General features: G+C 40.0%; 4 protein-coding genes across 8 annotated transcripts; 2 read left to right on the forward strand and 2 right to left on the reverse strand.

Annotated features, from left to right (window-relative positions):
* Positions 1 to 207: 207 nt before the first annotated feature.
* On the reverse strand, positions 208 to 14,952 carry casq2 (calsequestrin 2). The gene is made up of 11 exons (XM_066706981.1): positions 14,471 to 14,952; positions 9,424 to 9,508; positions 8,373 to 8,473; positions 7,155 to 7,266; positions 6,011 to 6,084; positions 4,725 to 4,855; positions 4,424 to 4,469; positions 3,730 to 3,784; positions 3,002 to 3,102; positions 2,396 to 2,470; positions 208 to 1,584 (listed from the first exon to the last, which is right to left on the reverse strand). The coding sequence occupies exons 1-11, from the start codon at positions 14,708 to 14,710 to the stop codon at positions 1,351 to 1,353; spliced, it is 1,254 nt and encodes a 417-aa protein (XP_066563078.1). The 5' UTR covers positions 14,711 to 14,952; the 3' UTR covers positions 208 to 1,350.
* A 4,504-nt stretch (positions 14,953 to 19,456) lies between these two features.
* poglut1 (protein O-glucosyltransferase 1) lies at positions 19,457 to 32,086 on the forward strand. Of its 2 annotated transcripts, none has more exons than XM_066706982.1 (11): positions 19,457 to 19,580; positions 22,212 to 22,302; positions 22,736 to 22,879; positions 23,392 to 23,527; positions 23,718 to 23,839; positions 24,412 to 24,471; positions 26,749 to 26,848; positions 27,062 to 27,120; positions 27,612 to 27,779; positions 28,493 to 28,549; positions 28,682 to 32,086. In XM_066706982.1, the coding sequence occupies exons 1-11, from the start codon at positions 19,505 to 19,507 to the stop codon at positions 28,836 to 28,838; spliced, it is 1,170 nt and encodes a 389-aa protein (XP_066563079.1). In that variant the 5' UTR covers positions 19,457 to 19,504; the 3' UTR covers positions 28,839 to 32,086. The 2 variants fall into 2 exon arrangements, with proteins under 2 accessions (XP_066563079.1, XP_066563080.1); XM_066706983.1 differs by lacking the exon at positions 19,457 to 19,580 and adding an exon at positions 19,697 to 19,876.
* Positions 32,087 to 34,123: 2,037 nt separating this feature from the next.
* On the forward strand, positions 34,124 to 51,051 carry timmdc1 (translocase of inner mitochondrial membrane domain containing 1). 4 transcript variants are annotated; one of them, XM_066706987.1, is made up of 9 exons: positions 34,128 to 34,225; positions 36,510 to 36,654; positions 37,189 to 37,451; positions 38,030 to 38,195; positions 39,850 to 39,938; positions 41,590 to 41,657; positions 41,752 to 41,830; positions 46,909 to 47,019; positions 50,844 to 51,051. In XM_066706987.1, the coding sequence occupies exons 3-9, from the start codon at positions 37,213 to 37,215 to the stop codon at positions 51,007 to 51,009; spliced, it is 918 nt and encodes a 305-aa protein (XP_066563084.1). In that variant the 5' UTR covers positions 34,128 to 34,225; positions 36,510 to 36,654; positions 37,189 to 37,212; the 3' UTR covers positions 51,010 to 51,051. The 4 variants fall into 4 exon arrangements, with proteins under 4 accessions (XP_066563085.1, XP_066563084.1, XP_066563081.1 ...); XM_066706984.1 differs by having other exon boundaries at positions 36,510 to 36,616; XM_066706985.1 differs by lacking the exon at positions 34,128 to 34,225 and adding an exon at positions 34,267 to 34,410 and having other exon boundaries at positions 36,510 to 36,616.
* Positions 51,052 to 59,022: 7,971 nt separating this feature from the next.
* Positions 59,023 to 64,424, reverse strand: LOC136751400 (potassium voltage-gated channel subfamily E member 2). Its single transcript, XM_066706989.1, has 2 exons — positions 64,217 to 64,424; positions 59,023 to 59,870 (listed from the first exon to the last, which is right to left on the reverse strand). Exon 2 carries the CDS (start codon positions 59,860 to 59,862, stop codon positions 59,503 to 59,505), a length of 360 nt encoding a protein of 119 aa, XP_066563086.1. The 5' UTR covers positions 59,863 to 59,870; positions 64,217 to 64,424; the 3' UTR covers positions 59,023 to 59,502.
* Positions 64,425 to 144,179: the final 79,755 nt, after the last annotated feature.

A 144,179-nucleotide genomic window follows, 5' to 3' on the forward strand; every position in this document is an offset into this window, starting at 1 on the left:
GACGCCATGTTATCAAATTGCAACACATAATCTGTGGGCTAAGTGTGCAGTAATGATCCAAGGAGATACACTTAATTTTGGTGGGGGAGCTAAATTCAAAAGTCTTTGTTCCAACAACCATTTTGTCTTCATTTGTTTAATTAAAAATAATCGTTTCAGGCAGTGTTCTTTTTTGTTTTTTTTAAGATAGACAGGAGTGTGCGATAATTAAATTATGAAGGAAGAAGTGGATCTTTATTAGTAACTCTGGACACACTGATAATGTACATGTCTCTCTGCCAGTGCATTCAAAGCTTCCTTACAAAAATAAATCCATACAAAGTAGCCACAATCAGAAACTGAGAAGGTTACCATTGTTTATAGTTTTACAAAATATACATTCCATTCTTTTAAGGGGAGAGGGACTTTTTTCAAGACCCATATATACTTTCATGTAAGGTATCTGTTTGGACTTAAAACCACATATTTTAAACAGCCCCCAAACAGTAAATATGCAAAAAAATATTTTAAACCAATAAACACATGATGTCTGTTCCTATATGTACAAGCACAATATCCTGCCAGTATGCTTTGCAGGACAGACTCCAGACATTAATTTAATTAAAGCAGTTCCACATGCCTAAATTAGAGACAGTTGTGATTTGCTGTCAGCTGTTTTAGGGGATATCTGTTCTTGTTTTGATTCTGTCATTTTCAGTAAAGATAAAGAGAAGTACTAAAATGTACACAATTCTCAAAAATATTGTCCAAAGGTTGATTAATCATTTTCTCGTTTTTTTTTTTCTGATATTACTCCAATTGACAGGAGCACCTTGTTTTAACCCGATTCTTACAATGAGACGGATCTTTCGACAATCCAAAAGACACATCACGCTTTAGCCCTTAACCCAGTTCAGACAATCAGACTCTCACACATGACCAATTTGAGATTTGATTATAAACCTTTTCAATTTGGCCTTTTTCCAATGTATTGAAGGCTTTTGTTCTGAAAGCCTGGCTCTTTGCTGTGGTGGATTTGAATCAGCTGAGGCGGTGATCGAATCTGGCTGTTATCTGCGTGAGTGTTAAATTTCCCTTTGGGTTCACCACCATATTGAACTAATCCTGAATTTGATCCCATCACTTGCCAGATGGCTTATCACTGGCTGCCTCATTCAGACAGGTCTTCATGTTTGTCGAAAGAACAGTACTCAGAGTCTCCCGCCAGACATTTGGAAGTTGCCAGTTTTTTCTGAAGTTAAGTGTTGGTAGAGAACCACTCTATGGACACATCATGAAGTGTGAACCAGGCTTTAGGTATCAGAATCCAGCTGCGAGTCAAAAGTCACTGGATTCTGGCCAATTGGAGGGTTAATCATCATCGTCATCCTCCTCCTCTTCGTCTTCATCCTCATCCTCCTCCTCCTCCTCTTCGTCTTCATCCTCATCCTCTTCGTCCTCATCCTCTTCGTCCTCATCGTCCTCCTCCTCGTCGTCATCCTCCGTGTTCACTTTCCCTGACAGCACGTCCTCAATCCAGTCCTCCAGCTCCTGTGCGCTGGGCAGATCCTCATCATCTGCCAGGTCCATCCACACGCTGTCAGCCTGCCAGAGAACACACAGAGGGCAGGTTACACAACACAAAGGCTGTGCAGTATAGACAATCTCATATATTATAGAGTACCTTCAAGGAACACGGATCATTGTGCCTATGGGCCTGTTACAGTGACATCACTGCCTTAGTTCCCTAGGCTCGGAAGAGTGTTTACAGTTTATATGTGAGTAAGAGATTTTCTATAGTCATTTTGCAATTAAAATCTGGGTAGACCACGAAGCCAACTGATGAGAAATCAAATGTATGTGGTAAAACTGCGGACAGAACTCCATTTGGGTGGCTGGCTCCTGTATTTAGTGACAATACTCTTATGGAATGAACTCTAACCCCTAAACAACACCCTGCCCTGAAAACAAGACTCTGGTAGGGGTCTAGTGGCTGGTTTTACATAGCATACCTGTTGAAGAAATGCTGCCACATACCTTTCATGTTGTATTGATTTAAAAGGGCAAACAGGATCATGAACCAGGAAAACATGTATAAAACATCCAGATCTAGTCAATAACTTCCACTTATATAATTGATGTGCTTATTAGTATCTATCAATATAATGTTTTGGCCATTTCAAAGTCAAGAAAACAAACATGACTTCTAACAAACCTAGGAGAGACAGGAGGATCTTACTTACCTGCATAATGTCATTATAAGGCCAATGATAATTCAAAATTAACCAGTTTTGGAAATCACTTAAGACATACTAGGTTAGGTTTCATCAATATTGTGTTAATGTTGTGATTGAGTTCTTTACACATCTTCATTACACAACACCTTTCCCAAGCTGGTATGGATTCTGTGACTTACATCAGTAACATTCACCACTCCAATCTGAGGCTTGAAGAGGTCGATTTTGAAGGTTTTCTCCCAGTATGTAATCAGCTGCAATAAAGGGAAAAATATGTTTATTCCATGCACACCTTTGTTAAAACATCATTGCTGTATTATACTATTATTATTTTGTTTTTGATTCTTAAATGGCAAAAAGCATCAAGAATCAAAGATAACTGAAAACACCCACATTTGTTTAGAAATAACATTGGGAGTCCAGTGTTATTTTATGAAGGGACAATGCATGGGACAGGTACATCTGTTTTGTCTGGGTAAACCAGAACTTGCTTTCTCACTCTTTCTTCTCTCTGCTCTTGGAATGCCCTTGCTATTTTTACTGATTCATATTCAGCCCATCTGGCAATTGTCTCGCTGATGAGTTGTGTGCGTGTTTATTCGATTCCTATGATCTAAGGATTTGCACAGTCTGTGTGTGTGTGTGTGCTGCTCCTTTAGTTAAGCTGTTGTCTGCTGTCCTGGTGAATATCACTGCAACATTTCAGTGTGGTTCCTAGATCAGATGGGGCTATGTTTGTAATGTGCTTAGAAGCCTTCAGTATGAAAAAAAAGAAGGCTGCTCACCAGTGGAAAGTCATCTGGGTCAATCCACACAATGCTCAGTTCTGGGTTGTTGGTGTTCTCCCTGGCCACTTCTTTCAGGATCTCAAGGAACTCAAAGCCATCTAAATGATTTCACAATATAAGAACATAACAAACATAAGAAATGTGACAAATGCCCAATAAAAACTACTTCCTTGTGACCCTTTGTCAATGTGTCACTGTTGGCTGTGAAGAAGAGAGTTGGGTGGAGTCCTCCACAAGGAAACAATGCTAGTCCTAATTCCTGAGGCACAGACATGGAATTCAGTAAATGCCACACCAAGTCCTTAATGTGAGCTGAACCTCTGATATTTTCATCTGTATATCTGTGGCCCACAAGTTCTCATTATAAAACATTTTCTTAGTGTTTAAAAATGTGTACATTCAACTGTTATCTTCTGACAAGTTTACGGTTGAAATATTATTTTAAGTCCACTGATGCACTGCAGCCACTTTCTGAAAACATTAACCAAGTGCCTTGTCAAAACATACAAGATAAAACTCAAAGAAGTAGACCAGTCGCAAACAAAGTCCTTTCAATCCTTTTTAAATTAATTCACAAAAGAATAATGTTATAATGTTTTGCCAAATGCAAAAATACATTTAAAAACAGGTCTTTCACAATGTTCACCCATTTGTTTCAAATCCTGTCAAACGGAGAAGAAAAGAAAAATGCTTGGGTGTGATAACTTTGCTCTATTGATACTTACCAGGATCCTCTGCCTCTGCAAAAGCCACAATATGAATTCCATCCATGTCGTCTTCCTGTCAATAAAACAGTCAGAGGGCTCTTTATCAATGGGCAAAGTTGTACTGCTAAGAAACTTGGTTGCAAATCATATATTTGCTTTTCCTGCACTTTGTTCCATAATATTTTAGCCCTGTCTCTTTAGCACCTTGAAACCTTTTTAGATTTATGAGGCTAAGCTAGGCTGGGTCCTGTAAATACTTGGATGAAAAGTCACTATTGAAAATCAGGCAGACACTTAAAGCATGGGGCACTGTTGAACTATTCCGAACCTGTGGTAGGGAGGCATTATGCTGCTAGTGGAGCTGTCTTTCGGCTGAGTGGTTAAACAGGTGTCTTACTTTCCTACGTGTCCCCACAAAAGATCCCATGAAACTATTTGAAAGAGCAAGGGGAAATTTGACTGCTGCCCTGGCGAAACTCCAATCAGAGTTTACCTAACTAAGTCTTTAAGCCCCCCTCGAGATTAACTGAATAAAGAAATTGCTCTCTTCTCCATCCTATCTGTCATGTATTAAACTGCTGGTATAAAATGGTTGCCATACTATTGTCAGATGGTCCTGTATTTCATAGCTGAATACTTAGGGAATCTGTATGCATGAAAAAAAACTGTAGCAATGTTCCATTAGAAATGCTCTGGGATTTCTGTTACTTACCCATGTCTCAAACATGTCTTCTGCACGTAGCTTTCTCAGGGTAGGTCTAAAAAAGATTACCACATTAAAGTACAACCACTTTTAATAATATACATCACTTTTCAGTGGTAATAATACCACTTAGGAGTGGTAATAATATCATAGCTGATAAAAGCCTTTTGCATTGTCACTAATCACATCCCAGATTTTATTTTGGGGGAGTTTTGGTGTGCTGTTACAAACTTCCTTAGAACAATGCCATCTTTCTATAATGGGGTTATAGGTTTAACTGGCTATACTGGGCTTGCCCAAGGTTTTATACCTTTTGTGTTCATTTACAAACTCCACAATCTCCTCTTCTGTGTATGGCTTTCCAGGAATGGTCACGGGTTCCTCCATGAAAGGTTCATAGAAGTCCACCTCGTTCATTTTCAAAGTAAGTTGTTTTGCCACCTGAAAAACATCAAATGGCACTCTATTTCAATGCACAGGCAGGAGATCATAAGTTATGGCAGTTGTGGCACACAGGCCTGAAAAAGATCAATTTCTCAGCATCAGACAAGGATGAAAATCATCCAAGTGCTAAAGTTAGATAATTTTTTCCTTGTCTGATGCTGAGAAATTTGTCCATGCTTTTTTTCATCTAGATTGAACTATTGCAATGCACTATTTCCCAGTATTACAAAACCTGCTTTGTTACGACTAGAGCTTGTGCAGAATGCAGATGCTAGGAGTTTAATAAAAAACAAAGAAACAGGTTCACATTACTCCTGTGTTGGCTTCTCTACACTGGCTTCCAGTCCACTTTCAGATAAATTTTAAGATTATTTTACTAAAATATAAAGAAAGTATTGGAAAGGGCCCTGATTATTTAATTGAGGGACCAGTTCCATATCAGCCTATGTGCCTATTGAGCTCATGTGACAGGGGCCTATTTTGTGTCCCCAGAATGAGGCACAAAAGACTAAGAGAGGCAGGTTTTAGTTATAATGCTCCAAGACTGTGGAATTCATTGCCATGTTTTATTAAAGATGCACCTTCGCTGACTGTGTTTAAATCAACACTTAATTTTTACAAAATGTATGTCTGTATGTATGTATTTATAGTTTTGTTTACATTTTGTTATGTATTTTATTCTCTATCTTACTTGTACTTTAATTATTAAACAAATTGTATTTTCTTGTGCAGTGTTTGAGTTTATTATTATTATTATTATTATTATTATTATTATTATTAATAATAATAATAATAATAATAATAATAATAATAATAATAATAATATGAGGAATATCGTGGAATATCCATATTTCTTTCATGCAAATGTCTATGTATTCTGAAATGGAGATTACTTAAATTCATATTCCTTCTGATCAGGTGATGGGGTGAAGGACAAAGTTCTGTTCTTTTTATCAACCAGGTGATAGACAATCACTCAGTGGGTCCATAACAAATTAATTCTGAGACATTTTCAGTAGGATAGTAGTAGTAGTATTAGTAATAGTAGAACATGTTTAGAAGATTTCAGTTCATCTTCAGCAATTGTTTTGACAGTTGAGACTAACTTATGTGTGGAGCACAGAAACAAAAAACATAAAGAGCATTACTTACGACTTTATCAAAAGTGGCAAAGAACTTAATAAATGGCTGAAAATTTTCTGCTGCCTCTTGAAACGCCTTGAAGTCTATGTAGAGAGAGAGAGAGAGAGAGAGAGGAGATGATTCAGTTTCACATCACACTCTGCATCCTGATAATGTGAGTCTGATTCATGGCTGAGACAAAATAACATTATATTGTGTGATTGCTTGTTTGGTTCACAATTAATTTTCATTGAGATACTATACTTCAAAATTTCTGGTTTACTTTGGCCTTAGGGAAAAAGAAAACGGGTTCAGAGTTGCTTCAGCAAAACACAATGTTTTCACCATACACTCCCTATAATTTAGAACAGAGAGCAAGAATAATTGGTCCTGATTTGTTTGACTAAAGAAAGCTGCTATTTGAAACTCCACAGGCACAGGGTGGGGGAGGGGACTGTACCCTGCAAGAGATCATATCTATTATTGGTTTGTGTTATGATGATTTGCTATGATGGTTTCCTCGTTTGTCCATGTGGAGACAGATGCCATTGGCAGTTATGCCTTTACATGGAGACAGAGACAGGCAGACATAGCTGTTGGTCAGCAATGGCACTATCTATACATTAAAAAAATTACAAATGTAGTGCATTCTCTACACTGTAAATCTCAATTTCACTTCACTGCACCCCAGATATGTCCAGTCATGTAAGTATATAAAAGGCCTCAAAGTCTATACTAGTCTGTTAGGGTGATCTCAACCTCCTATATTTGGTAGAGCATTCAAATTCCTCAGTGTAAGGGGGATTGTTCTTTTGCTGAAGCCGGTTTCTTGCTTGTTTTGGGCTGTGCAGATCAGGTGCTCTGAGATGTGTTTGACATGGTGGTTTGAATCTGATCAGGGTTTGTATATGATCATTGCTCTGACTGTCAGCAGCAAGAATTAATCATTTTCTGTGAGCCAGAATACAGTGTTGGACAGCTATACTACTGTAATAATAAAGTTGGGTCTATTATTCAACCTGTGCTAAGCCTAGAGTAAACTTAGAGTAGCTCATATCTAATTGTATTTAGTTTACAATAGTTTCTCGTTGTGCTAAAATAAAAAAGGCATTAAAAAGATATAAAAAGCAAACAAAAAACACGAGACAATACAGAAAGGGCTTTCAACACTCACGCTCAGAGTCTTCTCCTTTGAAAAACCCAATGAGCTTGATGGCCTCATCAATACTGTCGAAGGCCCTGAGTTCCATGGAGTTGCTAATGAGCTCCACAGGGTCTTCCAACAGCTGGAAATGGAGCAAAACCAAACCAAACTCTCAGCTGGACTGATATGACAGCAATGCATGCCAACAGGTGCAAACAAAATGAATGCCGCTTTAGCTCAAGAACACACAACATGTATTTACTTCTCAGATATCAGAGATCAGGCATTTTACATTATATTATACATTATAACACATTATATAATCGATCTTTATCTTCATTTTACAGTATTCATTTAGTCTTGATTTAATGTCATGGGACCCCAACAACAGCAGCTGATTAAACAGACCAACATACTAAAGTGAGGTGGAAAATATTAGTGATTTCCCTATATGCCAGCTTTTTAAAGATATATTTGATTAATGACTGAATAGTAATATTCAAAAATAATAATTACAACTCTACAGGAATGAAATATCAGGTATGATTTGAAAGCCCTGCTCTCAACTGCAATCTGAAAATTGTCATCATTCCTCAGCTGTACTGTTTACAGTGCTTAGGAAAGATTAATTTTCCCATTGCTTATTTGTCTGCATTCATTAAATAAGTGCACAGCTTTTCATGCAGTTTAATCTGTCTATATATAACCACATAATATTTTAGCATCTTAAAATATATGAAGTACCTATTTTTATTTGCATTAAATGCCATGCCTATCCATGCTAGTGGGTTTGCATTTTTATGTGCAAGCTAATGTTAGACGATTCATGATGGAGATAAACGCATTATTGTTTTATATACTTATTAAAAAATGCACCTTGCTTTTTAAGGTAAAATTATTTTTCAAAAGACTACATGAGCTTTATTATCAAACTCTAATTCCCACATTCAGCACTTATGTACAGCCCTCTGAAACAGATCAACTTTTGTAACTTAGCAGTAGTTTGTGTGTATGAACATCCACAGGGCTTTGTGCTGAGTTTAAACTGCAGCTATGGAGACTGAACCCTACTCCCTCCTATGCATTGGAGGGGCGTGACCATGAAATATCAGACCATTGACTAGGTTTGACAGTTCCCTAGGTGTCACAGTAATATATGTCTCCCTGCCAAGTCTTATCATTCTACTCAATGCATCTATTAGAGCATGATGGATAGAACAGTTTCCTTGTTTCCCCTCCAATACTCACATCCAAAAGGAACTCAACAAGAGTGTCTGCAGAGAGCTCCCCATCGAACTCGATCACCCGTTCGTCTTTGAACACGTAAATACTGCCTTCTTCTTCCAGGCCTACAAGAAAATGAGAGGTTTTAGATACTGAGAACAAGAGACTGGGGAGACATTGTGACAGGCTCAGGTATTTCTGTCTGCAGGCTGTGTTTCTATGGTATTTGATTTTACTTTGTTCAGATCAGTGTAAATAATGTCTGGCGGAACATGTGTTGAATACAAATGGCTGCTGCTGGCTTTAATTCAATTTCCATTGTGAGAATTAATAATTTATTTAATTCATTGTTCATTTCAGAGGATATGCTTCCAGAGAGCTGAAGAGATAATTATAAGTTTGCTAAGCAATTTAAATATATTTTCACAGATTTTATCAGCCAAAGTCTCTTGCTGGTCATCTTCACAAAACAGATGGAATAAGGTACCACCAAATTAAGTCTTTCATACTAATCTACCATCTTAGAAAATGACCCAAAAAACACTTTAAAGCAGTGTTGAACTGAGTTTTAGTTGTGAATCAGTCTTGTGTAAGATTTGTTTGGAGAAACAAAAGCTATGACTAATCCTGCACCATTTTTTAAATAACTCAATAAAACGTGGTTCTGTAATACATTTGCATGTAACTCCTACTAATTTACATTTTTCTTAAGGCTGGATTGTCAAATAATGAAAAGAAGATATTTACTACAATACTGAAAATAAACAATAATTCCCAAGACTTAGAAAGGGATGATTATCTTTATAGATGCTGTGTCAACAGAGAATCCTTAGATGAAAAAGGAACACAATTTAAATTTTAGGAATTGGCTTTATCATTTCATGCAAAACAAATCTCATTTAAGTTACGGGGTGCTCCATTGTTTGGAAATATACAGTATATATAATTATTGAAAAAATCTAATGCAAACTGAAGTAATTCATGGAAACCATGTTTACTTTCTAAAGTTATTAAAATGGACACAAACAAATTCAATAAAATAGCCAAATAAGAGTAAAATTTGTCCTTGGCTTACCAAGTTTCTTAGCCACTTTGGCATCTTTCTTGGAATCTACCATTCCAAACCCTATGTCTTTATCTTCCAGTACCTGGGCAGCCAGCTGAAGTCAAAGACGGAAGCAGAAAATTAATACAAGGAACAGTTTACTATGAAAACAGAGATGAAATAGGGATGAGAGACTCAAATCACATTTCATAAACCCGGTCACTTTATGCAAAAATGATACAGCAACTGCAAACAACACAAAGAAGGACAGAAAGACATATGCTTGTAATAACAAGGCAACTGGACAATGAATACTTAAACGAGTCCAAGAAAATGACCACACAGAAGATGGGAAGATGAAATCAAAAACTTTGCTGGCAAGACAAGTGGAAACATCTTGGGAAGGCCTTCACCCATCAGTGGATTATGATCAAGATGATGATGAGGTTGATAGATGTAGCACAGGTGGGCTGGCTCTATTTCAGACTTGCAGTGTATAACATCACTTTCCTGTCCAATCAGCACTTGTGTGTGTGAATTTTCAGTTTCCTTTGGTTGCTATGGTAAGGTCAGATAAGTGGAAAGAGGCAGTTACGCAATTAGGGTTAAGAATATATGTGCAGTTAAGGGGGGTATTAATGTATCTAAAAAACAATAAAACATAAGAGACACCTCCAGGCTTCTTGAGACCTTTAAACCTAGTTTTCTACACCCACACAACCCCTGAAGAATATGCATTTCTCTTAGTGGTTGCATGTATTTTGGTTGGCAACCCCAACACACGCTGTCTTCATTAGCATGCCTCCATGTAGAAGTGCGAAAATGAAAACGCCCCGCAGCTCTGACAGATTGCTGAACACTGTTGTTGTAAGGAGGTATTTTCATGTTTTCCTTTTCTTTAAGGGTCTGTGCTTAGAAACCTTTAATGATCAGAGAAGGGATTTGACATGGATGGAAATTCTCTCTGAAGATAAAACAAGATGCCTCATGAATGTAGGTAGAGTACACATGGTTTTGTTGGCTATAGAAGGTAGATGATGACACTCCAAAAAAATAAAATAATACTAAATAAACTCTTGAATTATGAGCAAGGAATAATTAATAGTGCTTTCAAGCATCAAAAGGTCTTGATGAAATTGCCTGTTTCCCTATCAATTGCACAAGATCGTTGGAAGAGTTTCAATTCCTATTTAGCAGAACATTGCTGACAGGTAAATGTAACTTTGAAAATCTTACTCAGACCTCTCAATGTGAATGCTTCTGAAATACAATAAAGTTGTTTCCTTTTAGAAAATCACTACTGTCATAAGCTGTATGCTACATAACTTTACCTATGATAGGCAGTGTGCAATTAACAAAGGTAATTAAAGTAATTAAAGCTAAAAATCAGTACCAGATACCAGTCTGGACCAGCAAACAGAATCCACATTTTTAAAAGCAGAATCGGGAGAGGATGGTTTGACAGCCTTTATAAATTTGGCTCAAATGTGATTCTTCCTGTAAGACTATAAGCACACAGCAAAAGAAAATAAATACACAATTGGTTTACATCCTTGGGAAAACAAAACCAGAGGAAGACATTATAATTGCACTTGACATGTTTTGACTGTTCTTATTCTCTCTCTTTTGTTTAGTTTTTATATGGTCACATATGCAGATATGGATTCCACACTGCTGTTTTTGTTGATGAGTTTATTTGTTTGATTTTGTTTAGCCAATTAAATAGGGTGCAGTTGGAGTATCACAAGAGAAAAACTAATCAGCTCTAACTAGAGAGAGGTGATAAAAAAGTGCAATTAAAATGCCTGATCCCCATGGGTTATAAAGATCCACGCATTAGGACCGGGATTGCTTTCAGCAAGAGTTTAAAATGGATCAACTTGCCATCAAGTAACAAAAGATAACAGTAGCACAACATGGCTGCCAAATAAAATCTGTATACAAAATACAAGAAAAATAACATCAGGAAGAAAGGGGTAGAATGTACCCTTTTCGATTTATCTATTTTATTTTTAGAAGTAACCATGCCAGCCCTCTTGTGATGTCAATGGGGGAAATCAGTATGGCCTTTAGACTCTGACACATGGCCATAGCTCAAGTAATGACTCTAAGAATAAAGCTATCATCTTTCCTTCATGTACTTGTAAAAAAAAAGGGTTGCAGTTTTGTACCCATTTGTATCTGGGTCTCTAAATGTTAGGACACATTCAGCATTACAAAGGGGATAGACTGTGATAAAAATAGCTTTCACAAGAGCCAGAGTTAGACTTAGGTGGGGCACTGAGCAGAGGGTAAAGTGTGGGCCCCAAATGCATGTGTTTGGTTGCTTTGGGTGGAGAAATAAGCCTTTGACAAACAACATACACTTCTCAAGATGCCTTTCTTATTCAAAGACTCAAATCAATGTATTTTAACCTTTGTGATGACAAAGTCCTCTTGAGAAGCTCAACTTGCAGCCACTCAACAGAAATCTTTATCAGGGCATTGGGACATTATTGTTAGACACTATAGCAAATTGGCTTTGTTATTGTTGTGTACCTCTTAAAAGGCAGAAAGAAGTCATTTTATATTAATAACTGATATCAAATTATATAACCTCATCAATTTGGTGTATCATTGAATTGTGACATATTGTGATATTTGGTGTAAAATTAATTTCTAGTTCTGACTTGAGTTACTTCTGGTTATACAGCTCTGATTAACTCTTTGAACTTTGAAACATAAAATTATGAGATCAGACTGGTAAAGATCGGGGCGTTTGTCCTATTAGGGATTTATAAGGAATCAGGAGTCGACTACCACTACAGGTAGCCAGTTGAGAAACTTTAAAAAAGTATTTTCAGGTGAAATGGTTCGATCTGTGGGGATTCCCAAAAGAAAGGACATCTGGATGAATCAGGTATATAGGACAAGGTTTGCAGATTTAAACTGTTGACTATGGCTGGCCACATTTTCTGAGATTGCAAGGCGGCAAAGGTGGCTGCTAAACCACAAATCACAGCTAGTCAACACCACCATGCTTTTGACACTCAGAGAGCTGTGTGTGTGGGTGTCCGTGTGTCTATGTGATACAGGGCAGGGATGGCCTCCTTTTTGTCAAAAATGGCAAATTTTAGCATTCACTGATAAAAATGTCATATTCATAAAACAAGGTCTTCAGGTCTTCCAGAACTGAACTTTGCCCAAAGGCAGTCATCCCTTTCAGAAAACCAGGCATTGGACCATTAGATAGTGATTCATTTCCTGGGTACTGCTGTAACAGGGATAGTTGAGACTGCACCCTGGGGACATGGGGCTCAGCATGTAAACTGAAACAAGCAGTGGGGTCTGATAGGGACACAAAAACAAATTGGAAGAGGCTCAGAATAAAAACTCTCCCAGGGGGACAGGCTGTGTGAGTGAGACAGGCCAAATATCCAGCAAGGCTGTGACAATGGTTCGTGAAGAAACAGGGCCACTTTCCTACCTAATAACCTGGGTAGAAATGGGAGTTTGGGAACTGCAAATCGTGAGGTTTTTACATGTAGTGGAAGTGTGTATGTTGCAAGAAATACTTTAAAAATGAGGAGAAATTAGGTTGGGCTATAAAATGTATGTTTGAGGTTTATAAAAACAAACAAACAAACAGCAAAACACTGAACTTCAGCATTACCAAGAAAATCAGCAGAGGCCTTAGGCACCAAATAGGGCTTGCTTTATTTATTTCATGTGTTGCAGGTTGTTAACCCCCAAAAGACAGTAGGTGTGCAGTTCCTATACAGTAGGTTGTTAACCTCAGGATAGCCCTGTAGACAAGTTCAGTTTTTCCAGACAGTATCTAGCAGTGAAAATAAATAAACTCATGCTCACAGAAACCCTGGACATTTCTCAGCAGAGTGTTACCATTCCCTCCAAGATTAGAGTAACGTGTTCTCTCGGCACACAGCAAACATCACTTAAACAGGGGCAACGCACAGAGGGAATCCAGCAAGCAGGTGAAACTCACGCAGAAATTTCTCAAAAGTTGTGAAGCCGGGTCAGGGAGGTTTAAAAATATATGAATGAAGCTTATTTCATAAAAACATCAAGGTTAAAACTGATGAAGCCTTCATATGACATGTTTTGGGGTCTGAATGCTTCTAAAGCAAGATATCTAAAACTCACAGAAGGCAGACAGGTGAAGTCTTCGATGCATTGATATGGATAGAATGTTGCACTAGATTGTTAATGGTTACTTGAATCTCGCACCTACAGGAGGAAACTTATATGAAGCAAACAAGTTAGTGATGTATAGATTTGACACATTATCATTATCATATTATATTATATTCTGTAATATAAAGAAATATACATTTTGTAAGTTAGAAATGAGAGAGCTATATAGAGAGAGATGTCAAATGTACAGGCACTAATTGAGTAATGAAGGTTACAGTTATGACCATTTACTTGGCAATGAATGCCTAATCTTTTCTAAAAATGCCAGGCTCTTTAAAGTTGAAAATAGTGTTTCTGTACTACAGGAGTGTAAACACAATCTTTCCATTTTGCAAAAAAATTAATAAAAAGGATACATTAAAATAGCATAAAATAATAAATATTCCTAATACAGAAACATACCTTACCACATTTATTTACTTAATCTCTGACTAAAGCTTATTTTACTCCTGTCATCAGCTTCTGATTTTCTGTTTATTTACAAAACGTCGAAATGTTTTTCTGACTTCATCCTTTAAAGAGCATCCCTTCATATTCATATTTTAAACCTGTTGTCATTTATGTTTTTCAATATGTACCTTCAAAGCATTTCAACTCATGCTTTGGTGTTAAAGGCATAAATAAAGTGTCATCTCACCAGAAAAGTATTATACCTGCAGTGACTGTACAATAATACATAAAAAGTCTCACTTTAGACAAATTCATTAACATAAATAGCCTGGCATTTGGCAGTGCAGTGCTGCTGCAGTGCTGACCTTGAAAGCAACCCGGTACTTTTCGCCTAGTTAAAAGTCTGCTACATTTGAAGAAACACACACACACACGAACTCACACAATATTATCCCATATATGAATATCCCAGTCTTTGTCTGTCCCCTCTTACCTCCAACACCAGCTCAGTCATCTGAAACTGCTTCTGCCGCACCTTGCTGGACAACTTGGGCTCATGATAGAGGAGGCACAGCATGTCATACTTTTTCAGTGCCTTTTGGTAGTTTTTGGCATTGATGTGTATAACCCGGTCTTTTCCATCGAAGCTGGGGAACTCGAGTCCTTCTTCTGCGCTGCAAAAGGAGGCGAGGTAAAGGCAAAGCGGCGCAAGCAAAAACCAGGTGACCTGCATGTTCTCAAGGCCAAGTGAGAAAGACAGAATAAGGGTGGCTTAAAAAACTAACAAAAGGCCACAAAGTGGTGTTGGTTGGAAGCTGTGTGGGGTCCCACTGGTTTGGAAACCCACTTTTCAATTCTCTGACTTCTCTCTAGCTTTGGCTCTTATTCAGTTTCTCCACATGCCAGCCCAAGCCTGCCTGCCTGCCTGCCTCCCCGCCTGCCCCTCTCACTCTTCTGGCCAAGACAAAGAGAACGACAGTAAAATGACTGGGGCGATCAGAAGCCCTTGGAAGCTTCAACCCGAGATACCTTACATAGCTGTGCCCTCTCCCCTGCCATTTCAAAACCATTTTTAGGAGGCAGTTGTTTCGAGCTAAAAATAAATGTGGCAATGAAAAGAGGACAGATATGACACCATCAGGGATTTGCCCAGCTTCTTAATCAGACAAACTGATGAGCCCTTTCTAAGAGAGTTGGAAAAAAGGAAAAACATGTTAATTGATTATTTTTTAAAGGCACATCAGTGATATAACAAAGCTGCTATTGGAATAGAACAGAAAAGCATTTGTAGTTATGCCTGGTTACTATCTGCTTTGTGTTATTCATAGAACAAAAACAGTCCTCAATTCTGACTGTTTTTTGCTTTTTTTTTGTTTTGTTTGATATGTATTTTAAAATGAGAAAGCTACCCAGAGATGTTTGCGCAGATATGTTTCAGAATTGTCTATACATGAAAACCTTTGAAACAGTTGTGAAATATAAATAATCGCCTTCAAGCAGGTTGTTGTTGTCATGCTCATTTGTGTTCTGCATCACTTTGGGATGCTTCAAAAATAAGAGTTGTCCTAAAACTTGTTGTTCTAAACAGAGTGTCAAATTTAATTTCCAATTACACTTTTTAGGAATCCCAATCGAACCACTTTAACAAATCTAAAGAAGGCCAAACTCTTACCCAAACTGTACATTATCCTCTTACCATATATATGTGTGTGTGTGTGTTTGTGTTTTCATGAATAAACAGACATCCAACATCTTGAAGTACATGTTCAATTATTAAATGCATTTCAATCAACAAAAACACACTCAAAACAGATCAAAGCTGGAGTTCCATGAATAACACTAGGAAAAACTGCACCATGGTAGCCGCAGAGAGCTGCAAAAATAATTCACAAATACATGCTGTGTATATTTTTACAGTTTGTGCTTGAACTAAGACAAATATTTTGTATCCTGTCTCACCACTACACTTCCTAAACAAGTCTCAGGAAGCAGAAGTCAAACACAGTGTCCTCTGACAGCCAGAAAGTGTACACCACAGTCAGTGCCAGATTGAAGACAGGCCCCCACCTTATTGGTTTGTTGGCCAACAGCACTACAAGGTGTGGAGAAGCGAGGATTCCCCTGCTCGTTTTGGCCTACTATGTCCCCGAGACATGTTTTATACAAGCGCAGAGGCTGCCAACTACACTCGTCTAGTGCCATGGTCTGCAGATTATACTGGGCAAAAGGCCTGTGAGTCACTTCCAAATGAAGAAAACAAACAGCACCGTAACCAATAGCTCTTCTACAGAAACTAATAGTTTTATCCAAGAGCTAACATTACCTAATCTACTGTTATACAAATATTACAGTACCTACAGCAGTCCATTGTGGTTTCAGTTCTAAAACTTGTGGGCAGGATAGTTTTAGTCTAGCACAGTCTATACTAAGAGGGATATAATTTACTGATGTTATTAGGGAGCAAGTGAACATTTTGTCCTCAAAGTTGATGTGTTAGAAGCAGGAAAAATGGGCAAGCGTGAGGATCTGAGCGACTTTGACAAGGGCCAAATTGTGATGGCTAGACGACTGGGTCAGAGCATCTCCAAAACTGCAGCTCTTGTGGGGTGTTCCCAGTCTGCAGTGGTCAGTACCTATCAAAAGTGGTCCAAGGAAGGAAAAGCGGTGAACCAGCGACAGGGTCATGTGCGGCCAAGGCTCACTGATGCAAGTGGGGAGCGAAGGCTGGCCCGTGTGGTCCGATCCAATAGACGAGCTACTGTAGTTCAAATTGCTGAAAAAGTTAATGCTGGTTCTGATAGAAAGGTGTCAGAACACACAGTGCATCGTAGTTTGTTGCGTATGGGGCTGCGTATCCGCAGACCAGTCAGGGTGCCCATGCTGACCCCTGTCCACTGCCAAAAGCACCTACAATGGGCACGTGAGCATCAGAACTGGACCACGGAGCAATGGAAGAAGGTGGCCTGGTCTGATGAATCACGAGTTCAAGGTGTTGACGTGGCCTCCAAATTCCCCAGATCTGAATCCAATCGAGCATCTGTGGGATGTGCTGAACAAACAAGTCTGATCCATGGAGGCCCCACCTCACAACTTACAGGACTTAAAGGATCTGCTGCTAAGGTCTTGGTGGCAGATACCACAGCACACCTTCAGAGGTCTAGTGGAGTCCATGCCACGACGGGTCAGGGCTGGTTTGGCGGTAAAAGGGGGACCTACAAAATATTAGGCAGGTGCTCATAATGTTATGGCTGATCGGTGTATGTCATGCTCGGTTGCTGAGACCTATAGTTGTAGTTACAAGTTCATTATTCAATTAATTATTAACAACAATTCATGACAGACAAAGGGACTAAAGGGAGAACTATTTTACTATATTTGTTGGATGATAGTACCTTAATCTGTCAAAGTATTTCTGCAAAAACTACAGTGTAAATAGCATTTATTCATGTTTTTATTCATGGTTATCATAGGTCTCTCCCAGTGTGATGCTAAAACTCACAGGTTCTTTCCTCTGCTGGATAAATAAGGACAAGGAGAAACAAGAATGCATATAGGTATCCTCATTTTTCATTCAAGTGTTTTACCTGAACATTTTCTAATGAATAGGAGAGTAAGCACCTGTGTGTATTACATTTCTCAGTAGGGGAGTGCAAATTGCAAGTCTGTGTTTAAGTCACAAATTTTGGGATGATAGTTTAATGCAACAGTCAGTGACATCTTCAAAAATAATGTACCATGTCTTTCCACAGGTATTCTGTTATGGGGTCTGTAGAGCTTTAGAATAATTATGTTATAATGCCTTCCATTTAAATCAAAACTAAACAAACCAATGCTTTAAAGCTCTGACAAAGCAACCAAGTTGGCTACTGTGAAGAAAGCATGGTAATCTTGATCTTCTACACAACACTTGTCGAATGTGTGAACTACACTTAACAGATAACAGCGAGTTAAAGCCTTCTTCAACTCAAGTAATGAGCTTTGGGTGGAAAATAAAGCTTATCTTCTGTAGGTGTCTTGGGATTTACACACACATTACATGACTTAGTGTCTAACGTGTTGAATACAAGAAGATCAGTGTAATAAATACACATATATACTCAAACATATATAAATATAAATTAAACAAAAGCCATGTGCTTAAAATCCTGGGAACCTCAAGCAACTATAAATATTGAGACCATTTTAATACCTGTGTCCAATAAATAAACCTCAAAGAATTTTTAAAAGTGAAATTGAAAGTGAAATTACACACCACAAAACTATAGTACACAGTAGTAAGGACTACTCAGAACACATTCAACTATATTTGCTGTAAACTGCAGACAATAGTAGACAAAGCAATATTAAACTGCATTACACATAATTTTTAACATTATTCTAATTTTGCAACTATTGTTTCAAATTAAGCAGTTGTTGCTTAAATATTACTGGTAAATATATCTTAGGTATTTCAATTTTTACATCCGGCACTACAAGCTTTGTATAACAATTTATCTAAATGAGTATAATGAATGCACATGCCTCACAAAGGCCTTAATTGACACAAAGAGTAAGTATCCCCATTCAAATTGTCACCTTTAATGCAAAGCTATCAGGTGGGTTAAAAATAAAACAATAAACCTCTACAGTACAGCTATAGTGCTGTGGCAACTCAGTGTAAATTTCAGGTCTCCAGTTTTCAGATTTATGCTGCACATAATATAAGTCTCCCCTACCATAACTGACAAGCATTCACTTAAGGATTGTATTGAAATGGAGGGAAAAGGAAAGGTTTTCATTCCTTTCTACCAATGCAAATGTGCTCTAGTTCAAATTCAGAGCCAGGGAGGTTTCAGGGGATGCAAATAGATTTTTCATCAGATCAGGGCAGTACCTTAATGGGAGGCCAGCGCGGTTCCAAATTCCTGATATTGTGAATAGTCATCAATTTGAGACCATAACCCTGGCTGAGACCTTCTGAACCCCAGCAACCTCCCAGTTCACCCACTCCAGACAGCTGCAATGAGACTGTGTGTCTGAGTTTATGCACATACAGAAATGTGATTTTACAATACTGGTTTATAAAGGTTGTGGTTGTGATCATTTGAGTTATTAGATTAAGAAACAAACAGACACATACATACATAAATACACTATAGAAAATATGTTGATTTCAAAGTGCACTTATATAGTATTTTCAGAAATGTAAACACTTCTGTATATCTGACAAACGTGATTTCTTGATTTGAGACTTATTTAATATTAAAATAAAGCAATGTTATATGTTGTATCGGATTGATTCTTAATGTTTTATGTATTCATATGGAATGTTTATGGGTGCACTTTTTTAATATTTAAGACGAAACATGCTCAATATGCGGTAGTCCTATAAATACAAACATTATTTTATGTTTTCCTCTCCCTGGGAAAAGTTGAAGCGCGCCCGTTTTGATGGCAATACGGTAATGCCTCTGTGGCGAGAAAAGTTTTCAGACCTTACTAGGCGCTGACCGAGCGTTCACGTAGACAATTATATGGCCAAACAAACATGGAAACAGTAAAGCTGTTGTTGGCTATTTTTATGTTGCAGTTTTACGTATTTGGTTTCAGCGAAGCGGAGACAGGTAACCGGAGCTCGGGGGTTTCTGTGACACAATGTAGTAAAAATAGAGCCGTGTATTCCGTCTTCACTTCGAGTCTGTATTGAGTTGCGCACTGAAGCCGCACAGAAAGTGCGACTCGAGCTGGATTCCATTCATTGTCTGCACAACGTCAGTGCGAGCGAATTGCGTTTTCAACGTCGTATTTTAAAACGGCATCGTTAAAAGTCGACGCTCGGTTGCGGTAGCGACATTTATTTCCAGTACATTTGCTAGGTGTTGTTTGTCATTGAGGAAGTCTCGTTTGATGCACAGTGAAGGTAACCAAAGAAAGGCATTAGGACACGGTTACACATTGGATAGAAAGACATTAGCCGCCGTACTGAATATCGCTAATGCTAAAAAAAAAATGTACCTCGATATGTTGCATCGCTTTGCAAGAGCTGTACTAAATAAACGCTCTTTGAAAAGTCTGCAAGGTTATTAGGGATATATTACTATTACTACTACTACTAATGATCAATACATTCATTATCTGACTATATAATTAAGCAAGTAATTGATCAATGCACCAAGTCCATTGTTTTGAATGGAAGAACTGCTGCTGTATTCTACTTGTGTTATTGTGTAGCACACATACCATTCTCAGACCAATTCCTCGTCTGTGTGATGAGTATTGAATAGAGATGATGGATGCTTGCATATATAGAAGGTTATAGTGTTGATGATATTATGTATTGTTTAGCAGACGCCCTTACCCAGGGCAACTTACAGTTTTTACAAATACATAAATAGTTGAATAAGAGAGTGCTAAGATGTCCAGTCTGAACAGCTATGTTTAGAAGGTGGTCAGGGACTGTGTGGTCCTGAACTCAATGGCTAGATCATTCTATCACTTAGTCTTGAATTGGATGCAAGCTTAGATTGGGATTCAGTGAAGGGAATGAGTAGTGGAGTTTCATGTGCAAATCGAGGCAGAGAGAACTCCAGACTAGCAACCACGTTCTGGATGAACCGGTGCAGGCAGGTAGCAGATGCAGGTAGGCCAGTCAGGAGGGATTTGCAGTAATCCAGGTGGGAGTGAACCCGAGTCTGGACAAGAAGCCGAGTTGAGTAGTTGATGAGCAAGGGTCAGATTCTGTGTATGTTGCTCAGGAAGAATCAGCAGGTGTGAGTAAGAGTGGAGATATGCTGGGAGTAGAGGACAGATAGGGGTCAAGGGTGATTCCAAGATTCTTTGATGAAGGAGACCGTGAGAGTGTGGTAGATTCCAGGGGGATTGAAATGGAGAGATCAGAAGAGGAGGAGGGAAAGATTTGAATCAAACTTTGATTTGGAAAAGTAAATTTTGACATGATACAAGTACATCCAGCAAGATACAAGAGGCCATCAGAAGAGTGATAAGATCTGGGTATTATCTGCATAGAAGGGGTAGGAGTACTTATGGGATGTGAGGAGGGGCCCCAGAGAGTGGTTATAGAGAAAAACACGAGGGGGTGCAGGACATATCCTTGGGATACACCTGTTAAGAGAGGTTGAGGGGTGGACAAAGGACCACACCATGTCACCTTTTAGGTACCTCTGGTGAGGTAGGAGGAGAATCGGGTAAGAGCAGTGCCGGAAATGTCAAGTTCGGCAAGGGAGGAGAGGAGAGGAGAATGGAGTGATCGACAGTGTCAAAGGCTGCAGAGAAATCGAGGAGGATTAGTACAGAAGAGAGGGAGGCAGAATCAGTGACAGATAGGAGAGCAGTTTCAGTGGAGTGAGCAGTGAAAACCACATTGCAGAAGGCTGAAATGGTAAACTTATGGTAAACTACCTACTCAAAAGTTTGAGAGGAAAAGGAGAAGGGAGATGAGATGGTAATTCTATAGGGAGGTGGGTTGGGTGGGTGGGTCAATGGTTGGTTTTTTGAGAATTTGTCGCTGCAACATGTAATAGTCTATCACAGGCAATAGTAAAGAATTTGAAATGTATCCCTCACATCCTGTTTGCGATATGTGATCAGTGCAGGAAAGCAAAACGGTCTACTTTTCTCTTTTTTTCCTCTTGGTGAATTTGTATATTGTGACTTCCACCTTAAAAAAAGATCAAAGGGGAGTAACAAAATAAACACATGGTCTTTTAAATATGATCTCCAGTAGCAAAAAGGCATCAGTATTTGCAATGAAAACTCAGCAATGAGAATTTTAAGGCAAAGCAATTGTGATTGTCTGTGAAAAATCAGTTGCTACATGTGCTCTTTTAATGTCTATTTTGGAGGCTGAAACAGTACTGTGTCTTTGTTAAGCAACCTGTGAGAGAGCATTATTACACAGAGAAAAGGAAGACTCACATTGTATAGCAGGCTGATCCATGGCAATATTGGCTAGCTGTTTAATTAGAAAAAATAATACATTTACCATTGTTTTAATTATTCTGTGAATAACTGTGCATCAGTGTGTAAGTTAGCTATGTTAAAATATCCAGCACTAGTTGCTAGCTAATCAAACAACCTGTAAAATCTGATCATATTGCTGTAATGTGCTAATTTAGTGCCAGAATGAAATGCTTTAAAATCTTTTTCAAATATTCAGTGTGAAGATAATAGGCAGTGTACATTTTTGAGAAATACATTAAAAACTGTACTTGTCTGTCATCTGTCTTGTTTTCTAGGTGGAAGGTGGAAGAAATACATTGATAAAATCACAGAAGCCACTCAGAACTACCGGCCTTGTGAGACACAAAACTGTAGCTGCCACATCAGGTATGGTATGGATGTAATGGTACTGCTTCATTTATTTAATTGTGAGTAGTGGTGATCAGGATTATATTTATATAGTTTAATTAACAAATTATGATCATTTAATAAACGTGAAAGAAAATAAATTCCTGAGAACCCCAGGCAATTGTCATTGAACTTTTTGTCTAAGTCCCCCAAATCATTTCATTGAAGTAGCAGTTTTTGGATGGGGTCAGGCAGTTTTTACTCCACTAAGCCAATTTAAACCCAGCAAAAAATTACTCCAAAAAATTAAACCAAAAAGCTTAATCACTGCACTAATGAATACAAAATAAAAAAGCAAGCCCTTACACAATCGTGCAGGTTCCAGACAACTTAAATGTGGATCCAGGGATAGGAAGGATTCCCCCAGTTTCTAAAATACTATTTTCCGATTTGTTGTTTGGTATTCCGACAGCGTATTACAAGATGACCTCAGTCCATTCCGTGTAGGAATCTCCAAGCAGCTCTTCAAGGAAACGGTCCAGCGTGGTGTCGGGACACACTACCAGGTCATTGACAAGAAGCTGTACAGAGAGCAGGCTTGCATGTTCCCAGCAAGGTGAGAACTATTATAACCCTTCTGTGAGTTTAACCTAGGAATGACCGTACATATGTAGGGAAGAGCAACAACTTTAAAAGAAGAAAAATAAGTCTAACAGTAGCTATGCATGTGGATTGCTTCAGATGACGGCAGTGAGAGCTACTTACTGGGTTACACATCACCTTGGGGTTCTGGCAACCAACACAATGCTAAATGTTGGTCTTCACTGTTTTGTAGGCAAGCAATGTGTTTGTTTACTCATATGTCTTGACTACTCAGCAAGTGATATTAGAAAAGTCTGAAATTTGGCCCTCAAAGGAACCGTCCCTTGTGGTAAGGCAATTGTAGTCTGTACTCAGTTCCTGGAGAGTCTCTGACGTATTAGTTTTGGTAGCTGTCTTCAATCAGGGGTGTTAATCTTGAATATAAAAAAAAAATACTTTTCTGACAAAGGCTCAGGTATGTGAGTCAATATTCCCAATAAGTTGTGCCTTTAATGTTTAGCTGTGCTGCCTGTTTCCTGAGTGCAGATGTAGTGGAGTGGAACACTTCATTCTGGAGGTGATTGACAGGCTGCCAGACGTGGAGATGGTGATCAATGTGAGAGATTATCCCCAGGTACCCAGGTGGATTAAGCCAGTCCAGCCAGTCTTCTCTTTCAGCAAGGTGAGAAACCGCTCAATAAAGATAAGTTTTATTTAGTGAGGCAAGTTTCTTCCAAACGTTTTTTTTTTTTTTTTTTTTTTTTTTTAATGTATATAAATGTAATATATACAAAAGTAAACATTTAAGAGCTAATGAGGCACAACAGATCCAATCCAATCCCGATGCTTCACAGCTTGCTTTGTATTTTTAGACGCCTGAATACCAAGACATCATGTACCCAGCATGGACATTCTGGGAAGGAGGTCCAGCAGTGTGGCCAATCTACCCCACTGGTCTGGGCCGCTGGGATTTGATGAGAGACGATCTGAAAAGGTACAGTCACGATTTTAGTGGGAATGGCACCAAATTAAATGTTTTTGTCACTTTCTTTGAACTTATTATCCCTGGTTACTCACTACTCAGAATTCAGGGAATGTGACCAATTCCTAATTAAACACCCCATAAGTTGGCTTACAACTGATCATATTCTGGAACTTCTGGAACTGATATCCTGAACATGAGCAAAAAGGTTTATAGATGGTCCCAAATCGGACTAATCAATACATTAGCAGTATTTACATAGTAATACAAGTAATCAATTAATGTCTGTCTATCTTTAGCCACACAACAATCAGCTGAGTCTAATCATATTATATCATTTGTAAAAATGAAATCATACACTAATCGAATAGTAAACTTGCTGCTGTTTTCACCCTACTCTTCTCTTCCTTCTGATTGTTTATGTGGATAAGAACATAGATTTGAACATAGAACACAGTTAAGAACATAGATTTGCAGCTTGCTTTTATATCCAGATGATTTTGTGGGCATGACACAGCATTTGTCATGCAAACGATACATCAGTCAGAGTGAAGTAAAAAAAAAAAAACGATTTATCTTTGAAGGTCGGCAGCACAATGGCCCTGGAGGAAGAAGGAACCCAAAGGATTCTTCAGAGGGTCAAGGTTAGTTTTGAGGTTTCTACTTTTAGAATATTAAGTGTGTTCCTGTGAGGTAAACTTAAAAAAAGGAAAAAATAATAATAATTTAAAAGCCTGAAAATTGGCAAAATACCAATATCTAAAGGATAAACAGTCTGTTAAGAACACAATATAGGGATGATGAAACCTTTTATATGCTCTGGGGTGATATAACTTGCAGGAAAGGGCTACAGAGGATTTCTAGAAATACAGATGAAGCAAGTGTCAAGACCTCTCTGTAGTATCTACCAGATTGTGGCCACCATGGTTTACGTAGCAATATATACAGTACTGTGCAAAAGTTTTAGGCAGGTGTGAAAAAATGCTGTAAAGTAAGAATGCTTTCACGAATAGACATGTTAATAGATTATATTTATCAATTAACAAAATGCAAAGTGAGTGAACAGAAGAAAAACCTACATCAAACCTACATGTGGTGTGATCACCCTTTGCCTTCAAAACAGCATCAATTCTTCTAGGTACACTTGCACAAAGTCAGGGATTTTGTAGGCATGTAGTCAGGTGTATGATTAAACAATTATACCAAATAGGTGCTAATGATCATCAATTCACTATGTAGGTTGAAACACAATCATTAACTGAAACAGAAACAGCTGTGTAGGAGGAATAAAACTGGGTGAGGAACAGGCAAACTCTGTTAACAAGGTGAGGTTGCCGAAGACTGTTTACTGTCATACACCATGGCAATACTGATTACAGCAACAAGGTAGTTATACTGCCTCTCCCAGACAGAAATTTCAAGGCAGACAGGAGTTTCCAGATGTCCAAGTTCTTTTGAAGAAGCACACAGAAACGGGCAACATTGAGGACCGTAGACGCAGTGGTCGGCCAAGGAAACTTACTGCAGCAGATGAAAGACATATCATGCTTACTTCCCTTCGCAATCGGAAGATGTCCAGCAGTGCCATCAGCTCAGAATTGGCAGAAAACAGTGGGACCCTGGTACACCCATATACTGTCTGGAGAAGTCTGGTCAGAAGTAGCCTTCATGGAAGACTTGCGGCCGAAAAGCCATACCTCCAACGTGGAAACAAGGCCAAGCAACTCAACTATGCACGAAAACACAGGAACTGGGGTGCAGAAAAATGGCAGCAAGTGCTCTGGACTGATGAGTCAAAATTTGAAATATTTGGCTGTAGCAGAAGGCAGTTTGTTTGCCGAAGGGCTGGAGAGCGGTACACAAATTAGTCTCTGCAGGCAACAGCAGTGAAGCATGGTGGAGGTTCCATGCAAGTTTGGGGCTGCATTTCTGCAAATGGAGTTGGGGATTTGGTCAGAATTAATGGTTTCCTCAATGCTGAGAAGTACAGGCGTCTGATTGGCTCCAAATTTATTCTGCAGCATGACGACGACCCCAAACATACAGCAAAAAACATTAAGAACTATCTTCAGCGTAAAGAAGAACAAGGAGTCTTGGGAGTGATGGTATGGTCCCCACAGAGCGTTGTTTTGATGATGGTGGTGGAAAGCGCTGTCTAACACTGTTCAGTTGGGTTGAGATCTGGTGACTGCAAAGGCCATAGCTTGCGATTTACATTATTTTCATACTCATCAAACCATTCAGTGACCCCTCGTGCCCTGTGGATGGAGGCATTTGTCATCCTGGAAGAGACCACTCCCATCAGGATAGAAATGTTTCACCATAGGAAAAGGTGATCACTCAGAATAACTTTGTAATGATTTGCAGTGACCCTTCCCTCTAAGGGGAACCATGCCAGGAAAATGCCCCCCACAGCATAACAGAGCCTCCGGACCCCTTCACTTTAGGGATCAAGCAGTCAGGCCTGTACCGTGCTCTTGGTGTCACCACACATGCACTCACCCGTGAGAATATGGTTAAGGATGACTCATCTGACCATATCACTTTTTTCCACATCTCTGTAGACCAGTGCCTATGGTTTTTGTACCACTGAACTCTCAAATGTGCATTTGTCCTTGTAGTGAGGGGTTTATGCACTGCCATCTTGATCCAGAATCAAGGTCAACTGGGCCTGCTCATTATTTTTTATACATGCCACAGAGCATGATAGGATGTTAATTGCTTAATTGTATCATGCAGACCACCTGTTTGAAGGCATCTGCATTTGTTATGTTCCTCCACTAATTTATTCAGGTTTTTCCTTTAATTTGTCACCTGTCTGTATGTTAAATTATACAATTATCAAACTGAGTGTTTATTGTATGAGGAGTTTTGCATTGCTGATGTGAATAGAAGTATATGTTGGATTTTGCTCTTAACAGAACCAGCCCTGAAAGAGACCCTCTTATTTTGCTATCCCGTGAGGCCCCTGAATTAGTGGATGCAGAATATACAAAAAACCAGGCCTGGAAGTCAGAAAAGGTATGTCCCATTTCTACAGCAATCAAAGTTTTCCTCCTGAACCTTGAGATTGCATTGATTTGAGCTGATCTTCTTAGTTCAAACAGAAGCATCTTCCCAGATACTTACTTGAGAGCTTTTGTTTAGGTGTCACAGTGTGTTGGTAATTATCATAACCTCAGTGGCAGTTTTGACACAGAAATACATCAGAAACTTGCTCTTTCATTCCTATAGGACACACTTGGAAAACCCCCTACTAAAGAAATTCCTTTATTGGATCACTGCAAATACAGGTAAGAGACCAAAGTGAGCTGGGACCAAAAGCTAATTTATTTTTCATCATATCAAAGGTTCTTCATACACATTTTATTATTGTGTTTAGAATGACAAAACACTGTCTGGCTCATTTTGTACGCGTAGGATAAATATCACAAATACCACTGGCTTCCATTTCAACCACACACAGTGATATGCAAACATATCTGATCTCAGCATATTCTTCATATGGTGCTGCAGGGATAGCAGAAAACACAAGATAGAGAGAAACAATTCAGAAAGTAAAATGGGTATAGCTGTAATGAAGGGTACATTTGAACCCATTCCAAATTCATCATTTGCATAGTTTGCTTTTGACTGGAAATCATATTACCTTCGGAGTTATCTGTACTAATAATAGAGTAACATATCTTCAGAACGACTGGCTGTTCTCTTTGTTCTGCAAATTAAGTTTCCTGTATGACACATTTGGCCATGCTTAACCCATTTGCTTCTGCTCATCTGCTAGGTATCTCTTCAACTTCCGAGGTGTGGCGGCCAGTTTCCGCTTCAAGCACCTCTTCCTTTGTGGCTCTCTAGTTTTCCACGTCGGAGAGGAATGGCTGGAGTTTTTTTACCCACAGCTCAAGCCATGGGTACACTACATCCCAGTGAAGCAGGACCTCTCCGATGTGAGGTGGGCATGCGTTTGTATAGGAGAGCTCACTCTGAAGCAAAGGAGGGGGGGGTGGGGGAAGGGTTAAGATGCAAATTAGGAGATGATCAGTTCAGATTTGAAAGTGAAATGAGCTCAAGTTGAAGGATAACCAGAAAACCCTGCAGGCCTACTTGAACTGAGATATGCAGCCCTGGTTCTGACAAAAAATTATTTTAGCCCCTGCACAAACTTAACTTACAACGAGCCTATTCTCTGATTCGCCTGTTTAATTTACTTTTACACCTCAATGACAGTTCATGGTTAATTTGGTTTAATTGTATTAGGCATACTAAAGCTAAAATCAAAGTCACATTTCCAACAAAGTTCTGCCTTGTCTTTGGATTATTATGCATCACAGTTAGTTTACAAAGTTTAGCTCATGTAATTGAGTCCCTCATATGCCATCTATATAAAATAGAAGGAAAACATTGAAAGGTAACCCTATAGATTTCCCAGTAGGCATGTATACTTTAATTTAGATGTGTGTATATATGAGTGTGTATTAATACATATGCATGTAATACATTTTTAATATAAAGGGACATGCATCTTTTGTGTATATCTAATTAGATACAAACAATATTACATATTTAATACTGAAGGCTGTATGTAATATTAATAAGTAGTATAATTTGTAGATTTATTGCTTCCTGCAGCATCAGGTGATCATTTTCTCGTTTTGTGTCATTCAGGGAGCTGCTTCAGTTTGTGAAAGAAAATGATGACATTGCACAGGAAGTGGCAAAGAGGTAAGATGAGCTTGCCACAATATCACACAAAACTCAACAGAAATGCCTCAATCGCTCAAGAGCTGGTCTTGTTTTAGTACTTGCAAAAATGTTATTAAATTATTTTTTTGTTTTTTGCTTTCATTTCACTAGAGGACAAAAGTTCATACTGGATAACCTGCAAATTGAAGATGTGGCCTGTTATTGGGAGAAGCTGCTAACAGAATTCGCCACACTCCTGAAGTATCATCCAGAGAGGAACACCAGCTATAGCCACATCACCCACAAACCTGGGAAAACTGAGCTTTGAGAACTACTCTGCAGCTGCCATTAGAATGTTCCGGGCTCTACTCGAAGTACGAATCCACCGTTCACTGCCTACTAAGGTGAAAATGAACACTTGATTATGGGAATCATTAAGCCCAGAGGATTGGCCTCAATATGTATAGGCCACACTTGATGTTTTCTCACTTCCTGTCTCAGAGCCTTGCCATATTCACATGAGCTGCTTTGAGTGGTTAATAATAATAAGACAAAACACCAAGCATAAAACGTCATGCACCAACCTTCATGCACGACCGTATTGCAGTATTTTATGCATCAGTCTGAAGATTATGCTGCAGGCTCCTTTTAACTTGGTATAAAGGTGTTGATTTATACTGTTTTTTTTAGTTTTGTTTGAGGTGGGGCTTAATTTTATATGTCAAGACTCTGTACTGCAACAAAGTAGCAAGTTTCTGCATCACTGAAGGAAGAAAAATAACTTCCGCACAATATAGTAAGAATAATATATTTCTTACTTTTAAACCAAACCAAAATCAGTGATACCATAGAAGAGAAGTCTCCAATTCTCTGGGAAAGACCAGCATTAGAAAAAGGAATTTTAAAAGTAAATGTTTTTATTACAGTGGTAGCATATTTTAGCATGGCCTTTCTCAAGCCCCAAGAGTGTAATACAGATTTTGAATTTCCTTTTTTGAAACTTGAGAGATGAAAACTTCCCCTCATTACTATATAACCCCCATATATTGAGTATTGGGCAATGCCCCCAAATGGTACTAAATATGGAAACTGAAAATGGACTGAATGTTGACCTATTGTTGCTTGTCCTCCCAGCATAAACTGCATTTGAAGTCTTATTTGCAGATGGACACTGTTGCAATCCTGTCTGATTTGAGTTGTATTGTTTTTCTACACGTTTTCTAAGGCATAGGACTGTTGAATGAGAGCAGAGCAGGAGATCCTTTATTACTGAAAACAAAATCAAAACGACAGCACACCATAGCAAAGATAGACCTTGAGACTGCTGCTAAAAAGGCTACAGTGATATCTGCATATTGTAGTCATTATATAGTGGCTTGCATAAGTATTCACTCCCCAATAAGTTGTTCACATTTTAGGTCATGTCACAGTCTGGAATGAAAATGTATTTAATTGGGATACCCTTCCTTTTGTATTGTGAAACAAAAGTTAATTACATTTAAAAAACTGAAATGTGTTGGTTGCATAAGTATTCACCCCCCTGAGTCAATACTTGGTAGAACCACCTTTGGCAACCATTACAGCTGTGAGTCGTTACTTTTCTGGGTAAATCTACCAGCTTTGCACATCTGGTTCCTGTATTTGTTTTGCCTGTTCTTCTTTCCAAAATTTCTCAAGCTCTCAAGTTGGATGGGCATTGTTCAAGCTTTGACACAGATTGGATTGAGGTCTGGGCTTTGACTGAGCCATTATAGGACCCTCAGCTTCTCGTTTGTAAACCACTCCAGTGTAGCCTTGGCTGTGTGTTTAGGATCATTGTCTTGCTGAAAGGTGAACTATCACCCCAGTCCAATGTCTCTTGCATACTGAAGTAGGTTTTTCTCTAGGATTTTCCTATATTTGGTTTACATTCAGGCCAAAAAGTCTCCAACCAGAAAATCTGTTGCCATGTCTTACAGTAAAATCCAAATGTGATTTTCTGTAATGACTCTCTCTCCCCCACTTTTCCTTATAGACTGACTTTGTGGAGCACCCAGGTAATAGTTGACAGATGGACAGTTTCTCCCATCTTGGCAGTGGAACTCTGTACCTCCTTCAGAGTTACCATTGGCCACTTGGTGGCTTCTCTGACTACCGATCTCTTTGCCCAGACTTCCTTCCTGTGGACGGCCTGCTCTAGATATAATGGATTTATAAGGGCTTTTCCAAAACTTTCTCTGGAACTTGTTTTGAAAGCTCCAGGGTCTTCATGGTGTAATTCAGGGGTGGCTAACCCTGGTCCTGGAGAGCCGCAATCCTGCAGGATTTCCAGGTCTCTCTTAATTACCAATCATTGGATATCTTGAACACAGGCACATTTTGCCTAATTAAGACACAATTGGTTCAATTAAGCAGTTAACAATCTGGATAGAACAAAAGCCTGTAGACCCTGCGGCTCTCCAAGACCAGGGTTAGCCACCCCTGGTGTAGTTGGTTGGATATGCTCTCTGACTTCCAGAAACAGGTGTGTTTAATCTGAGAACATGTGACACTTTAATTGCACACAGGTTGACTCTATTCAAATGATTGCAACTGGAGGCAATTGGCTGGACCACAGCTTATTTAAGTAGATCATAGCAAAGGGGTTGAATATTTATTCAATCACGTTTTTTATTTGTAGTTAATATTTCGTTTTCCAACATTGACACTATGTAATACTTTGTATAGATCAGTGATAGAAAATCCCAATTAATCAATTTTAGTTCCAGATTGTAACACTACAAAATGTCCAAAAGTCCTTAGGGGATGAATTCTTATGCAATCCATTGTATAACCCATAGGTACACACTTGCATAGCTTCAAGGACCAGTTTAGGTTTAGCATTTCCATTCAAAAGTGTAGACATGTAGAATGTTGTTTTGCTGTCTGTAAGGTATCTCCTACCTGGCTTTTGTTTTCTGTTGTGCTAATGTACTAAGTGAATAATACCCGTGACTGAATTCTTTGTAAAAGCTAGACTATACGGACATTGATACACTTGATCAGTAGAGAAGGACATAGAAACCGTTCTCACATTAGAGGTACTGCTGTGCAATAGTGAGTAGGTGTAGTTCCCAGCCCTGTCCATGGATAACTACTGTCTCTGTTAGTTTTGTTCCAACTGACCTCTTAATTGAAGCCTTAATATAACTAATGAATGTCTTATTTCAACCTTGTCAGTTGTTTAGAGCTTTTAAACAGGTGGAGATCTGTAATTAGGTAACAACTGGGTTGCAATGAAACCTGCAGGACATGGGTTGGGAACTCACACTGTATAGCACATGGAAGACTAATGTTTTGTTGTTGTTGTTGTTGTTGTTGATGATGTTCATGTGACATACCAGGAGGTTAAAAGAATGTACTGAAACTAAACCTAGATATATCAACCACTGATTTTACTCAAGCCTAAAATCAAAATGTAATGCAGTATTTTTTTTATGAATTTAGTTTTGTAGTTCAAAGAAATGCACATTAACATGATTTGTCCAAGAAAGTCTAATATTGTATTGCATTTCATACTTCATTTTTTAAATAAACTGGTCTTGGAGTTTTCATAAATCATGGTTATGTATCTTTTTTGTTTCCATTTAATGCATACAGAAGAAGGATATGATCATTCATATGGATGTTAAAAACATCCACTTCCTTCAAAACTCATAAAGTGAGGGAACAAAGTATTTGATCCCCTGCTGATTTTGTTTGTTTGCCCACTGACAAAGAAATGATCAGTCTATAATTTTAATGGTAGGTGTATTTTAACAGTGAGAGACAGAATATCAACAAAAAAATCCAGAAAAACGCATTTTCAAAAAAGTTATAAATTGATTTGCATGTTAATGAGGGAAATAAGTATTTGATCCCCTATCAACCAGCAAGATTTCTGGCTCCCAGGTGTCTTTAATACAGGTAATGAGCTGAGATTAGGAGCACTCTCTTAAAGGGATAGCTCCTAATCTCAGCTCGTTACCTGTATAAAAGACACCTGTCCACAGAAGCAATCAATCAATGGCCAAGACCAAAGAGCTGTCCAAGGATGTCAGGGACAAGATTGTAGACCTACACAAGGCTGGAATGGGCTACAAGACCATCGCCAGGCAGCTTGGTGAGAAGGTGGCAACAGTTGGTGCGATTATTCGCAAATGAAAGAAACACAAAATAAGTGTCAGTCTCCCTCGGTCTGGGGCACCATGCAAGATCTCACCTCATGGAGTTTCAATGATCATGAGAATGGTGAGGAATCAGCCCAGAACTACATGGGAGGATCTTGTTAATGATCTCAAGGCAGCTGGGACCATAGTCACCAAGAAAACAATTGGTAACACACTACGCCTTGAAGGACTGAAATCCTTCAGTGCCTGCAAGGTCCCCCTGCTCAAGAAAGCACATGTACAGGCCCGTCTGAAGTTTGCCAATGAACATCTGAATGATTCAGAGGAGAACTGGGTGAAAGTGTTGTGGTCAGATGAGACCAAAATCGAGCTCTTTGGCATCAACTCAACTCGCTGTGTTTGGAGGAGGAGGAATGACCCCAAGAACACCATCCCCACCGTCAAACATGGAGGTGGAAACATTATGCTTTGGGGGTGTTTTTCTGCTAAGGGGACAGGACAACTGCACCGCATCAAAGGGACGATGGACGGGGCCATGTACCGTCAAATCTTGGGTGAGAACCTCCTTCCCTCAGCCAGGGCATTGAAAATGGGTCGTGGATGGGTATTCCAGCATGACAATGACCCAAAACACACAGCCAAGGCAACAAAGGAGTGGCTCAAGAAGAAGCACATTAAGGTCCTGGAGTGGCCTAGCCAGTCTCCAGACCTTAATCCCATAGAAAATCTGTGGAGGGAGCTGAAGGTTCGAGTTGCCAAACGTCAACCTTGAAACCTTAATGACTTGGAGAGGATCTGCAAAGAGGAGTGGGACAAAATCCCTCCTGAGATGTGTGCAAACCTGGTGGCCAACTACAAGAAACGTCTGACCTCTGTGATTGCCAACAAGGGTTTTGCCACCAAGTACTAAGTCGAAGGAGTCAAATACTTATTTCCCTCATTAACATGCAAATCAATTTATAACTTTTTTGAAAATGTGTTTTTCTGGATTTTTTTGTTGTTATTCTGTCTCTCACTCTTAAAATACACCTACCATTAAAATTATAGACTGATCATTTCTTTGACAGTGGGCAAATGTACAAAATCAGCAGGGGATCAAATACTTTTTTCCCTCACTGTAATTCTGTCAGTGTTTGTCTGATAGTCCACACTGGATGTGTCAACACCGTTAAAGAGTTCACAAAACAGATTATGTAGGTATTCAATGCAAAAAATTGATTACACCCGAAAGTTATGTGGCACTTTGTAACCATTTTCTTGAACTTCGCTGTTTGGTCTGTATCTCAGAGATTATTTGAGCCAGAACCACCCTTGTCAGCATCTTTACATCTGTCAAAATCCTATGCACAAGTAAGTATGATTTTATTCAAGGCCATCTGAGGAATGGGAACCATCTTATTTCTGCAGAATTGTGCAGTTATTCTCCCTCCTGTAACCGTTTTATTTTTTTGACCTGCACATTTGGTCCTCCAACAGTAGGTGCCGCTGTAACACCTAAGGTACATGTTTAATCGGACTGAAGCCTCGTCTTTCCCACCGAGAACATGCTTTTGACATTGCCGGGATCTCAGGAAATTGTTCGAAGCAGGTACGGAAAATGCAGCGTATTATTGTCTGTGCTTTGTATACTCATTCAATTGTTTGCCTCAGTTCAAGGTCGATGTACAGTGTTTGTTACATGATCGCAGGGTTGTCTTCAGTTCGGTGCAGGTCAGCTGTACACATCGCAACCTTGATTTTAATCAGAATTTGCATGGTCCACATCACTGAAATGTAAGGTTTATTTATAAGTATATACAGCGTTACCGGTAGTATTACCAACTTTCTATAATACGGACGATCTGTTATTTTATACTTCTACTACAAACCACAACAGTTATAATCAGCATCATCAGATTCATCTATTTGTTCAGTGTTTTAAATGAAACTAATGCATGTGATTGGATATGCCCAGTTTAGTTATTTTCAATGCATTGTCATGATAATTACAGTTGCTTTCGTTAGCCAGTATATAATTCGTGCATTTTCACTTACTTAAAGATGGTTGAAACCTGGACAATATTGATTGAGTGTAACCTTTTATATAGCTACCGTTGATTCCTCTATTTCGTGGAGAGCTCTAGCGTATAATAATAATATCCGATGTAATAATAATGCTAAAGAAAATCTCAACATTAATTTGCACAAAGAAAAATCAATACAATAATTCCTTATGCAGAACTTTACACACGCTTTATATTAGAATATTCCAATCAATGCAAGTTTAATAAATCTGTCACCTTCTGGTACTTCATATATTTCGCAAATTAAAAAAACAAAATGCACTGATGTGTAATTGGTCAATGGATACCAACACGACACGAGACTAAAAAATAATAAAAAAACATTTTCGAATGAATTAATATAGTTGCATTAGAATTATTATAATTGTTTACACATATTGAAAAAGTTTTCTTTATGAAGGTGACTTATTACGTGCTTAATATCCAATGAAACGTAATAAATCAGCAACCACTGTATCCTATCCTCTAGCCATGTCACTGAAGCTACACACATAATCCTCCCTGTCAGAGACATTTTTCATTTAATACCTGCTGCAGGGGGTCACAGAAAATAAAAACAGGTTAAAAATCACAAGGATAAATGGGACCCTTTTAAAATTAGTTTTAGATGCAGTCAATTTGAGATGAAGTGAAGGTTTGGAGAAACTAGTTTTAAGCCTATCAACAACTAATGTGTGCCACATCTAACTTCAGTGTAAAGTTACACATTTGAATTGGGTCAAAATAAAGGGTCTTTCCCCTGGCTTTGTAGTAGCCTATACCTCCAGAGTTTACAGAATATAGGTAGATGGTTTCATCTATAACTATCCACTTGAAACAAGTCTTGAGTTTTTCCATATTAATTTCATTTAACTTGTAGTTTCAGATCCCCATTCATGAAGTGGTAGCTCACTACAGAAAACTGACAGCCAATACTGATGTTAATAATGGGAATTTAACACAAATCAGTGAACTGAGGATCCCATAATAAAGACAATTTGGGAAATCCAAGTTAAGCCCTTTATGAGGAAAAGAAAAGCCATTTAAACTAATTAAGTAGACCAGAGCAACTCAAGCTACACACCGTATAACCCAATGTTTGCCAACTCCCTACTTACTATGTTTTTTTTTTTTAAATGTAACTAGTAATGGAAGAAATGTATTTTATAATGTGTACTGCTTTAATTTTAACACACATAAGTCTAAGACCTAAATCAAGGAAATAGCAAGGTTTTAGGCTATATATTAGGGTTTCCTAATACTCCCCTCAAATTATGACACTCTAATACAGTGGTTCAGGAACTGTTTTGCCGAACCTTACTTGTTTTAGATTGCCTTGGAATAGTTCTCGTATTGTCATATATTTGAATGTACGTTTAAACGTTTAATGTTTAGAAGCTGACATTGGTGAGGTTCTCATATTATGGGTCCTCGTCCTTTTGAATGGTTGCCTAGAAGCAAAACAGTGATGTGCTACAGTCTGGGAATGCTGTTACATTTAGCCAAGTGACAGTAAAATTCAACATTTTTGACTGATGTGCAACTAACATTAGCAGGCACACTGTACTTACAACAGATTGTTTCTTATTTCTTCTAGTGCAGTGTAAATATTGGCCATATCAAAGTATTGAAAGGTATCTTAGACTTTTGAAAAACACCAAACTTTGGATTACCTTTAAAAAGTTTTTTTTTTCTCTTAATAAGGAAGTACAAGTGATCTGAAAAACTGCTGTATTACACATGACTTGTTGTTGGCACTATGTTTTTAGTAACACAGATGTATTTTGTCTGAGCCTCGCTAAAATGCTGAACAATTCTTAATATTTTAAGTTCCATCACAGTGGCTTTCAAAGATGTCAGCTTGCAGTGTGTCTCCTCAAGCCTGCTACCTGTCTTCTATTTTTCTCACCATCTGACAGCTCTTCTGTTGCACTCAGGTGACTGCAGCCTGCATCTCACACACCCTTGCACTAATGTAAGCTGATTTCTTAAAAGTGAATGGATTGAATTCATACATGTCACATTTGGTCAGGATGTGACTAGTCACAAGACACATTACAGGCATGAGATGTAAATGATTGTGACAACACCTTGAGATGTTGACCACTGTATATCGGAAACCTTTAATGAGCTTCCAGATAAACATCTCTAAATGTAGGGCGCCATGTTCAAATGAGAAGACAAAGCTCGGGTTTCTGTTCTTTTTTCTTTGCCTGATTGAAAAGCATTTCACTGACACAACCCACACAATTAAGGAACCTTTGCACTACAATGTCTGGTCACACTAGTGTCTGCACTAGACATAAAAGCCATCACAGGGGTTGGCACTCCCCTTCACTGAGTAATGAACTCAAGCTTGGCTGTGTTCAGTATTAGACTGCAGCACAACTGTGCGGAGAATCAGCAACAGCTGCTGTGGAGATTTTGTTTGTTTATTGGTTTAGCGTTTTAATATTTTGTCCAAAAGGCATTAAAAAAATACTGCAAAAAACTCCACACTGTCTTGCAGGGTGATTGAGCTTGTTGATGCGTGATGGATCGTGGAAGGCCCCAGGCAAGCACATCCCAATGTCTCCGAACAGATCAACTCCCAATGGGCACCTTCTGCAACAGGCTCCTGCGGGGCTTCTTTCCCTTGCCATACGTCCTTGCAGCTGATGGTCCGGCCTCTGAGTCTTCAGTAGATAGCCCTGCCCCACTGTCACGGTACATTGGCAAGCCAGAGCTACCAGACACTGGCTGGGATCGGATTAAGGAGCTCTTTGACAGAGAGTGAGTGTCGTCTCAATTGTCTGGTTCTCAAGCCTAATACATAATACAATCTGCTGTAATAACTGCACTTTTTGCAGTGGGGTTAGGGGGTTGTTTAGACATATACCGTAAGGTTGAGGACAATGGGTTTCAGGACTGGAAGCAGTTTGAATCATCGGACTGAAGCTTTTGAACCCTTGGTCAGATATCCGTTTTATTTCAATGTCATTCCCTATAGATAGAGCCTGACTAGACATACTTCTATAGATCCTGCACAAGACTACACCCGTACAAATGTAAATAACACAACTTTCTACATATACATCTGTATATTAATAAATTAGGTTTTCACCCATCTGTATAAAAACTTCACCCCACACTCTTCTCTATTTGCTGTATAACATGTAAAACTGAACCAAACTTTCTCAACACCTTGAATACTACACTCACTCTTTCCCAACTGCTCAGCTAGAGAAAACCCCTCTCTTTTTTTGGCAGCCTTTTCAGGTTGATGTGCTTCTGCTGTGGCATTTTCATTATAACAACTTGGCTTAAAGTGATCAGAGATCCTGTAACCCTGATTGTTGTTGTGTTTCCAGTGAGATGCAGGCTTATTCAGAGGAGATTTCCCTCATCATTAAGAGCGGATTGACCGCAGCAATGGTGGGGATGGTGTACGGAGGCATCCCAGCAGCCAGGCATGCCAAAGAGCGCTACATCCAGCAAAGCCAAGCGGAGGTGTACCAGCACAGAATGGATGCTGTGGTGAGGACCTCTTACTGAACCACAGTTCAAAGGTCAGCCACCGCAGTATTTCTTAAAGAAATCACAAAAAACACTTTTTAATTTCCAGAATAAAGAGTGTTGTTTGTTTGCTTTATATCGAACTGGAGCTCTAATGAGAATAAATGTCAAAAAGTGCTAGCACATCTCCACACATGCACTTTATTATTAATAATATTATTAGTATTAGTCTTATTATTGTGCTTTGTTGGAGTGTTGTTTCAGAGAGGTGGGGTCAAAATGCTCTGCTTTGCTACCTGCGTGTGACGTAACCCAGGAAGAGTTCAGGCGCAGAGAAGAGCATGCCTTCAGTGACATTTCAGCAGGATGGACATCCATTGATGCAAAAAGAATTAAAAGCATAGCTCCAGAAAATGAAATAATAATAATAGGAAATAGAGTGCTTTTTAATACTTATTTTTCTTAAGAAATGCTGCTAAGTTGGCCTTTTAGCTTTCAGTTCTATAATCACTGCAACCACAGAAATAATTCAGATCTTTCTCAAAACTGAAATTCCTCATACATGCTTTTCTTTAAAACGTAACTTTCTCTGCTCAAATCTGAGTTTATTATTTTCATATTTGAATGCTTTGTACCTTTATCTGAGTGCAGGGCCAAGCATTGTAGGCATGATCCAGAAGTTTGTTCACGCTGTCATGATGGAATCACACAATACTGTGTTCATGATGCAGAGACAGGTCTTATTGCATAACCTTTTATTCCAAAGCATACAAAAGAATGAATGCTACCTGAAATGTCTATAACAAAGGCCTGTCCTGTCTGTTATTCATCTTTAATAAAGATGTAGTTTAAGATGCAGTTTTTGACACCAATGCATTCTAATTTTACCCATTTAATTGTTTGAGTCTTCAAAGTATCACAGTTTGCTCATTATTGGAATTATGTAGCAATAACTGTTGCTTGTTAGCAGAATTAGCTCTCCACTTTAATGTGAAATATCTTCTATCTCCTGATTCTATATATCTCTGTTCTGAATTTGGATCTTTAGCAAATAAAAAAAAAAAAAAGATGAAAATGGTATGACTATTTATGTCAGTGTTTTGCCATGAAGATTCTATTTACAAATTATGCCTGTCTAAGACATACTGTGACACAGATTCCTATAGTTTTAGCTCTGTTTTCTTACCCAAGTAATTCTAACAAAGTGGCACTGTGGGTAAAATTGGCATTTCATTACTCTGACAGCTGTGCTGCTCTGTCTCCCCCACTACAGTTTAAAGAGATTACTTTTAATTAAAAGCAGTAATTCACAATTAGGTGATGCGACATCAGAGCTGTACGATTTCACTAAGATATGGACATGGATTGACAGTGCAAATTGGGGCAGCAGTAAGGTACTTTACCTAGATGTCTCCAGTAAGCTCTGTGGTATAAATGGTTACAAATATAAATTTTATATATATAGCATAGCCCTGGATAAGGGTGGCTGCTAAGAAAATAATAATAAATAATAATAATAACAGCCAACAGAAAACTAAAGATTATAGCTGACAAAACTGAGTTCACTACTTCTCAGACAAACGGGTCAACAATGCTGGGGAGTGGTGTCCTGGCACAGTCATGATAAGATGGGAAAGGAAGCCTGGCTCATGTGTGATTCTGTTTCCCCCACCAGAGGTCAGCGCACAACGCAGCGATCCGCGGTTTTATCCGGTACGGCTTGCGCTGGAGCTGGAGAGTCACTGTCTTCGTCACCCTGTTCAAGTGAGTGGGCAGGGTGTCCCAGCATGCAGTTGTACAGTAGTTTGGAGCAACACCTTATAAGAGCAACAGTGGCTTGTGAGAAACATTGCCCCAGGGAATGTTTCCCCTGTGATGAATTATCCCCTGTGGTTATTATATTGCGAGAAGCTGAGAAAATGCCAGGAAATAACTTAAAGAGAGAGGTAATCTGTGACTGTCAAGCTTTGGCGCGCTAAATCAAAACACACGTTAGTTACACAGAAGTGTTCACAGACTGTATAGTTGTTTTCCCAGTTACTTCTCATATTTGCTTGTTCATGAAACGTACAAATGAAATGTGATACATTTACAACATTAACTTGGTTAATATGCAATGTTTAATTCCTTTAAAGTCTGATAATAATACCTCATCATCATCATCAACTGTTGTAGAGCGCAATTCATGTCAAAAGACATCCCAATGCACTTTACATAAACATTAAAAACACTACGTACACATTTGATCAATTTTTTTAATATAATTTTTTAACATTTGTCTAATAATAAGTAGAGAAGTACATCTCTAATCTCAGAGTGGTGAAAATTCCATAATTTGGGGGTATATAATGCTAAACACATGATCTTTGAGAAGAGAATCTCTTTAGTAAAGTACAACTATAGTACTTGTATTAAGATATGCTACTTTCCCAGTTCATTAATATTATCATTTTCTTTCTGGACTATATATATATTATCATCCTCATCATCAGCTTATATCGATCCACTACTGGATGAAGGCGTCCCCCAGATGTTTCCACTTGCTTCGATCTACAGCTTCTCTTTTCCATATCACAGCTGCAAATTATTTGATTTCATCTTCCCATCTTTTTCCATTTCTTGGGATCCATTAGATGGATCCTTTGTCCATCTTTGATCCGTACTTCTTGCAATGTGTACGGCCCATGGCCATTTTAACATATTAAATAATGAAATAAATGACTGCAATTATTGTCAAAGCATCGTTAGAAGCTGTCACTTTGATTTTCATTCTGCTTCACAATGTCCTGGAAAGATGCCAAGGAGGGACATGGAAAGGTGACACTTGCTGTTTATGTGTCTACGGGTGACCTTGACAAAGAGCCAGATCATACAGTATTACTGTTTTGTTGCTACCGTCAAGAGCCCTGAGGGACAATCTGTCACAGTGCATGAATTTCGGCTGGTCAGTGTGCCATCATGAGACACAACCTGAAAGTGAGGTTTATTTGTCAAATCCTTTGTTTGCTGGTATGTTGCCGAACGATAAGAATCTCGCCTCTGGTGTGTCTTTCTGAATTTCTACATTCATGTCATTCATTTACCCAAAATATTCTCACTTTTAAGAACCTCGCTGCAAAAACTTCTCAAATGATTTCCTCTGGCAGGGTTTATATACCTGGTAGACAAAAAACTTGATTCATTTACACAGTCCGTCAAATCTGATAATACAGGTAAGCAAGATAATTAAACAAATTACCATTTCTTATATTAGGGATTATTTTCTTATAATTCTGGTTGTTTTCAAATAAACTTGAAAGATTAAAATTTTTACTTTGTGCTCTCTTATATTATCTTTGATAATATATTTTTTCCCTGTCCTGTAAACACTGCTGTGTTTAACTTTTTACTGTTGACTCTTCTTCTTATATTGCAGCACTGTGAGCACTGGCGTGTCTGTATACAGGGATAAATTCGTCCTCAGTCACTATGCTGCTGCAGGAGGTGAGCGGAAATAGAGTTGGTCAATTGAGCACGTCTTTGTAATAGTGAACTTGTAGACTCAGATAAATACTTATGTTGTGTTTCTTCTCTTTAGCCATTACAGGGGGCTTGTTTAGGCTGAACCTGGGTATTGGTGGCATGGTGGCTGGCACAGCTATTGGGGCAATACTTGGGTAAGTATACGCACACGGGCTAATTAGTACACAGGACACATGTCACCTTACAACAAATATAATAATATTAATATAATGGGTTCACAAACTCATAGCACCTTTTATGCAAGACAGTTACATATATGAAAGGTCAAGGTATTGAATAATTTCAAACAAACCTGGAACAAGGGGAGATTGGGGGGAGATTATAGACAGAAGTGTGTGAAAAATGTTGTTTTGAAATTAGGTGTGTCACTAACACATTCGTAACTATATAAAGCAGGTATAATAACCCAGTAGTCTGACATTTCCATGTATTTTTTCTTTCAGCTGGTTTAATATTTGAATCTTCTTACGAATTTCAGGACTGACCCAAAATAGTTTGCTACTGAATTTGTGATTATTACGTTTTAATCACAAATCACCTGGACATGCATAGACTGGGTGTGTTTAAAATTTCTATAAATACGCTCATAATAGGCAGGAGGTTTTTAAGCCAGGCATGTACAGTCTGTTCCTCCCAACATGCTGGGGAATGCTGAAATTCAAAATCCATTGATTGTTAAGGCTTGTAGGTCAAGCATGCTTTTTGGGAAACATAGAAATGTATGCATTTGTCTCAAAAAAGCATTAAGAATAACTTGTAATAAGATGTCAGCAACTGCTGCCACGGTCCCCTGAAAAGACCTCGATTGTAGGAAAATGCAGGTTGGATAGTATTGCTTCTCTGTACCTGTCCCTGCTTTATTAAAAAAAAAAAAAAAAATGTTACATTGTTTTTCCACATTGCCTTTAAAAGGATTGTGAGTGTTTTAAAAAGTGCTGTACACAGTCCTTAACTAACTGGCACAATTGTAAGTGTTGCTAAGGCTGGCAACTTTAGTACATCCCATTTTAAATGTTACACCCCATTTGCACAAGATCCAGCCCTTTTTTTTTTTTTTTAAGAAACACCCAGAATTAAATATTAATTAACAGCTTAACCGTAAAGACAAATCATTTACACAAAACAGTTCTGGAAAAGTCATTGCGCTTGTTTAGTATGTCGCCCCACCATTTCCAACTCGCTTGCAACACGTTTCACACCCCGTTCACATTTGAGATTGAGGCCGGCCCAGGGCCGCCTTAACTCAAATGTGAACAGGGTCAAAGATTTAAGGCGGCCCTGGGCTGGGTCAAAACTAGTCCCGCTTTTTGACTTGGCCTAAGTCTTTTGAGGCAGCCTAACTGTGAATGTGAACACGCCGGGCCCTGGGCCGGGTGGAAAGTGTCAGCGTGTCTGAGTCAAAGAGACGCAGAATAAACACAGGCACCGAAACAGCTCACACACTGCACAAGTCAAACAGTATTGTCTCTATATTGTTTGAATGTCATATCGATCTATACCCTTAAATGTACAGATACATTTCGCTAGCTCACATCTTTATATATATTTAAAAAGTCTAGGCTAAGTAATGAGTTATAATGATGTAAACAGTTCAAAATACTCGGTCGATTAAAATAAAAGTGTGTAGCTGGTAAACTAGCTATGGTTTGTTCTTGTACTAAGTATGATTGAAGTCTGAATTTTAACAGTATGCATTTTACACGTGAAAATTGCATTGTGAAATTGTGAACGGGATCATAACTTTATTAATTATCCGAATTTTGCATTTAAACTATATAAATTTAACCGAAGCAGGTTTCCATTCAAATCAATGCATTTTAAAACGAGACCATCTATTTACTATCCAATCGAAACGTGATTATATTGAGCTGAGCAGTACAATTACAAATGCCGGCGTTGGAGGTAACAACTGGGACGATGCAGAAATTAAAGCGCTGCTTACAATGTGGATGGAAGATAAAGTTAAAACAGAAACCGCAGGAAGTGCACAGCGCTGCTGTCTGAGGATATAAATATAGACGCATCACAGAAGCCTTCTTTCGATGCATACGATTGCATACTAATGCATATAATTTCTTGTGATTTAATGTAGATGTCCTACTAAATGTGCTTCGCTTTCGGGTGAATTGTATACAGCAATTTTTTAATTATTTTAGAAAGCTTCGGCTGCAAAGGGTTAAGATTACTTTAAAAGAAAAGATAGAACCAAACAATAGCATATATACATCAATATTAATAAATTGTGATTATAAATATATCGCATACACCTGTAAGCAGACCTAATATGTCATGCGTCACTGGTTTGTTTGAACAGATTTTTTTGATTCCCGGCATGCATTTTGTTTAGGCCTCCTTTTCGCCCACATATGTGAACGCACTTAGGCCTCCTAAAACCGCAAATGTGAACGGGATCTCTAAAAAACGCTGGACTAAATTTGAGGCAGCCCAGGGCCGGCCTAATAAGTGTGAACGGGGTCTTGGGCTCTTAAAACATGAGCAATCTATTAGTACACTTTAGCCCTGTATGTCTTCTATCCTCCTCGCTCTCACTGTCCTTTACAGTATGTGAAATCCATTTTTTCTCTTGCTTCATCTGTCAGGCCTAGCCAGCAACAGATTTGCATTGGCAGGGTTAAAGAATAAACATCTGAATTGATTAGATTTGACAGGATCAGTCTCGACAGGGAGAATAAATATCACTTCACGCACTGTATCTGTGTGCTGCTTCAGTGTATGGGTCGTAATGTCAAATTGTATTGTCAGTGAACTTTGCAGATCAATCTATGATTGTATTTAAAATGACTGACCATAAATAGCTTTCTACTTGTAGGCCTATACACATATCTTTCAAATGTACTCAATGGGAAAATCTTTATACATAACTTTATACATATTTGTTATGTATAAAAATCTGCAATCATGCATGAAAAAGGTCTACTAATTTAACAACTTTCAGCTTTTTTTTTTTTTTTTCTCTTTGCCTTGATCAGGAAATAAACTCCTAACTTTTGCATAGAATTCTGCCCCTTGTTTGTAATGGTATTCAGCTTTTTTCCCGATCAGCTGATTCAGTGTCTATAATTTGTTTCCGTCATTGCTGTTGTAATTGTGTTTAATTCTCTCTGGAAAGTTTGTCTGAACATCTGCCGAAAGGGTTCAGGCTGTCAGTCTCCCGGGACCCACAGCTCAGAGCCCCTGGATTATAGTCTCTCTTACTTGCCCTCCTTCTCCTACTGCCAGGCTGTCTTTGATGGTATCTAGTCATTTGTAGCCACTCCCCTCTACAAATGGAGTAGCTGCGAGCACTCTGGCAGCCAGCTGCTACCCCCCTGCTCCCCCTCCCCCATCCGCCTTGTGCCCTTCTGGCTCACAGCTGCACCCCTGGCTCCACAATGCGCAGTCAGCTTTCTCTGCCCCCCAGATAGCAAATTAAGGCCCCTGTCAGAGGATGTTTGGAGGCTACCTCCCATGACCTCTTCTTGAGGGCAGTCCCTAGAAAAAAGGAGTCCATGTGTGCTGCAGAAGGGTGCATTCTGGGAGAAAGTTGTGGGAGAAGCAGCTGCAGCTTGCAAAGTTGTTTCCCTAGTGTGTCTCTGTGTGTGTGTGTGTGTGTATCATTGTATTTTTCCCTGCCCTGTGGTGCATTTCGTAGCTTTCACTCCAACCACAGTGAGAAGGAGCAACATTTTACACAATAAAAGGAATATCCACAGATATTCTGGCAATCCTGGCGCAGCTGGGGTGTATACTCAGGCTTGGTTGTCATTAGGGGATGGCAGAACACATAAGGAAAGTAGCTTCGATCTCTGCTGCTTATGAGGAAGCCAGGGAATATGCTATGGCAGCATATGTATTTCAGTAGGTCGGCCACTGCTAGACCTGTGTGGCTTAGATGGAGCAAGACCTCTTTTTGCACCTGGTGCCTGGTGGTTGTTAATTATCCCAGTCACATCCACATGTGGAAGAATAGCATTAGCTGTCTTTCAGAGTTTTTACACCACAAGGCTAAAGCTGAAGTTGATGCTGTTGTACCGGATGTCCAGAGAAAGAGGAACTGAGCTGCACGCTGTGATCTCAGACATGCATTTATGCAGTGCGAGAGTGTACACAACCCTAACGCAGAACATTTATAAGAAACCTAATAAGGGATTGTGTGTTATTTAAATATACACTGAGTAAAAATATAAACGCAACATGGAACAATTTCAAATATTTTACTGAGTTACAGTTCATATAATGAAATCAGTCAATTGATTCAATTCAGTCCTAATCTATCGATTTCAACTCTCATGTTTTGAGGGAGGATGCAGTTGGCATGTTGGCTGCAGGAATGTCCACCAGAGCTGCAGTCAGGTCAAGACCAAGGTGAGGATGATGAGCCGCAGATGAATTTCTCTGAGTTGGTTTCTGACAGTTTGTGTAGAAATTCTTCGGTTTGTGCAAACCCAGTTTCATCAGCTGTCTAAGTGGCTGATCTCAGACAATTTTGCACATGAAGAAGACAGATGTGGAGGTCCTGGGCTGGCGTGGTTACATATGGGCTGCGGTTGTGAGGACATACTGCCAAATTCTCTAAAATGACTTATGATCGAGAAATGAACATTAAATTCTCTGGCAACAGCTCTGGAGGACATTCCTGCAGTCAGCATGGCAATTGCACGCTCTCTCAAAACTTCTGTGGCATTGTGTTTGTGTGACAAAACTGCACATTTTAGAGTGGCCTTTTATTGTCCCCAGCACAAGGTGCACATGTAATGATCATGCTGTTTAATCAGCTTCTAGATATACCACACCTGTCAGGTGGATGGATTATTTTTGCAAAGGAGAAATGCTCACTAACAGATGTAAACAAATTGATGCACACAATTCAAGACTAATAAGCTCATTGTGCATATGGAAAATTTCTGGGGTCTTTCATTTCAGCACATGAAACATGGGACCAACACTTTACATGTTTCATTTATAATTTGGTATAGTATATTTACAAATAATAGGATTGTTTTTTTTTTATTTCTTTTTCTTATGACATTGGACTGCAGTACAGTTTCTGAAAGGGCAACTGGGTAGGGTCTGTTATTTTGAATGATTTAAATACAATAAAAAAAAAATCTAATTTAATTGAATCTGATGTCAGTGCCTACCGTATTTAGTAGTATCTGCCCCCTGCTCCATTAAAAACATCACCACTGCATAGAGTTCTGTCTTGTTGCAGAATTCCGGCCGGGGCTCTGATAATGGCCATGCAGAAGATGGCAGGAGAAACCCTCAGAGAGCGGAAGAGGAGGGAGCGTCAAGAGCTGTACGAACTCAAGCTGGCGGAATGGTAAGGGACATCATTCAATTAGAAATGTCTTGCCTCCCACTTGGGTCTCGCCATCGATCCATATCGTTGTGACGACGTCTGCTTACTCACGTGATCAAGGTGGTCCTCTCGGTCCTGTTGCCGTGACAAATAGACAAATTCCGACAGCGCATTGAAGCCAGTTTCATGCAATAAGGTCTGGTTTTGTGATTTTGGATGTCTTTGGCTTTGTAGAGCACATAGGATGCGTGTGTTTGCTGTGCGGCGGAGTGCAATGTGTGTGCAACTGACCGTATGAAGCACCGAGAATTCGCTAGCCATCCGTACATTGGAAGTGTGGACGAAAACTTTTGCAGAACGTATTCACTCTTTACATATGAATAATCACCTAGTCTGTTTTTGTTATGTAGGAATTTTTCTTTTCTTTTTTTTTCTTTTTTTTTTTTTTTTTAAGATGGGGTCATGCCCAAGATAAGTAACTTTACTTACAGTGCATCCGGAAAGTATTCACAGCGCTTCACTTTTTCCACATTTTGTTATGTTACAGCCTTATTCCAAAATGGATTAAATTCATTATTTTCCTCAAAATTCTACAAACAATACCCCATAATGACAACGTGAAAGAAGTTTGTTTGAAATCTTTGCAAATGTATAAAAAATAAAAAACAAAAAAAGCACATGTACATAAGTATTCACAGCCTTTCCCATGACACTCAAAATTGAGCTCAGGTGCATCCTGTTTCCACTGATCATCCTTGAGATGTTTCTACAACTTGATTGGAGTCCACCTGTGGTAAATTCAGTTGATTGCACATGATTTGGAAAGGCACACACCTGTCTATATAAGGTCCCACAGTTAACAGTGCATGTCAGAGCACAAACCAAGCCATGAAGTCCAAGGAATTGTCTGTAGACATCCGAGACAGGATTGTATCTAGGCACAGATCTGGGGAAGGGTACAGAAACATTTCTTCAACATTGAAGGTCCCAATGAGCACAGTGGCCTCCATCATCCGTAAATGGCAGAAGTTTGGAACCACCAGGACTCTTCCTAGAGCTGGCCGCCCGGCCAAACTGAGCGATCGGGGGAGAAGGGCCTTAGTCAGGGAGGTGACCAAGAACACGATGGTCACTCTGACAGAGCTCCAGCATGTCTCTGTGGAGAGAGGAGAACCTTCCAGAAGAACAACCATCTCTGCAGCACTCCACCAATCAGGCCTGTATGGTACAGTGGCCAGATGGAAGCCACTCCTCAGTAAAAGGCACATGACAGCCTTCCTGGAGTTTGCCAAAAGTCACCTGAAGGACTCTCAGACCATGAGAAACAAAATTCTCTGGTCTGATGAAACAAAGATTGAACTCTTTTGCCTGAATGGCAAGCGTCATGTCTGGAGGAAACTAGGCACTGCTCATCACCTGGCCAATACCATCCCTACAGTGAAGCATGGTGGTTGAAGCATCATGCTGTGGGGATGTTTTTCAGCGGCAGGAACTGGGAGACTAGTCAGGATCGAGGGAAAGATGAATGCAGCAATGTACAGAGACATCCTTGATGAAAACCTGCTCCAGAGCACTCTGGACCTCAGACTGGGGCGAAGGTTCATCTTCCAACAGGACAACGACCCTGAGCACACAGCCAAGATAACAAAGGAGTGGCTACAGGACAACTCTGTGAATGTCCTTGAGTGGCCCAGCCAGAGCCCAGACTTGAACCCGATTGAACATCTCTGGAGAGATCTGAAAATGGCTGTGCACCGATGCTCCCCATCCAACCTGATGGAGCTTGAGGGGTCCTGCAAAGAAGAATGGGAGAAACTGCCCAAAAATTGGTGTGCCAAGCTTGTAGCATCATACTCAAAAAGACTTGAGGCTGTAATTGGTGCCAAAGGTGCTTCAACAAAGTATTGAGCAAAGGCTGTGAATACTTATGTACATGTGATTTTTTTTTTTTTTTTTTTAAATAAATTTGCAAAGATTCTTTCACGTTGTAATTATGGGGTATTGTTTGTAGAATTTTGAATGAATTTAATCCATTTTGGAATAAGGCTGTAACATAACAGAATGCAGATTCAAAGTTTGCAAAGTTTTTTAGAAGAAATTACTACCAGTGTTGATTTGCTACCTCATGGTTGTGTGCCATGGTCAGGGCCTTTGTGGAAAGTTCTTTATTGGTGGGTCCCACATGGTGTTGATCTCCATTGGTATTGGTTGCTCACCAGGAAGTTGTCAGTGGAGTTATGACTTCATGTTGCTTTCGCTTCTGGAATGTATGGGGGAGATTGACACCTTCCAGACACAAGGTGTTTATTGGACAAAACACACAAAAAGTGTTTCAAAACCATGAAGAATTAAACTAAAATTAACCAAGATCATTAGAATACACAACTGCAATTAGTCTGGCTACACTGTGAGAAAGAGGTTGTAAACAAAGTAGACCCTTTCACAGGTTTCTATTTCTTCTTTCTTTAGGTGACATTTATATAACATTAGCCATGTTTGTGCTGATCTACCACGTCGATCCTTGAAATATATGTATGTCTCAAATGGTTCAATGTTTGTTCAGTCACAGCAATAAGATGAAGAAAAACAACATGATATTATAATCAGTAAATGTTTTTCTTCAAGTGTGTGGTGTTTTATATGTAATTTTATCTGTGGTTACAGTTGGCAGCTATTGAATGGATTTTCCACATAAGGCTGGTTTCCATGGCATTGCAGCAAAATCTTGACAGACAGAACTCTTACCCAAACAAATTACACGCGCTCAAAATGTAACAAACCCTCTATTAGGTTTTTTTAGCCAAGTCACATTGGGAGTGGGAGCAAATTAAATGAAAAGAAACCTAGTCATATCTTGTTAAGCCCACTCTTTTATGATGCTGACCATAATGATTGGTTTAGTGTATCCCAGCAACCGTTAAGTAGTCTTGAGTGTGGAAATGTACGCTATGAAATGCAGAAACAGGTACGAAGATGCAGCTTATGGTTGAAAAATAAAATACATGAATATAAAAGATTAATGTTATTCAATTATAGACAAAAGTGTCATTTTCAGCACACATGGCAGAACTCACTCCCTCAGGCCCAGCAGTGTGATTTAGAATATACATGCTAACAGAATAAAGTGAGAGTACAGTCATTTGCAGGGGCTACAGAATATAGTTAAATTATCAGGCCTTTAAATGATACTGAAAATCCAGGTCCAGGTGGATTTAAAATGTTTAGTATTTAAATATTTGTATTTTGTTAGAAAAAGTACATAACCTCATACAACAACGGTTAAGTTATACATGTATATAAATGTCTCCACCAATCAAAATAAAGATGGTGTTGAAATCGGCTTGGCGTTCATTTTAGTGCTTTTGAACCAGTGAAGTATCAAGCTTTTAAAGAAAACAATAACAAGCTGTTATATGTGGACTGCAGAACAGTAATTATTGAGGACAATAGTTCTCTTCTCAAGTAAATCAGAAAGTCCCCAACAGTTGCTGCAGCTGCGTTTGTCCCCCATTCATAATACTGATATACCACCTTGCAGCTAAACACAAATATACCTTTGTCAAATATTTCAAAATAGTTAGCTAAAGTTTAGTAAGTTATTGTGTGGATGTTGTTTAATAAAAAATAAAAAAGATAGCAAAAGATAACATTTCTAAGCTATACACATTACAATATACTTAAAACTGTAAACAATATATTTTACACACTCCATTGTAAAACAATAAGTACAACTGTTGATCAAATTATACATTATTTACTAGGTTGAGTAGAGGCCTTAGTGTCTTTGTTCTAATAAAACAGTTGCTTTTGTGTACCTAAATAGTTCTCTCTTTTTTTTCCCCCAGGAATGCCAGACTTCTTGTGACAGAGGGCCTCATCGGAGACATTAGGAGTACGATAACAGATGACTCTACGCAGTCGAACTTAGAAAAAATAGATGAACTTCTTAACCTTCCCCGAAATGAAGGACCACTCAGGGACTCAGCAAGAGATGGCGGGCCTAACAAATAAAATATAACAATAAAATAAAAAGAGACCAACGTGGATAAGAGACCAATGTCTTTTTTCTGTCTTTGTTTGTTTTGTATGTTTTTGTCAGTGGACTGACGTGACTTTACTGGCAGGGATTTTAAAAGCGTTTTATGTGGCATCAAATGGTTCCATCTATCATGCTCTTCTCGAATCCTCGGAGATCACTTCTGTTAGACTGACGACAAGCGACGGAGATCATGACTTTGCAAAACTTGAATAAACAGTAGTGTTCAATGACAGGAAGCATCGCCTTCTCTGGATGGTTCTATTGCAAATGACCAGTGCTGTATATCCTGCTGTCATTGGTGCACAGAATAACCCGGGTTAAGCATTTCAACCTTTAGTCCATGCCAAACAAAGATCCACACACAAGCACAGTCAAGCCAATAGAGTAAATTGGTTACTGGCATCATGAGTCTAAATCCTATTTCTGTACATTTGAAGCTTCAGCTTCTCGTCACACTTGCTCATCATAATCTGTTCCAGTTCCAGTATGCCTTTGGGTCTCAGTAAAAAAGGAAGAACTAGGGGCAGGATATGTGTGCAGTTATTACAGCTCATGCTGTCACACCCTGACCCTGTGATTTAACAAGCAAATATTTTTTTTGAAAGCACAACTGCAAGATGAGCTTTTCAATCAACTTACATCCCCATAGATCAGGGACTTATGACATGCCAGTAAGTTCAGGTGTCACCTGGATCATTTTGGTTTGTTTTCTAGTTTGATGGTTCCCCTTTAATGCCAGGGAAGCATTCTTGTGAATTAAATTATTACAAATATGCAGGTAAATCTCTATGTTTTAGAATAAAGTAGTAGAGAAACAATTGATTTGAGTGTGGCAATGAATCCCAGCAAACCATAAGCCCATGAGTTAAGCCTTTTCCATATTTAATTTGTTTCCATACTGCTTGATGTGCTTTTATATACATTTATCGTTTGCTCAAGTTTCCTCAATCTATTCCCAGTGCCAAGACCAAATTACATCTTGGACAAGTAATATTCTTTGTATTTATTTAACTACTGAACTGCGTCACAACAAAATATTCAATACAGATTTCCAGTCAACCTCGATTCCTTCATAATCCAGCTGCAATCCTTCAACAAAACTGTCGTATTTTCCAATGTGAAAATAAGTCCTTTGAAGCTGATTAATTGTAATGTAATAAAACGCACTGCAAAAGTGCTTGGGCAGTCAAGATAATCTAGCAAGGTACTTCAAGTTCCTTGTCAAGCTAGTCTGACCAGCTACAAATTCAACAGGTCAGCATTGTAATGGAAAAGATTAGCAACTGACAAGCTTTGAAGGAACACTCTGAGGTAATGCCATGCCTGTGGTTCCATTCTATTTATTCACAGTTGAATAAACAGACTCATAGGAGTAGTTTTAAAAGGTGTGAATTCAATTAATACTCAAATTTCCATTGAGGCCTGGGGAAACTGGTCTCATCTTACAAAGTAATTTCTGGCTTTTCCCTGCTTTACACACTGGTGTGAGAAGACAGTTTACATTACCTGGAAATTGAATCCAATGAAGAAAAAAATTGAATATACAGTACTGTGCAAAAGTTTTAGACAGGTGTGAAAAAATGCTATAAAGTAAGAATGCTTTCAAAAATAGGCGTTAATAGATTATATTTATCAATTAACAAAATGCAAAGTGAGTGAACAGAAGAAAAATCTACATCAAATCCATATTTGGTGTGACCACCCTTTGCCTTCAAAACAGCATCAGTTCTAGGTACACTTGCACAAAGTCAGGGATTTTGTAGGCATATAGTCAGGTGTATGATTAAACAGTTATACCAAACAAATGCAAATGATCATCAATTCAATATGTTGGTTGAAACACAATCATTAACTGAAACAGAAACAGCTGTGTAGGAGGAATAAAACTGGGTGAGGAACAGCCAAACGCAGCTAGCAAGGTGAGGTTGCCGAAGACTGTTTACTGTCATACACCATGGCAATACTGAGCACAGCAACAAGGTAGTTATACTGCATCAGCAAGGTCTCTCCCAGGCATACATTTCAAGGCAGACAGGGGTTTCCAGATGTGCTGTCCAAGCTCTTTTGAAGAAGCACACAGAAATGGGCAACGTTGAGGACCGTAGACGCAGTGGTCGGCCAAGGAAACTTACTGCAGCAGATGAAAGACATATCATGCTTACTTCCCTTCGCAATCGGAAGATGTCCAGCAGTGTCATCAGCTCAGAATTGCCAGAAAACAATGGGATCCTGGTACACCCATCTACTGTCTGGAGAAGTCTGGTCAAAAGTGGCCTTCATGGAAGACTTGCGGCCAAAAAGCCATACCTCCGACATGGCAACAAGGCCGCAAAGTGACTTAACTATGCACGAAAACACAGGAACTGGGGTGCAGAAAAATGGCAGCAGATGCTCTGGACTGATGTCAAAATTTGAAATATTTGGCTGTAGCAGAAGGCAGTTTGTTTGCCGAAGGGCTGGAGAGCGGTACACAAATTAGTCTCTGCAAGCAACAGCAGTGAAGCATGGTAGAGGTGGAGGTTCCTTGCAAGCTTGCAGCTGCATTTCTGCAAATGGAGTTGGGGATTTGGTCAGAATGAATGGTCTCCTCAATGCTGAGAAGTACAGGCACACAAAGCACACTAACCACAAGGGATTCCTGGTCCTACAGGTTTAGCAGGCATCTATCAATCATCAATTACAGAATACCTGGAACTAATGGTAACTGTGACCAATTAATCCAAGTACTGGATTAATTAATTAATTAATGAAGGGTTGTACGGAAGACAAAAAACAGAAGTGTCTGTGGTACTCCAAGACCAAGGTTGCCTACCCCTGAGCTATCAAATAAAAATGTGGCATATTCCTTCATTATGCAGTTTTATTAATGTTCCTTTTGTATAACATGCAGCACCATTGCAGAGATATGTATAAGACACAGTGGAAGTAGGCAGATATAAAACCCACATTAATGTATTTGACAGCCCTGCAAGCTAGCAGTATCTGTCCAGATCCAAGGCCTGCAATTTACAGTGCATATATTCACAACAGAAGGGAATAGATTCCATTGTATCTTTCCTAGCTGCTTACACGTATGAACCATGGCTGCTCTGAAGCATATCACATTTCATAAGCCGCATTCTTCAATGACAGAAAGCCATTTTTGTGTTTTCATACAACTAATAAAGCTCCCAAGTTTCAACTGATTAAATGTTCAGGCTTGGAACAGGGACCTCATTCGGACTAAATTGTATATTACCTTGCATGGGTTCCGAAGTCATTTCTATTCATCACATTTCTATGGCAACACCAACACACTGTGGGCCTATAGATTTCAAGGCAGGAGCTTGCTTCACCAGATTATGTCAAATAAAGCTGAACAAGGTTAGTCTTAAAAAATATTCAATACTTATTTTACACTCTCTGTAAACAAGTAAAATAAAGCAACACTCTTTCCACTAATTTTACTGTGTATCATGTATAACATTAGCTTATAAACTATTTAAATAAAAACAGGGAAACGGACTCAACAGTCTTTATAAGTATTTTATGTCTGATGTTTACAATACAATATGGTCACAAAAAAATATTTCGAATAACAGTAAATTATCTTAACATGCCCGGCAAATTATGTATTCCATTTATGGCTGAATTATTTTAATTGATTTATCCAGAATGCTCTGTGGGGATTAAAATCTTAAAAGATGACAACATTCACACACAAGAAAATAAATAACAATGGGAAACATTTTCATTTCCTGTAAGCATCCTATACTCTAGGCTACAGGGAAAAAAATCCTTTCACCTTCAAAAATTCCTTTACCTTATAACAGGTCTTTATGCAATTAGGAAAACAAAGGACAAATGTTGAAATGGTCTAGAGTTACAAAACCAATTTGCCACTTGCATAATAGTACAAGGTTTTCTTGTTCGAGGGCAGTATGCAAATGATGCAATCCATGGGAGAAATGCGTCTATCCCAATGGTAATTTCTTTAAATTGAAACACCTCATAGTGTAAGCTAGCTGTTCTCTTTATGACTTGCGCTCTGCATCACACTCCTTCTGGATCTACTTAATGTAAGTAGAAACTAATTGTTTCCTTGTTTTCATGAAGGAAAGTCAAACTTAAATTATGGAGTAAATTATATGCATTATACAATTCACAGAATGTGAATTTCTTTTAGATATGGTATATTACTGTATTGGTTTATTCAAGGGTGCTGGCGCTTGTTTTTAGTTAGCCCCCCAATTTCTATCACCATTAAGTTTTAGATCTGGGGTCTGACCACAAATGCTACTCATACAAAGGTAAGTCTAACTTCCCCCTCTGATTTTATAGGACAAATCTCACATCTATCTGCTACTGTTTGAAAGGAAACGTTTACATATAATATACTGTGATTTGGGACATGCTAAATTTGCCGATAACCTGGCTGTTGAATACTGTAAGTATAGAGGGGTCTGGAATTGGTAGCAATAACTGAATCCTATCGAGATTGTTATTTTTAGCTTTCTTTGAAAGGTTCTCATTAAGGAATAATATATTTTCTGCAGATCTACATTTTTCCAGAGTTCTAATTCAAGTTATATTTTGTTTTATATTACTTTTATTTTTCTTACTGAAATCCTTTTTTAAATTTTAGAATTTTTGGGAAATATTTAGTTTTGATACTAAATTAAAATATTTTTAAATATAGTTATTATGCATTTATAACGTGCCCTGTTTGTGTTAATAACTAAAGTATTACTAACAGCTTCAAGGCACATACTTAAAATATTTTACATGAAAACCTCAAACATATTTTACAACTAATATTTTTCTTACGTAGGGAACAATCAACACTACATGGGAATATATTGTTTTTTCATGAGGTATTTGCAGTTAATGTGATCAGACATTATGTAGATTGCTGTCATGGGCACATCTCACAGTGCCCATCCCACACAACCACTATCCCAAAAGATCAATCCAAAATGTCCGTCACAGATTTATAACATAAAGATTTACCTATTTTATCTAACTTCCCATGATGGTTTAAGAAAGCAAAAGTAGTAACATGTAAACTTTACTTGGAAAAGCTCCAAATTACAGGGCTTGTTTTTAAAGCATTCAACTTGGTGTTGACATGAGTAAATATATAACACTTATATGGAGTGTAAGTCAATTTTTCCCAGAATTGTCAAATACATTAAAAAAATAAAAAGCCTGATTCCCTTATAATTACGAGAAAACCTGTGTCACCTCCTGCTATATGTGAGAAACAGTTTATATCAAATAGAGCAAATTATGAAAACACACTGTCAAATTGCCTTACGTTTTCTGGGTAATGTCCCTTTTGTTTGTCTTATTGTGTATTGCAGCTAGGGTGTGTAATAAAACACCTACTTCTACTTCTACTTCTACAGTGTGAGCCATGGAGGCAGTGAACAAAACACAACTTGACTTACTTCTCATGACCTTCTTGCAGAGCAACAAGAACCACACAAAGCAAATGACTAAGGCACCTAGAACGGTGTGGGACGCCCTCTATGTGGTTATCATCTTTGGATTGTTCTTTGGCTGTGTTCTGTTCTCCTTGATGTCCAACAACATCTTCTCCGACAAGAGCAACACAGAACTGAAGGTCTACTGTGAATTCACCAATAACCAAAAAACAAAAATCAAAAAGAAAAGAAATGGTTTGTTCACCAAGAAAAACAAGAAAACACCTGACCTCACCATTGAAAACAGCACTGTCATTGAACTACACGGAGTCTCGTCCATGTGCACTTGCTTAGAGGACGTGACCGACTCTCCCACAGTGTCTTCATGCACTCAATTATAAAAATAAAATAAAATAAAATAAAATGCTACTTATAGATGGTTCAGGTTTGTCTAGGGTTAAAATCCAAGTTCCCCTAGTGTATTTAATTTTCTTTCTTAAAGTCAATCCTCCATATGTTACACTACAGCTTGTTGAATTGTACCTCGGAATGTCTTTTTTTATAGCAGACTTTTCCTCTGTAACAAAATCTACTAATGAAACATCTGTTTCAAGTTGATTCCTCCAAATACAATATTTAGAAAAAGAAGCATTAAAAAAATATTAAAACTGTGAAGACTATACTGATAATACATAGTCCTGGTCTATTTTTTTTATCACAGATTTAAACTAACTTCATAGGCTACAAACAAAAGAAAACCAGGAAAAAAATAAAAAATTCCAACATAATAATTTAATAAATTGAAAAGCAAAACCCCTGTCAACAACAACTCCTTAATGTGGTACTACTAGTAATATTTGTCTTTCGTTTTCCGCAGGCTTTTGTTATCCATCTTAATGTGCCTACAGATGAGCAGATCTCTGCTTTTAATGTTTGTGCTTTATGAGAAAATTGATTCATCTTGACGGCAATTTCATTCCCATTACAATCCTAGAATTGGTTATTAGGAACTCTGGTTGTCAGCCAATCAGTCAGAGCCAGATCGAATAACTTTAGATACGCTCAGATCAGATGTTGTACAAATGTAGCCGGGGCACAGGCCTTGTCTTGTCTTGTATTCCAATACAAGAGAGCCGGTATAGGCAAAAATACAGAAATAAATACATACATAAAGATGAAATCATTGTACCCAGTTTGTCAGTTCATTCAGTGTTTAACAGTTATTATTGATGATTCATGATTTTTTTCACACTTGTGTTTATTTTTGTGATTATGAATTTGTGTGAGTTTTTTTAAAAATTTTATGTACAGATTGTAAATTTAAACTACGGTTCATTCCGCTCATTAATACAAATGAAGGATTTATTTATTAAAGTCATGTGAACTCATCAAAAAGGTCAAACGCGTTAATGATGTACATCCTATTGCCAGATTGGAATTCCATATGAATATGAATATACCATATGAATTCCCCAATTTATAACTCCTACTGATGAAAGATTCATCTACCTTGACTACAACATTTGAATAGCTTGGGAGTGGACGTATGGACACATAAAGAAAGGCTAACCGCATCTTAAAATTAAGTTCATTTTAATTAATTTAAAATTATGTTAAATTCATTTTGGCTGTCAGTGTCCATGAGGTAGAAATACTGTACTGATGAGTTAACAATCTGATACACACTTAATAAACCATGCTAAAGGCGATTTAAAAAAATGTAGCAGTAATGATAAAGCAAACGAGGAATGTGGGTTCTTAATTTGAGAGAAATACTGTTTTGATGAGATGACAAATGATCTGTGCATTTTTGTAGACAATGCTTTAGCATTAATCACATTTAACACTTTTACTAGTTTTCCACAAGAACTCCAACAAGCCCTTGAAAATGTGTGAGCTGAGTTTAACAGTTTCTTAACAGACTTTGGAAGAATACTAAGCACAGGGAATACAGAAGGATTGTAACTTTTTTTTTTTTTCATGTGACAACCTGGTTTAGCGAAAATAAAATCTCTGATCAATGTGGAGCTGTAAACACTGCAATGGAAGGTAGAGTTACATGGAGCATGTAACTACTGTGTGCCTGGGGCTTCTCAGCTGTTGATCTGTGTATGAACACAGCCCCCACTGTAAACAAGAGGCCACACAGCAGCTGGGTCACTTTCCCAATTAACACTGGGAGGAATGCAGGCTGGAGAAGCTGGGGAGCTATGGAGCAGGACAACGTTGCCACCTAGAGTGGGTATAGTGAATTGCACCAGAAAAGTGAAAACAATTACATTGCTACACAACCTACTTACACAATCGAAAAAACAGCTTGATGGTAATCTGATTACACATGTCAGCATTGGGTCTCTGGTATAATTACATCAACTTCAATGCCACAGTTTGTAAAATACTGGGCATATTATATGTAACTTATTTAATTCTGTAAACTTATAATGCTTAAATATTAATTGTAAAGTTGATAACCAGTTGAAGAAGAAGAATACATTATTTAAAAGCTGTATAACTTACTTTTACATTTCTTGCAGAGGATTTTTTTTTCTTCAGTAAAAAAGAATCATCAATACCCAGTCATTTCAATGATTCAATGAGATTAAGATTTATTTATTGCCATGGCATAACACCAGGGCAATTACAGTGTGATTGTTGCTCGACAGCCCATTTATTTATTTGATTGATTGAATGTAATGATTGAAACAAAGCAACAATGCATTAAAGATCACATTCTTAAAATAATTAGTATAATTCACAACTTTAGTTACAAATCTTTGGTACTGATCTTAAATGTACTAGTACTGCTCAGTCCAACTACAACACAGTTGGCTCCAAGGTGTTGATTGTTGATATTTTAATAACTGTCTTGCAAAGGTGATATTTAAAAAGGGGGAAAAGGAAAGATGGCAAAACTTCTGTGCTTACTTTGTGATGGTGAAATCATGGTGGTGCTAAACTATCAGCTGTCTTCTGCGCTACAGGTCTACAATTCCTGAACCTCTTCCTCTACTGTGATTCTGAGTTTTGCTATGGCCAGTCAATGGGAAGAGGTCATGGTGATTAGGGCTCCTCGTAGGACTTTGTCGTGGGGTTTGTGTGCAAGTTATGGTCCATGGTGAGAATCTGATTCTTTAGCTTGGCCGTCCAGTCCTCCTCGATGTACTTGTGGTAGGGGTCGTCGGAGTGCTCTCGTCTCTTCGACTTCACCGTGCTCACCAAAATGGCCACGATGATGAAGGCGAACATGCCAATCATCACCATCAGGTACCAGATGACGTTGTCAAAGTTTTCTTCCGCCAGACGCTTGTCCAGGATTTCCTTTGCCTGGGTCTGATTCTTGTTCCAGCTGCTCAGGTAGTCAACCAAGACCTTCTTCAGGGATTCCTCCAGGCTCTGTGTGAAATTAGTGGCAGATGACATTGTAAGACCTGCAAGACAGAAAAAAAAAAAACATTTATTGAGTTGTAACAAAATGAAAAGCCATGTCCACATGGTGTCTACACCGAGCACAAGGCTAAAGATGGACTCTATACATTAATAATTGGTACAGATCACAGAATTGGAAGATTCTGTAGCTCCTTTTGTAAATATGCTGAGCTGGACTTTTTGCTCATTTCATACAGTTTGGAAGGAGTGGATGTCCTGTCACATAAAATGACCTTCCATACAACATCTTCAATCAGTGGCCTCCATCCCTGAGCTACACAGTTGTATCATATTTTATAGGTTTGAATACCGCACTGGTCAGATAGAAGTGATCAAGTACACTTGTCTGCTTTTTGTGGAATGTTATCAGAGTTTTGCTCAGGGGTTCATATAGTTTAAATGAAGCTCCTAATATGTCCTAATAAGACTGTAGGCTAACCTTGCATTATGTAGATTCTGTGGTTCTTTGGAGATACTGAAAACATCTGTAGATTTCCAAATTTCCAATAAGGTTTATAATTGTTATCTTGGCTCATTAAACACATGTGTAGCACCTGGTTCTGATAACATTTGTCAAAGTCTGTGATATAATTTGCAACAAGATGCAATATATTGTAATGCAGGGCTATTGGTATAAATCTTCTATTTTCCATTTTGTGTTTCTGCTTTCTCTTGTGTTTCAGCACCATCTACTGATGGCTTAACAGTGCACCACAGTAAAAAAAAAAAAGCCATATAAAAAATTATATAAATATTATAAATTTGTACTTAAGTGCAAGTCTCCATGAAATTCCCACAATGCATTAACACAAAACATAAATCAAATACATTTTAAAAATGTTATCTATTGGAAAAACTTTGGACCATCTTGTGTATCGTTTAAATGTTGATCTGTCCTGACTGCTTGACACCAAGCCTGCATCTTGGTAAATTTTGATCTGGTCACAGTGCCAATGGGACAAGAGCCATTATTGGTAGCTGTACCTTGGACTTCCAAACAATTACCATAACTTAGATAAGAAGTTGGAGGAGAAAACAGAAGACATTGTTTTTACGAGACTCCAACACCTTTTGTTACCCTTGAGGGCTTTGACTTGTCACCCCTGTTTCAGAAGCCATCTACTGATAATTGAGTTACTTTGCCAAGCTACAAACAAAGTTACTTTACCTTTTTACCCTTTATGCTCTCTTTATTGAGCTGTTGAATCTATTTCACCTTCTTTGTCATAATGAAAAACAAAATTATTTGTATTGACTTTGTTTCTTTTTAAATACAGTGTGTGGACAGGATCTCTCTTTCCTTTTAATGTTTGTTTTCCTTCACACACCTGCAATATAGTATTATCCTTTTTTGCTTAATTTTGAATCGGTACATTTTGAGTGCTGCTTTTTTTTTATTTTTTAATCTTGTCATTTATTTGTCAGTTGCTCCATCTTTGATAGGTTAACATTTTTGCTGAAATCAATGGTCTAACACAAACGCAAACCACTACTTTTGCTTTTGAACAAACACTCTGATACTCTATGGCAACAGCTGAATTATCTTTTTTCAAAAAGAAGTGAGGCTAAAACATTAAGTGAATAATGGAGGGTCAACAGAATACTAAGAGAACTTCAGAAGGTGCCCACATTGGCCCACAACAGTGACTTCTGCACTCAATGGTGTGAAATCCTTAACAAAGCCTATTTGGATTTGTCTCTTGTGGTGATAGATTTCACAAAAAATGAACTAGTTAAGACAAACAGTTTTGGCAGAAATTAAACAAAAGATTCAAGATCTCTGTGTTCAATCTGAGATTCAAACTCCAGAGAAAGCTCTGAAATCTGATCTAGAGCTATACCACAATGATATACAGAAGACTAAGATCAGTAAATTCAAAAGGGATACCATAGACTACAGAGATGATCAAGTTTACCCATGGATCCATCTTCTTATGTAAGTTTACTCAACAAAGGACTATAATTTGTTCCTACCCCAAAAGTTAATCCTTTCTCTCTGAAGATGGAAATGTTTCAGTGTTTCAGAAATTTAAGATTGAAGTGTTACTATAACAGGACCAAAGGACCGGCTTCTGATAATTCACAGTTATCCAGTTATTTTTCATAGAGACCTTTCAGGATCAAGAGCACATTCTGCCCACCCCTCTCCAATTCATCTTTGGACATCTTCTGACGCCTGATAGAGAGTAACATTGGAAAGGTAATGGATGAGAATGCATTTCCTTTATTTTCTGATCTTGGTATGTCTGAAACATGCTTGTCTGAAATGTATGTCTGAAACATGTGGGGCACCAAATGTAAAACAGCGCACCATTTTTTGTGTGTCTTTTTTCCAGATTTAGTAAATACTTAAGTAGTTTTTCCCACACATATACACACACATATATATATATATTTCAATCAATACTTAAATAAATGCTAAATAAAAAATAAACTTGATAAGGGGATATGCTTTGATGATTGTAATTATGTCTAAAACTATGTACAACCAGGAAGTGCTATGCCTCCTAGAAGACAAAATCTTTTATACATTTTTGCCCTCTGATCCTACTAACATTTAACATTTCCACTGATAATGTTCTTAAAGATGCTCATGCAAAGTATTTTATTACAGATGCAGAATTGAAATATTTGTTGAATGATAATCCTACTAAACCAATATTCTACATTATCCCAAAGGTACATAAATCTCTTATTAATCCACCTGGCAGACCCATAGTGACAGTTAGCAACTTTGGATTTCCAACTTTCTGAATTGCTTTATAAGACCCCTGGTGGAGGACTTGCTCAGCTACATTAAAGATACGTGTGATTTTTTGTCCTGCCCTAATTCTTTAGGAGATTTAGACTCTGATATTATACTTGCTACCTTTGATATATCTAGTCTCTATACAAAAATACCACATGTTGAGGGTCTACAGTCTATTGAACAATTTTTAAATTGCCGCTCTGATATGCAACCCCCCACAGAACTTATATATTTTTGTTGAGGTTGTTCTTACAAAAAAATAGTTTAAAGATCGATATAATTGGCAAATAAATGACACTGCAATGGGAGACAAAATGGATCTGTATCTGGGGTATCTTGAGCATCTTTATATTTGGAATAACACAATTTTCTCTAAGAATCTTGTTTTCCATAAAAGATACATTGATTATGTTTTTGTGATTTGGAAGGGTTCGGCTGATGAAAGGGATAATTTTTTGTAGTACATTAATAGTTGGAGGAGCAATGCTAACAGTGCACACCCTCTTCTTCTGAAAAAAAGGTTTGCCATACAGCCAGTTCTTGAGGCTTTGGAGAATTTGCTCTGATGAATTAGATTAATTATATGCTGACTTTTACAGAGAGGTTACCCTAACAGTTGGTTCCTTCCAGTACTTAAGAAATGCCTTGATGCTTTTAGGGATAGCCTCATTGGGAGACAAGAGAAGTAACCCAAGTAGTTTTCCTGTATTGTCAAAACCTCCTTAAATCATTTAAGCCATGAAATCAAACATATTGTCAAAAAACATCTCTATTTCCCTATAATGAACACAAACAAAATTATTCTGTGACATTAATTACCACTCCCACCCAAATCCTATTTTAAGTGTCATATATTTTTCACACTTTACCTGATTTAGCTTCCAGTGTATCAGTATTCCTGTTGTGTGTTGTTCGCCAATAAACAGACTAGTTAGGTTTAGAGGCATGAAGTGAATAGGCAAAAAAAAATATTACAAAATAAATTTTAAAGTCCTAGCTATTAACAGTATATCAAACGAATATGCAACATGTGATGTCTGTGAAGTTACAAAAATATACAGCTGATATATCAGTATTCTGATACACAATGTATGCTTGTAATATACCTACTGCTTTTGGTATTATGACCTTTTTGGTAAATTACATTTGTGTCCTATATTTTCTAAGCTAAATTAAATTGTTATGCATTTGATAAACCAGGGCCCTGGGTCAATGTGACCCTGACATCCCTGTGGATAGGACTAAGATCTTGTGTTGGTTCACTTGTATAGAGTAAGACCCATAGATCTCTACTGGCTTTCTTACTTTCTTAAAGGAACCAAGTATATCCCCAGCTAATGAAAATGGAAAGTGAAAAGGTGAAACCACACTCCGCATACGCTGTGATCAAATCAGTAACACAGGAGCCGGCACCAAAAAAAACAGGCTAGGTGAAATAGTTTGTTAGTATAAAAATAGTTTAATAGTATAAAAACAGTACTAGTCAAATGGAGAAACAAAGTAATCCAGAACATTCCCTTCCTACCCCAAATATCCCTTGACTTTGCATTGTACAGCACGAAAAATATACAGATAAAGTGATTTAGTAGTTGGACTTACTGTTAACTGCAGAATCCAGCAATCACAATATCTCTTCCCCTTATGACTTTGTGAAAAAGCAGGCAGTGGCTTTGTAACCAGTGGCCTGAAGAAAAGCCTGACAAAAACAAAAGGAAAAAAGGACAAAGGCTTACTTCACATTTTGTTTGTTCTGCTCATTGGGGCACTAATTTAATCTTGGTTTTGGTTTAATATATCACACAGAGAAAGATAAAAACCTGGTGAGTGACCCTGAGTTATTTCCACTCCTCCTTCCCTTTGCTCTGGTAAATAGGTTTCTCCCTGTGTGGCTCCAATCAATTTTTCAAGGTTATCTGTAAGATTTATTTGTGTTCCTAGCTCTTTCCTTGTTATAAAAAAGCCCACATTAATAGTAACTTTATTTGAAAAAATCAGGAGTGCCTGGTTCTCTATAGCAAAGCACTGCCAAATGATGTACTAAATCCACACCTGAACACTTAGTAAATTAATTTAGGAGGGAATAAATAATGGTTTCGGAAAACAGAAATCTGAAAATATATCTTAAATACATCTGTACCTCAACCATAGAAAAAGATATTCAGAAATAGGGACACTTTTCACATTCAGAGTAAACATAATCACACATCATGAATACCCTCTGGTTTCCACTAGATGGCAAAAGAGGACTTGTTGTTAAAGCTGAGGCACATTACATAAATGAGTATGAGGCCTGAAGATTTAGGGGTCATGTCAGCATTTATATAAATTGATATGACATTGGAACCACTATATGCAAAACATGCATTTATGTATTTGTTCAATGACAAACCAAGCAGGGTAATGTTGACCAACTATTTTTTTTTTTTTGTATTGCACCACAGATTATTGAGCTTCATGCTATACATGACTTATAATAAACCTAAAAGTCTGGTTGTGGTTTTTTGAAATCCTCTCAAGTAATAATGTGGTATTATGTATCCTTACTTGTTCCAAATGTGCAAAACAAATGTCTGTTATCTATTTTCTCCAAATTGCTATATGATGGAAACTCCAACAGCTACAAAACAATCTGTACAGAGAAAACCCGTCTGATGCCGCCCCCACAAACTGCCAACCTGAAAGTGAAAACCTGCACCAACAGGTCTTAAAACCTAAGATAAGACTGATGGGGGCAAATGCCAGCTATATCTCATCCACAGCTGCACCCATTTATGCATTTGGACCCCTCCCTTTCCTAAAATCTGCAGGCCCATCAGGAGGATTAAAGATGCGACGAGTGATTATCACTTTGCCACCACCCCTGGGAACTCTAGATGTGTCATTTTCATTTGGGAATAATACTGAAAAGGTGGGTGGTACCTGATTTCACCTTTTCATTATAATATTGGCATGAACAATTGCTCAGTGTTAATGAGCCATGTATTCAACATTATAATTGTATAATTGTATAATTCTAGAGAAAGAGATTTGTTTTACAGTCATGCACTTGGAAAAAATACCTAGCATAAAATGCTTCTAATACTTCATTTAAAGTAGACAGTAAAAGAGAATAAAATAAAATCAGCTGACAGTGACTGGAAGAGCACCATTGACCAAGATAATCAATAACATCTGGGGATTCCTTTTTATAAACGTATGCATCCATCAGGAATCTGACAAACATGGTCATCTTTATCGCTCTAAACAAAGCTTTTCACACTATCTGAGCTTGGGCTATATGTAAGACACTAAAAAGGTCAATCATTAAATGGTGAAATCTGGTACCTTTGAGATCTGAAGTGACATGACTGTACCTTGGTGTGAGGCGATGCCTGGGCACAGTTATATTCGCCATCCACATTTGCCCCAAGACAATCATATGCAGATGATATTTAAGCAGTACAGAAACCTCTAGACGATGATGAACAGATATAGTACACACTAGACTGCGTAGGTCGGTTTTGACGTTTTCAACGAGCTGTGTGTTAAAAACAGAGCACCTACAATGGAGATCTAGAATTTCTCTTGAAGTAGGGCAGACATAAATGAACTGACAGAACCATGGGCTGGAGAATCTGCATGTGTACACTACCGGTCAAAAGTTTTAGAACACCTCAATTTGTCCAATTTTTATTGAAATGTACGCAGTTTAATGTCTCAAGGTACTCTGAAATTAAACCATAGAACAAATAAACAATTGGAGATAAAAAATAAATCATGGAATCATTTTGTTTAACACAATTTAACCCCTTAAGCTGATAAACCCCTCTGGTACCCTTAAAAGGGCACCATATCCGTGTGCTTTATTTAATCCCATGTGTTCTCTTTACTGTTGTGTTGTTTCCCAAGTGTTTGATATCGTATGAAAGCTGAGACTCTCAGCTTTCTAACAATGTGATCATTCTAACGATCAGATTCTCTGAAAAATGTGGGGAGTGGGGGGATAGTTGGTCTGAGTAGGAATTACAAATCTCAGAATATATTGACAATTATGACATATTCTGGAACCAGACAGTCTGCTAATAAAAACAAGACCATCCACGTTTTGGTAGAAGCAACACACACCTGCAGAGAGCTCAAAATGTCAAGATGGAAAACTCTGTTTACAGTGTACTAATACACAACGATTTTACATAATTGGATCTGAACTCTGTGTTTGATAGAACATCAAATAATATATACTGGATTAGACGTTAGATTGTTCTGAGCAAAACAAGCCTATTTGCAAAGAAATCCGATCGAACTGAGTGATCTGTGACCGTCTGAATGAGATCCCCTCCCAGAGCAGACTTTACCCCCGGGCTCTGAATGACGGCAACACGGAAACTGTAAATTGGATGAGTTTTAGAATGAAACTCACTGGTAGCCAAGAGAATAAGCTTTCAAATGATGTGTGCATTGTAGGAATACAGTGTAACTTCTATGCACAGGAGCTGCGCATAACACTGCCAAATAATGCTTAAGAGGGTGTAGTAACAGTATATAATGATAGGTTGTGAATGCAACCCCGGTTATCTGAAAAAGGAAGTACTGCCCAAGGGGGAAGGGTTTCTGCACACTTTCGTAGGAACTCAATCAAAAACATCACTCTTTCAAAGCTGCCATTGGCCCCTGTGATCGTCACTCAGAACAGGTCCCGTCCCACTTCCTGTTCTATAAAATGTGATGTCAGCGCAGGTTCCTCCTCTTTTGCCGGGAGCTAGGACTCGCACTTGACCTTGCAACCCTTGGGCAGTGCTTCCTTTTACAGATAACCGGGGTAGCATTCGCAACCTATCGTTATCTTTCAAGTCAGAAGCACTTCCCAAGGGGTAGGGGTTACACTATAACAAAACCGCCGCAAGGGTTACCTGGAACTGTCTGCAATCAGTATATACAAAGCAGAGCTACAGAGGTCAACTCTTATGCCCTCCACTAACAATAGCAAAGCCGGCTGCTCTACTAGTGCATCTAGGAGCGAGACCGTATATCTTGCACAATATATGGCGCAGGCAATCAAACAACTTGTAGCAGTGAACCCCTGATCCTGCTGGAGCGGGGCCACAGATCCACTGAATAACACACAGCTGGCTAGTCAAGTGAGTAGCCACAGCTGGAACAGTATACACAGCGTGGCAGCAGGGACACTTTGCCGAGGCAAAAAGATGCACTTCCACCCTGCCGAACCAGCTCCACAATTGCTGTATCACAAGCAGGTAGAGGCGCCATTCTAAGACCAGGGGGCCTCTCCAACAGAGGAGGTCTACCGCCATGTTGGACAGGCCTGGGAGGTGAACTGCACTGATGGAGCGGAGCCATAGCTGTGCCCACAGAAGCAAATCTGGAGACCGGAGATCTCTCTGCCTGTTGATATAAGCAACCACCACTGTGTTGTCCATCCGAACCAGCACATGTCTGTCCCGTAGGACTGGCAGGAAATGAGACAGTCCAAGAAGCACAGTTTGTAACTCCAGGGGGTGAACACGACATCCATGCACTTGGAAAAATTGCATGGGGCTAGCAACAGGCCAAAGGGAAGAACAGCAAACTCGAACGCTCGGCCATAGTAGGCGAAGCGGAGGAACTTCCTATGTATGGGATGTGAAAATAAGTGACTTGATGGCTTGATGGCCTGGATGGTGTGCAGGTCGAGCGTTCTGAAGCGCAACACCCTGAGGCGGCGGTTCAGGCGTCTCCAATCCAAGATGGGTGGTCCCAGGTGACTCTCAGGTCGTCCAGGAGGTCTTGCAGCAGCAGGAGGGCCCTTGTGGGCTGCTACAGCCGATGCTTCCTCTCGAACCTGGAGTGTGGGGGGATGGAGTCAGAGGGCCAGGGGATCTGCAAGCCGTCCACAGCCCTCTGGATCACCATCCAAAACTCCCGATCCTGACTTACAGGAGCAGGGGGAGCGTTGTTGCTCAATGGATTGGGGGGGGGTGAGGCCGGTTCCCCCTCCATGAGCTCTGCTTCTGACTTCAAGCCCATGTGCAGGCTGAGCAATAGGTGGTCCTCCTCCTAAATTACCTGTCTGATGTCCTTGTACATAGACAGGGCAGAGAGGCTCCCTTCAGAGTCCAGCGGCACATTGGCCAGTGGTGGAGACTTGAGATGTTGGGGGGGGGGCTGCTGTTTGCGCTGCCTGCGCAGACAAGAGAGCACAGATATGGTCCATCCTGCTATGCAGGGCAAGGACGGCCTCATCTCGCTCTCTGTCCGTGGAGCCCGACCTCCGTCGCCAATGGCGCAGTGGGAAAGGGGATAGCAACGATTCAGAAGAGAAGGACGGGGCCCGCGGGTGTCGCACCAACACTTTTCCCTGTTGCTTATGTACTTGCGCGGGGGCACACGTGGCCGTAGCGGCGTGCACCAGGGGCACGTCAGGCAGGGGGACGTGGCTTCTGCGGTGGGAGCAGCTGCCGTCGTGGCTAAATCGGTACCCAGACAGACGGGGCATAGGACCTCGCCACTCCAGGTGGGCAAGGTGCGTCGCCTGCAAGCGGCAAAGTGGTGGGGGCGAGAGGATCTCATCGCCGAGCGCACATACGTGTGAACAGGGAAACGAGCAGACGGGGCACTGGTCAGTGTTTGCACTGTTTATGTACACACTTCTCTAGCTTTTAGTATGTCTAGCTTTTAGTACGCCCTCGATGTCGATGCCCTCGACGTCGACCCCGCCCTCGACGTTGACCCCGCCCACGTCGACCAGTTGACTCACACAAGACCTGTGACGCCAACGGGCTTTATTGGGAGCTGGGAGAGTTTGCATTGCCTGACATTGCAACCTACATTGAAGGGCTGAGGGAAGAGGATTTGCAGCTGGAACTTCTGCTACACCCCTCCCCCTGCATGCCGACGATCCACGGAGAGGAGGGCGCGTTCTCCAAGGAGATGGTCGCCACTGAGCAGGCTCTCCCAGGTGGACCTCGCCGCGCCATGCCTCATCTCAAAACACGCTTCCACGGAGGACACCCCCACGCCCCCCATAAGGAGGAGGGAGACTTCCCCCATCAGGAAGGTGAGCAGGAGTTCAGGGCCTCCCTTCTGACCCAGATGGCTTCTATGAAGCTGATGTTGGACACAATCTAGGCAGAAAGGGAGTCATCCGGAAGCCAGAACGAGGCTCTGCCTTCACCCCACACCCTGCCCCTATCAGTTCTCCAGGAGGAGGAGGGGTTCTGTTGTACAGCCTTCAGGTCCGACATTTCGGAGCCCCACCCTTCATCTGGGAATCGGAGGAAGCTAGCTCAGTGACAGAGCTATTTGCAGGGCCCAGTGCGGAGTTTAAGGCACAGATGCGCAGGGCAACAGAGGCGGTGGACGTCCCCTGGACCCCAAATACAGAGGCTCCTAGGAACCGCCTCACAAAAGTCCGAGGAGACACTCCCGTTTTTCAAGGACTTCGTAGAGGTGGTTCAGTCCTCCTGGACAAAGCCAACGTCTGCACCAGTGACATCACTTGATCTCTCCATCTCAATCCTCTTGGAATCCACCACACTCTCTCCTTCTTCTTCCACTAAAAATCTAGGAATCACCCTCGATCCTCTCCTACACCCAGCACATCACCATGCTGACACACACCTGTAGATTCATCCTGAGCAACATACACCGACTACTCGGCTCATCCAGTCACTGGTCCTCTCCCGCCTGGACTACTGCAACTCCCTCCTGGCCGGCCTGCCTGCAACTACTACCTGCCCGCTCCAGCTCATCCAGAACTCTGCGGCTTGCCTGGTATTCTCTCTGCCTCGATTCGCACACGCTACTCCACTGCTCTGCTCCCTCCACTGGATCCCAATACTGGCACGCATTCAATTCAAGACCTTCAGTCCCTCGCCTCCCCATAAATCTCCTCCAGACCACTGTGGTTTTCCGGTGCAAGAAGACTAACTCTACCTCCTCTCCACTCCCCTTCTTCCAGAGCCTGCTCCTTCTCATCCCTGGCCCTTAAGTGGTGGAACGACCTTCCCACTGAAGTCAAAACTGCAGAGTCCTTGACCTCCTTCTGGCACTTACTCAAAACACATCTTTTTGATTTCCCCTATGCTTCCTTTCCCTTGGCCCTTGACTGTGACCTAACATCTTGTCTACACTCAGCTTTTACAATCCAGCATGTAAGACCTCATATATTGTATACACTTGTGTAAATTGGAATTTGTAAAATGTATTATCCTTTGAATTGCACTGTATTATGTAAATTGGAATTTGTAATGTTTTATGCCTTAAAAGCAAATGCTGTTGATTAATATTATTACTCTGGATTTACTGTCATTGTGGATTTATTTGCATTGGTGTCTGAAGATTGAAAATATTGTTTTGCTTAATTATAATGCTTAATAATGTAATATGAAATGCATGGAAATGGAGATACTGTCACGGCCACCATTTAGCACTACACTCTATCCCCACTAGTTGTCACCATCACCCTTCCTTATTCAGTTACTTCTCCCAGCTCCTTTCATCCTATCATTCAATTAACATTCCTGGAACCCTTGTGCACTTCTGTGATCACCCCCTGCTCCCATTCGCCCTGCACCTCTCATCTTGTTTATATGCTCCACATATAAACCCTTCACTCACACCCAGTCACTGTGAAGTTTTGTCAGTATTTACTACATCTCTGAGCAGTCTACCCATGCCTTGTTATTGCCCTGATTTACCTCCCGACCACAACTTTGGACTTCCCTTGATTCTCTGTTTGCCTGATCACCCGACCCTTGCCTGTGACCACGACCACGTCTTTGCCTTGCCCTTGTTATCGCTGTTCTGCCCGTATACAACCCACGCCTGTCTGACAAATTCTACCACTCACCACAACTGGGTGCCCTGTTCCTGTGCCCCGCAGTACGTAACAGTTACAGTAGTACAATGAGTGACTCACCACTTCAGTAGGGAAATAATGCAACTTAGGTCACTAAGGTTACACCCACCTCTGCATAAGTCATACCAAATCTACTTTTGCTAAACTTGTTTTTCATACACCATATACACTCACCTAAAGGATTATTAGGAACACCATACTAATACTGTGTTTGACCCCCTTTCGCCTTCAGAACTGCCTTAATTCTACGTGGCATTGATTCAACAAGGTGCTGAAAGCATTCTTTAGAAATGTTGGCCCATATTGATAGGATAGCATCTTGCAGTTGATGGAGATTTGTGGGATGCACATCCAGGGCACGAAGCTCCCGTTCCACCACATCCCAAAGATGCTCTATTGGGTTGAGATCTGGTGACTGTGGGGGCCAGTTTAGTACAGTGAACTCACTGTCATGTTCAAGAAACCAATTTGAAATGATTCGACCTTTGTGACATGGTGCATTATCCTGCTGGAAGTAGCCATCAGAGGATGGGTACATGGTGGTCATAAAGGGATGGACATGGTCAGAAACAATGCTCAGGTAGGCCATGGCATTTAAACGATGCCCAATTGGCACTAAGGGGCCTAAAGTGTGCCAAGAAAACATCCCCCACACCATTACACCACCACCACCAGCCTGCACAGTGTTAACAAGGCATGATGGATCCATGTTCTCATTCTGTTTACGCCAAATTCTGACTCTACCATCTGAATGTCTCAACAGAAATCGAGACTCATCAGACCAGGCAACATTTTTCCAGTCTTCAACTGTCCAATTTTGGTGAGCTTGTGCAGATTGTAGCCTCTTTTTCCTATTTGTAGTGGAGATGAGTGGTACCCGGTGGGGTCTTCTGCTGTTGTAGCCCATCCGCCTCAAGGTTGTACGTGTTGTGGCTTCACAAATGCTTTGCTGCATACCTCGGTTGTAACGAGTGGTTATTTCAGTCAAAGTTGCTCTTCTATCAGCTTGAATCAGTCGGCCCATTCTCCTCTGACCTCTAGCATCAACAAGGCATTTTCGCCCACAGGACTGCCGCATACTGGATGTTTTTCCCTTTTCACACCATTCTTTGTAAACCCTAGAAATGGTTGTGCGTGAAAATCCCAGTAACTGAGCAGATTGTGAAATACTCAGACCGGCCCGTCTGGCACCAACAACCATGCCACGCTCAAAATTGCTTAAATCACCTTTCTTTCCCATTCAGACATTCAGTTTGGAGTTCAGGAGATTGTCTTGACCAGGACCACACCCCTAAATGCATTGAAGCAACTGCCATGTGATTGGTTGGTTAGATAATTGCATTAATGAGAAATTGAACAGGTGTTCCTAATAATCCTTTAGGTGAGTGTACAATTGGTCTTTAGAAATGAATTCATATGGGGAACAAAATAGGTTACACAGGGCCTCCTTGGCGGGTTTAGACCAGAAACCTCTTGAACTCAAGGCTGTGGCCTGAAGCACGTGACCTACAAAGCAAATATAGAGCAAACAAACAAAAAAACTAAGAAAAACTCTCATATATAACCATTTCTTGTGAAATGGATCTGTCCTGATGTTCACACAGAGCTGCTTACACCACAGTAGGAAAGGGGACAAGAAGGAGCAGACTTTCGAATTTAGAAGGAACACAGAAAGCACAATAATTCAAAGTGAACATGAGCATAGATAGTGGGAGAGATGAGAGTTGTTAGATGAACAGTATGTTTCTGAAGTATGCAAGATATACTTTATTATTATTATTATTTGTATTTCTTGGCAGACACTCTTATCCAGGGCGACTTACAACATAAGTGCAAACAAAGTGCAAAAATACAGTTAAGTACAAGGCATCAATCATTACAAATTCAATTTAGCTAAAACATAGCAATTCAAAATAATACATTTTACAAATTCCAATTTACAATTTTCACAAGTACAGTAAGTGAGGTCCTACATCCTGGACGGTGAAAGCTAAGTGCTGTCAAGATGTAAGGTCACAGTCAAGGGCTACGGGAAAGGGAGCAAGGAGGAAAACAATCTTCCAAACTATTTACCCAGTTACATGTTGGTTAGATTGATTTAACTATATCAGTTTTTATGTGTGTAGGTATCCAGTTTTTCTTTTTTTTGTTTGGTAAATATATTTATTGCTGTCTTTTTCAAGAGGTTGTTTGCATTGGATTGACACTGGGTGGGCATGTCTGAACGGCACATAGACTTGGACTCAGGCATCAATAATTCAAATTGCTGCTAGCAAGAAGTGTTTGTGCATGTTTTTGAATGGGTGTCATGAATGTGTGTGTTTGTTTCCACGGGCTGGGCTCTTTCAGCCCTCTATTGTGAAAACTCTCACTTCCTTATTTTGCGGATGTAAGTTAGACTGGGTATTTTTCCAAGCAAAACCAATTACATTTTCTTTTAGGTTTCCATACCTACAAAATGTTCTTGCATTACCATGTAATACGCATTCCACTCTATAACAAAATCTGTATGTTAACACTATAATACTCTTACAGGAATAGATATACTAAAAGTCTATATACTATTAATAGATTATTAATATGTAACAAAGCTTAGAGTGATGAGCGCATTACGGAACATTACATAATAAGCTATTATTCAGTTGTCTGTAATATTACATAAATATTGTATATTCTTTGAGGAAGGTATCGTTGAATATCAGATTATCTATTTTGATGTTCAATGAGAGAAACATTCTGTCTGTGTATTTATATTTCTCAGGGCAACTTACAATATTATTAATATACAATACGATTTTTACTCACACATACAATTACCTATTTTTATCAATTATTTTAATGGAGCAATCTAGGTAAACTACCTTCCTCAAGGGTAAAACAGCAATGTCCTGAACAGTGATTGAACACACTATCCAGAGTATAGAACTGCCTGAGTGTTTGATCTATATCGCGAGCCCCCCATACAAAAAAATAAAAAAATAAAAAATTGATAAATTTTTTAACTGTACTCCGTATGGGATATTACTTGCAGCCCCATGAGCTGTTCTTCATGATTGTATCCTTTATCAGCTCATTTTACTGAAGACTAACATAAAAAACACTTCGGTAGAAAGATTTTCAAGAATACGTTTTGATAACAACTAAAGATTTCCCTCAGGCTTCTTTGACTTACTACTGCGTTCAAGTCTTTACCTTCCCGCAAATATGGTAAATGTCATGTTCAGAAAGACCTGCGGGAGTGCCACACCTTACAAAACCAGTGTAACAGGCTCTGGGACAACTGCTGATCAGAGCTGTCAAAACAAAATAAAGGAACAACCTGTGTGCTGTGTACAGTTCAAACATGTGTCTACAAAGACCTGTAAAACATAAAAGCACCCTCAAGGTCTCATTTACTTGAAAAGAGAAGAAGCCAACCATTGAAAAGCATCCTGAGAAAGCAGTAGTTTTTGCCCAACAAACCAATCTGGCTTTGATGATGGATGACATTGTATAGAAATAAATGAGAGCATTGTAATACTTACAAATAAATTATACTCATACCAATGGTCCAATTAAACCTTACACATTTTGAAATGTGTTTTCATTTTATACGCAAAATTACATAATGGAATTATGTAACTTGTGAGAAAATGCATGTGACTACCAGCTTCACCTCATGAAAATATGAATACAAATTATGGAAAAAAATAAGCTGAAACTGGTGTGGGATTCTGTCAAGACTAGGAGATTCCTCATACATTTTTTCAGGGTGGATATTTGTATTTTTACTATGCATTTCTACTGATAAGTAGTAGAAGCTAATCAATCAGTATTAAAAGGTCTCGTAATTTTAATATGACACAGTGATTCATTGCAGAATTAGTTTGACATAAACTTAACTTCCTTGAATAACCCAATTCAATATGGTTGCTAATATTATTTTGGGATATTTGGGATCTTGAACTGATGGTGTATTGATGTATTCATTAACTGTGCTGTTTTACCACCAATTGGGAAACTTTTGATTTGTATTGGAAAGTTAATTTTAAACAGTACATTTCTATTTATGTTTATGGAAAGTAGACTATAATTTACTAATACTATACAAAAGTATATTAACTTCCGATTTACTGTTGATTTTGACTCTGGTTTTGTGAAATGCAGTTGTATATCCTAGGAGAACACGTTACGCAACAAGAACTTATTCATTGCCTTGTTTAATGACGGCCAGTCTGTTCAAAGTCCAGGGTCGTTTTTAAGTCCCAGTGCATCTTTGGTACCATGGCTTGGATCTAGAGATTGATGTCTGCCAGACTCAGTCATAAGTCAAGCTGCTGTAGAGTTAAAGGGGGGATAGTGTAACAAGGCACATTGTACACCTGAGGGTTTTACAGTCACATCACTGTGAGATGTGTACATAAACAGCCTGTGATGCCTGTAATATTTTAAGTTAATTAGCCATACCTTATTGTACATTGCACATTTCACATTTCATTCTGGCAATGCTGCAATGAGGTTGTAGTTTGGGCATAACAAATTTGACATCTGAGGGATTTTGCAGATATGTACTAGCCTGACTACATGGTGTCGAAAATATTCTCTGATTGTCACAGTAATGTTGTTTCATTTCATACATGCATTTCTAGCATTTCAATACATATAAACCACAATTATATTATTTTGCATGCATACATACATTTTGTTAAATAACTGTTTAGTTTATACTTCTCATTTGTAGTTTCGCCATCAGTGTTTAAACAAACCAAAAAAATAAAAGTGCATGTGTAGACAACCAATGAAGATTGCAGGAGTGAGAGAGCAGCCTGAGAGAAAAATATTTTTTAGGCTTCGTGTGATGCCGTTTTTTTCCTAATCTTGTTGTTTATTAAAGGTTGGCCGTAGTTCTTGTGTTTGTCTATCTGTCTGTTTGTCTCTGTATCTCTCTCTCATGCCAACTCTGTATCATCTCACACATATTAGAAATTACCCAATTAACAATTGACACTTGGGGGATGTCAGAGGAATTCTAAATAAAGTGACCTCATTTAAGAAATTAAGGACAAGAAATCAGTTACTTAAGACAAAAATAAAGAAAAATGGCCTATTCACTTTTACTTATTTTCAATATAAGTTGAACATTAGAATTATTACCATCACCTTGCCTATTTGTGTTTGTCATATTTTGCCATGCTCGAAAGGAGCTGAGGGGAAATTCTCCATCAGTCAATATTCCAGTACAGCAGTGACACTGTCAAACAGCCCTCCCTAATTTTATTATCTCAAAATAAATACATACAGTGCATCTGGAAAGTATTCACAGCGCTTAACTTTTTCCACATTTTGTTATGTTACAGCCTTATTCCAAAATTGATTAAATTCATTATTTTCCTAAAAATTCTACAAACAATACCCCATAATGACAACGTGAAAGAAGTTTGTCTGAAATCTTTGCAAATGTATTAAAAATAAAAAACAAAAAAGCACATGTACATAAGTATTCACAGCCTTTGCTCAGTACTTTGTTGAAGCACCTTTGGCACCAATTACAGCCTCAAGTCTTTTTGAGTATGATGCTACAAGCTTGGCACACCTATTTTTGGGCAGTTTCTCCCATTCTTCTTTGCAGGACGTCTCAAGCTCTATCAGGTTGGATGGGGAGCGTCGGTGCACAGCCATTTTCAGATCTCTCCAGAGATGTTCAATCGGGTTCAAGTCTGGGCTCTGGCTGGGCCACTCAAGGACATTCACAGAGTTGTTCTGTAGCCACTCCTTTGTTATCTTGGCTGTGTGCTTAGGGTCGTTGTCTTGTTGGAAGATGAACCTTCGCCCCAGTCTGAGGTCCAGAGTGCTCTGGAGCAGGTTTTCATCAAGGATGTCTCTGTACATTGCTGCATTCATCTTTCCCTCGATCCTGACTAGTCTCCCAGTTCCTGCCGCTGAAAAACATCCCCACAGCATGATGCTGCCACCACCATGCTTCACTGTAGGGATGGTATTGGCCAGGTGATGAGCGGTGCCTGGTTTCCTCCAGACATGAGTTCAATCTTTGTTTCATCAGACCAGAGAATTTTGTTTCTCATAGTCTGAGAGTCCTTCAGGTGACTTTTGCCTTCTTGGTCACCTCCCTGACTAAGGCCCTTCTCCCCCGGTCACTCAGTTTGGCCAGGCGGCCAGCTCTAGGAAGAGTCCTGGTGGTTCCAAACTTCTGCCATTTATGGATGATGGAGGCCACTGTGCTCATTGGGACCTTCAATGCTGCAGAATTTTTTCTGTACCCTTCCCCAGATCTGTGCCTCGCTACAATCCTGTCTCGGCGGTCTACAGACAATTCCTTGGATTTCATGGCTTGGTTTGTGATCTGACATGCATTGTTAACTGTGGGACCTTATATAGACAGGTGTGTGCCTTTCCAAATCATGTCCAATCAACTGAATTTACCACAGGTGGACTCCAATCAAGTTGTAGAAACATCTCAAGGATGATCAGTGGAAACAGGATGCACCTGAGCTCAATTTTGTGTGTCATGGCAAAGTCTGTGAATACTTATGTACAAGTGCTTTTTTTGTTTTTTACTTTTAATACATTTGCAAAGATTTCAAACAAACGTCTTTCACATTGTCATTATGGGGTATTGTTTGTAGAATTTTGAGGAAAATAATGAATTTAATCCATTTTGGAATAAGGCTGTAACATAACAAAATGTGGAAAAAGTGAAGCGCTGTGAATACTTTCCGGATGCACTGTAAATACAGTACACAGGCTGAAAAAGCAACCTTATATTTCTGGGTTCCAGTTTCAAAGTCCAATACTCTTTCAAAGTGTCTTTAAAAGTGCCTTCACAACATATATACACTGAAATGTTTATCTTCTCACTCAGCACAGTATGTTTTGTTTGGAAGTACGATGAAGAAATGCTCCAGAATCAGAACTCAGTCCCTTCCAGAGATGATTTTAATTAAATTACGCAGAGACCTTCTCAAGAGGTGGTTTCGGTTTACTTGGGCGAAGGGACAAAGTTGCGTAAGTTTTCCTTAGCACAAGTGAATTTGCAGCAATCAAAGTGTATCGGGCAGTGGTTTTCCTTTCAGATCTGAAATGAAGAGGAGAAGGTATTCTGGAAAAACAACACAACTACCAGGACCCATGACAAAACGGAGGCTTATAAACAATAAAAACAGTAATTAAAAGAAAGTTTTGGCTTTGATTTGTTATAGCTCAGTGGCTTCTGTTGTTTAAATCAGAAATCACTGAGTTCTAAACTACGATACATATTTGCTCTCTCCTAAGATAAAAAAATCCACCAGTGTAAAGATCTTTGCACAACAAAGACAGAAGCATCCAGGCCATGTAGTTGAAGCTGAACCTCTGGATTCCTAAAAGGGACTGGTTGACATGGCATTCTGGGGTTGGTTGGCTTCTAAAATGTATCCAAACACTATGGGCTGAATGGACTCCTTTAGCTTGTAACCTTTCGTATAATATTCTATTGTTACTTGTTAACGTTTCTCCTGATGTTTTCCTTAACAGTGGATTTCTTTGTAGGATACATTAGATTGAACTACAGCATAAGTAAACATTTGTATTTGTTTTATTTTTTGTGGGGGGTTTATCTTGGAATTGTGCTTCTGTATGTACTTTTATGGCTTTCATAATTACAGTCCTTGTGTGTGTTTTCAATGGGAGCTACTGTGAGCTTGAGAATAGACAAACATTTCAGACATAATTCAATCCTTTTTCTCTCTCTTCAATCTGCTTGTGGTCTTCACAGAGCAGGCACCTGTCTAGGCAGTGAAGTGATTAAGAATGATCAAGGATTTTCAAGAATCCATTTTGGATAACACAGATAACTACAGATTTCCCTCAGGCTTCTTTGGAATACTACTGCATTCAAGTCATTACCCTTCCGCAAATATGGTAAATGTCATGTTCAGAAAGACCTGCGGGAGCACCACGCCTTACAAACCAGTGTAACAGGCTCTGGGACAACTGCTGTTTGGAGCTGTCAAAACAAAATAAAGGAAAAACCTGTGTGCTGTGTACAGTTCAAACATGTGTCTACAAAGACCTGTAAAACATAAAAGCACCCTCAAGGTCTCATTTACTTGAAAAGAGAAGAAGCCAACCATTGAAAAGCATCCTGAGAAAGCAGTAGTTTTTGCCCAACAAACCAATCTGGCTTTGATGATGGATGATATTGTAAAGAAATAAATGAGAGCATTGTGGTACTTATAAATAAATTATACTCATACCAATGGTCCAATTAAACCTTACACATTTTGAAATAATTTACACATCTGCACCTGTCTAGGCAGTCTAGTGAATAAGAATGATCAAGCTGAATAAAATCGGTGCAATTTGGAAGGACTTACGAAATGTGAGAATGTTATTTGTTGACAAGGCCTATGCTGTGAGAAGGGTATGCAGAGTAGCTATTTTTGACATTGAGAAATTCCACTGTTTTATGTGAAAACATATTTGCCAAAGCAACAAGGAACAGAGGTCATAGTCTTGTCTGGCCCAACCAGGAATTTAGCATTCAAAGACTAGGCAAGTGCAATGCAGGACTGTTTATACAATAAAATGGGTTCATTAGGAGACTCTTAAAGTGTGGAATGAGTGTCACCACCTTGTTTAAAAGCTACTTTAGTAACTGTAGCAGATTTTTATTTCCTTACATATACGTATTTCAAGGTACTGCAATTTCACAAAAGAGAATATGAAACAAATTAATTCTGTATCGAATTGAACTTGAAAGGAGCATAATTACCTGTGTTATTGTTCATTTTTGTTTTATTTTCGGCACCAAAAATAATCTGTTGTGTTAGGAATGACACACATTCAGGGGAATAATAGCAAATAGAAATAAGCTTTCAAACAACAACCAACCTTTTTTTAGTTCGGTCAAATACCTACCCATCACTCTCTCTCCTCTTCTCTCTTTGTGTATATCCATGTACATACACATACAGACATGCTCAAATTTGTTTGTACCCCTCCACATAAAACGAAGAATGCACAATTTCCTCTTAAATAAATTGAAACTGACAAAAGTAATTGGCATCCACCATTGTTTATTCCATATTTAATAGAAATCAGACTTTGCTTTTGATTTTGTTTTTCAATATAATATTGTAAATAATATAACAAGTGAAAAAGGCATGGACAAAAATGATGGAACCCTCAAGCTAATATTTTGATGCACAACCTTTAGAGGCAATCACTGCAATCAAACATTTGAGACTTCTGCACCTGTTAACAGGTAGTTTGGCCCACTCTTCCTGAGCTGCTCCAGCTGTGTCAGGTTTGATGGGTGCCTTCTCTAGACTGCAAGTTTCATCTCTTTCCATAGATGTCCGATAGGATTCAGATCAGGACTCATAGAAGACAATCTAATGTTTTGTTCTTATCCATTCTTGGGTGCTTTTATCTGTGTGTTTTGGGTCATTATCCTGTTGGAGGACCCATGACCTGTGACTGAGACAGAGCTTTCTGACTCTGAGCAGTACGTTTCACTCCAGAATGCCTTGATTGTCTTGAGATTTCATTGTGCCCTACACAGATTCAAGGCACTGTGTGCCAGGCACAGCAAAGCAGCCCCAAAACATAACTGAGCCTCCTCCACGTTTTACTGTAGGTATGGTGTTCTTTTCTTTGAAAGCTTCATTTTTTCATCTTAGAGATCATAGAGCTGATGTAACTTGCCAAAAAGCTCCAGTTTTGACTCATCTGTCCAAAGGACATTCTCCCAGATGGATTGTGGCTTGTCAATATGCATTTTAGCAAATTCCAGTCTGGCTTTTTTATGTTTTTCTTTCAAAAGTGGAGTCCTCCTGGGTCTTCTTCCATGGAGGCCACTTTTGCTCAAAAAGCGAGGGATGGTGCAATCAGAAACTGACATACCTTCACCTTGGAGTTTAGCTTGTATCTCTTTGGCAGTTATCCTTGGTTCTTTTTCTGCCATTCACACTATCCTTCTGTTCAATCTGAGGTCGATTTTCCTCTTGTGGCCACACCCAGGGAGGTTGGCTACAGTTCCATGGACCTTGAACTTCTTAATAATATTTGCAACTGTTGTCACAGGAACATCAAGCTGCTTGGAGATGGTCTTGTAGCCTTTACCTTTACCATGCTTGTCTATTATTTTCTTTCTGATCTCCTCAGACAACTCTCTCCTTTGCTTTCTCTGGTTCATGTTCAGTGTGGTGCACATAATGATACCAAATGGCACAGTGACTACTTTCCTCCATTTAAATAGGCTGAATGACCAATTACAAGATTTGAGACATGTGTGATACTAATTAAAGAAACTAATTAGTTTGGAATATCACTATAATCCAGTTTTTTATTATCTTTTCTAAGGGGTACCAACAAATGTGTCCAGGCCATTTGAGAAAATATTTGTAGAATGAGCAATAATCCATCTCTTTTCACAGCTTCTTTGCTTTATTCTATGACATACCAATGGCATGCAAGTATACATGATGCAATAGCTTTTAATTTAATAACTTTTCACGAGGAATTAAGCATTATTTCAATGAGCTGTAAGGGTACCAACAAATTTGAGCACGACTGTATATAGTTATGGGATCTACACTCACCTAAAGGATTATTAGGAACACCATACTAATAATGTGTTTGACCCCCTTTCGCCTTCAGAACTGCCTTAATTCTACGTGGCATTGATTCAACAAGGTGCTGAAAGCATTCTTTAGAAATGTTGGCCCATATTGATAGGATAGCATCTTGCAGTTGATGGAGATTTGTGGGGTGCACATCCAGGGCACGAAGCTCCCGTTCCACCACATCCCAAAGATGCTCTATTGGGTTGAGATCTGGTGACTGTGGGGGCCAGTTTAGTACAGTGAACTCATTGTCATGTTCAAGAAACCAATTTGAAATGATTCGACCTTTGTGACATGGTGCATTATCCTGCTGGAAGTAGCCATCAGAGGATGGGTACATGGTGGTCATAAAGGGATGGACATGGTCAGAAACAATGCTCAGGTAGGCCGTGGCATTTAAACGATGCCCAATTGGCACTAAGGGGCCTAAAGTGTGCCAAGAAAACATCCCCCACACCATTACACCACCACCACCAGCCTGCACAGTGGTAACAAGGCATGATGGATTCATGTTCTCATTCTGTTTACGCTAAATTCTGACTCTACCATCTGAATGTCTCAACAGAAATCGAGACTCATCAGACCAGGCAACATTTTTCCAGTCTTCAACTGTCCAATTTTGGTGAGCTTGTGCAAACTGTAGCCTCTTTTTCCTATTTGTAGTGGAGATGAGTGGTACCCGGTGGGGTCTTCTGCTGTTGTAGCCCATCCGCCTCAAGGTTGTACGTGTTGTGGCTTCACAAATGCTTTGCTGCATACCTCGTTTGTAACAAGTGGTTATTTCAGTCAAAGTTGCTCTTCTATCAGCTTGAATCAGTCGGCCCATTCTCCTCTGACCTCTAGCATCAACAAGGCATTTTCGCCCACAGGACTGCCACATACTGGATGTTTTTCCCTTTTCACACCATTCTTTGTAAACCCTAGAAATGGTTGTGCGTGAAAATCCCAGTAACTGAGCAGATTGTGAAATACTCAGACCGGCCCGTCTGGCACCAACAACCATGCCACGCTCAAAATTGCTTAAATCACCTTTCTTTCCCATTCAGACATTCAGTTTGGAGTTCAGGAGATTGTCTTGACCAGGACCACACCCCTAAATGCATTGAAGCAACTGCCATGTGATTGGTTGGTTAGATAATTGCATTAATGAGAAATTGAACAGGTGTTCCTAATAATCCTTTAGGTGAGTGTATGTCACCTAAAGGCTAGGCTGTATGAGCAGTGCCATATATAATAAACATGGGTTTATCACTTGGCAATGGCTCTAGGACTTTGTTTTTGGTTTTGTGGATCAGAGTGGTGTTTTGGGAACTTTCAATATAAACATTGTCTTCTGAGTAATTTTATACAAGAGAGGGGGGTGGTGTCCTCCTGTTTATTTTGGATATAGAGCAGGGCCGAGTGACCCAGTCCCCAAGGAGAGAGAGGTTTTATTTTGTTTGTGTACTTTAAAACATTAAATAAAGATTAAAAAATAAAAATAAAATAAAAACACACACACACACAATTTTTAAGGTCCACTCATTCTCTTGTGGTAAGGAAGGTCAGGAGACGGGTTTGTGAGTTTATACAGTATATATGTCAGGTTCCAAAGCCAAAGCAGAACCCCACTGCAGTCAGAACTGTCCATTCTGTTTAGGGTTAAATTATATTTTTATTGCAGCTGAAATATTATGTCCATTTGGTGGTTTTGCTGCTAATGATTAATTAACTTTGCAGAAGTCAATTGAACTGTGAAACTGTGTTTGAATTCTGATGTGCCTCTCACTCATGCCACTGCTGAGTGAACTGGGCTCCCTTCATTCATCATGGCCCTTCCACTCCTGCCCCTGAGCTTCATGATTCTTTGAGAGGGACTTATGACCACCTGTGCTAATGGCCATCCACCCAAAGTAAGTAGGACCAATGTATTAATTTATTTGTGGGTTTGTTTGTATGGTAAAACTATCCCCAACTCATTCAATGCATATAGGGAAAAACACTCTGGCCGTCAGAAATCTGAACAAAGTACAATGTTCTCCAGTGAGTTATCGGGCCCCTAATCACAGAGTCACTTTCCAAGAAACCAACAGAGTGGGTGGCTCTAAAAAGTAATGTGCTCCATTATGGTATGTATGGACTTTTGGATAGATGGAGTTTTTTATATTCTTCTTAATTATTGAAAAAGAAAATGTCCTGACACACCTGCTTGTGAGATACAAAGGATCACTTCATACCAAATCACCTGAAATCCCATTTTCCCATTGTAAGGTCATGGTCATCTATCACAAGCATCAAAGATTATGTTTTTTGACAAGTATACCTACAGGGGATTGTACCAAATAATTGTCATCTGAATCAAGTACATTTTTGAGCTGTACCTGGGGCTCAAACTTGAAACAAATCACGCAATTCAAACAGAGGTGGTTTGACCATGTGGGCAATTACCTAGTGTGATGACATTTTTATATGATCAAGACATAGACATATTTGTTCCAAACATCAATGTGTTTAATTTTGTTCACCCTTAAATAATTTTGGGTTTGTACCCCATATTCCAAGCCTGCCCCCACCACTAAAATATTACTAATAAACTCCAAACTTCAGCAGCAAAATGTTTAGAATTTGTATATGCAAATTATACATAAACAAAAAAGCCCTCGTAGTTACACAACAATTACAAATATGTGTGCAATTCCACTTTAATCAGTGCCTCATCCTGCATAGTGAGTTTGTGTGACTATGTCAAGATTTATGTCCCTTCAGTTCAGGAACTCTGATCAAACAGAAGACCTCCTGCAATGGCACGAACACTGATCTGTATGCCATTTTGGCGACCAGGAAAGAATTCCTGTATGGGATCACAACAGAGTGCTAAACAAGACTTCCAATATACCATTCCTTAAATACAGTCAACTACTTTCCTGGCTGGTGGGTGAAATCAGGGAGTATACTGGGAATCATTGTGTTCTACTTCTCACGTAAACTTACCGTGGTAAAATCACAGTCTGCAAAAATCTGTCAGACCTGCTGCATGAATTCACCAGATCACTGCTAGATGTCACCCCTGTCTCAAGATTGGTAGTTTTCCCTTCTGATAATTGAATTATCATTTCCTGCCTCCCTGCTCATCAGCCCCATCTAGTTATATTCAGTCTATCCATTTCTCCCATTCAAAGTCCTGTTTTGCCTCCTGTGCAGTAACCCTGAGCATTATTTCCTTGATTAGTCTTTTGTGTACCTGACCTCAGCTATTCTCTTTTTGTGACAACTGCCTTTCGAATTTCCCTTCTGGTTCTGTACGTCTGATCGATCGACCATCTGCCTGTTCTCTGACAATGATTCCTGGTTTTCCCTTCTCAACCTTGTTTCCTAGATCCTGATCCCTCACCCCTTCCCTCTACCTGCTAAGCCCCGCACCTGGGTCCGCCACTCTCCTATCAGTCTCATCATGACAGACCCGACAGAAGACTTTGCCTCCACTATGGACCCAGTAGAGCTCCCAGATCTCCACACAGCCGTGGTATCCCAGGGTATCCTGCTGGGAAGACATGAAGCCATGTTAAAGGAGATTTCTACCACCTTAAATTAGCTCGTGCTGACTCTCCAACCAAGTCCACCTCCCACTGTTGCAGCTCCCATGGCTAGTGCACCTGCAGCAGATGCTAGAGCTGTCCGTCTTGCTGTACCTGATAAATATGATGGCGCCCCAGATCACAGTGAAGCCTTTCTACTGCAGTGTTCTTTATATTTTTCACACCAACCTGCATCCTTTCCCACTGAGTAGGCTAAAATTGCAGTAGGCGTTGGCTGTATGGAACCAACAAGGAGAAATCACTCAATTAATCTCTGACAGCTTTCCTTGCCCACTTTAGAGAAGTGTTTAACCATCCTGCCTAGGGAAAGGATGCTGGGGAGCAGCTCCTCACCCTTCGCAAGGGCCGCCTTGGGATGGGATGAGCGTGCTGTCATCACTGTCTGAGCCTGCCTATGGAGACTAAGCACTTAGGTTAGAACAGCTTATGCAATTGTCTGTCCATCTGGACAATTTGCTTAATGCTTTGAGGAAGCACCCCACTCCCAACTTACCTAATCAATCAGCCAGATCCAGCCACCCACGCAGCCCCCTATGTGAAGTAGAACTAATGCAGATTGGCTGCACTCACTTGTTATGAACTTCAGAAGAGGATAAAGCAGTGCCTCTGCTTGTAATGCAGCCAGTCTGGTCACTTCCTTGCCTCTTGTCCTGCCTGTCCCAATGTCCCCGCTGTGTCTCCGAATACTGCTGTAAGTACTAGACAATGTCCTCTTGTAACCTCCATTCAATGTCGTATACAAGCCAAGCTGTAGTTGGGTTCTTAAAAATGTATTTGTCTCTGCTCTGCTAGATTCGGGGTCCATGGGCAACTTCGTCAACCGGTCGACACTAAGCCAATTAAATATTCCACTCTCTCCATGTGTGGACTTCTACACACAGAACAGCTGCCATTACTGGTAGTGGACTCCCTGGAAACAGACCTAATTTTTGGATTCTCATGGCTCGCCCATCATAACCCAATTGTCTCCTGGAAGAATTGAGAGATACTGTCCTGGGGACATGACTGTTTTCTTGTGGCTAAGAAGGATGGCAAACTTCAGCCATGTAGCGATTATAGAGGACTCAACTCTGTTACTGTAAAATATCGCTATCTCCTACCCTTGGTGCCTGCTGCTCTAGAACAGGTGTGAGGAGCCTGATTCTTCACTAAGCTGGACTTGTGGATAGCCTACAACCTGATAAGAATTAAGGAAGGTGATGAGTGGAAGACTGCTTTCATTACAGCTAACGTGAGTAATTTGTGAATACCTCGTTATGCCCTTCGGTCTGGTCAATCCCATTCTTTCAAACATTTGTTAATGAGGTATTGAGACCATACTTAAATGACTTTGTCATTGCTTATATTGAAGATATATTGATTTTTCAACATTCTCTTAGCATGTTTCCAATGTATGCCAGGTATTCCAGTGTCTGTTGCAGAACGAACTGTATGTAAAAGCCGAAAAATGTGAATTCCACTATCAACTAATCGGATTTCTGGGCTACATTATAGATGCGGACAGCATTCATATGGATCCCTCACCACTTCCCTCTACCTGCTAAGCCCCGCACCTGAATCCGCCACTCTCCTGTCAGTCTTGTCATCAGGAAATGTCAGCCTAATATCTGTATAATAAAAAAAAAATGAATTTGAAAACCCTCTGATGCAAGTCCAACAGAGTTATGATTGATAAACTGTGGGACAGCATTGTCTATTACTTCATAACTAATTGAAATTTGTTCCTGAAATTATGCAATTAGGTATCAATTAGAAAAAATCATTGAAATCACACCTGCTCACCTGGGGACCTCTTGGTGATTTGGCATTGAATGACCCATAAATGGAATTAGGTGCTGATTAACAATGTAAAATAATGCTGACTGATTGCTATTCAGCTCCCTGCATACCAAGACACACACAGCACCTGAGCAAATCAGTCATCTCCTTATATCAACTAACATAATGCTTTCTGATGGTTTTCTGGGTATGGCTTTCGTGAAACACATCTGGACCAAATCCGAACTTCAACACCCTTGGCTATTATAAATTACAAGCATTAGAAGTGCTACTCAATGGCAGGATTGCATTTGAATTCAGGAATAATCCTATGTGAAACAGGAAGTCAGCATCAAATATTTAAACTGTAACTTTGGATTGAAGTAGGAGTATTAATACTGACTATTTCAAATTGAAATAAATACCAAGGCAAGTGTTGATTTGCTCTACAAAGATTTGCCATCGCAAAACCTCTCCTGGACAATGGAGACTGAATTGTTACAGTTCCCCTCTGCAGAGTACTTTCCATGCTGACATCAATGGGATGACTGCAACGTGAGCCACTTGGAACACAATGCGACAGAGAAACAAAGGCTTTGTTAATTGTTAGTGTTTCCTTCAATACTGTCATTCTCTATGTGGACGTTAATCCTCTGAGTTTAGGAGTGTCACAGCGTTTTTTTCTGAGAGCAGTGTCTGCTCACTGTCCTACTCACAATTACAAAATCATTCATTAGCATACAAATCCATACAAAATGTTATTGTGTTATACAATGATACAAAAAAAAAATTGTAGAAAGTAGCAAAGCAAACTGAAACATGGAGATGCATAAAAAACCTTTATAAGCATTATCTCAAAGCTTGAACTAGCTAACCAGTCGCCTGGTATAACCATGACGAAATTGAAAATGTACGGCGGTAAGGTCCGATATTGGGTCAAACAATCATATACAATTAAAGCAAAGCATGTTATTGATCACTTCAACTCCATCAGAATATATTTACACAGAAGTAGAAGCCAGTGCAAGTTAAATTAGAACACATTTTCTTGATAATGCTGGGAAATATTAATCCTTATATTAAAAGGTTTGAGCCATTTACAGAACCCTAGTAAACAACTAAATGGTTTGTTGGGTTGCTTTCACAATCAATTTTAAAAAGTTATTACAATTTCAAAAGAAAAATGCTGGTTCCAATGGTGTCCAATGGAGTGGCCATGAACTTGATTATTGAATCTTCCTGTCTGCAGTTGCCAAAGAGCTGTTTCTGTATAATGAAAGTGAGATTTTCAGTTTGTAACAGTAATATTTCCTTCAAAAGAGGCTTGGTTCGGTTAGTGAATTACATCCTATGATTTAACACCAAGAAAATGTGTTATAATCTTACAATACATTTAAAGAAGTGTGAAGAGCATAGTTCCTGGAAAATAATTTATTGAAGAGGTGTTAGAAGCTGATTATTCACATTGAGAACTGCTGTTCCTATTGGGCAGTCAGTCAGTGAATCACTATTCCTAGCTGGCACCCTCTCCCTCTTATCCACCTCACAGGTAAGGAGGGTGCTTATTGGCTGAGAACTATGGCAAGCCAAATTATCATCTAGAGATATCTTTAATTAATTTAAAGGTGTCTTCAAATATTTATAGATATCTCTAAATCATTTAAAGATATCTGCAAACCAATTAGAGATATCTACAAATCATTTAAATGTCTAATTTAAAAGTAGGCCTACATTTAAAGATATCTTGAAATCATTTAGAGATCTGCAAATGACTTCCTGTATGCATCCTAAGATTAGCACTTCCTATTAACTTGCTCGTTCATTTCTATGTAACTGAATGAGGAATCAGGAAGTGATAATCTCAGCCAAAATACAGGAAGTCATTTGAAGATATATTGAAATGATTTAGAGATATCTCTAACTGTATAGGAAGTCATTTGCAGGTATTTCTAAATGGTTTGCAGATATCTCTAAATGATTTAAAGATATCTCTAAATATTTGAAGATATCTTGAAATGCATTTAGACAGCATACATGGAAACAGAACTGAAAATAATTGGTAGAAGTAATAACTATGCACCCCTGTGTCCATGTCTGGCCTTGCACTCTATGTGCGTCACAAACTCCACAGAGCAAATGTGCCCATTGTGTGTGATATTTTGTCTTTAATTTGCAAAATTAAATACTGTGAAACAAATGCATGCCATTAGCTTGGCCCACTAACTGTATTGCCTTAGAAACAGCACAGTCTGCCCCGCTAAGGACCCCTAAGGGTATTTTAAAGCTTCATAGCACAGAGGATCTGCTGGAGGTATATTCACTAAGGTCCCAGTTGGCACCTGTACACTGACCCAGTGCTGTATTTCACAATATTAAGACATGTTTGAGTAGTGCTGCTGTTCACAGAAGTATTCACTACAGTTATATATTTAGATGTTACCTTTCAAAACAAAATAAATACCATGATACCACAGGTTACTGACCAAACTGCTAGTAAATAAGGAAGGCTATAAACATACGGAGGTCATTTAACTAATCTTTCTTGTTTTGTGTTTTGTAACTGAGCCCAGAATTACATCCAGGTCCAAGAAAAATCTTTATCGTTTAAGTCCTCAATCCATTTCTCCTAGTATTTGATATTTTATTGTCATCCTGGCCTTCACTGATCTGAGATACTCCAGTGGGCTGTTTCTATAGGTGTAAGAATTGTAAATGCTTGAATCCCAATCCATTTGTGATTTAATCCATTAATCACTAAAGAGATTCGGTTATCTTTAACTATCCGCATATGACATTCCTATGAAACCAGGACCTACTCTTCAGCCTAGCCTCGAAAGGTGAGAATGAACACTATATTCCAAATGCTTTCTTCACTGTAACATTATTTTATTATTAGTTCCCCTAGTTGAATTCTACACTTTTCATCAAAAAGTTGAACTGGGTAACAGCATTGACTAGTAAATAAATAATTATAAATAAACAAATAAATAAATAATAAAGTGAAAATTCTGCTGACCTTTTTATTTATTAATTTTTTGGGGACTTCCCCACCTTATGTAGAAGAGGACACTGGACATAGTAGTTAAATCACCTGACTCATTTTCACAAGCTAGGAACAAATGCCACGGAGACTGGCAAATAAAGCACACCCAAGAAAATATTAAATATCGAATGAGCCAGGTGAGTTGGACTCCTGTTGTACACCGATCAGCCATAACATTATGACCACCTGCCTAATATTGTGTAGGTCCCCCTTTTGCCGCCAAAACAGCCCTGACCCGTCGAGGCATGGACTCCACTAGACCTCTGAAGCTGTGCTGTGGTATCTGGCACCAAGATGTTAACAGCAAATCCTTTAAGTCCTGTAAGTTGCGAGATGGGGCCTCCATAGATTGGACTTGTTTGTCCAGCACATCCCACAGATGCTCGATTGGATTGAGATCTGGGGAATTTGGAGGCCAAGCCAACACCTTGAACTTGTGATTCATCAGACCAGGCCACCTTTATCCATTGCTCCGTGGTCCAGTTCTGAGGTTCACGTGCACATTGTAGGCGCTTTCGGCAGTGGACAGGGGTCAGCATGGGCACCCTGACTGGTCTGCGGCTATGCAGCCCCATTCGCAACAAACTGCGATGCACTGTGTGTTCTGACAGCTTTCTATCAGAACCAGCATTAACTTTTTCAGCAATTTGAGCTACAGTAGCTCATCTGTTGGATCGGACCACACGGGCCAGCCTTTGCTCCCCACGTGCATCAGTGAGCCTTGGCTGCCCATGACCCTGTCGCTGGTTCACTGCTTTTCCTTCCTTGGACCACTTTTGATAGGTACTGACCACTGCAGACCGGGAACACCCCACAAGAGCTGCAGTTTTGGAGATGCTCTGACCCAGTCGTCTAGCCATCTCAATTTGGCCCTTGTCAAAGTCGCTCAGATCCTTACGCTTGCCCATTTTTCCTGCTTCTAACACATCAACTGAGGACAAAATGTTCACTTGATGCCTAATATATCCCACCCACTGACAGGTGCCATGATAACAAGATTATCAGTGTTATTCACTTCACCTGTCAGTGGTCATAATGTTAAGGCTTATCGGTGTATTTGCTTCTCCCAAACCTTCCCAAAACTGATGAATAATGTGTTTCATGTTAAAATTATAATTTATAATACTGGAAGCTGAAGTATTTGTGTAATTGTGGCAGCAGAAATCTCTATTGGTTGTGAAAAAAATAAAAAAAATAACATGGGGCCAAACACTTCCCTGAGCAACTGTGCATTTGACAGATAATACAATATTAACATTGTAGGTTATTAGGATTCATTCTTCACATGAGTCCATTTCATGGAGTCTGTTCTTTGACTTTGACCCCCTGAACTCACCATACTTCATTGGGTTTTATCCCAATGAACAGCCAGCCCTAACAGGGGTCCTTGAGGACCAGGGTTGTGAAGCACTGCAATAGAGAAAGATACAAAGAGTTGCAGTAAGGCATTGGGAGCCTTTAAAGGAAATTAAATCATTCATTTGAAGACAGATAAACACAATTCTTTGTTATTAACATTTTGCCCTGGGGGAAGTTAGACCATGTAAAGCACAAGACTAATCATCTGCTTCTTAACGAATGCTTCGGAATGTTCAAAATACATTTTTCTTGTTTTGTTCCTGCTACAAAACCATAATCTTAACATCTTCACTTCAAGTACCAAACATTAGGCCATGTTTAGAATACTTGATGTTAAGTGAACATGTGTTGTTTCTAATTAAGAAAAAATATAACATGTAAGGAAGAGTCTCAAGTCTTCGTGCGAATTTAAAATAACAAAACTGAATCAAATGCTTATTTTTAAACTTATTTTGTTCAAAGTGTGTTTGTTTAAAAAAAAATGGTGAATTCAATATGATATTGAAGTTTCCTAAATATGAGCCATTGTGTCAGCATGTATTTTGTGTATTGTAACATATCCACATAGTACATAGCCATCTAATATGAGGAATTGTCATACTATTAAATACTAAACCACTTGTAGAGGTCAAGGCCCTAGTTGCTGACCTAGATACAGGTTGTTTCAATGGGTTTTTGTATTGCTCTATTGCTCCATAGAGACAGGTGTATACATCAGACAGATTAGAGGATACAAATATCACTTTAAGGGTAGGGAACATCAATTTCTGAAGCATTAGCTGTAATAATGTTTTTAATCTGTAGCTCCTGAGTTTCTCAGAATGAAACCTATGGAAATGCAGAGATTCTCTGGTTAATAATATTGATATTTCCGCTTATTGCAAATAGTATTCACACACTGATAACATCTATTATGATGTGGGTGGTAATACTGCATTTTCAATATGCTCAGAATGACAACTAAATAAAAGAAAATACTTTTTCAGAGGTGTGTGTGAAACAAAATCAGTAATAATTGTTGTTGTTGTTGTTGTTGCACATGGGTTGGTTTTCATCAGCAGCAGTCCAAAGTATCAATTAAATCTCAGTCCTATTAACAGCTGGCATTATAAGAAACCAACTTCCCTTGTTAACATCTAGTGGCAGATTATAGAAATCAAATTCTCTGTCTTTTTTTTCTGCAACAGTTTTGGAGGGCATTTTGGCAGCAGAAACAGAAAACAAAGTGATTTTAATATAAGTAGCGAGGAAATGGGTGTGTGTTGGGGGGGGAGGGGGTGGAGTGTTTGTGGGGTGACTGGAAAATTACCAGAAGCTACACAGTGTGATATGGCATTTGCAACAACTGCCCACTAGGGACTTGTTTCTGCTGCTGGTATGCTGTTTATCCTGCGAGCCTGAGAATGCTTTACACTGTGATAATCTGGAATGGCAAAATGAAAGGGCTGGCATGATTACAGAACAAAGTACAACAGGAAAAGAGATAGATATTTAAACCTACCTCTGACTTGTTACTTCTGTGCTTTTATTTCATTTAATATTTTACACAATTGTATTCTATTTTATTATGATCTGTCTGCTAGTTTATATTTAGGAGACATGGGATGCCTATATATATATATATATATATATATATATATATATATAGGTTCCCAAGTAAAAAAATGTGATTCTTGAGAAGTGTTTCACTTTTTTTCAAGAAAGCATATGTTTATCATAAAGGTTTGTGGTCCCTGTCATCAGAAACTCACAGATTCACATACAAGGATTCATGTCAAAATATACCACAGTGTTTTGCCTTTCCCGACACACTGAAACATAAAATTCCTATATGTTGATTGAAACATATCATTAAATGTAAAATTTAAAATACATTAAAAGTATAGAAGAATAATGTTTTGTTGATCGATGCTAGTTTAATAGCCGAGACTGGTTATCCTGGTGTGTACTAAATTCTTCTAACTTGGTGAACCCAGTATTGTATACATTTCCAAATCCTGTTTAACATTTATTAGCCATTCAGAAGCTCCCATTATAAAAGCAATATGTTACCTATAATATGCTATATACCTGTCTGGCATCAGACTTCATTCTTATTCAGCCCTTTTTCACCTATCCACAAATTTCAGTCCAGCTCTTATTCTACAAAGATAAATCAACTTTCAGCTACTTGTATGTTAGTGGCTTTATATCCGAGGCCTCACAAACCTTAGAACAGTAATTAATTCCAAATTAAAATCATGTGCACTTCAGGGTACAATTTGGTTATGCTATGAAGTCAGGAAACAAGTATATTTGAATGCCTTGCTAAACCTAATGTAATTTAACCTTGATGCAAAACCATTTGATGGCATTTGTATGTAACTCTGAAGCTTTTTTGTTAATTATTATATAAATTATTATAATGATCATAATAATTATAGTATTCTTTGTTATATTAATAGATATAATTAGATTCTTGCCACTACTACAAAGCAGCTGATCTGCAGTATTGACCAACATCCCAAAGGCCTATGCGTATATGGGGGTTGTTTTTTTTGCATGCCACTCCTTTTCACCCTCCCCCCTGGTTGATTTTAATTGGTCATTTGGACGTACAGTTTAGTTAGTATGGGTAACAGAGTTATTCTTCCTAATTTCAAATGCGTTATTGTCTACCTGAGCAATGATACGAGCAGAATTCTGAAACCAAAATTTATGCTAGCATTTATTACTTGAATTTTTTTTTTTAAATCTTGTGAGTTTCTTAAAAGATGTGTTTTTTGTTCAGTTAAAAATCAACTAAATATAGTAGTTTGGCAGGTAATAACATCAGTTAGTCATCTGTGTATGTCAGTTATTACTGGTTAATATCACTATTATTTTTTATTACAACTTTATAATGCATTTACTCAACCACACTTGCTATTCCCTTTTCTTCCACGTGTCAGTCAATCTGTACACTGAGAGGAGCTCAGGTTTTCATATATAGTGAAAGGTCTGACAGAATGATATAGCATAGATGAGAATATTGTTCTCTGGAGAAGCAGGGCATGCCACATAGGCAGCATCATTAATCAGCCTTCGTACATGTGCAGTCCACCATCCACAATTAGTAATACTAGTAATATTCTCAGTTTTCTTGTCTTTTGCTTTTCACTTCAACTTTGATTTTGTATATCTGTTAATGCAATACAACTTTGGAATTGACTCTAGCCTGGTCCTACTCCACCACTCTGTAAAGCATTACTGAAGCAATCTGGGCCTTATTATGAGATATGTATTTAGGGGTTATTGGTTTTGATTAGTAACTGGTACTTTGTTTCAATCCCAGTATTTAGTGGTGCCATCTGGTGCTTTGTTTGGTAACCCTCATTTTTACGGATTTCACTGGGCGAGTTTCCTGTATCTGACTGCCTTGCAATACACTGCTTGTTACACAAACCAATGTTTTTCTGTTTGTTTGAGACACAAAAGGATGTTGTTTTAAATTAAAATTGGGATATAGAGTAATTAACCTGTGTCATCCATTCTGACTTTTCACCTGAATTTTCCCTTTTCTCTTAACAAAGTTTTATGCAGGCAGCTGTTTATTCTTACAAAAATTCTTCAATGCAATGTAGACAGGTCCATCTGTTGTGGATGACTTGATGTGAGATTTACATGTTTTGGTGTCTGCTCCATTGTTGTGCTTGGTGCATAGATAAGATATTATTTCCAAGTCTAAGAAGCTCCTTTTAATATCCTGACGGATTCCTACAATAGCGTATACATCTGGGGTCCTGAAACCTCACAGATGCTGGCAAAGATCCTGAATTCCACAGAGAAAAAGATGCAACACTGAAATCCCTTGAAAAGGAAGGGATTTTGAGAGGGGGGGGGGTTGGGGTCCTTCCTTTGCAAGTATGCTGTCCCTAATTGACTTGTGTTCACTAAGAAATACAGGACTCTTTACAGAACTGACATTCAAATTAGCAGCTCACTAAATGTAGTACATTTCATGAACAGTTATATAAGTGCAAAGTTTTAGATGATGTCACTATGTATACATTCAGGCGGTTGCGGCATAACATATTAATGGCTGAATTAGAAATACCAGATATCTGACATTTCCCAAAACACTTAATAATACATGTAATAATCTATGACTATCTAGCTTTCAGAAAGAATGTAAAATTGCAAGAAATCTGGAGGTCACCTATGTCTGTATGAACATCTTTTGAAGGTTGGGAGAAGCCTTCAGCACTGCCCCTGGAGTCTTTCCATTACAAATGAATCATGTCAGCTCTGACCATCCAGCCATTCCTGAAAAGCAGCATGCTTGGGTTGCAGATAGTACTTTTGGGATACAGACTTAGGAGTTTCGCATGGACGCATCCTGTTTTTTGTTTTTTTTCCGTAATGAAGAACATTGTCAGCATTCATTGGGTGTTCAAAGGATTTGATAAAGCCACTTGCTTTGTTTCCTTTTAATTTCTAATGCTGTTACATCTCTGGTCTCAGATGCTGGTGTTTAATTTGTGTTGTTCTGTGCAACTGCTCTAGTACATGAAGCAAAGCAGGGGTATACAAATGCTTGCAGAATTTAGGACATGAGGGTGAACTGGTGAATGGTATATGTGTGACACAATTTACATCTGAGGAGAGAGGGAAGTAGTTGAGCTATCATTGCACTTTAAGGCAATTTCACAATATTAGTAGTTAATCATGAGGATTGATCAATTCAAACTATATATATGAAATAGCCTTTATGTGTGATAGACCTACACTTACTTCCTGGGCCTTCATTTGCTATGGGTATCCTTCCAGCTCTTCATGTTTCTATGTTATTTCAACATTATATACCGTGTACTGTCCACATTTGGCGACACATTTATTCATTATTACAATGCTGCTGTGGATCTTACATATATAATACTAGCTGTCTGTCCTTTTCCATAAATGGGAAGAATCCTGCTGAAAATATACCAGGAGTGCATAGATTCCTGCAGAATTCAATTAAATGAAAACCATGAGCTTTTTAAATGTTGATGTTGTTTTAAACTGTTTCATAGATCAGTTTCACATGGGTTAGGATGGTTGTTTCCAGTCAGTCCAATGTGAAGCAATCCAGAGGAAATAGATTTTAAAATTGTTCAATGCAAGCCTCTGAAATCTTTATAAGGGCACAACAGCAACATTTAAAGCCATAAGTCATAAATCTAATGCTTTCTGGAAAAATGTTAATTAAAGAAAGATTGCTTGGTTTGCATTTCTCTTATGTATGTGTGTGTTGGGGGGTGGGGAGTTTTGAGGCTTCATAAGGAATATCTGCTTGAAAACATGAATATTAATTTATACAAACCCCCTCCTGAACTCTACAGTTTGAAGTAGATCTAATTTCTCAATACATTGCACAGAGTCATTTGTAGGTACAGGAGTTGGACAGTTGTGAAGAAAATAATTTTAAAATTCAACTATTATAATAAAAACTGCTTAGAATCATGTGTTAGTTTTCAAAATATATGAAATTTACACATTGACAGGTTTGTTATCAAATGCTAGCCCACTTGTTTATGTTGGCACTCAGAGAAAGTTATGGGATTGTTCAAACACATTTAGACCCCCTCATCCTCATACCAGAAGATCAGTCACTCCTATTAGGATTCTGGAGTTTAGAGAAGAGTTTGAGAAAATCAACTACCCTGGGTTTGACAAAAATAAATACATAAATAAATAAACTGAATGCAGATTAGTATACATTAAAAACAGGCCATAGAAATCTTTTCAACATTTCATTTTGTTCCCTGTGCTGGCCTTTAAAGTTGAAAGTAGCCAAGGAAAATCAGTTCAATGTCTTAACTAAATGTTTCCGGAAATGGATTCCTTCACTGCCACAGCAAGTATGTCGTAAGAACTTTGCATTACCCTATTTCATAAAACGAATGAAATGCCCAGAGACACACCAGCTGTACAGTTTATGTAACAACAATGTATAAATTGAAAAGAAACAAAATTAAGGATTTTGCCTTTGCCAATTTGGAAAGCACAACATATCAATTGCAATGATTTAAGGTAATGTATATGTTACAGCAGTAAATCCAATGGTCAGTCTGACTGTCCTTCTCTTATTTTTTAGTTATGGATCCTGAAGCGGACACCAGAGAGGAGTGAGTGGAGACAGCAGGAAGTCAAAAATCTAAAGTGCAAATGCAATTTCTGTCAATAGATAACTACTAAGTACTTCCAGTGGTATATTTAAATAAAGAAATCTGAAAGCTGTGCCAGTGCTTTCAAATAATATATTCTTGCACCAAAGAAGAAATAAAATTATTTAGCTGCACAGGGAGTCTTCACCGTTTGCCATGGCCTCCAAACACCAAGTCCTTATTTCCGAATGTTCCAATGCTTCTTTATAATTGTAATCCATTCACAGTTTCCTCAGGCTGTCTTCACTGTCGCATCATTTCCGCTTTGCCCTTGCCCTTGCCCTTGCCCTTGCCCTTGCCCTTGCCCTTGCCCTTGCCCTTGCCCTTGCCCTTGCCCTTGCCCTTGCCTCCCAATAGCTGTGTGTGTCTCTCAGTCAGGTATTCTAGTGTGAGCTGCTGAATGAAGAAAGCCCCCAGCTTATATAGCTGGGAGATAGAGTCAGGGGTGAAGGTGAAGATAAGGGAAGCAATGCGGGTGAGAATGTGACCGGGCGGTGTGCGCTTGGCAATGAACTTAAATTAAACACACATGCAAACAAACCAATTCAAAGTAATTAGGGAAAATAATAGTAAAAGAAACCAATGACCAGGTTAATAGTAATTCACAATAGCAAGGAAACACAGTGAAATGTTATATTAAAGTGCACACATCAAACAAGGTGAACAAAAAAACAATAATCAATAATTTAATAAGAAGTGGTTAAGGTCAGTCACACCCTGCTTGTGACAAAAATATGACAAGAATGTCAATTGACAATAGTTTCTATTTCCTTAATAAAGCTAAAACAAATGCATAGTCTAAATGGGTTTGAGCTTACCATAGCTTTGTAAGTAATTGTGACAAAACCATAGTGCATGGATTGGCTAAATCGTAACTATAGTGCAGAACATTGGACTTCATGACCCATGTCTATAGTCACTAAGTACATTCTATTCTTTCCCTTCCTCTCCAACAGTGGTCCCCAACCCTGGTTCTTTATTCCCTGGTCCATCTTTATTCTTCAATAAAGTTAATGAGCACATATACAACCAGAGGTGGAAAGAGTACAGAAAAATCCTACTCAAGTAGAAGTACTGTTACTTTGATGACATTTTACTCAAGTAGAAGTACTGGTTTAAAAAACTCCACAAGTAAAAGTAAAAAGTAGCTAATTTAAAAAGTACTCAAAGTACAAATTAGTTACTTTTAACAAAGCATTGCTACATGATCTCTAACCAAACGCTAACACACATATATGTATACACACACACACAGGTGGGTGACAAATTAAAGGAGAAGCCTGAATAAATGAGTGGAGGAACATAACGAATGCAGATGCCTCCAAAGAGCTGTAAAGCATGATACAATTAAGCAATTAACATCCTATCATGCTCTGTGGCATGTATACAAATGCTGAGCAGGCCCAGCTGACCTCAATTTTGGATCAAGATGGCAAGAGGAAAGGATCTAAGTGACTTTGAAAGAGTGATCATTATTGGGGTACGAATGGCAGGAGCTTCAGTCACACAGACGCACAACTGTCTAGTGTTCTCGACAAGTGGGCATGTGTGGGACACCAAGAGAACGGTACAGGCCTGACTGCTCAACCCCTACAGTGAGGGGGTCTGGAGGCTCTGTTATGCTGTGGGGGGCATTTTCCTGTCATGGTTTGGGTCCACTTGTCCCCTTAGAGCAGTGGTTCCCAACCCTGGTCCTGGAGGACCTCCAATTATTTAATTGAACCTTAACTGAAGTAAAAAATCTGCGTATATATGACTTTTTAAATTGGGTAATAAAAGGGTTGTTTAAAATAATGAAAAGGCTCTGATTTAGGAAATTATTAGTTCAATTAAGGGTTCAATTAAGTAATTGAGAGCTCAGAGATATGCAGAGATATGTAACAATGTAACGGTTTTATTTATTTAAAAGTTTGTGTTATTATTATTTCTAAATGGCTGTAGCTGATATTTAAATAATTAAATACAAATAAAATCACAACACCACCTTATCTAGAACACAAATAAGTGTTGATATAACTTTATTATTAGTTTATTGCAGACAGACTAAAACGAATGACAAAATGGAATACCATTAACTACAATGTGGAGTTGAATGCCCATAGACTACAATGCGGAAAACAGAAGGACTGCCTATATCCCACTCAGGAATCCTAAAATCCTGAATACACTTTCTTTAAAATAACCTCATATAAAAAAATAAAGTGGAATGACATTGAATGACAGCTGCTTTCTATGGAATGACAGACCTGGGATACTGAAAACATAGCACAAATAGGATTGACTGCCTATTAATCTACATTGCCTTAGTTTACATACAGTTGCCCATTTACACAGATCATTTTCAGATAAGGTTGAACTGGTCTGTCATTCCATGTCATTACACTTTTATGTTTTATATTAAGTTATTTTAAAGAAAGCGTATTCAGGATTTTAGGATTCCTGTGTGGGATTTGGAGATATACACCATTCTTCTGTCACTGGCCATTCCGTTTTGTCATGCGTTTTAGTCTGTCCCTGTATTTTACAGAAACATCTCTTTCCAAGAGAGTACCGGTTTGTAATTTCTGATATTGTCTGATATGTTGTCAACATTGAAGAATGATGTATTTGTTATTTTTCTTCACACACTTAATAACCTTTAATTAATAAGCTTTCTTGACAAAAATCGAACAATTATTTTAACACTGCCAGCCAGGAAATCAACAATAACAGTATTGTAGCGACCCAGGCAGACCTTTAAAGGACTTTGTTCTCTCTGTTTGCGTCTGTCTTGTGCCTTTTTGATCATGTATATAGTTCTGTATGTTAAGCTCCCTTCCCTCACAGAAGTGTTATTCCTGGGTCACCTTGTGGGTCGAGAAACGGAGGGGGGCGCAGCCTGTGACTGGTCATGCTGTATGGGAGGAGGTGGATTCCAAGCTACCTATCCGACTGTGGGTGGAATGTCATGGAGGTCAGAGGTTTTAGGTGAAGAACGAAGAAAAACATCCGGGTTTTTGGAGAGTGGCACGTGTGTGCCGGGGCTTCGTCCCAAATCACACACTTGCTCCCGACACCCGTCGACAAGTGTACACTTTGCGTGACGTTGTGCTTACGTCACAGTGTGCACTTGAGTGAGGATGGTGGAGGATGAAACTAAAAGCGCTCAATGGAACCCACTTCAGCATCTTTACCTTTGTCTGAAAAAGTACCTACGCAGTCTTTTCTTGTATTTGTATTTAATTAAAATAGTAATAATAATAATAATAATATTTTTTAAATACACTGTTCGTTAATATCACCTCCTAGTTTTATAGGATACTACTTCAGTAATTAATAAAATTATAGTTTCCAAAACATTTTTTGGTTTAACGTTCTAATCGTATATTTAAATCATGATTATATAATCATTTTATTTTATCTATCTATGCATTATTTCCTTGATACATAATTTAACAATTTCTACAACTTTCTAGCTAACATTACATTTATATACACCCGCCGCTGCTATATTCTGCCAGTTGAGTGTCTCCGCCTTTAACGCAAAGAGTTCTGGGACTTCAGCGCTAAAACACTTCCGCATATGGTGCTCTTTTGTACACTCCGTCGAAGGGAGCATTGAAGGGCACAAACGGCTCGATTAGGCTCCCTTCACTGGCTCCCTACGGGTTTGGGACAGCCCTTAAGATGGCCACCGTAGTACTTCCACCCCGCAAGGGAAGGGAACAAGTGTGCGATTTGGGACGCAGCCCGGGTGTGTTAGTTTTGAGCTGCTTTGACTTGAATAGGTTTCGTTCCTTCTTTTCTTTGGGCGTGGCCTCAGCCGTAATAGGGGCCCTGGTTTGAACCCAATAAACGCAATTTTGTGTTGGAGCTAACATTGTGTCCTTATTATTTAAAACGCCGGGGTCATCACAGTATTAACAGTAAATGAACAGTAAGGGCTTATGACACGCACTTTAATGGACTAAGTAGTTCTAGATTTGCATGAACAGTTTTGCTGGAGTTCATGATTGAATTCCAGGATCGTTAGAAACTCTGAGCCGATCAGAGGACAGGCAGACAGGAGCTGGATCAGCTGCCATTATTCAATTATGTATCAAAATGTGCACATATAAATACACAAGAATAATAATAATAAAACAAACTTTACACAATACATTGTATATTTGCACATATCTTAGCAGGAAACTGAAATATTACATAGCCTATAGCCTAGTATTATGCAACGTGAAAGCGCTTAGAAATAGCTCCGTCTATTACAGCTGTGTGCATCAATGCAGTAAATGCGGTTTTCAACACTGCAGTGCCAATGACAATAATATATGAATATACTTGTAGAAAATCACGTTTCAGGACACAACACGAACCCTTTCACAATTATTAATTGTTATTACAAAGCCCAGATTGTCGGCTATATTGTGTTCAGTATATCCTACAGCATAAACTGCAGGTCCCGCGGTTGGAGAAGAAAGTGTTTGTAACTTATTACATTTGATGAGTTCACAGCTGAAAAGCCGTATCAATATTTAATTCAAATATTTTGTGACATATAAGAACGGATAAGCGGGAGAAATGCACACACGCCAAGATATTTACCATCTGCTGCCATTTGTTTTTTTCTGATACTTGAATTAATATTGGTTCGGCGAAGTCAAATAAATAAATAAATCACGACCCCGTCTTTCAATTCGATGGTCGAAATGAAACGCTGGTTTCGATCGATCTTCGATTTCGATTACACAATATACACCCTGCTCACTAACACTCTGGGCTAGATAGCTGTAGTTAACTCACCCCACTGCTGCTGTACTTATTTACTAACCAGCCGCAACTATCACACACACAATGTGATTGGCCTGTTGAGTGTTGTGGGCTTGACATTTGAATGCATTGCTCCTTCATTGATTGGTCTATTTGTCTGTCGTCCATGTTTTGTTTTTCCACGACAGTCTACAAAATTTGTACTCTGTAACGAATGCCTTTTTAAAAGTAGCGAAGTACAATACTTCACTCAAAACATGCTTAAGTGAAAGTAAAATTACCACATTGGAAAAATACTCAAAAAAGTACATGAAAAAGCTACTCAATTACAGGAACGAGAGTAGTTGTAATTCGTTACTTTGCACCCCTATATACAAACGCAGGCTGAGTTACATCCTAAACTACCTGTTTTGGAACTTCAGTCAACACAGAATATTAGTCATCTTGATTCCCTTATACAATCACTACCAGTAGAGATGTTGATGCCGTGATTCTTTTCTGCAGATTGTTGAGAGATCTTCACCTCTGCACATCAAATAGAACTTGATGTCACAATGAACTGCAGAGGGAATACAAAATGGAGAAAATTATGCTTTGCTTATAAGTTGTAAACTGGAAACCTTACCAATACAGCATGGAATACATACAGAGCTATTTCAAGATGAGCCACTAGCAGTAGCCCAACAAGGGCAACTAATCAAAAACTATATTATGCATCTTTGAGATAGATTTCCAAACAAAATGATAGGCATATTTCCTTATCTCTGCTGTATTTCTGTGTTCTCTAGTTTTAAAATAATGGTACGTAAAACAACTCACAAAACATATTTATGTTTCTCAGCTAATGCCTAACATGTAACAATGGGAGTCTTGAAGCATAAATCAAGTAAAATAAATAAAATAGGAATACAAGCCAAACACTAATACTGCACAGCGGAATTCAATTCCCAAGAGTTTTGTCCTCCAGATCACATTCAGCTCTTTAGGGTGTGAATCTAAGAGCTGGCCAAGAGTTAGCCTTCAACTGATCCTTTCCTTGTCAACGCAAGACATATTGTTTCAATCAACAGGTTTAACTTTTTAACTGCATCAACATTATTGGACATACTGGCTATAACAATCTATATGGGTTTTCTCAATGGGCTCCACTGGAATTGTGTATTAGGACAAACAATGACCACATGAGCAAAGGCTTTCCTAATCAAAACAACAAGGAGCATCTCACAGTTTTTAGGCCCTCAAGAGCAAAACTGATTCATGAAATGGTGGAGATGTGACTTAAATGGTCTTTACAGACTGCAGAGACTTATCTAACACTCTACACAGAATCTGTCACTTCCTCATCAACTTCTCGGCTCAGTTACTCGTCCAGACCTTGGTTCTCTCCTACCTGGATTACTGCAACTCCCTCTTGGCTGACCTACCTGTCATTGTTACCCACCAACTCCAGCTCTTCCAGAACTCGGCTGCTTGTCTGGAGTTCCTCTGAGCTACTCCACTATTCTGCTCCCTTCAAAGGCTCCCAATTTCAACATGCATCCAGTTCAAGACATAGACTCTTGTGCACCTAGCTACTTTCAGACTCTCCTCTCTCTTGTGGATGAATGACCTTTCTTAATGAGGTCAGGACTGCATAGTCCCTGAGCACCTTCCACTGATTACTCAGACACATCTGTTCAAACTACACCTGTAATTTATCAACTTTTATTTTCCTGTAGCTGTTCAGCACAATTGACATCATGTAAACATGCTGCCTTTTGCTCATGCTTACTTATGTATTGTTGGAACATCTACTAGGTGAACTACATGAACTAGGATGTTGCTTATTATATTTTGTATTGATTATACTACTGCACTCTCGTAATGCTTAAAATGCTTGTTTTTTTCTGCAGCAAATAACATCCTTAACATTGGCCATGGGCATTATTTTCAGCAATGCCCCAAAGACTGGATGCATGTGCAGAATTCCTCCTTTGTGAAAAAGCAATTCTTCCAGACCACGGTTTATATTCAGACTTTTTTTTACAGGGTTGTACAATGCACATGCTTTTCATGTTTTATATTATTTTGATTAACCTCTTATTTAGGTCTACACTTGGTAGTCCTGAATTTCTAGTATTTCCATCTGCAACATTTATATTGTAGTGAAAATAGGCAGAAGGTGCAATATATATATAACATTTATGATCTGCACACCTGGGAATTTGGGCATTAAACTCCATTTTCACCAGGAGCATTTGTTTATTGTCAGCAGTTATCATGTTACAGCTTGTAGCCTGTAACAGTTGCATAATGGGAAATTCCAAACACATTGCGTTTCACCATTAACTCTTGGCAAAAGTAAATGCAGTAATTATTAATAATACACATAAGCCCTAAAAATATGTAAACACTTGAACAGGAAAACAGACTAAACCACCCAAGTGACTCTATGACCCAATACAATTTTCCTTTTTGAAGGGAATAAGAGCTCTAAAGTCCATTTGACTTAAAACCTCACTGACCTAATTTTTTCTCCAATTTGACTAAATGCACAAATCTATGAAAGCCGCTGCCTGGTCAGACATTTCAGAGGCAGGGAACAGCAGTGTGTTTTTTCACTGCCCTAAATCAAATAACAATACAAAGGAATAGAGTAATCATATTATCCATGTTGAGTGGGTCAAAAAACCTGTGTCCACAAAACCTCCACAAACAAGGCCTGGATTTTTATAGCTACTGCAGCTAGAACAGAAGAGGGCTTATTCAGCAAAATAAATAACTAAATATAAATCACATCTATGTATCTGGAAGGTCACAACTTCAATCCGAAACAGACTGAAATAGTTGTCTTTCAAATGCCTGTGGTTCACCATAAAAACCCTACTGTACCAGTCTTGGAACTTCTGCATTCGTTTAACAGATGAAGCTTTGTGCTACAATAAAACATCAATATTTGTTAGCACTCAAATGTATTCTCACATGCAAAGCCCTGGTGCAGTCTCACAGAGGCTTGTATAACATCTGATCGCTGCCTTGCCAGGTGATCTGGACCTCTTGGCAATGGTATAACAAGCTTCTCTGCTCCTTTCCCTAATCCACACTGTCTTCCCCTCCAGCACTAAAATGTTCTGTATAGCTTTAATGAGGCCCCACTCAGATGCTGGCAGTTTGCAATCGCTTCAAGATCCCAACTAAGTGAAGCTTGATGAAGTGTGAACTGAGGCTTGCATGCTAGTCATGTCTAAGAACATGCCGCTTAAAGAACATTCTCTGTGCACACACTTATATATAGGATATAGAGACCTGCAAACTGAAAAGCTGTCTTAAATTTGGGGTTTTAATCATGTGCAAGCTGCTCAAAGGATAATGAGAGGAGAGGTTACAGGAAGGAAAAGGCGGGCTAAGGAAACAATGAAGGCTGTTTTGAAGAATTACCACAATGTTTAAGTGTTAACAACAGAGGCAGCAATAGGATCCGTAGGCATGGCTGCTACCTTAGAATTACTTCTTCTAAAAATAGGGTGAAAAGAATGACAGTCAAAACGATTAAATGCTATTTACATGTGAGTTTCAGTCTTTCCAAATGTGATGCTTTTAAGTGACAAATTTAAATCAGTGAGGATGAATTACAAATGTGGCATTGCATAGCTGTCTAAGTGAAAGCACTGTAGTAATCCCAGCCTCAGCAAATTAAATTGGCCACCTAAAGGTTCATGTTCTTGTTCTTATTTTGGATATAAATCCTTTATAGCTTACACGTATTATGCCAAACCATAAGACACAGGTTATGAACACATAATACTTGAAAAAACGTCATTGCAGTTCATACTTTGCTTGTATCCAGTTGATAAAACAATGATCAGAAAAGACCTGACATTATACCAGATAGATAAAAATCCAATATTAACTGCTTAAAGGCTTGTGTGCAAAAGTCTCAAATAACTTAAGTTAATTAGGTCCTGCATTTCTATCTGTCATGCAAAACAGATCCCAGTTTGTTATCTCCACAGAAAGGGAGCAGTGTCTCGGCACAGGGGTAAGAGATATGTAAAGTGCTAAAATAAAACTGGTTCAACAAATTCAGTCCATCCACTGTCTTTCTTTAACCGAAAAAGCGAGATGCAGTTCACTTATCTCGTAAACAGTCCTGATCCCTGTAGTCTCTGTACCATAGGAGTTCCCCTACACCGCTGCACAGCTGTGGCTCCCTTCAGGTTCAATGTGAAATCAGAAGTGTTACATTGTAGGCTGTTATTATTTAACATTTATTTAGCATTACTACGAGCTATTGTTCAGTGTAACTGCGTGTGTCTAGCACGGTCTTTGTCTATATTCAGAAAAAAAGCGGCCATTAATTGTGCTATCAGCAGTCCTGTGTGGGAGGGAGTACCATCCTGACCAGCCTTGTGTCATTCAATGTAATGCAGGTGTGCACTGTCCTAATTAGTTACAGGTGAAGTATTTAACAGCCCCCTGGCTCTCTGCGCCAGCAGTCAGCACCAGCAACCTTCAGTGCCCCCCCTCCTCTCCCATCACACCCAAACCTCCCACTGACCAAGCCTCCTTTTCTTCATTCTCATCTCTCTCGGACTCTGAAGTTTCCACTCTCCTCCTATGTCACAAACTTACAATGTGTGCCCTGGACCCTCTCCCTTCTTGCCTCCCCCAAGCGACCACTCCTGATCTGCTCCCCTTCAACTCCTCCCTTCTGAACTTCTCACTCCTCTCTGGCTGTTTCCCCTCTGCATTTAAACAAGCTGCTGTCATCCCACTCCTCAAGAAACCAACCATTGATGCCACCTCTCCTCAGAACTACTGCCCTGTCTCCCCACTCCCCTTCCTCTCAAAGACTCTCGAGTGGGTGGTCCACCGTCAGCTCTCTGACTTTCTGTCCCAACACTCACTCCTTGATCCTCTGCAATCCGGCTTCCGCACAGCTCACTCCACTGAGACGGCTCTCCTGGCAGTCACTGACTCCCTCAGCTGTGCTTGGACAGCCTCCCTCTCCTCAGTCCTCATCCTCCTTGATCTCTCTGCAGCATTTGACACCGTCGATCACTCCATTCTCCTCTCCTGCCTCGCTGACCTTGGAATCTCTGGGACTGATCTCACCTGGTTCTCCTCCTACCTCAGTGACTGGTCCTACCAAGTGACATGGCGAGGTTCCTCATCCACCCCCCAACCTCTCCTCACAGGCGTACCCCAAGGCTCCGTCCTGGGCCCCCTTCTGTTCTCTCTCTACACTCGCTCCCTGGGCCCCCTCATCGCATCCCATGGTTTCTCCTACCACTTCTATGCTGATGATGCCCAGATCTTCCTGTCTTTTCCCTCTTCTGACCATCTCATCCCCTCTTACATCTCTTCCTGTTTGTCTGCTATCTCCGCCTGGATGCACTTGCACCACCTCAAGCTCAACCTCTCCAAATCGGATCTCCTGTTTTTCCCCCACTCTTCCTCACCTTCTGCTGATCTCTCCATCTCGATCCCCTTGGAATCCACCACACTCTCTCCCTCTTCTTCCACTAAAAATCTAGGAGTCACCCTTGATCCTGCGCTCTCCTACACCCAGCACATCACCACGCTGACATGCACCTGTAGATTCTTCCTGAGCAACATACATCGAATCTGTCCCTTCCTCACCGACTACTCGACTCAGCTGCTCGTCCAGTCTCCCGCCTGGACTACTGCAACTCCTAACCGCCCGCTCCAACTCATCCAGAACTCTGCGGCTCGTCTGGTATTCTCTCTGCCCCGATTCACACACGCTACTCCACTGCTCCGCTCCCTCCACTGGCTCCCGATACCAGCACGCATTCAGTTCAAGACATTGACCCTCACCTACCGCTGTCTCGACCACACTGCACCAAGTTACCTTCAGTCACTCGTCTCTCCATACATCCTCTCCAGACCACTGCACTCCTCCAGTGCCAGAAGACTAACTCTACCTCCTCTCCACCTCCTTCTTCCAGAGCCTGCTCCTTCCCTGGCCCCTAAATGGTGGAATGACCTTCCCACCGAAGTCAAAACAGCAAACACTGGCGCTTACTCAAGACTAGGGGTGTGACGATACACTTAGCTCACGAGACAAGACGATATTTCTGTCCACGAGAACGAGATGAGGCGATATTTTATCACTATTTTTAAGAAATTTTCGATGACGAAATATATGACTTGAAAAATAGTATTTTATTCGACTGAAAGTCACAAAATGCAAAACAATGCAGGTGCATTTTGAAATGTTTGAACTAATCATCTTGTAATGAATGTTACTTCAGTTCTACTTTCTGAGTATGAATTATCATATGCAGTAAAAGACAGAACTATATGCAAGCACTGTAAAAGGTTTTGCCACAAACTCAACTGACTGGCTTCTCTCCTGTATGATTTCACATGAGTCTCTTCAGACCTTTTAACTGTGCATGAACTATGCATGATCTTCTAACTTCTAATTGAAGCTGTGTGTGACCTTCTAACTGAACTCCTTTCCACAAATTGAACATAACAAATTAAAACAGTATAAATAACAAAAATAAATAATACTAAGTTTTTCTGTCTGTCTTATTTTTTAGTGCAACCATAATCAAAGTAGTACTCTCTCAATACTAAAGTGCAAACAGAGACTTTTTCTTCAAGCATGATACAGAGCTAAGAGATGGTTACAACTACACAGCCCAGCCTAAGATATGGTCATGAGGCATCTCTTCTGTAGAGTTCAATTTCCCTCTCGATCCCTCTGTTGGACTGTTCTGGCTCAGTAGAGAAAGAGTCCCCTAGCAGATCCTCAAGTGCCGTCTTCTTGGAAGCAGGTTCTGTCTCTTCTGCCTCAGCTCCCAGAGCCCCCTCTCCTCCATGTGTGGGATAGTGAGCTCCACCTGCTGCCTCTTCTCCCCTCTCCTCACTCACCTCAGCTGTGAAACAGCAGAAACACTGGCGTTAACCTTAATAAGCAGCAAAGAGCCCCCCTCTCCTTCTCAACATACACACTCAATCTGATGCTCTCTTGTTTCTAACACACACACACACACTGCATGAATCCATTACAAAATTTCAGTTGGTACTGAGTAGGTAGAAAACATTGTTATACACACACACTCAAAAGGAGGAAAGCAATTTAAATTGATTCATACCTGATTTTGCTGCAACTGTTTCGCCTTCGTAAGAACATAAGAACATAAGAAAGTTTACAAACGAGAGGGGGCCATTCGACCCATCATGCTCGTTTGGTGTTCATTAATATCTAAGTGATCCAAGGATCCTATCCAGACTATTTTTAAATGTTCCCAAACTTTCAGCTTCAACCACATCGCTGGGTAGTTTATTCCAGATTGTGACTACTCTCTGTGTAAAGAAGTGTCTCCTGTTTTCCGTTTTGAATGCCTTGAAGCCAATTTCCATTTGTGTCCCCTGGTGCGTGTGTCCCTGCTGATCTGGAAAAGCTCCTCTGGTTTCTTCTCATCAAATAAGACTGTGGTGGCTGTCTTCAAAGGATTCAGCAGCTTCACAAGGTCTTCGGTATCAATGATATTGCAGCTGTCAAGTGTGTTTCGGGCGTTTTGTCTTATCTCTGGGCTGGTGAGAGCTGCCGCTATGGCGGCTTGCTGCTCCAGGTAACGATCCAGCATATCCAAGGTGCTGTTCCATCGCGTGGTAATGTCCATGATTAACTTGTGTGATGGCAGTTGTAGCAGCTTCTGCTTGGACATCAACACCGCGGTAGCTGTTAAACTCTGTTAAAAAAGCAGCCACACATCTCACCCGCCTGAGCAAACGAGTGACGCACGGTACACTGAGGCCAGCCTGGCACCAGGTGCTAAATGTCCGCCAGCGGTCGGAATACTGCAACCTCGTAGAGGGAGCTCTCACCGACTGAATAATGGCTACTACTGCGTCTGACAGACCCCAGGCAATCAGATGCTCCCGCTCAGGGGCCAGACCCAGAGCTGGAGGAGGCCCGGATTGGGGTGCCAAAGCATGCCCTGCACCTGGGACAACAAGTCCGCTCTCACTGGGAGCTGCCAAGGCTCTCCGTGTTGGAGGGTGATCAGGTCTGGGAACCAGAATCTGCAAGGCCACCGAGCGGCTATCAGCAGAACTGTTGAACCGGCTCCACAGTTGCTGTACCACAGACGGGTGGAGGCGCCATTCTGAGACCAGGGAGCCTCCCCAAGAGGGGCTGAACACAATGTCCATGCACTTGGAAAAAGGGAAAACAGCAAACTCGAATGCTCGGCCCTCTTAGGCGAAGTGGAGGAACTTCCTGTGCGCCTGCGCAGTAGGGATGTGAAAGTAAGCAACTTTCAGATCCACTGAAATGAACCAGTCGCCGGGCCTGACGGCCTGGGACATGGGTCACAGGTTGAGCATGCTAAAGTGGTTCAGGCGTCTCCAATCCAAGATGTGGCGGAAACCGTCACTTTCCGTGGGAACTAGGAAGTGTGGGGATGAGAATCCCCTGTGCTGCCCCAGTGGGGGCACCTCGCAAATTGCTTGCTTCTCCAGGAGAGCAGCGATCTTGACGCAAAGTGCCACACATTGCCACGGGTCCCTCACTCATGGCAACACCATGTCTCAGAAGGGGGGTGGACGGGCCTGAAACTACGAGGAGTAGCCAACTGTTGAAGTTTGGAGTTGCTGGGAGGTATATGGGTGGGCCAGAGACCGCTGGAATATCACAGGGTCGAGGCACAGGAGGGGGAGGGGGCGGAGGTCCACCAGCCGTCCTCCTGATGCATGTCATGCCGGACCGCCGGGGGTCAAGATGTAAGGCCTGGCGCCCAGCTGCCGTATGGGGCGCCTGCCTGCCAGTTCGAAGATCAGCAGGGGGACGGGATTGCTGCCTGGGCCGCTGCCTGGGAGCCAAGGTCGAGAGACATTGCACGTCAGCATCTCCTCCATGGAGGTGCCAAAAGTAAAGCCCGGCGATATGGGCGCGTCTAAGAGGTGGGTCCTGTTTGTGACAGGCACTCGTCTTGCCATGCCGCCACAATAGCTGCCAAGGAGCGTCCTGTTGCCCTTGCGCCGTGACGCATCACATTGACCAGCAGATCGGCCGCCCACCACTATCTCTCTGATAGGGGGCGGTGCCTGTGATCCAGTGACTGGGTCCGGGGCCTCAGCCAGCTGGGCCAGGTAAAGGGCCAGCAGGCTATCGGTGTTACACAGGCGAGTCTAGAGCAGGGTCTCCATCACACAACATTGCCTGTCAGGACAGGCCAAGTCACGTGACTCTGCGGACAGCGCAGCGAAGGTGGAGTTCACTCGGGGGAAGTCCACCAGTCCCGCTTCAGCCACACCCTGAGTTCTGGCATAGGCCTCCCCAGCCCAAGCCTGGGCGCATGGCCGTAGCAGCGTGCACTGTGGGCACTGCAGGCAGGAGGGCGCAGCAGTTGAAGCAGGAGGAGATGCAAGCCCTGGAGGAGGAGACGGAGGAGCTTGGAGAGAGGCGGAGATCCAGCGCCTCCGAGGCCCCCCCATCACTTGCTGGAGTGGGGGATCTTTGGGCACGGTGGAAAGTGTGGCGGTGCCCGGTGGAACGGCAGACCTCCGGGCGCTCCGTAGCGGCCAAATTGCACCTGCTGTCGGTTCCCAGACCGACGGGGCATAAGACAGTTTGTTTTCTCAGATGATCCCGCAGGTGAAGAAGTTGGATGTGGAGGTCCTGGTCTGGTATGATTAGGCTATGAAGCTGGTAGGACATATTGCCAAATTCACAAAATTGGCGTTGGAGGCGGCTTATTGTAGAGAAATGGACATTACATTTTCTGGCAACAGCTCTGGTGGACATTCCTTCAGCTCAAAACTTGAGCCTTCTGTGGCATTGTGCTGTATGACATAGTTTCACAGATGGTGCTCAGTTGTATTTTGCACTTTTTCATTTTGTGTATTGGATTTCATGTGCATTCTTTTTCATACCTGAGCAATTGCCCTATCTGTAGCAAGCCCTTCCTGTGGATTGGTCAATGCTGCAGCCCTTATCGATTGATTTCACCTGTCATGCTCTAAGTGGGGAATAAAAGCAGACTGCTGGAGAAACCCAGCACTTGTTCTCAGATACCAAGTTGGGTTTCAGCAACCAGCAGAAATAACTGGCATCCACACAGCTCTTGTTGTATCCTGGGGAGAGAGCAGCAACACCAATTTCAGTTCAGAGACTGTGGGAGTTGTATCCATTCCAACACTGTGGTATGTTAAAGAGTCCTGAGATGGACACTTGCAGGAGAACACTTTACTTACCTGTACACAGATTCCCTGGTTGTGGAGCACCTCTATGACTGAAGATCCTGTTGAATAAAGATTGTATTAGTATTGGACTTTTAGGAAATAGTATCAGAAGAACATTATTCTTTTATCTTTTTTTTTTTTTTGGTTTTACTGCCCGGGTTAATTAAAGGCATTTTAGATAATTTACATATTGATATATCACATGTGAAAAGTAATTGTGTGGTACTGTGACTGAAAACTTATTGCCCTGTGCTGCTTATGTTGTGCTTTTGCTTGCTGAGTCCTTATTGGTGTACTGAGATTTGGAGATGGGCCAGCGCAGGGAGTAGTAGGGTGTGGGGAGCCCCGCTTCTCATAAAACAAGGGGTGGCATAGACAATAACTGCACATTTCAGAGTGGCCTTTTATTGTACCCAGCACCTGTGCAATGATCATGCTCTTTAATTAGCTTCTTGTTATGCCACACCTGTCAGGTGGATGAATTATCTTCGCAAAGGAGAAATGCACACTAACAAATTTCTGAAATTTGAGAGAAATAAGCTTTTTGTGCTTGTTGAAAATGTCTTTAAATGTAAGATACTTATCATTTTCATATGCCAGAATTGCCCCCTTTTTTACATGGAAAAAGAACCAAGGATAACTACCAAAGAGATACAAGCTGAACTCCAAGGTGAAGGTACGTCAGTTTCTGATTGCACCATCCATCACTTTTTGAGCTAAATAGTTTTGAATATCACTATAATCCAGTTATTTATTATCTTTGCTAAGGGGTACCAACAAATGTGTCCAGGCCATTTTAGAATATCTTTGTAGAATGAGCAATAATCCATCTTTTTCCACAGCTTATTTGCTTTATTCTATGACATACCAAAGGCATACAAGTATACATGATGCAATAGCTTTTAATTTCATCACTTTTCAGGAGGAATAAAGCATTATTTCAATTAGCTGTAAGGGTACCAACATATTTGAGCATGTCTGTATATATACATATTTGTTCCCTATAGTATGTCACTCTTTTATAATAAAAGCTAACCAAACCCAAACTTTGCCAATCTAACTGAGATCATATCTTGTGAAGGTTTCAGTTAGGTTGCATTAAATCCAGCTAAAACAGAAGAAGTTATTATTGATTGTTCACACTGCTTAACAAACTTCACCCAGGCAACCCATATGAACCAAGTGTGAATACACCCATGATGAATCCAAGTTCCTAGCTGCATTTCTTCTTGTTTCTACAAGTACTCTTTCAATGGTAGGCTATACATTTATGCCTCCCAAAATATACAACAGAGAAGCAAGGAAATTTTCTCCTGGAAAACAAATTACAATTATAAAGAGATTTAAATTTCATGACTGTTGCATGTGCACATTTTCTCTACAACATCATGACATGTTTTATAAAAACCTAAGATGGAGAGAATGCAGATTTCCATATATTGCATTAAATTAACCAGTCTTTCACTTCTTAGGCTCAAGTCAAGCCTATTGACTGCTAAGCTTCAGTTACCCAGGGAAACAAAGTACATGTAACTTTTTCACTTGCAGTTGTTCTTCAAAAATAGAATTTTCCTTGAAGCCATTACATTACACTTCTATTACAGCCCTTGTTTGAGGATGGTCATGCCGGTAGAGTCATAGGAAAAAGTCATGTGTCTGCTTCCTGGTGGCTGTGCAGGCCTTGGTTTTCTGTCTACATTCTCTTGTTGTGCTTTGCCCTCTCCACACCCTAAGTGGTGCTTTGATGTAGAGCTAGATGTATTTTCCAAGGCCCTCTTTGAGACGCTTCACTTGGCTGAGTTGAAGCTGGTATCTTTGAATACTGCATTTATACTGACTACTGTGCTCCAGCTGTATACACTCTTGGTGCATCCCTCTTGTACTCACTTTGCTTGTGATGTCTCCAGGGTTACTCATCAGCCTAACCTTACTTTTCCTTTCTATAGTTCTCTCCTGATTCCATTACACCTGTTCAGGGACGTTACATTACTAAATGGACTGTACTAGAGGGATTTGCTGCACAGACCAGTTGTTTGTGTGGGAACGGTTGTTATGGTGCACGGATGCTGGTTCAGGAGCTTTCCAAACCTGTCCGTTGTGAACAATATAGTGATGCCTGGTGACCCCTATTTCCTAGTTTAGTCTTGTTGGAGGTGTGCAGGTACCTGTTGCTCACTGCCCACCCCTGGTTTTTCAATTTGTCCTTCAGTTTCCAGTTGAGCATGGCACTCTATCCCCAGTATCCCATCCCCCTTTGGGTAGTATTCTTGACTTGAAAGATAACAATAGGTTGTGAATGTAATACCATTTATCTGAAAAAGAGAATATTACCCAAAGGCTGCAAGGCCCTGCGAGAGCATGTTGGCTCTGGCAAAAAGAGGCAGTATGTCTGTGCACTGTACTAGTTAAAGCAGGCAGGCAGCAAGCAGCCAGTGCGGCCCACATATGCTTCTTTGTTACATAAATCTTTCATGAGTTTCCCATGGAAATACACAGTGTTCCATCCCCCTCTAGGGAGTCTTCTCTTTTTGTGATAACTGGGGTTGCATTTCCAACCTATAGTTACTTCGTTACCACTTTGTGCTCAGCAACACTACACCTTCCAGGCCAACCCGACTTATTACTACTCTGTCCTTCAGGTAAATCAGACTACCAAAATAACATTACAATCAGGGATGGGCAGCATTTATGATACATGTATTTAAAATACGTATTTCAAATACAAAATGGGATTTAGTAATTTGTATTTGATAGGGTTGATGGAAATGGCTTCATATTTTGTTTCAAAATACTTTAGTGTTTTGTATTTTGTAGTTTAAAAATACTGTAAAATACTTTGTGAGAAGTCTACATGATGACATCATAAAAATGCTGCCTCTGATTGGTGCCTACTTGCCCAGACTTGTTGAGATCAGAACTCTCTATAAAACGACTTTTTCCACACTTACACACATTAAAAACAAACTGTACTGTCCCGATTAATAAGAGTGTAAATCAGTTCTCGGTAAATGGACTCTTCCATATCCAGTCAATGAGATTCAGTCCAATGAGAATAGTGGATTGTCAGATAGCAGCGTCTGTTAAAGCCACTAATTGGTAGTTTCAGACCAAAATACACAGCATGTGAGGTGATAATTATGGTAAATAAATACATAAGAATAACTTGCAGCTCCAAAATGTCATCGAGTCGTGGGAAATGAGCTCACCAGGAATCTGCTACAATATTTTGGAAACGTATTAACATAGAAATATATATATAATATGGGATGAGACCGAATAGTTGAAAATATATATAAAATGGGTAAAATCGTATGAAATGGAAAGAGGGTGTTAATGTATCTTCAGGCTCACCCATCTCATTAATTAGAGTGAGCAGCACTAGATGGAGTAAGAATAGGTTCATGCAGAGACATTCCAATGTAAATGGCCAAATAAAATAGTGAAAAGTGAAATGCAAACAAGTATTAAAGTGTATTCGTCCCCTTGTTAGCATTAGGGCTTTCAAAGAAATAAATGTTAATATAAATATGACCGTGTGAGACATGGGGGGGGGGTTTGTGAGCTGTGACTCAAATGTTTTTGGGTAGGGCGCCACCCAGGAAGTTTGGAAACTGCTGATCTATGCCATCATCTCAGCTGGCACATACTTGTAAAAGTACTCATATGGGTTCAGGGGAGGAGTTTTTTCAAATGATGGGATCTCAGTGTTGACTTTTGAAAATGTCGCCATTTGATTTAAGCCGGCCTGGAGCTAGAACTGAGACTCTGGAGCCACTCCAGAGCCAGAGCCAGCAAACCTGGAGCATTGCCTACCCTACTGCACAGGACAACATAATTAGTGCTACGTTAACTGAGATGTTAACTACAAATTGGAACCTTGCAACAAGTTACAAGAATTGGGGCAGGATGCGCTAGGAAGGCATAAAAAGTATATCCGAGATTTTTGTAAATACAGGCTCGTTCAGTTCCATCCCCACCCTCTCCCCCGACACACAAATAAAATGCAAGGTGTGTAATGAACTGTAAAAAAAAAAAATACAAAATACAAACCTTTTGAAATTCCCCTTTAAAAATCAGGTTGTGGACACATAGTTGGATGCATTTGTAATCAAACCAGTTCAAGAAAATGGAATAACAAAGATGGAAAACAAGAACCACAATATATATATTTTTTGTATTTATTGCCCCAAACAGGCACTCCACTTCTGCTGCAGGAAGCCCCGCAGCACGGGCCCCATGCACACGTTTAGTGCCTGGATCTGGGAGGTGCAGCCCACCGAATGGTGGCCATCAGGGTGTTAGGCAGTGCAGAGGCCATCATCAGGAAGCCTTCGCCCCCTCTGTCACTCTTGGGGATCACGATTGACAGGAGAGAAGGGGATCAAAGTGCAGGTAGTGGGAATATGTCAGAAAACTGACTGAGGGTCAGGAATCCGGTGCGTGGTACAATAGGGCTAGGCAAGAGGCGTAGTGGAGTCACAGTCGGCAGGTCAGGCGATCAAACGAACAAGACAATTAAGGAAATCCAAAAGGCGTCATCAAAAGAGAAAGCATGGGTCGAATACACTTGGCAGCAGGCTGCTGTCTGCCTGCACAGTGAGGTCCAGATCTTCATCTCCTCCTCCTCTGTGCAGCCCTCCGGCTGAGCCTCCAGCTGCACAGCCTTCGGGGACAGAGGAGGGAGGGCAGCAGCTGGGCCTGGCCTTAAAGGAGAGGAGCAAACTGCTGTCTGCCTCCACAGTGAGGTCGAGATCTTCATCTCCTCCTCCTCCGTGAAGCCCTCCGGCTGAGCCTCCAGCAGCACAGCCTCAGGGACGGAGGAGAGAGACCAGCAAATGGGCCTGGCCTTGAAGGAGAGGAGCATGCCCAGTTAAAGGTGTCAGTATGGGCGCATTCTGTTGCTCCATCTTCTCCTGGACTTGTACTTGAGTGGAATAGCCAGGGGAGCCACAGTCAACATTTCCACATCTACAGGAAATTTAAAATCAATCTCCATGGGTTCTTCCTCCATTTCATCGATCTCCATGGGTACTGGGTTCTGGGCTTGTTTTTTTTGGAATTGGCCAAAAAAGTCTTTAACTTTCTGTGTTACAAAAACTCTACACATCTTGGCACTCTCTTTAGGTTCTCTGTATGGTCTGGTTAACAATGAGAAGGTGTGGCTCTCTCTGTATTGACTGGTTGACCATTAGAACACATGTGAAGCATTCTAAATTTGTTGTCATGGATACCGCATGTGTCACAATGCGCCATGTTACAGTAAGGCAGTGATGTCACTCTATTTTGCTCTGGCCAATCATAATGCAGGACTTGGACCTTTCCTATCTTCATCTATATGGCATATTAAAACTTAACTGATTTTAACTGGTTGGGCAATATTCATCATTTTCAATATTACCTTTTTTATTGTGATTTTTTTCTTAAACATCCACATTTTCAGTTGATGCTGATACGGGAATGAATCAGCTTAAGTTCCAAGTCATGTTCAATCGTTAGAGAGGAGATACTATTTACTATAACCCACTGTATTAGAACAACAGGGTACGGGCCTTATTTTAGACCCAAATACCAGCCTGAACCACAGTCCTGCCAGTGCCAAAATGTCAAACTGAGCCAATATAAATCTACACCGAATTCAGTTAAACCAGCAGAAAGTTTGATGTGGACTCTAACCCTAAATAAATGAAAGTGTTTCAGTGTTGTACAATATTACATTATAATGCCACGATATGGTGTAACTTGTTAAATGCACACACATGTGCCTTATTGTCATTAACAACGTTGTGCTGCAATGCCATTAAAGAGCAGGTTGTCAACCCCTCCACCACTCCTTGGCAAGCTCTGTTGCTACTTTCTGATTACGTTTCTGGCTACATTTAAAATCAAAACATATCGATCATTTAATAATTGTTAACAAAGTGCTAAATGTTTGTTTTCAACCTCCAAATAGGTGCCCTATGATTGCTAAATAAATAATTGAATGCTAAATGATTGTACCCTAATTGAAGTAGCTGTTTAGTAGGATCATGATTTTGCATACCATTGCATGAATGACTGCCTGACACATAATTTATTATAGTTATGATTAACAATCAAATGATTAATTACTTAGAAACTAGTTGCTATGTATAAATGTGCCATCAGTTGTCTTCTTATGAATGACTTGTTTGTCATTGAGTCAGTGTTGCTGATGAAAAGTGGGCCCTTCATTACCAAACACCAAGTAACTAAATTAGGATACAATTATGAGTCATTAGCAAACTGTTAGTTAAGCATTAAACTGTTGGTTACTTTAAAACTAACCTTCATCTGGGTGATCACAGGGATATGTGAATATTTGATCTTTTAACTGGTTGCATATGTCAGATTTATCACACGATAAAGCTGTCAAACATTGTCTACTTAATCAGCTGAGTCAACCTACTGGCAAAGGGATAGATCAAATAGGCCGATGGTAGGTTTGCAAAGTGATTTCATGCTCCCTTGTAAAAGTATTTTTAGTATTTTTAAAATACAAAAATACAGTAGTTTATTTTGATACATGGTATGGCTGCTGTATTTTGTAGTTTATTTTGATACACTTAAAATTAAGGTATTTGGTATCTTATTTTAAAATACATTTTGATGTATCTTTGCCCATCCCTGATTACAATGAATGTATTCCTGCTTTTATTCACTTAATTATAATATCTGTTTAGTCCCTAAGCAGTAAATGCAGTGAGTCCAGTGCAAGAAAACAAAATGTAGCTGAAAAAAGACAACCAACTAGAATGTTTCAGTTCAGGTGTTGTTTATGATGTTTGTGATATCTGCAAGAACTGTCAAGGGTAACAGAAGGGTAACTGCTTAAAAATCAGCATTGATTGATAAGGTATATATGATACCTATGGATGTAGCTTTTTGGGGGTACTTTTACATGTATTTAAAATAACAGCAGATTTCAGTTTTTTTTTTTTTTTGTTCACAGGGGTCTGTCACTTTTACATAACAGGTCAGTGTAGTGTGGCCATAGAGTGGCCAATTGACATTCCCAGGAGTTCATAAATTGGTCTGGAGATGGAATAATATTTCAGCACTCAACAGTCAGATGGTTCAGCCAAGACCATGCTAAATAACAAATGCCTGGCACAGACCCTAGCTAAGCACTTTCTGCATTCAGTTCTACTTATAAGCAGACAGGGTGTATTTATTTTGGTCTGGTAAGGTTTAAATGCTCAATGAGCATTTTAGTTTGTATTTGTGATTTTCCATAACAGGTAAAAAAGCAGCTGTAAAAAAAAAACAGTGTGCCATCTCCTCAGATCAGATCTCCTCAACTTTCAACCAAACAGGCCAAGCTTTCTTCAACACATGCAGAGAGATAAGGGAAGGCACTCATAACAGACTGGTCACATGAACCACAGTAATCAGCATCACTGTTCTGTTTTGTGCAGCTCTTATCTGAGATACTGCTCTCCTTGTTTTGAAGAAAGAGTTGGCAGGAATGTGATAACAAAATAATAATAACCAGATAATTATTGCTTAATTGCAGGTTGGACCCCTATGACCTGAACAGCCTGTCTTGTGACCTTGTCCAATCTTGAGTATTCCCATACTACAGGTGCCTGTTTTATGTTTTATCTTGTCACTCCAAGTCAAAGTCAACCAAAAATATCTGAGTATCTTATCACTTTGTGGGCAGTTATTCTGCACCCTTTTTTAAAAAGACATACTGGGCTTTACCATGGTGAATTGAGCAGGATCATGTTACCAGCAATTTTTACCCTGGTCAGTTATTAGCACCATTTACCATGTTACTACAACTTATTATAGTAAACCACAATGGCAGACCATAGCATTCTACTAGCCCAGCTGTTTAATATCTCATTATATCATGGGTTTAGCACAGCTGCCCTGCCCTTAGTTAGCCGATGAGCAGGAATTCTGTCTGTTTTAGGGATTGCCCACCAAGAGAAAACAGCTGAGAATTCCTCCTTCTCATTGCCAGACACCCAATAAAGATATCTCCAGCTATATAAAGGACCATGCTAAGTGGGACCTTTTTGAGTTCTGTTTTGAACCAGGGAAGCTGTTTGATTAGCCAGGTGGTTTTGTTCATTATTGTGCAATTTGCTCACTTTTATTTTGTGTTTTGTGAACTGTGCCTCTGAGGAATAAGAAAGCAATGTTCTTTCAGAGCAATGATTCTGAAGGTCCTAAGTCCCATGAGTTTTGTAAGTCTTTACTGTACACAAACACAATTTGGAAATGACTTAATCAAAGAAATATTGCCACCGGGACCACAGTTGGATATGGCACTAGTACAAAAAATTGTCGACTAGGCCAACCCAGTCATTGTATTGAGGAGGAGGGACCTCAAAAACCCTCTATGTACATGCTCTCCACAGGCAGGTTCAACGCTTTGCACACCCAGCACGCAGACACAACAAGGTAAAATAAACAGGTTTATTTTAATGGTGACAATATTCACTTTCAGAGGCAGGTTCAGAAGTCTGTCTCATAATTGCACAGATATATATATAGGGGAAGCTACATTTATTATTTTAGTTAAAAAAGGTTTTAATAAACAGGGCTATACAAAGTATATAAAATCTATTCTTAAAACAGCTATGATCACCCTAACCAGTCTTAAAACATACAAAAGCTCCCCCAATCCTAATATAAACTCCAGTAATTGCACTGTCCTGTATTCCTGTTTTTCCTCCTCTCATCCTCTCTTAGACCCCTCTTAATATGGCTAGTCTTATACAGGCTCATTTAAACAGTAGGGAAGAGGTGTGTCAGCAGGTTGAGCATAGGGAGCAGACAACACTTATTAATACACACGTGAATTAATAAATCAATAAATAAGACCCACCACAATATCGCACATAATAGTAATGACCCAATACTAATAATATGAATGATTACACTATGTAACAAAATTTTTGTTCCTGGGTAGTAAGTGTTATTTCCTAATTGCTTATGCCTCAAAAGCATAGAAAATGACTATTATTCCCCACAAACTTTGCTTTTGTGACCAGGACAGCGATATTTTGAAATTTACCTATTTCCAATTAGAAAACAGGAAAATTTGTGTCTTTTCGTTCACATAAAGTCAGAAAAAAAAACATATTATCCAAATTAGCATGTATTTATAATAAAGTAATACAAAAAAGATTACAAAAGATTTAGAAGTGAGTAGTTTTTTTAGATTTACGATTATAATGTAAATACAGTATAATTGTAAATCTCGAAAAACGGTTACATGGTGATATGATGAAAATATTAGAACAAGTGAGTGTAAAAAAATTAAAGATAAATACTCAAATAAGCAATTCAGTAATTAAGTGAATAATAAGAGCCTTGTTACCTCCTTGACACTGTTTCATGATGGTGCTCACATGCCACATTGTGTGCGTACATGTGTACGTGCGTGCGTGTGTGCGTGCATCCAAAAGGTATCCAAAATCACACTTTGCTAAATTTGATTCTACTTTACTGGAACAATCTATCCACTTCAGAGCCCCGAACCCTAACCACTACTCCACATTGTTGTCCTCGTGATTCAAAAGCCAACCAAAATGTCCAATTCCCTGAAATAATTACAGTATGACACTTTACAGTAACTTTTGTATTACAGTAACTCCTCTGCTGCCAGTAAGTTACTATAAATTGTATAGTGACTCCAGTCACAATTTACTATTCTAGTGTCAGGTCACTTCTGAATGACTGTGGATTATCACTGTAGATCTCTCCTGTGATAAATGATAATAATGATAATAATAATACAATGATAATGTATGTATGATTTAAATATTCAAGAAGTCACAATGACATCTGTGAGTTGATATGGTTTACAATGGTTTTATCATGGTTTACTGCCATGGAGGCAGTTATAATTCTTTACCAGGGTTTGCTGTGGCTTTATCAACACTCACCATTATGGATCACTGTTATGTCCCCGTTCTCTTGTGAATCTGTGTGGTGCCGTTTGTCTTCGCTTTGTCTGTCGCTGCTGAAGAGTTACCTGTCCTCATTGGTTCCCCCATCCTTTGTCGCCGGCCAATCACAGAAGGACCCATCACCCATATATAGCTGTGCTGTTTAGTGTATGAGAAGACTGTTATGGTGATGTTTTTGGTTTGTCTTGCCTGGCTCTGTTTCCCATCAGTTTCCTGTCTGTATGGAGAAGGGCTTGGTAAGAAACCCATGGGTATATTCTGCATCACGTAGCTGTTGTTTGTTATATACACTAGGTTAGGAGTGAGTGGATTTCACCATATTTCTGTATCTGGTAGTTTAGATTGAGGGCTTAGTAATGTTGTAGGTAGGGATAGAGGTGTAAGGAATTCAGGGCCTTTGTGTTACTTTGTTGTTTTGACAGACCATTGACACGGCCCTTCTCCTACCTTTTGTCAGTTAACCACCACCCCTTTATCTACATTACCTGTCAATTCTTATTTGTAAAACCTGCCTATTGTTATATTGTGTAACCCTGTTGTAGGTTCTCTACATGTAAACCTGTTTGATATTAACCTTCATTAAATTGGTTAGCAAGTAGTTCATTGCTTGTTAAAAAGCGAATAAAATCCCTCTTTTGGGAGACTTGTTTTGTTTCCTGGTACATTTGTCGGTGCACTCGCCATTACATTTGTCCTTCCTACCCCAGTGCGTGTGTGCATGGGTAGTTATGTTCCCCTCCACTCTACCATCGGAGTGAGGAGCGTAACAATCACTTTTTTTCCAGTAAAGTCCTTAGAGACAGTGACATTACACTTTCATTGTTTCATTGTGCTTATCAAAGCGTTTATTTAGGAATTAATTTGTTCATCTAATTTGCCAGGATGACTTGGCAAGCTTGCCAAAGAGTAAACTAAGTTATTACACGCCACTAAAAACATTTAATTTGGAATCAAAAACCATCTGATCATTCTTGACAACTGCTCATTTGAACAACTAGAACCTCAGTTATTGATCCTATGTTAAGCCAAAGCAGTAACTAACATTTGCTACTGTATGTGTAGGTATATTGTGTGTTTCATACCAATGTCTTTCAGAGCTGAGAGTATTAATTCCAACACTTGTAGTCAGAGTATAAGATCGCATGATAAAAAAACTTGAACACAATTCGACCTCAAGCTACACACAACTGCCCAGGCCTGACATCAGTGGAATACTAATACAGTGACACAGCCCAAGGAAGCAGCAGTAATTGTCTTTTGTTTCCATTTGTAAATCACATAGCTTTGTTTTTTAGTTTTTTTTCCTTGTTTAAGATCACAAAATCTTTTTTGTCTGTACTAATGCAATACCCAATACACTGTTTAGCATAAATATTACTTTTATATATTAATCCTGTCAGGGATTAATTTTAAAAGCCTATGACCATGAATGTACTGAATACTACAAGTATAGTTTACATCAAAATGAGTGTTGATAATTAAAAAAAAAGTTTTCCCATAATTATTCCTATAATAATAATAATAATAATAATAATAATAATAATAATAATAATAAATCATTCTGCAGTTTTTCAAAAGTCAAAAGATGTTATCAAACAACCACACATAAGTCAAAAGCGAACAAATAAACCTGACTCTATATAGAAACACACACACACACACATATATGCGTGATACATATTTTCCGGTGCGTTTGCAGTCACATGTTTACATTTCAGACATATCCTGCCTGTACTGTCAGAGAGATTATGTAATTTATATTTTGTTTCAGGGGATTTTGATGTAAAGCTTTTTTGTTTCCTTTTCGTCTTCACGTCTGCCTATAAAAACAGCAATTTACTGCTTGGTTGGCAGGAGTAAGAGATACACAGAGGCAGAGAGAGTGAGAGTGAGAGAGAGAGGAGAGAGAGAGATAATCATGGAATTTTCCACTTGCACATGGGAATTCTACTACACACAGGCCCTGCTTAATGCAGGGGCTTACCAGGGCTAAAGCCCCGGGGCTTGAGCCATCAAAGGGGCCCATGCGGCTTGTGGAAAATTTGATACAAAGTATTCTGTATCGATGTTGTCTTTGCCTATGGTCAGGTTTGCTCTTGTGTGCGTGCAGCCCTGTGTCTGTGCCGCCTGCCTGCCTGCCTGCGATGCCTAGGAGGAGGGGCGAGGACAGAGAGGCACAGAGGTTTGATCTGGGCAGGTTGATTTCCTACTGGCAATGGTTAAAAAATCAAAACAATCTATGATTGTGATAGGTGTATGGAGGGGAATAAATGCCCTTTCTAATAAACTGCAACATGATTGGCTGAAGCCGTTTTATGTGAGCCTGGAGTTTTATTGGTTAAAATAGACTCCTATTGGCTAGAAAGACTGAAGTGGGTTTGGCACGGTGTATGATTGACAGATGATCTAGGTGTCTGGAACTTTAGTGGTTTGTCTGGAAGTTTGCATGGAAGTCGGTCTGTTTGTCTGGAAATTCATCGGTTTGCTAGTAAGTTTGTCCGTTTATATTAATGAATAGCCATATTAATTACATAGTTGATAAATGTAATTATGTATTAATTGACACACGAATTGGACAAATTCATAAATTACTTGACAGATTCCTGGATGAATTTACTACTTTATGGCCAAACTGCCGAATTACCAAATTGACTAATTTCCAAATGAATTTCCCAATGAACTACAAAATTGACTGACGAACACTTTTGGCACAAACGCACTCCATAGGAAGTGGCCTCTGTCGCCAATTAGTTTGTGAGTGAAATGAATGACAGATGGATGTATACAGGAAGCTTGAAGAGCACTAAAGCATGTGAGTTTTATAATTGTTTTCATTAGTATAATTCTGTTGTATAGGTTGAATGCAATAGGTTACACAAGTTTAGTAGCAGCCTGTGAACTATACACTGGCATTGATGGCAACACATCTTGCTGTCCCATAGGACTGGCAGGAAATGACACAGTCCAAGGAGCACTGCTTGTAACTCCAGGACATTGATATGGAGGGCCTGTGAGGGCCCGGTCCACCTGCCTCGGACACCACGTCCATCGCAGATGGCTCCCCAACCTTGTTTGGAGGCGTCTGTCATCATCACCACTGGGTGACAAACTGACCCCAGGGGCATGTTGAGGGTCAATTGTAAGGGCTCCGCCATCAACGGAGCACTTTCCAGCACGCTGGAGTGACTGTGACTCGGCGTGCTTGATCGCGGTGAGGATGCATCTGTAAAGACCCAAACCACCACTGCAGCGGCCTCAATCGGAGGAGGCTGAGGGGGAGGGTCTGTGATGCAGCCGCTAGGAGGCCCAGCAGCCTCTGGCAAGGGGACACCCTGACGCGAGCTCTCATTCACAAGCGGAGCTAACACAACGTCCATGCACTTGGAAAAAGTGAGTGGGACTAGCGACATGCCGAAGGGGAGAACAGCAAACACGAACTCTCGGCCTTCGTAGGCGAAGCAGAGGAACTTCTTGTGTACCTGTGCAATAGGGATGTGAAAGTAAGCGATGAACCAGTCGCCAAGTCAAGTGACTCCGTGGACAGTGGGGGTTAAGGAGACCAGCGCGGTGACGGTGGAGTTCACTCGAGGCAAGTCCACCTGGCCCGCTTTAGCCGCACCCTGGGTTCTGGCATAGGCCATTGCTGGTCGATCCCAGGTGGCTTTCACCAGGGGATGGTCTGTCAAGGAGGTCCGGTAGCAGCGGGAGGGCCCTTGTGGGCTGCTATAGCCAGTGCTTCCTGTGGGTCCCTCGTGGCCCAGTCCTGCTCAGGCTGGGTGGCAGGTCCCTCAGTGGGGGGTGGGGAAGATAACTGACTGACCTCACAGTACAGAGGTGGGAGGACCTGTGGGTACAGGAACAGATATGGCTTAGAGACGACCTGAAACACCAGGTCACCTAAGGAAAACCATGGGATGTAGTGGATTATTATTGTTGTTCTTATAGTTTTTATTATTGTTGTTGATTATCTATTTGTAATTCACTTTGGTCATTCTGATAGTTATTCCTATTTTCCTTTCTTGCAAACTGTCTTGTTCTCATTATTTATTCTTGGTCTTGCTCCACTCTTGTTATATTAAATAAACTAACTAACCCACAAATAATTTAACAGACATCGAACGTGAAACCGAATTGAAAACCAGGGACGTTCTCCTGCTACGACAAGCCCATATAGCCATTGGCAGGGAATGTGCCAACTGACTGGAAAACTGCTAATATCCCCTTTTTTGTGAATAGGTATGACAAAACTGAACCTGGAAATTAAAGACCAGTCTCACCTGCATTACCTGTAAACATTTGGGGAAAAATTGACAGAAAATAGAGGAGCATCTCAATAAAAACCAAGGCAGATCATGTCTTACTAATGTATTAAATGTTTTTTTAACATTCAACTGCAGCTGTAGATCACGTGAAAGCATATGATATACTTAGGTTTTCAGAAAGCTTTTGACAAGGTTCTGTACCAAAGATTGATCATAAAATTACCTATGGCTTCCATTCAGGGTAATGTAAGTAGATGGATTATGAACTGGTTGATGTATAGGAAATGGAGGGGGTCGATAAAAGGAGTTGCTTCTAACTGGAGTGAGGTTGTTAGTGGAGTTCCACAGGGATCAGTATTAGGGCCTGTCCTTTTTCTAATGATCTGGACACTGGGATCGTTAGTAAACTTGTCAAATTTGCAGATGATACTAAAATAAGTGGCTCAGCAGATACAATCTCAGCAGCATAGGTTATTCAAAGGGATTTCGATAATATTCAGGTGTGGGCTGACACCTGGCAGATGAAATTCAATTAGCACAAGTGCAAGGTATTACATGCAGGCAATAAAAATGTCCACTATAATTAAGCTGTAGCAGGTCACTACACAGCTTTTTAACAGGTTTCAAGTTATTTAACACTGACTACGCCACCTTGTGTTTATAGAGGGCAAGGTCCTCTTATATACATGTAGAACCTCTTTAACTTCCCACACAGGTTCTTTAATTGGGAGAGGAATTATAAAGTGCACCATGCAAGGAGGAGGCAGAATTCAACTATAAAAATAATGTTTATTTTGTTTAAAAATAATAATAAAAATAAGATACTGAGATCAGTTGTGCAAAATACAGCAATAATTACAATATCCCCAGAACAGCAAGTAATTCAATTAACAAGTTGTCAGTGTTCAATATGGATATCTATTAAATCATAATCAATTAATCCAGGAGATTTGCATAGGGAAAGGGACATTAAAGTGCAACTATCACAACCTGCATTAAATAACTGAATCAAATCCAATTAAATTCAAACAAAGCAAATCCAAAAAGAATAAGCCAACCATATACTCCAATCAACACCAATTAATGGGGGAGAGCGAGCAGTCATTATTGCACTTTGTATAAATAAAACAAACCTAGCTTTACAATTAAAGCTCGCCCTCTCTCTTATTTCCGATTGGCAGCCTCCAGGAATCTGTCAGGCTCAGCGCTACATTGGCTGTTGTCAAGGCAACGGGTATGGTATGCGGAGCATTGATGCATGCAGCCTGCTTGGAGAGAAAACAGAGCATAGACCTTCCAAATATTCTTTCAAACACAAATACAATCCTTAATCCTAAATAATATATACATAGCCCCACCTGAGTCCCCGCTACAGCACTATGGGAATTTAAAACAAGGGCAGTAATGTTCAGACTGTACAATGCACTAGTTAGACCTCATCTGGATACTGTGGACAGTTCTGGGCACCACACTTCAAGAAAGATATCACTGCTCTAGAGGCAGTTCAGAGGAGAGCAACCAGACTTATTCCAGGTTTGAAGGGAATGTCCTGCGCGGAGAGACTGAGGGAACTGAACCTTTTCACCCTGGAACAGAGAAGACTACGTGGGGATTTGATTTATTTATTCAAAATCATGAAAGACATCGACCACATCAAACCAGAGGAGCTTTTCCAGATCAGCAAGGACACACACACCCGGGGACACAAATGGAAATTGGTCTTCAAGACATTCAAGACAAAAAACAGGAGACACTTCTTCACTCAGAGAGTTGTCACAATCTGGAACAAACTCCCCAGTGATGTGGTTGAAGCTGAAAATGTGGGAACATTTAAAAATAGACTGGATAGGATCCTTGGATTACTTATTAATGGACACCAAATGAGCATGATGGGTTGATGGGTGTCCTTTCGTTTGTAAACTTTCTTATGTTCTTATGTTCTGTGTAGCCCCAGTTCCATCTTTGCTTGGTGCCTTTTCCAACTGGCTCCCCTTTCTTTACTTCTTTACTAACTCCACTGCCACTATTATCTTTTCTCTATTCTCTTCCTCTCCACTATCTGTTTTCTTTTTATCCCTTCAATCAACATTTGAGAGCAGGAGGCTATTGCTATTGTCAACCTCATCCCTTGACAAGATTGTGAGGGGAAAAAAACAACTAGTAATATACAATCAATCTTTCATCTCCTTCTGTGACATAAATAAATGTGGGATTGTTTTAACTAACTTTGTGTACATTTTTAATGTTCTGCTACATTATCCATACACTACATTAACAGCAGCACAACTTTCCTGATGATGAGATAATGATGCCATCTGATTATTAATACATTTTCTATGAGGGCCATAACAAAACTTTAGAAATTAACACATTGTATAAATGCACACATCGTCAAAAATCTACAATGCTGCAAAGTACAGTAACATTAGTGAGATGCATTTTACACTACCAACTTTCTTTGGCTGCACTTCATTCCTCCTAATGCAAGGTGGTCATGTAGTCTGCCTAATTAAACCTTTTATTGATTATAATCTCCAGATTATCTCCTGTAGTTATCTTAATTAGTGATTCGGGCATCACAGCTACAAACATTTATTTAAAGGGAAATAAACCTCTTTATTAAAATTAAATTAAATTAAAAACAGCACTGATTCCCAGAACAATTAAAATAAAATACTGTAATCATAACATCAATGCTGTAACATTGTAATAATAATAATAATAATAATAATAATAATAATAATACTGCAAGGTTGTTTGTAAGCAGCACATTTAATGTTACTTACAGTTTCATTAAAGAAAATGTCCTGTGCATTCAATTTGAGCATTTTATTTTGCTCTACGTTTGTTGTATGTTTACCAGTCTGTAAAGTGCTCTGTGTCTACCCTGTGAAGGGTGCTATACAAATACAAATTGATTGATTGATTGATTGGTTATCAAATGGTTAACACTGCATTCTTTCATAGATTGATATCGATCTGTCAAATAAGCTAATTATAAATTGATCCTAAATCAACTCAGGTATAACCAATTGCCTTGAGAATTCTTACAAATAGTTGAATGAAGTCAGTGGTTCACATGATTTCAGATTAAATTCACCTGTCTCTGTCAGCTCCCACATTTGGGTAGCAAATTCAAAGCAAAGATATTATTGTCAGCCATTAAGAAGTGGAATGTATATGGCACCACCCAGAATCTGGTCAGAGAAGCCACCAAGAGACAAATGACAACTCTGAAAGACCTATAGGTTTCATGGCTGAGATGGAAGAGACTATCCATGTGTCAACAACAGCTCAGGTACTCCACAAATTATTATTTATTATTATTATTTATTTATTAGCATACACCCTTATCTAGGGCAACTTACAAAATATAACAGCAGTACAAAAGTGCAATAATACAGTATAAAATTATACAGTACAGAATTACACAAGTGCATAGGTACAATATACAGTTAATATAAAATACAAATCCAACATCATTATTATTATTATTATTATTATTATTATTATTATTATTATTATTATTATTATTAATAATAATAATAATAATAATAATAATAATAATAATAATAAATACATCTTATATTGTAATAAATAAGTGCAGACACTGTGTGCTGAAGTCATTAGCCCCTTTCACACTCAAACACCAGCAAAAAGTCATACTGACTTTGAATGCAATCAAAATGCTGGGATATATCCTTTCACACACAAAACAGAGAATGCCGAAAAGAGCGGATATGGATCACAGCATGTAACATATTTCATGCTTCCTTTGTTTACAGTAAGGTGGCGCACACAATGGAAGAACTTTGTTTGCTGCTTTATCTCTTCTTCAAAGTGATAGAGATGCAATGGAATTTGTGTTTCAAGATGCAAACCAAAATGCGTGGGCTGGCAAAACGAAGCCAGACAGAGGACGCTCCAAAAACTTAATCTGCACCTACGATCCATGGCAGTCTACAGATACATGTCTGAAGTTGTAACCACAGACAGGCAGGCAGGCAGGCATAAGAAAAAATAAACTAACACTTGCAACCAAAATTTTAACAGCTTAATTATTTTAAATGCCATGTTTAGCTACATTTCTGAAATTAATGCAGTTCAAAAAATTGGTAATTGGTAAAACTATTCTGTTTTTGAATATCCCATATATATCTATACATATATATAGATATATATCTTCAGTGAATACAGATATGGCATTTCATTAACCTTAAATCTAAATAACATTCAAAATCTTTACTCTGAACGGTGATACTGCACTGCAGGGTTGCACAGGAGAGAACTTGCACTAGAATCTATTGTATTGCATAAGATTACTTTCCCTAATTAAAACTTAATATGGTATTTTTTTTATTTTGGAGAAGACAAACATGAGAAATAAAATATTAATTTCTGAACCAAGCTCATTTCAGGGGGAGCTGTGGCCACCCCGGACCCCCCCTAGACACACCCCTGGGTGTACATCAACATGTACTTATCCAGGATGACTTGTTTTCAAAACATTATACTTTGCAGTAAATTCAATCAGTACAAAATACAATAAGCATACATCCTAGTACATAGAGGCATAAAAACGTTGTTTTATCCTATGCTTTGCCGGCCCCTGAGAAACTGGCATTCACTTCAGCCTTCAGTTTCAGTTTCAGCCTTACATGTTGCAGCTGCCAGGTGCTGCACATGGCATGCTTTAGTCCACGGCTTCCGCGCTTCCAGAAGCTGCTATTCACTTGCTTTAGCCTTATTCTCTCAGTTCCGTATAGAGTGCTGCATTTGTCACTTCATTTGATCTCATGGAGAGGTGAATTGTTAGGCTACATTTTAAACATGTGATGTCTTGAAGGTGCCTTTATTTATACATTTGTGTATTTATTTCTATATGTATATGTAGTGTATTTAAGACATCGTAATAGAATGAGGACAGGTTCATGTGCTCTGTATGGAAACTAGGTGCTGCCTCCAGAAGCCGCAATACACCTGCTTCAGCCTTATTTCTCTCAGCTCCCAGGGGCCACACACTGCATGTTTTTAACCCTCAAGCTTAGCCCTCATTGCCTTAGCCTTACTGGTAGGGTTGCCTCCCGTTCCGTAAAATACTGAATTTTTTAATCAATACGGAATGCTATTTGTTCCGTATTTCCATACCTGGGTGACAAAAGTAAAAACAACATAGTTGGGAACCACAATGAAACTTTTCCTGAGAGTAAGTCGTTAACTTGCTAGCACGTAAGGTTAGCTCTCTACTCTGTGTCCTAAGTCTGCGCAGACTTTTCGCATACTCTGTGACGAAACTGTCCTAGTTCGGCGTCTGCATGAACACAGCCAAAACAGACGTCACCAGGTGACGCAGCCATAGGCTACAAAGTGTGCATAGCAGCGAAGCTTCCCAAGATGTACTGCGCTGGAGCAGCCGCAGCTGCAGAACAATCAATGAGCGCTGTGTGACAAAGACGTGTATCTCCAGAGACAAAGTCCACTACATGTGCGAACGCCCCCTATTCAAAATAAAGGTACATTTTGTCAGGAATGTGTTCTCAGAAGTCACCAGATAGGGCCATTTAAAGGCTTTATCCCTAGAATTTTCTCCCAGGGTGTCATGCCCACAGACCGCCCCAGCTTGACTCTGCCTCCGCCTCCCTTTCCTTTTTTTGGTTTCTCAAAGGTGGCAACCCTACTTACTGGTCTCAGTTTCATCTGTTACAGCCTCCATTTCTTGCATTGTACGTGATCCTATTGAGGGGAAAATGGATGATGTGTTAGAAGCAGGAAAAATGGGCAAGCGAATTTGACAAGGGCCAAATTGTGATGGCTAGACGACTGGGTCAGAGCATCTCCAAAACTGCAGCTCTTGTGGGGTGTTCCCGGTTTGCAGTGGTCAGTACCTATCAAAAGTGGTTCAAGGAAGGAAAAGCAGTGAACCGTCGACAAGGTCATGGGCGGCCAAGGCTCATTGATGCACGTGGTGAGCGAAGGCTGATCCGTGTGGTCCGATCCAACAGACAAGCTAATGTAGCTCAAATTCCTGAAAAAGTTAATGCTGGTTCTGATAGAAAGGTGTCAGAACACAAAGTGCATCGCAGTTTGTTGCATATGGGGCTGCGTAGCCGCAGACCAGTCAGGGTGCCCATGCTGACCCTTGTCCACTGCTGAAAGCGCCTACAATGGGCATGTGAGCATCAGAACTGGACCACGGAGCAATGGAAGAAGGTGGCCCGGTCTGATGAATCACGAGTTCAAGGTGTTGACTTGGCCTCCAAATTCCCCAGATTTCAATCCAATCGGGCATCTGTGGGATGTGCTGGACAAACAAGTCCAATCCATGGAGGCCCCACCTCGCAACTTTAAGGACTTAAAGGATCTGCTGCTAACGTCTTGGTGCCAGATACCACAGCACACCTTCAGAGGTCTAGTGGAGTCCACGCCTTGATGGGTCAGGGCTGTTTTTTATTATTATTATTATTATTTTTATTTCTTGGCAGATGCCCTTATCCAGGGCGACTTACAACATAAGTGCAAAAATACAGAGAAGTACAAGACATCAATCATTACAAGTTCAACTTAGCTAAAACATAACAATTCAAAATACATTTTACATATTCCAATTTACAATTTACACAAGTACAGTAAGAGACTTCCTACATCCTGGACGGTGAAAGCTAAGTGCTGTCAAGATGTAGGGTTACAGGCTAAGGGTACGGGAAAGGGAGCAAGGAGGAAAAAAATCAAGAACACAAGGAGAATAATAAGCTGAAGTGCTATCTAGCAGGGATAGAGGACTAATATTACAAGTGCTGTCAGAAGAGATGCGTCTTGACTAAGCGCCGGAATGAGGTCAAGGACTCTGCTGTTTTGACTTCGGTGGGCAGGTCGTTCCACCACTTAGGGGCCAGGGATGAGGAGGAGTGGCTCTGGAGGAAGGAGAGTGGAGAGGAGGCAGAGTTAGCCTTCTGGTACTGGAGGAGCGCAGTGGTCTGGAGGGGATGTATGGACCTACATAATATTAGGCAGGTGGTCATTATTTTATGGCTGATCAGTGTATATATATATATAAACAGTGAGGGAAAAAAGTTTTTGATCCCCTGCTGATTCTGTACGTTTGCCCACTGACAAAGAAATGATCAGTCTATAATTTTAATGGTAGGTGTATTTTAACAGTGAGAGACAGAATAACAATAAAAAAATCCAGAAAAACGCATTTCAAAAAAGTTATAAATTGATTTGCATGTTAATGAGGGAAATAAGTATTTGACCCCTTCGACTTAGTACTTGGTGACAAAACCCTTGTTGGCAATCACAGAGGTCAGATATTTCTTGTATATTTCTTCACCAGGTTTGCACACATCTCAGGAGGGATTTTGTCCCACTCCCACTCGAACCTTCAGCTCCCTCCACAGATTTTCTATGGGATTAAGGTCTGGAGACTGGCTAGGCCACTCCAGGACCTTAATGTGCTTCTTCTTGAGCCACTCCTTTGTTGCCTTGGCTGTGCATTTTGGGTCATTGTCATGCTGGAATACCCATCCACGGCCCATTTTCAATGACCTGGCTGAGGGAAGGAGGTTCTCACCCAAGATTTGACGGTACATGGCCCCGTCCATCGTCCCTTTGATGCGGTGCAGTTGTCCTGTCTTCTTAGCAGAAAAACACCCCCAAAGCATAATGTTTCCACCTCCATGACGGTAGGGATGGTGTTCTTGGGGTCATAGGCAGAATTCCTCCTCCTCCAAACACGGCGAGTTGAGTTGATGCCAAAGAGCTTGATTTTGGTCTCATCTGACCACAACACTTTCTCCCAGTTCTCCTCTGAATCATTCAGATGTTCATTGAGAAACTTCAGACGGGCCTGTACATGTGCTTTCTTGAGCAGGGGGACCTTGCGGGCGCTGCAGGATTTCAGTCCTTCATGGCGTAGTGTGTTACCAATTGTTTTCTTGGTGACAATGGTCCCAGCTGCCTTGAGATCATTAACAAGATCCTCCCGTGTAGTTCTGGGCTGATTCCTCACCGTTCTCATGATCATTGAAACTCCACGAGGTGAGATCTTGCATGGAGCCCCAGACTGAGGGAGACTGACAGTTATTCTGTGTTTCTTCCATTTGCGAATAATCGCACCAACTGTTGTCACCTTCTCACCAAGCTGCTTGGCAATGGTCTTGTAGCCCATTCCAGCCTTGTGTAGGTCTACAATCTTGTCCCTGACAACCTTGGACAGCTCTTTGGTCTTGGCCATGGTGGAGAGTTTGGAATCTGATTGTTTGATTCCTTCTGTGGACAGGTGTCTTTTATACAGGTAACGAGCTGAGATTAGGAGCACTCTCAGCTCGTTACCTGTATAAAAGACACCTGGGAGCCAGAAATCTTGCTGATTGATAGGGGATCAAATACTTATTTCCCTCATTAACATGCAAATCAATGTATAACTTTTTTGAAATGCGTTTTTCTGGATTTTTTTGTTGTTATTCTGTCTCTCACTGTTAAAATACACCTACCATTAAAATTATAGACTGATCATTTCTTTGTTAGTGGGCAAACGTACAAAATCAGCAGGGGATCAAATACTTTTTTCCCTCACTGGAATATATATATAAGAAATATATCAAAATATATATTAATATATATTACAATATATTGTAATTCTTCTGGAAAATATATTACAGAATCTTGTAACATACTTTAAAATATATAAATTGCAGTTTTTGTATATTGTTATATATTTTGTGAAATACATTAATATATTTTTAAAACAAAATATTGAAATACATAATACATATATACATTATAAACTTCTAAATATATTGTAAACACTTTTAAATATAAAACATACACACCACTTGTCCTTTTAACCACTTCAACTCCAGATTAAAAAATGAAAACTCTTTCCAGGTACTAGATTACTTGCTTTAAAAGGTAAATATATTAATGAAATTAAAAAAAAAAAAAAAAACACAATGCATTTTCCATTAACCCTTTACACTCCTGTGTATTACATGTCCACTGAATAGATAAACATGTTTTGGTTTGAACAAATAAAACAATGCAAATGCAATATACATAACTTTTTAGTTTACAATATTATACTTTAAATAATACGCAATACACTGAAGCTCAAATTAAAATACAAATGCTATAATGATAAATAAACAATGAGCAGTAATCATCAACTGAAACTAATCAAAACCTGTGCCATCACCAGCTTGCTCTGTGCCATTTGTTGAAATGTTGAATGCAATAGGCTGCGCTACAGATGCAATACAGGATCAGCTGCACAGCATTGTGATGGATCTGGCTGCCACAGACGCTGTCTCATTGCCTTCTATTCAGCACGGTTTTCTGAATGTCTCCTCACAGCACTGTGTAGCTTTTGCTAAAAACAAAAACTACAACTAACAATAAATCGAGCAATATAAAACTATATAGTTGTTAAAGGCGAATGGATTTCTGCAAATAGAGGACTTCTAGACGCGCACAGGTACAGTGGAAACTAATCGACATGCGATTGTATAAAAACGGCACATGATCGCCCTTTACCCCAAGGCAATTAACAATGAAATAACAGTTTCCAGTTGAAGGTCTGGTGTCCTTGTGGCACTGGCAGCGAGAGGCAACCACCAGTAACCACGACTACCCCACTCCCAGTTTACTTTAAAGTGAGAAGGGATGGACTCACTAAACCCCTCTCTCTCTCCCCCTACGCAGGTCTGGCAGACAACCCCAGGAACCAGTTCACAGTTGTAAAACAGTTTATTATACACAGTCCACAAATACAGAGCGATAGGGCACGAAGCCCACTCCCTCCACGTCTTTACAGGTTTAAACTCCCCCCCCCCCCTTAAAACAGCCTTTAATGTCTGGGCGAAATGCTGTACACAATTAAAAAGGGAAAAAGGAAAACTATAGGTCCACCCAACCTCTAATCTAAAACTACTAAAAGCTAATTAAAACCCACTAAAACACTAAACTAATCCTATCCCTACGGTTGGCTTATAAAACAGGGGTCTATCCACGGAGTCCAAGGAAAGAACAAAGTAGGTACTGTCCGGTCTCCCGCTCGGGCCGACGAAAGTCCTCGGGTTCCGCTGTCTATGTCCCAAAAAGTCCCTCTCGGGCCGGTGGAGTGGTTCTCTGCCACGATGTAAGTCCACAACGGGGGCACCATGAACCTCAAGGAAAGGGAGAGAGAAACTGAGACTCAGAGGGACTGCTACACGGATCGAACTGGATAAGTAGAAGTGTACACCGCCAGCTGTACTTATGATGCACGTCCCACAGCTCTCCTTTCTCCCAGCCTGTCTCCCTCCCATAGGCACAACATCCCAGGCCCGGTCCCGCCACCAGCCCTGCACCACAGGACGCTCCCTTCTCCATCAACCCTGCAAAATAGGACAGAACAGCGGCAGTCTCCAATATAATAATTCTCCTGTGGTTAAGGGTTTCCCTTGCAGTTGAACAGGACAAGGCTCCAACCCGGCAGCCATCAGAAGCCAAATGGTGCGTTCTGAAAAAGTTAACATTCAGTCCGAATACTCAGCTTATATGCACTGCTTCCGTATCAGTCCGATTCCATGTGTCGCTTCAGTTTCTCCGCTGATCCTCTGTGTTCAGGATTTGCCGCCGGGGGTCCTCTCCGCCGGGGGTCCTCTCCGCCGGGGGTCCTCTCCGCCGGGGGTCCTCTCCGCCGGGGGTCCTCTCCGCCGGGGGTCCTCTCCGCCGGGGGTCCTCTCCGCCGGGGGTCCTCTCCTCAGTCCTGCTGTCACACTGCAGGCTAGCTAACTTTAAGCCAAGTTCATACCCTGGAGCAGGGAGGTGATTGGTTGTAGAGTGTTTGGTTGATTGCTCCAGAGGAAATCATCCAATGAGGATAGGTGTGTTGGAATGTGCAAATGCCAGTGTGGAATGTGCATAGTGAATGCAAATGTACTCAATGAATGTAAAAGAAAGTAAAATTCTATAAATAAAGTTACAATCATGGTGAAACAACTAATAAGTGAAGAAAATAAATAAATAAACTAAACCAATAAATTAAATAATCAATATAAATGAAAACGCCACACACACACCTAATATTACACACACTCACATTGCCCCGCACCCCCTGCAACATTCTCCTTCTCCTTCAGCTGGTAACGAAGCTCATTAATTTTTTCGTTGAGTCCCCTTGTTTAGTGCCTGGACATTTCTTTGGTCGCTTCTGTGAAGATATACACTCACCTAAAGGATTATTAGGAACACCATACTAATACTGTGTTTGACCCCCTTTCGCCTTCAGAACTGCCTTAATTCTACGTGGCATTGATTCAACAAGGTGCTGAAAGCATTCTTTAGAAATGTTGGCCCATATTGATAGGATAGCATCTTGCAGTTGATGGAGATTTGTGGGATGCACATCCAGGGCACGAAGCTCCCGTTCCACCACATCCCAAAGATGCTCTATTGGGTTGAGATCTGGTGACTGTGGGGGCCAGTTTAGTACAGTGAACTCATTGTCATGTTCAAGAAACCAATTTGAAATGATTCGACCTTTGTGACATGGTGTATTATCCTGCTGGAAGTAGCCATCAGAGGATGGGTACATGGTGGTCATAAAGGGATGGACATGGTCAGAAACAATGCTCAGGTAGGCCGTGGCATTTAAACGATGCCCAATTGGCACTAAGGGGCCTAAAGTGTGCCAAGAAAACATCCCCCACACCATTACACCACCACCACCAGCCTGCACAGTGGTAACAAGGCATGATGGATCCATGTTCTCATTCTGTTTACGCCAAATTCTGACTCTACCATCTGAATGTCTCAACAGAAATCGAGACTCATCAGACCAGGCAACATTTTTCCAGTCTTCAACTGTCCAATTTTGGTGAGCTTGTGCAAATTGTAGCCTCTTTTTCCTATTTGTAGTGGAGATGAGTGGTACCCGGTGGGGTCTTCTGCTGTTTTAGCCCATCCGCCTCAAGGTTGTACGTGTTGTGGCTTCACAAATGCTTTGCTGCATACCTCGGTTGTAACGAGTGGTTATTTCAGTCAAAGTTACTCTTCTATCAGCTTGAATCAGTCGGCCAATTCTCCTCTGACCTCTAGCATCAACAAGGCATTTTCGCCCACAGGACTGCCGCATACTGGATGTTTTTCCCTTTTCACACCATTCTTTGTAAACCCTAGAAATGGTTGTGCGTGAAAATCCCAGTAACTGAGCAGATTGTGAAATACTCAGACCGGCCCGTCTGGCACCAACAACCATGCCACGCTCAATATTGCTTAAATCACCTTTCTTTGCCATTCAGACATTCAGTTTGGAGTTCAGGAGATTGTCTTGACCAGGACCACACCCCTAAATGCATTGAAGCAACTGCCATGTGATTGGTTGGTTAGTTAATTGCATTAATGAGAAATTGAACAGGTGTTGCTAATAATCATTTAGGTGAGTGTATATATATATATATATATATATATATATATATATACGTATATATTTTTTATAAAACAAATTAAAAATAAAATAAATTAGTAAGCAGAGAATTAAATTCTTAAGAGAGACTAAGCCCATAGGGTTCACGGTGACCAATCAAAATAATGTATGTGATGTTTACACAAATGAAGTATTGACTTGCACTAGATAAATCTAAACTTTGCTTTTTACCTGGATTTCATTCAAACATCACTAGGGAGGAAAAAAGAAAGGAAAAAAGCTAATGTTTGATAGACATGTTATCTTTCAAGTCGGAAGCACTGCCCAAGGGGGAGCGGTTTCTGCGCACTGCCGTAGGAACCTGATCGAAAAATCACTCTATCAAAACTGCCATTGGCCCCTGCTCTCGTCACTCAGAACAGGTCCCTTCCCACATCCTGTTCCATAAAACGTGACGTCAGCGCAGGTTCGTCCTCTTTTGCCATTTCACTGGACTCGAGAATGTGAGCATCTGTGTCTTGACCATGCCTTAGACCCTTATTGTTGTTTACAATAATTATTATTATTCACGGCTGTGCTGTTTACTACCTTGTCTATTTGTATTGTTTAGTTATTATTAATAGCTAATCTGACTCTGTTCCGTCCATGGTCCGGTGCGCTTCGATTTCAGTCTCAGCTACAAATAGTACACTTTAAAAATAATAGTCGTGTTTATATATTGCCTTATATATTCTGACTGCTTGCTGTGTTGGTTTTTTCTCCACAGGGCTTTTTCCTCCATAGCAGGAGCTCTAGCAGGGGCAGTAAAATCCTAGGCCCGGCTTCCCGGCCTGAGCCTCGGTGTGTCGTAAGAGATCTCGCCCGCGTGAGGTGCTCCTCTGCCGGCTTGCGCCCACACTACAGCCAGCGGCAGTGGCTGTAGGATATCTTGCTCTCTCAGTTCGCTGAGAACGAGCTCTGCTAGCCCCCTCCGTCCGTGCGTGTAGGCCTCGGTTTTAGATCCCACTACGACTGGTGGTCTACTACCCTCGGCCCCCTCGGACCCCGACCTCTGATCAGCTCGTCACGGTGATGCGCAAGGGGGTGAGGGTCGACTGGGTGATCCCTGGCAGCCATTGTGGCAGCGCAACACCAGCTTTGGCTGTCCCAGGCACCGCGGGTCCCTGAGGTGGACAGGACTCGCCTCATGGACATCCCTATTATGCCGGGCTTCACTTTTGGCTCCTCTGTTGAGGCGATGCTGACACGCACCCTCCGGGTGTACCCCGTTGCACCTCAGGCCCAGCAGCTGTCTGCGGCAGCTCGCCAGTGGGGAGGCCCCCCGACCGTGGCTCCCAGGCCACAGCCCAGGCCACAGGCCCGACCACAACCCAGGTCACAGCCCAGGTCACAGCCCCACCCACCTGCCGATCTCCGTCAGCGTCTCACTGGCAGGCAGTTGCCCCCCCAGGCTCTCTGTCCTGGCCCCCGGCAGCCCACAGCGGCTTGTGGTAGGAGGAGACCCGGCCCAACCCCACCCACTCCACCACCCGAGCCCCGTTCCTGAGGCATTCCGTCCCTCTGGCCCACTCTTACACCCCCCAGCAACTCTCGAATTGGCAACTCCGCACTGCTCCAAATTATATCAGTTGGCTACTCCCTACAATTTCAGACACGTCCACCCCCCTTCCAGGGCATGTTGTGGACACAAGTGAGGGACCCGTTGCAGTGTGCGGCGCTTCACGACGAAATTGCCGCTTTCCTGCAGGGCACGCTTTGGCACCCCAATCCGGGCCTCCTCCAGCATTTGGCCTGGCCCCTGAGTGGGAGTGACTGTTTACCTGGGGTCTGTCAGACGAGGTAGTTGCCACTATTCAGTCAGCAAGAGCTCCCTCTACAAGGTCGCAGTATTCCTACCGCTGGCGGACGTTTCGCACCTGGTGCCAAGACGGTGGTCAAGACCCAATGCACTGCCCCATCGGGGTCATATTGCAATTTCTACAGGAGTTGTTGGACCAGGGGAAGTCCCCATCCACACTCAAAGTGTGTTGTACGAAATCTAATTGTCAGCACAATAGAGCGCTTCCACTCTGTACTATTCAGTTGAGTTGGATGCTCCTGTGCTGCGCGCTGACAGCATGAAGGTCTTATTGTCACGTGGTACATATTGTATGTACATATTGTATATTGTTGTTCAGCTCGGCTACTCTGTTGACTAGCCAGCTATGTATTCTGTTGTTTTTTCATTGGGTCTGTGGCCCCACTCCTATTGGATCAGGGGTCCTCTAAAATCATGAGGCTGCACAAGTTGCTTAATTGTCCGTACCCGATATGGTGCAAGTAGATTCGGCCTCGCTCCTAGCTGCACTAGTAGAGCAGCCGGCCTTGCTATTGTGAGCGGAGGGCATAAGAGTTTACCTCTGTAGCCCCACCTTGTATATGCTGATTCTAGACAGTTCCCGGTAAGAGTGTGACTATGGTCCTCGCTCCTGGGCAGCTCAGGTGCTGCCCTACAGGGCCCCTGAGGTTACTATGTGGAGTTGTGTTGCCAAGGCCCATAGCGGTCACCTCGGGGCAGGCTCCCTTATCAGCTCGCTGCCTCCTCCCTTTGGGACAGTTTTGTTATACCCCCTTGGGCAGTGCTTCTGACTTTAACAACTTGAAAGATAACGATGGATTTCGTATGCAACCCCGGTTATCTGAAAAAGGAAGCACTGCCCAAGGGTTGCAAGGTCACGCGGGAGTCCTGGCTCCCGGCAAAAGAGGATGAACCTGCGCTGACATCATGTTTTATGGAACAGGATGTGGGAAGGAACCTGTTCTGAGTGACGAGCACAGGGGCCAATGGCAGCTTTGATAGAGTGACGTTTCGATCAGGTTCCTATGGCAGTGTGCAGAAACCCCCTCCCCCTTGGGCAGTGCTTCCTTTTTCAGATAACCGGGGTTGCATACCCATTGTTTTTATGCCTCTAGCGGGGATGTGCGGTAGTTCCATAGACTACAAATCGTGAAGGCTCAAGGCTCAAGGCTCAAGAGAAACCTATAATTGAATACTGCTGTTTTTTTTCTTTCTTGTTTTTCTTTAATGTATATTTTCCACAGTAATGTAAGTCAATCTCATTATTAGCTCAAAATTATAAAATGATTGAAATACTTTTAGGGATATGGAAAAGGGGGAGGCAGTGTACCAAAATAATCAACCTTGCATGGGGCATTTGATTGGCTTCTGGACTACAGTGTCTGTTGATTGTTCCCTGTTTCAATAAGAGGGAGCATTCACAAATGTGTCCGTATTGGCAGGTTGGATGATTTGCATGAAGAGAAGTTATGGCCAGAAAGTATTTTTCCACCAGTCTGGATGCCACAGATGGCAGAATTTTTTAACATAATAAAAAATACACTATTGTGGAGCTCAGTGTCATCTCTACTCACTGTCATCAAAACAGTTTGCCAAACACGAATCTGCATGTAAAAAAAACAACAACAATTATCATCCAGCATTTAAAAGTACAACCAAAGCGGCTTTGCCCTTTTCCTTAAGCCTGGGAGCAAATAGGTGCTGTATGAGAAGATGGTGGAACTTTCAATAGCGAGGGAGTAATATTATAGCAATCTGTGTGTTTAAGGAAATAATTCCTACAAGGTTTATATAGAAATGAAGGTAAAACAAAAGTGTATACATTTTTGAATGCCAGCATTGAGTAACTGTCATGACAGAAGAAAATATTCTATAAGAGTATTACTCCGGTTTAGAAAAAAGAATACTGAACGATAGTCTAAACTTTTCTCTACTGGTACTCCTGTGCCGTAGACAGCATTTTGGACAGACTTGTTTGCTGTTCCCCGAAGAATTCTCATTTAACATGCAGTAGGTTCGCAGTGATGAGAGAATGTTAACAGACATTGAAGAAAAATGGACTTGCATGTTAAAGGACAGGTAAAATTGTGTAGTTAAATAAAATAAAAAATATAAAAACATAACAACAGGAACCTATTCAGATTACAATTACAGTGAGGGAAAAAAGTATTTGATCCCCTGCTGATTTTGTATGTTTGCCCACTGACAAAGAAATGATCAGTCTATAATTTTAATGGTAGGTGTATTTTAACAGTGAGAGACAGAATAACAACAAAAAAATCCAGAAAAACGCATTTCAAAAAAGTTATAAATTGATTTGCATGTTAATGAGGGAAATAAGTATTTGACCCCTTCGACTTAGTACTTCATGGCAAAACCCTTGTTGGCAATCGCAGAGGTCAGACGTTTCTTGTATATTTCTTCACCAGGTTTGCACACATCCCAGGAGGGATTTTGTCCCACTCCTCTTTGCAGATCCTCTCCAAGTCATTAAGGTTTCGAGGCTGATGTTTGGCAACTCGAACCTTCAGCTCCCTCCACAGATTTTCTATGGGATTAAGGTCTGGAGACTGGCTAGGCCACTCCAGGACCTTAATGTGCTTCTTCTTGAGCCACTCCTTTGTTGCCTTGGCTGTGTGTTTTGGGTCATTCTCATGCTGGAATACCCATCCACCCAAGATTTGACGGTACATGGCCCCATCCATCGTCCCTTTGATGCGGTGCAGTTGTCCTGTCCCCTTAGCAGAAAAACACCCCCAAAGCATAATGTTTCCACCTCCATGTTTGACAGTAGGGATGGTGTTCTTGGGGTCATTCCTCCTCCT

Source organism: Amia ocellicauda, chromosome 6, assembly GCF_036373705.1.
Source record: "Amia ocellicauda isolate fAmiCal2 chromosome 6, fAmiCal2.hap1, whole genome shotgun sequence".
NCBI classification, from domain to species: domain Eukaryota; kingdom Metazoa; phylum Chordata; class Actinopteri; order Amiiformes; family Amiidae; genus Amia; species Amia ocellicauda.

What these genes read in the sequence shown, in the direction of transcription:
- casq2 (XM_066706981.1), bottom strand. Translation starts at nt 14,710, where the DNA reads ATGCAGGTCACCTGGTTTTTGCTTGCGCCGCTTTGCCTTTACCTCGCC. An exon ending in TGCAGAGGCAGAGGATCCTG is followed by an intron (nt 3,103 to 3,729) that starts GTAAGTATCAAT and finishes GAAATCATTTAG; the next exon opens with ATGGCTTTGAGTTCCTTGAG. An exon ending in GAGTGGTGAATGTTACTGAT is followed by an intron (nt 1,585 to 2,395) that starts GTAAGTCACAGA and finishes GTTCTCTGGCAG; the next exon opens with GCTGACAGCGTGTGGATGGA.
- poglut1 (XM_066706982.1), top strand. Translation starts at nt 19,505, where the DNA reads ATGGAAACAGTAAAGCTGTTGTTGGCTATTTTTATGTTGCAGTTTTAC. An exon ending in AACTGTAGCTGCCACATCAG is followed by an intron (nt 22,303 to 22,735) that starts GTATGGTATGGA and finishes GTATTCCGACAG; the next exon opens with CGTATTACAAGATGACCTCA. An exon ending in AGGCCTGGAAGTCAGAAAAG is followed by an intron (nt 26,849 to 27,061) that starts GTATGTCCCATT and finishes TCATTCCTATAG; the next exon opens with GACACACTTGGAAAACCCCC.
- timmdc1 (XM_066706988.1), top strand. Translation starts at nt 37,213, where the DNA reads ATGGATCGTGGAAGGCCCCAGGCAAGCACATCCCAATGTCTCCGAACA. An exon ending in AAGGAGCTCTTTGACAGAGA is followed by an intron (nt 37,452 to 38,029) that starts GTGAGTGTCGTC and finishes TTGTGTTTCCAG; the next exon opens with TGAGATGCAGGCTTATTCAG. An exon ending in AGCACAGAATGGATGCTGTG is followed by an intron (nt 38,196 to 39,849) that starts GTGAGGACCTCT and finishes TTCCCCCACCAG; the next exon opens with AGGTCAGCGCACAACGCAGC.
- LOC136751400 (XM_066706989.1), bottom strand. Translation starts at nt 59,862, where the DNA reads ATGTCATCTGCCACTAATTTCACACAGAGCCTGGAGGAATCCCTGAAG.